The 143,558-nt window shown below is 37.0% G+C and overlaps 6 protein-coding genes, 2 long non-coding RNA genes, 1 other non-coding gene and 1 pseudogene across 9 annotated transcripts; 5 read left to right on the top strand and 5 right to left on the bottom strand.

The window, feature by feature from the left end:
* Window positions 1–1,363: 1,363 nt before the first annotated feature.
* On the top strand, window positions 1,364–3,962 carry LOC125189740 (uncharacterized). Its single transcript, XR_016130201.1, has 3 exons — window positions 1,364–1,416; window positions 1,486–2,680; window positions 2,771–3,962. It is a non-coding gene; the product is annotated as an uncharacterized LOC125189740 (long non-coding RNA).
* A 47,412-nt stretch (window positions 3,963–51,374) lies between these two features.
* Window positions 51,375–57,712, bottom strand: LOC148926399 (uncharacterized; annotated as a pseudogene).
* Window positions 57,713–57,737: 25 nt separating this feature from the next.
* On the bottom strand, window positions 57,738–59,532 carry LOC125188504 (CBL-interacting serine/threonine-protein kinase 25-like). The gene has a single exon (XM_048085373.2). It carries the CDS (start codon window positions 59,230–59,232, stop codon window positions 57,940–57,942), a length of 1,293 nt encoding a protein of 430 aa, XP_047941330.1. The 5' UTR covers window positions 59,233–59,532; the 3' UTR covers window positions 57,738–57,939.
* A 14,149-nt stretch (window positions 59,533–73,681) lies between these two features.
* Window positions 73,682–75,431, top strand: LOC148926398 (uncharacterized). The gene is made up of 3 exons (XR_016130526.1): window positions 73,682–73,857; window positions 74,693–74,757; window positions 75,211–75,431. It is a non-coding gene; the product is annotated as an uncharacterized LOC148926398 (long non-coding RNA).
* Window positions 75,432–78,932: 3,501 nt separating this feature from the next.
* LOC148926397 (uncharacterized) lies at window positions 78,933–84,527 on the top strand. The gene is made up of 2 exons (XM_089059117.1): window positions 78,933–82,025; window positions 82,494–84,527. Exons 1-2 carry the CDS (start codon window positions 79,818–79,820, stop codon window positions 84,525–84,527), a joined length of 4,242 nt encoding a protein of 1,413 aa, XP_088915243.1. The 5' UTR covers window positions 78,933–79,817.
* On the bottom strand, window positions 79,449–79,555 carry LOC125191507 (small nucleolar RNA R71). Its single transcript, XR_007171180.1, has one exon. It is a non-coding gene; the product is annotated as a small nucleolar RNA R71 (small nucleolar RNA).
* A 7,832-nt stretch (window positions 84,528–92,359) lies between the features above and the next one.
* On the top strand, window positions 92,360–95,821 carry LOC125186518 (stromal cell-derived factor 2-like protein). The gene is made up of 6 exons (XM_048082889.1): window positions 92,360–92,744; window positions 93,431–93,571; window positions 93,670–93,810; window positions 95,063–95,112; window positions 95,193–95,322; window positions 95,409–95,821. Exons 1-6 carry the CDS (start codon window positions 92,646–92,648, stop codon window positions 95,490–95,492), a joined length of 645 nt encoding a protein of 214 aa, XP_047938846.1. The 5' UTR covers window positions 92,360–92,645; the 3' UTR covers window positions 95,493–95,821.
* An 8,495-nt stretch (window positions 95,822–104,316) lies between these two features.
* On the bottom strand, window positions 104,317–106,118 carry LOC125190361 (small ribosomal subunit protein eS12-like). The gene is made up of 5 exons (XM_048087640.2): window positions 106,005–106,118; window positions 105,500–105,545; window positions 104,891–105,188; window positions 104,634–104,699; window positions 104,317–104,541 (listed from the first exon to the last, which is right to left on the bottom strand). Exons 2-5 carry the CDS (start codon window positions 105,505–105,507, stop codon window positions 104,482–104,484), a joined length of 432 nt encoding a protein of 143 aa, XP_047943597.1. The 5' UTR covers window positions 105,508–105,545; window positions 106,005–106,118; the 3' UTR covers window positions 104,317–104,481.
* Window positions 106,119–107,424: 1,306 nt separating this feature from the next.
* LOC125187210 (cell division cycle protein 27 homolog B) lies at window positions 107,425–116,919 on the bottom strand. Its single transcript, XM_048083756.2, has 16 exons — window positions 116,531–116,919; window positions 115,936–116,008; window positions 115,659–115,765; window positions 115,472–115,518; window positions 114,241–114,338; window positions 113,568–113,872; window positions 111,800–111,955; window positions 111,055–111,268; window positions 110,310–110,497; window positions 110,166–110,231; window positions 109,513–109,632; window positions 109,186–109,262; window positions 108,837–108,956; window positions 108,528–108,747; window positions 108,165–108,446; window positions 107,425–107,840 (listed from the first exon to the last, which is right to left on the bottom strand). The coding sequence occupies exons 1-16, from the start codon at window positions 116,633–116,635 to the stop codon at window positions 107,781–107,783; spliced, it is 2,238 nt and encodes a 745-aa protein (XP_047939713.1). The 5' UTR covers window positions 116,636–116,919; the 3' UTR covers window positions 107,425–107,780.
* Window positions 116,920–117,095: 176 nt separating this feature from the next.
* Window positions 117,096–119,397, top strand: LOC125187884 (uncharacterized). Its single transcript, XM_048084535.2, has one exon. It carries the CDS (start codon window positions 117,096–117,098, stop codon window positions 119,217–119,219), a length of 2,124 nt encoding a protein of 707 aa, XP_047940492.2. The 3' UTR covers window positions 119,220–119,397.
* The last annotated feature ends 24,161 nt before the right edge of the window (window positions 119,398–143,558 follow it).

The raw sequence follows: 143,558 nt of genomic DNA, 5'->3' as shown, positions 1-143,558 counted from the left end.
AAAATGGGTTTGATTCTGGTGTAAATGATTGGAGATGGCCTTAGAATTGTGAAGTTTTGTTTTTTGGAAATGTGAAGATGCGAGTGCTCTTATTTTTTTTAGCACTAGTTTTAAATAAACATGATGATATTTTGATTTGAAAAAATTAGTAAAATGTAAATCTCATTTTTATATACTTGGAGGATTCAATTTGGGCTTATTTGCATTAAAACTAAAATCATGACTGATTTCCTAATAAATTTGGTGATGCATATTGTTAATTGCCAGAAATAAGTTAGAACAACGTAAAATACATTTGCTCAAATTAATTTTTTTTTTCATGTAAAATGAAAATATTGCATTTGAATTTGGCCTTAACGAGTTGGATTATTATCAGGCAGATCCGACAATAACTCCACCCATACAATTACTAAAAGAAAAAACAAAATCATAAATTTCAAAATTTTAAGATACAATCACTCTTTTGCGTTGAATTTTTAAATTTGTCGTAATCATCTTTCATTCAATAGTCAACATTTTCACTAGAAAATGAATCACCTATTTAACTTATTTATTTACATGTCAAAAAAAATTTACTTAAAGTATTAAATTTTAATCTTCTGTGACTGAACTTCTCTAATGGCGAAGAAGAGCTCTCAAACTCAAACCACCGACAAAGATGTTCAACCCCAAACATCTAAAGGCAGCTGGGCCCACGCCGCCTTCCACGTGGACACCACCATCGCCACCCCCGCCGCCTACGCCCCTCTCCCCTGCGACGTCGCCCTCTCTCGGCTGGCCTTTCGGGGTGGTGAGTTTAGTTGGAGGACTCTGTCCACATGGTATTCAAGTTTCCTCATTGCTTCCCTTTGGAGATGGGATGCCAATTCCCACACCACCTACACACTTCTTGCTAGCATTCTTCATTCCTCACTAAAATACTCTCTCCTCTCGTAAAAATAAAAACTTTTAAAATGATACATGTTTTAATAATTGGTAAAAAAAAGTGATTAGAATATTGTTAGCGGAGAATGAGAGAAAGAAATTGCCAAATCAAAGTTGCTACCTCCGTCCCATGCTGCTTAATTTTTTTTTCGGCATGTCCCAAACTATTGGCACTATTTATATTAAGTAAGAATTAGGGTATATAATTAAGACATACATATTAGATGAATTAAGTGTCCCCAGTCCCCTTATTACACTTGAAATACTAATTTAAATTACACTAATTACTCAATCTTTAATTTACGACCTAAAGAGAAAAGTGCGAGTAGCATGAGACGGGGAAATCAAGGGATTATATATCAACACCAATATTGATAATACCCACTTCTTGATTGAAGGATCATGAGGTTATTGGTCTATTGCCTTTTTCCAGCAGGTGGCTTCTCTTGCAACAACATAGCCATCCAAATTGCTGCTGGCAGCAACCTCAAGGTAATGTCAATCTTGTTACTAGTTGTTTAATTGTTGTTTCATTGTTTCCATCCATCTCTTTATGAATAGGCAGTGTACAAACACTATGATTCAGATGGTGGCTTGAAGTTGCAGCATTTCATAGTCTTCTTCGGTGGATTCGAGCTCGCCCTCTCTCAGTTCCCGGACATCCACTCGCTCAGGTGGTTGAACGCGCTCTGCACCCTGAGCACCATCGGCTTTGCCACCACCGTCATTGGGGTGACCGCGTATAGTGGTAGGTTCCAAATTCCAATCGCGTATCTTTTGGAAGAAAACACGATTTAGTGACCCTTGGTAGGCGTTGCAAGGAACAGGGGGGATCGAGAGCAAGGTCACGTATGGCTTGGAAGGGAGTTTGTCTGATAAGGTGTTTAGGCGCTTCAACGCGCTAGGAGCAATCGCTAGGGGTGGCAAAATGGGTAGCGGGTAATGGGTTATTTCCATCTCGACCCGCTACTCGCCGGGTATCGGGTACCCGATACCCGACGATAACGGGAAATGGGGCGGGATCGGGTAGTGTGTTTTAGAGTTTTGCGGGTAGCGGGTATACCCACTACCCGTACGGGTATACCCGTTAGTCCCGTTAATACCCGTTATTATTAGTATTAGAGCCATATATCATTTTTAATACTCCCTCCATTCCATATTAATAGAGGCGTTTCAAATAGTTAAATTAGAGAAAAAAATAAATAGTTAAATAATAATAGCCATATACACATTCATTTTGAAAAATTAAAAATAAATAGTTAGAATGAAGAAAAAATAAAGTAAGAGAAATAATAATGTAGAGAAGAGTATTTATATTATTATTTTTCCAAAATGAGTGAAGAAAATGAAATGTTTCTAAGAGTTCTTTTGAAACATTTTTATATTCCGACGAACATACAATTGAAAACTCATCGGAACTAACTATAGGGTCCCCTCACTTTTATTCTTAATCTATTCAAAGTTTACCATCAATATTAATTAAGTAAATTAGGGAACATCGACGATTATTATGGTTTTCAAATTTTTTATTCGAATTTCGGGTCGGGTACGGGTACCCGCAATGCCGGGTACGGGATACCCGACACGGGTATCGGGTAATCCCGGTATATCACGGGGCGGGTATTGGGACAACCAATTTAGCTAAAATCGGGTACGGGTACCCGACTTGTCGGGTGCGGGTACCCGCGGGTAACCCGTTTCGCCACCCCTAGCAATCGCCTTCTTGTTTGGAGATGCAATGCTCCCGGAGATACAAGTAACATACTTATATGGCTTAGCCATCTCTTTTTTGGTGCTTGTTTATGCATTTTTCAGTAGTTTCAAACTTATGTGTGTTTCTTGGTAGAGCAAGGTGAGGGAGCAAGTGAAGGCGAACATGTATAAAGGCGTATCGTCTGCATACTCTGTCATTGCTGTGACCTACTGGCAGATAGCGTTTCTTGGCTATTGGGAGTTTGGTGCGGGTGTTGAGCCTTATATCGTGGCTTCTCTAACGACGCCTCAATGGACCCTCGTCGTTGCCAATCTCTTTGCATTTGTTCAGATTTTGGGATGCTATCAGGTATTCAACAAGAAATGAGTTTGCATTACTCTTGAGATTTTTTGATTTGAACCATCATGTAGATTTACTGCATGCCAACATATGCATACTTTGAAGGGAGGGACGGCAGGCTCCGTGGTTGTGTGTATCGCCTCGTGTACACCTTTGCGTACGTTGCTCTGATAACGCTTGTTTCCTCAGCCATGCTGTTCTTTGGGGATTTTGTTTCTATATGTGGAGTTGTTGGCTTTACACCGTTGGATTTTGTCTTCCCTGTTGTGGCTTACATGAAGGCGGGTAAGATGCCGAGGAGCAGGAAGCTTCGCCTCCCGTTGCTGCTCTTCAATGCGGGTATTGCTGGCTAGTTTTCGATTGTTGCGGTGTTGGGCTGCGTCGGAGCAGTCAGATACATCATCCAGGATACTAGGACATACAGCTTCTTGTTCGGACTACCGCAGCGGAAGACACGGAAAACAAAAAAATCCTCAACGGATCTATATAGGTGATTATGCATTCGAAATTTCATGCAATTAACATAGATCTATAGATATAACACATCAAAAACACATAATCATGCATATTTGATGTAGATTCGATTGTTACCTCTTGATCCATCATAGGATCGAAGTTGCTAGCTGCACCACCCGGAGATCCTTGGTTTATCGACCACGAATCTTCCAACCTATTCCCTTGTCCTTGATTATTCATCCGTGTGGGCGGATCTCGAACAACCAAATAAAAGTGATATGAGATCTAGGAAAAACCATCACAAATACGAAACTGCCTTGATCTAATCCTATGAATTAGGATAGAACAAGAACAAAACAAGAACCCTAATCTCCCACGTGCTAGGGCATGAAAATCGAGACCAAGAGGGAGAGAGAGAGGCGCCGCCTATGGAGGCCAGGGTTAGGGTTTGTGAAGTGCATACTAGAGTTTCCCATCTCTACACTATTTATAAGCTTGGACTTGTTGGGCTAGGATGGGGATCCATGGAATGAAATAGATGTTGGGCTCACCCATTAGATAAATATCTAATTAAATCAAATGACCCATGATTTAATATATTATCAATGGAATATTATTTTGTTTCACTAAAGAATAATATTGCACTCCCATCTAAATCATCAAAATTACAAATAACTTGGGTCCATTTTATTTTATAATATTTCCCGCGTTTAAGATTATTTTAATCTATCAATTTAATTCTTTCGTCTGCTATATGACTTGAATTAAATTGATTCTCCAAAGAGTTTTCTAGTTTGAAATTTTATTTATTATTCATGGAATAAATTCCAACTGCGCAGATTTCTGAATAATAAAAACCTTTTTCAAACAGCTCATTGGGTATCACCCTTTTAGGGATTTAATCATACCACACTGGGCACGCGAATTCTATGAAATAATATTCCAATACCTTCATGTTATTCAATTACTACCACCCAAGATATCATGAACTTGAGTTACATACAAACTCTCACATATTGATAAGTCAAAGTGGTGTCTGACTGAATAACTAATATTGATATTAATATCATAGACTAGAAAATACTAAACTTTCTGAAATATATTCTTATAGTAGATAGCAATAAAGAATACATTTCGTATTAGATCATTTTCAATGTTTTACCACACCGGTGTTACTAATCTCGTCTTAGGTAAGAGAGAATTATCACAAACACCGCAATCGTACCAATAGGTAGTCAAAGCCTATCTAGGTTGTGAATACGTTTTTCTTCTTACTAGATCTGGCCAAGTCCCCTACTGGAAAACTCATGAGGAGATTCATCGAATTTCCCTACTTGACCTTCTTAGTAAAAAGCCTTAGACTTGTTTATCATATTTCAATAATAAACCATTATATTATATTATTTATTCTCATAATTAGGTAAACAAGTAGACATGGCGTTTCTCGTATACATGCACAAGCTGATTGTACAAAGGCATGTACGCTCGAAACATCTTTTAGTATACAAACCCCAACACTTCTTTCATGATATGTGAAACACACTTAGTATACACAGCTTTGTTTGTATCAAACTTAGTTTAATTGCATTTTCCAATATAATCTTCTTCTTGACTAAATTTATCAGTTAATATTTGTTTCTTGTTGATTTCGTTATGACAAGGAAATAATGGTATAATTTTGGAAAACATAAATTCCAAACTCTCAAAACCTAAATCTCTCTCAAGTCACATTTCCCCCAAACTGGATTAATGGTGAGGCCCGATTCATGCATGTGTTTTATAGTAAAATTGCACTGAAATCAGCGAAGTAACGACCCTTTTTGAGCCAGGTGTGTGTAGATTTCACTAGAAACCGAAGATCACATCATTTCAGAGGGCAAAAGGAAAAGTTGGGAAAAGAGGAGAAAAGAGGTGGCATTTGAGTTGATCAAGTCATTATTCAACCGGAGCCAGCCAACCCTTGCACTGGGGAGAAGACTATGAACTCCACACTAAGGTGTGAAGGGCAGAAGCGTCATTCCAGGGGGTGGTACCCTAGGGATCAGAGCCCTACGCCTCCCTATATAAAGGAGCCATACACACTAAGAGAAGGGAGTTCCCCCACATTTTATTTCTTGCTGAATAGTTTAGGGGGGTTCTCTTTAGAGTAGGTAGGATTTCTAGCTCTCTTCCAGAGCTGAAATCAAAGTTCTCTTCAATTCCTCGCTTTTCAATCTTTAGCACACACTTCGTTCCATCTAGGATAGCTGGTAGTTAGCTGTTTTCTTTGCTGTTTCTCGAACATTCGGTTATTCCGCTCCGAGAAGGGGTGATAAAACAATTTCCTGCTTTTCTAGCTTAGTTTTTGTTTTATTTCCATGTAATCGACTCTTTCCTGTTCTGTTCTAGTTTAATCTAAGTTTCTGTTTTCGTTCTCTTAGCTTCGTGCTTGTTTCCTATTTTAATGTTTTATGTGAGTCTTAGCTTAGATTTGATTTTTTCTGTTTGAGCCTTTGTTTTCTATTTAGATCTAGGTGTTTTCTTTCTGTTCTTGCATGATAATGTCGTAGGCAGTGTTTTTACGTTGTCGTACCTTAGATCGTAGAAGTATTTTTAAGTTTTATGTGTCTTCTTTTGTTTCGTCTTCTTCACCTTTTCAGATTTGTTGCTGCTCTGTTTTCTTTATGCTGATCTGTTGAGGAAGACGATTCTGTTAAAGTTTTTTTGCTTTTCGTACCTTTTTGTAGGGCCTGAGAACCCCGTTTATTCTGTTTTTCTTTTTATAGCAATGTTTTCTGAGTTGATTAGTTAGGTAGTTTAGTTGTTCAGCATAGTTAGTTTTCTTCTTTTCCGCACCAGTAGATACTTAACCCACCACCAAAGTAAAGCGTGGCAGCAGCCAAGCCCCAAGCCGTATCACACAAACATATCACACCGCCTCATCTCTATGGGATCGATCCTTACTTCCCTATGCTAATTAGTTAGTATTAGTGTGTTAAGGTTTTTGATGTCGTATCCCCTTCAGCGTCTCATTTCTTCTCACTCGAGTCGGAGTCACTCAACTTGATCAGCCTGAGCTTTTACCGGATGCACTCACCCGCGTTTTTACAGGTGAAACAAGCAGAAATAGGCTGGCCTGGTCAGGTCGACTGCCCAACTTGAGCAGTTTGCGACGACACACACAACTTTAAAGAAGAAGGAGATGAGAGCGAAAAGGGCGACTGTCAAAATGGCGCCGTTGCCAAGGATGATGGCGCAAGAGTTAAATTGTTGCGAGATACCTTGGGTGTAAATACTTTTATGTCTTCTTTGTTTTTTGTTTTTTGTTTTTGGTTGCAGTTTCGAGACAGCTCAAGGCGTCAGAGGAAGATCAACAACCTTGTCTATGAGGACTGATCAGCTTCCATTCTGGTGCTAGCCCAAGGACTACCAATGCCAAATGACACTTAGATGGGCAGAGCATCTCAGGTTTTAGTTAGAAGTTTTAGTTTAAATTTTATAAATAAACTTTTTGTTATTTTTTGTTCACCCTTGCTCAAAGGCACTAAGTCAACAAGGCAAGAAGAAGAAGAATAAGGAGTGGAACCACAAGATGATCAAAGACGAACCACTTCCCATTCCACCACCGACTAACTCGGGGGCCTACTGTGAAGAGAGTGAGGACACCACCTTGGTGAACTCACTGGAAGTAATAGCCACCCCAGACCAAGAGGAGACATAAGAAGAAATCACTATGGAGGGTGCACAGAAAAAAGATCCGGAGATAGGTTCAATCTATGCCCACTCTGTGGCTGAACCCACTATCTGCCATATCTATGACAGAAGGGCAGAGAGCCGTGAACATAGGCCCAGAAGTGCTTAACATCTTATCTAACTTCTTGGGGAATGATGCCGAGAACCCGATTAAATTCCTTCGTGAATTTGATAAAATTTGCGGAGTGCAGAGGAGACCAGAGGAGTCAAGTGAGGAGGACCTCAAGCTGAGAGTCATCCCCCTCTCTCTGAAAAATGAAGCAGATGCATGGTTTAGAGGTTTGGAGTCCAACAGCATCAACACCTGGGCGGAATTCAAATTGGAGTTCCTAAACCACTACATCCTAGCATCAATCACAACTGCAAGACGAAGGGAAATCAAGGAGGCCACCCAAGGGTATGGTGAGAGCTTGGGCAAATATTGGGGACAGATACCAGAGCCTTCTAGAAGCCTGTCTGAATCACAACCTGAAGGAAGTGTATACTCCAAATTTTATTATGGAATGGATGCTAAGAGCAAGGACTTGGTGAACTCATCAAAAACAAAGCAAAATTTGTTAAATTTACAGCGCTAGCTAAAAATATCCTAAAAAACTAATGCACTTGGCCACTTAGGGCATAAATCGATAAGATGTAGCATGAGATTACGAAATATCAAGACTATACAACCAGCCGATCAACAAATAAATGCAACCAATCATTGAAGATTTCGATTTTGATTGACGAAAAGCATTGAAGTTTTTAACTCTATCGCAAAATCCTTGTCGTTTTCACATTTTTTGCTTCAATCACTCAACTTCCCGTTGATTGAAATGATCAATGATATTGGAGACATAAAAACTTGAAGCTGACAAATTCATTACTTGGGCCAACTCAATATTTTCAACTTGGGTCGTTTCAATAAATTATTTTGGGCTGCTTCCTAAACCCTTTAGCTTTGGGCTGATTAAATAAGGGTTGGGCATTTTAGCGAATGATTGGAGTGTTTGATAAATTCTGAAACAACAAATTATTTTATGGATTTATTTAAAAGTAAGAGTCAATTTTGTTCCTAAACATATGACCAAAATATGAATTTGGTCCAAGGTATTTACTTTTTGAAAAACAAGTCCATAACATATGAAATCCTTGTCGGAATGGTTCTTTTTTTACGGTCTTGTAAAAAATTAATGGTCATGCCACTGTGCAATTAGCATTAATCGTTAGTTTTTTTACGGAACTGCCAAAAAAACAACTACTTCAGCGCCATTTTTATTTGTTATAAACCTATTTTTCAAAAAATAAACGTTTTGGGCCAAATGAATAGTTTGGTTGTATGTTTAGCTTCTCTGAAGAAAATAAGTCAATGGAATTAATTCTCGACTGGAACTAAAAGAATTTCTAAAGATAACAAAAGATAAAAGGAATTAAATAGTACTAGGGTGCATGCATTCTAGTAGCTACTACTAGATTAAGGAAATTAACCTAAATGTTTGCAGTTAATGTTCATTATGAGAATTGGATCCGATTAAAGTTATTAGATTTGGGAAAAGAGGAGTGGTTTTGGGCCAAATTAGCTATGTATCTGTTTGACCAACTATTTTAGTTACTAATGGGATAGAGATTCGGGCTAATAAACACTTGTTGTTTCTTACGGGAATCAAGATTGCCTTAAAATGATTTTTTTTTATGTGGTATATATCTATCTTTTACAACTTTTTTTCTCTTTATATATAATATCTTAATTAAGTTGTTTCTATAATATAGGACAAATTATGCTTATTTAATTCATGACAATCAATTTGATCTCTATATCAACCTATATACTTTGTATATCCTCAATATGTTTTACCTACTCTAATATTCAAGTCAACCTACCCTTTGTCTATATAATCTATTTAAAATATACTTTTTGTGTGAGATTTGTTATTATTATAATTTACAGTTGTCTAGATTTAGATGGGTTCCGGAATATTCCCATTCATTTCATCTTTGAATTAATGATTCATCATGTATATTCCTACTTAAAGCTAAAAAACAGTTTATTTCTTGAAATTAGTGTAATATAGTACATTTTTTTAAACCTTAAAAGTTGAGAATATGAACTTTAAGCTAAAAAAGAGTATTATTGTAAATTAATCTTGTCCAAGTATAAACAAGGAAAAGAAAATGATCTAGAATAAAAAAAAATGTCTTGAAGATGATTGAGGTGGTGTATTCTACATTGAAATTATACTTTACTCCCTCCGTCCTGGCTAAGATGACACATTCCTTAGTCGGCACGGGATTTAAGAAGTTATTGGTTAATATGATTAATTGGAGAGAGAAAAGGTGGGTGAAAGTATTAAAATAGAGAGAGAAAGAAAGATGGATATTTTAATAGGGGTAGGAAAAAGTGGTTGGGTGTATTAATTGGAGAGAAAAAGTTTCCAAAAAATGAAATGTGTCATCTTAGTTGGGACAAACTAAAAAGGAAAATGTGTCATCTTAAGTGGGACAGAGGGAGTATTAATTAAGTCCATGTTATTGTTTAAACAATCACATATATGTGCTTATTGTTGGAATATAAATAAAATTATTTTATAATCAAAGTATCTAGATATTATATAAAATTATACTATGATATTAGGAGAAAAAATGCCCTAGTCTAGATGATATTAGGTAGTAATATTAGAAAATCTAAATACTTTTAGGAGAATCATCTAGATATTTAGAATATTAAAGAATGAAGTAGAGAATTTCATAATAAGTTAGGAATGACTATAAATATGGGAGAGTTGTACCATTTTGCATAACTAGAGTTTGAGAATAGAGTGTTCTTTAGTTCTCACACATTACCCGCATCTCCTAAATTATTTTCCATATATTTTACTAACTGTCCTCTCAAATATTTCCTTCAAACTAAATCACATCTCCAATATGAGTGTATGTATATGCTTTAACATTGGGATGCTAATGATTCAATATAAAACTGAATATATAGATATAGTTGTGACTAGGACTGGGTCCGTACGGTATATTGTACCGAAATATCAGTATGAAAGAATTACATACCATTATCATATCAAAAGTTTAGGTATACCAATTAAGATATACCGAACTTTCAGTATAAGTGGTATCACTTCCATTACCATATCAATATTTTGTTATATCGTACCCAACTTCGGTATACCTAATCGGGACGATATACCAAACTTCGGTACACTATACCGTTGATATAAGAATATAAATATTCTTCATCTTACCGGAGGTAAGGCTAATTAATTCTCGGTTTTGTTTGCAGCAATATGTTATGCATTCGCAGTGACTGCAGCCTTGCACGTCGACGAGGTTGTACATCACTCATCAGAATTCGTCTGCATTGGATCCGTGCAGGAATTACGAGACCATCTTCACTACTTCAGCGCCATGGGGGATTTGGCATTTCAGACACATTTAAGGGTTTGGTTATTTGTTCAAGAGGGGTTTTAGCTATGTGAAAAAGCACGGATTGTGTCCGGAAGCCATCTACCCTTGAAAGGAGTGTCGTGCAACTATGATGTGCGACTGAAGCTACCTGTGTTTCTTGGTTGAGACAGTACAAGTGTGGTGTGTGTGCAGTGTTGCAATGTTCAAATAAGGCAGGTTCCCCAGATCCAGCAAGTCCACTAGATCACTTGGTCTAGGAACTCGCAGGTTGCGTGGAATCCCGGTCGTCGGACACACAAGTACTTCCCCGCTTCAAAAACCCTCAACCACTTTACTAAACCTAGTATAGGGAAGTAGGGATCGATCCCACAGAGAAGGATACGTAAGAATCGTAATCAAGGATTTGGGAGTATTTTTGGTGTTGGCTGCTGCCACGCATTTTCTTGGGTTGAGGAAAAATTAAAATTAACTTGACTTGGGAATATTAGAAAGACACTTAACCTAACAGCTAGACCTAGGAAATAATTCTACGATGGGACCACCTCTAAGAAAAAGCAGAGTACGACTGGAAAGTGGCAGAATAACTAACTCTAGTACTAACTGACAGTGACATCGTCTTCTACAACCAAATTCGCATAAAACTTCTTGAGAAAAACACATGAGCAAATAAAAAACAGAGCTACTAACTTGGAATCAAATCTATGCATAAATCACGAAGAACTTACAGATCTGCATACCTAGACGAAGGGAAATAGAAAACAAAGGAAATAAAACAAGTCTATCCACTACTGTTCTTTCACACGCCAAAACCAACTTTAGACGCTAAATCCACTCCGGATCCAAGCGTCCGACACGGACTCCAAATAGAAGAAATTCTCCATCACGTCAGATTTACAAATTTAAGCTCCGAACACTCAATCAACCACAGATCTGTCACCCAATTCCACATCAAACACCTCAATAACGAAATAAACAGAGATCGACATAGCAATTTAAGAATTACGCTAACAGTAGAGAGATCTAAGCAAAAGTAACTTGAAATTAAAAGCTAAACTCAGATCCATGAGCGATAAACAGTTAAACATAATCAACATCAAAGTCGACTCCCAAAAGTGAAGTTCGACGGTGAAAACTAGCAAAAACAGCTGAAATTAAAACAAATGTATCTTCGCCCTCACTGTGACGGTGTTACCAAACTTGAGATCTCTAGAAAGTGCCCCCCTATTACGATTATCCCCCAGAATGTTTCCCAAGTGTGTGTAAAATGTATGAGCTAAGAAGAGTGAAAAACTATATCCATTACGCTGCATGCTCCTCTCTATTTATAGGCGCTTTAGTGGGTCCAGCGAGGTATTGATAATGACTTTGTTGCCCTCAGCTGTAGACTCCCCCGTCACGCCAATTTTCCTTGTAAGACCTGCTCATTTCGTCCTTTTCTTTCGCTAGACCATCTCCTTCCTTACTTCCTTGATCTAGCGATTTTCTTCACACACCTGGCTTAGGAAACGTGTTAGACCCAGCAATTTATAACATTTTTTGCACATTACCGATGCATGAAATTAGCCTTATCAAACTGCTCACACTTAAACCATACTTGTCCTCAAGTATAAAGACAAGAAAAGAAAAAGAATAAGGCAAATTTCAAGCGAGGTTATCTCTTGACCGACTCCTAGACCTAGACTCAAGAAGAAAAAAAAAACTAAGAAATATAAGAAAATCACACAAACACGCAAAACACATATATACATGAGCTAGTTTCAATTTTAGGCATCTGTCCCCACAAGATTAAGGTCATTCCAATAGTTTGCACTCCTCCAAATAGGCCCTTTCCCTTCCTTTGCCTAGTCAATCTGTCAGTTTGTCAAGATAGCTCTCTACTTACCCAATTGTTAGGTTCACTCGATCACTCATTCCTCACCAGGGATGTTAGGATCGATTCTCCCTTAAGTTAATGCTACACCACTGAAGCGTTGGGTTATGAGAGTTGTCTCCTTTAGACCATTCCCCCCTCTGGACTTCGTCCAGCTTATTCCTCCTCCTTTTTTTTTTTTTTCTTTTCTTCTTTCTCTTTTTTTATCTGGACTTTGTCCAGCTTGTTCCTCCATTTTTCCTCCTGGACTTCGTCCAGCTTATACCGCCTTACCCTGGACTTCGTCCAGCTTATGCCTTCATAACCCAATTCCCCCCCCCTTTTTTTTTTTTTTTTTTTTCTCCTTCATAGCTCTTCTTCCCTAAGCATTCAGTGGTGGCCCTTAAATATTGTTAGCTCAAAGTTATCTGAGGTTTATAACTCACTATATAGTAGGGCTTCACAACTAAGTAAGTAGAGGCATTCTCCGTCATTCTTACTTCATTCAAATTAACTAGGCTCATTTAAGGAAAAAGCTTCTAAGTTGAAATGCCTCCTATCTTCAATTACTTTCACTAAGGGAATCATGCCATATTAAATCCACTGGCTCATGTGACAAAACTTAAAACTAACAACTCTTAACATGTAAACGGGTAATGCATTGACTCCTCTCTCCCTCCCACTTCACTCAAGCTTGTCCCTAAGCCATCGTCGTGAAGGGGGGAACAGAGAGATCAATGCAAAATGTAAAATCATAAAACTTCTCACACTTAGACCAAGCAATGGGCTAAGTGGGAGAAAGACACAGAAAAACATAAAAAAAAACAATTAAAACAACAGAAAACACGAACTTCTCACACTTAGACCACGCAGTGGGCTAAGTGGGAGAAGATATAATAAATGTTAAACACATATATAACAGGTGGATAATAAAATAGAAAAAAGAACGAAAAGAACGAAAAAATAAAAGTTACTTGGTCAAGAGATGTTCGATCATTTCTGGGGCTGGCTCCCTCGGGAACCAGACTGGGGTGGGACTCCGGGGCGGGTCACTTTCACCTTCTTCCTAGCTGGCTGCTCCAGCTCTTCTTCCTTCTGTTCTGGGATTTCCGGTACTGACTTTCTCACGATCAATTTTGATTTTGGTGGGGCTGGAACTTGCACGGGAATGGTCGGGAGATCATCTGAAGCGACTGCTGTGGTCGCTTGACGGAGGGACTGCTATGGGTGGTCTGCCTGACTTCACTGCTGGACCCAGGAGTTGTCCTCAACTGGGTCAAGGGGAGCGTCTGCTGCATCCACTTCAACATTTTCATTGAAAGCTCCACCGCTTCCGTCATCCTATCATTCTGTTTGGCACATTTTACTGCCAAATCAGCAATATTGCCCCTCAGGGTCTGCACTGCTTCCCGATTCCCCACCAATTCGTTCCTTATCCCACCGAGTTCCTTCCTCATATCCTTCCGCATTATCTGCATCTCCTTTTTCATGTCCTGGACTTCCTTCCGCAGCTCCTCGATCTCTTCACTTGGTATGGCCTCTTCTGCTTCCTCCGGCTCCGCCTTCACCTTGTCTCCTAAAGAATAGAAGAGAGTTTTGGTGCCTTGAGTCTGCAGCAACCCCTTGTTGAAGAAATAATCAACACTGAACACCTCTGGGGGGTCGCACATGACTACAAGTGGAGCAGCCTTGGCAATTCTCATCTCTATATTCCTCTGGAGGTAAGCGCCGATGAGGTGGCAGGTGTACATATGACGTCCTGGGTTGCTTGTCATCTGATGGCACGCCTGAGCCATCCAATATCCGAGGTGCACCTTAACACCCTCTGCCATGCACCAAGTGAAGTAGAGATCGGTAGTAGTGAGGGCTGAATTCACACTGCCCATCAAATTGTAACTGATAAATGTTTGAGCAAAACGGAGGATCCGATCTTCGATGTGGGAGGCCTTGGAGTAGCTGGATTTGAACGCCCCTGATTTAGAGTGCGTGACCAGTTCCCATGCTGTCTGGACTTTGAACCCAGGTGTGTTCTTTGGCATCCCCACCATCCTGTCGTTCCAAGCCCCTTCTTCGTCTTCTTCTTTAGTGAATAACCCCATCCGTAGGGACCACTCCCTAATGCTCAACTCATGTTCTTGATTGAAGAGTCTGAATGTGATGGAATCCGCGTCCAGGTCTGAGGTATTCTTCAAACGAAAAGTGGAGAAAAACTCCTTGCCAGATCCACTGGTACCCTCTCTTGGCTGTGCTGCAACAGCCACTCAAACCCTATTGCCTGGATATAGGCGCGAAATTCTTTGTCACAAGCAATCATCTTGAGCTCCCTTTTGCTATACTGTTTTCCTGACTTGGCCATTTTCCCTGCGCTGCATCGTTCCTTGTACACTGCGATTCTTTTCTGGTCGTCAAACTGCCTCATTTCCTCCAGCAAGCTCTTGGTCAGCCAAATCACGGGGCGTCCGGGAATTGGCTCCTCCTCAACCTCCTCAGAGTTATAACTTGGCTCAGGGATGGGCTCCTCGTGCTCGTCGACAAGGGTTTCCTCGGTCTCAGGGGAAAGGGTCTCCTCGACCTCCTGGACGGAGGGAGCTTTCCTTGACCGGGTAGATGCAGTCGCCGGCGCCTTTCCTTTTCTTGCTCTTTCCTTGGCCAAGCACGCCTCTGTCTCTGTCGCCTCAGGTATGAAGTCATCAACTTCGTCAAGGAGGCTTCTCCTGGTGCGCCTCCTTTCGGCCCTTTCATCAATCTTGGGCTCACTTGTTTCCTGGTCATCAACCAGGTCTACGATCAAATTCAGCCCTTCCTCGGGCTCCGGTACCTCCGTCGAATGTAGATCCGACTCCGCCAACAGGTTTTCTGGGGTTTCCCCTTCTCCGATCGACATCGGGGTTGCCCCCTCGATATAGATGGGGTTCTCCCCCCTGACATCTCTTGGAATAGGGGTTTCCCCCTCAGCAATTCTCTCCAAAGTAGGGGTTTCCCCCTCAGTAATTGTTTCAAACATAGGGGTCTCCCCCTCAGCAGCCTTCTCAAACACAGGGGTCTCCCCCTCAGCAATATCAACAGAAACCGGGGTTTCCCCCTCACGAACTTCAGACACAATAGGGGCTTCTTCCTCATATATTTCCATAGCAATAGGGGTTTCCCCCTCAAGAATTTCATCAGCAATAGGGGTTTCCCCCTCAAACATTTCCCTACCCACAAAATTAGGGTTCTCCGGTACTTTACCTTCTGTCTCCTCCAAGGTCTCGGCAAGCGTCTGTTCACCGTCCTCCGATTGCCGGTGTAAAGCCTCCTCCTTCTCCGCTACTTGCGAAACGGCCTTTGCATGCGGCGGTTCTGCGACTTGCGATTCTGTTTCAGAGAGACTTGCCGGTGTCGCGGCCGAATCCGCCGGAATTGGCAGTGGCGGTACAGTCGACGCAGACGACATCAGACTGGCGGCGAATAGGGCGTACACCTCCTTCACTTTCTCTACGCTTCCCACCTTCTGTGTCAATTCGGCCAACAAAGTGGGGTCATACTCAGTTCCCTTGGTAGAATCCATCGGTTTAGATCTGAAAAAGAAAACGAAAAAGAAAACGAAAAGAACTGGGCAATTTGTTGTTAGGGTTTCGTCTTTCTGTTAGAGAGAGAAGTGAATGAAGAGAGAAGGAAGAGCAAACTAAAATTTTTTCTAGTGAGGAATGATGGAGAGAGAAGGACGACGGTTGCCTTTTCTGGTGAAAAGATGGTGTGGTTGCAGGCGTGATGTAAGCAACCGTACATCTCCCATAATTATCGGCCAGAATTTCAAATTCAAAATATCCTTTCCCTCCTTGACTCCTTCCTTCAGGGTCTCTCCTGGCGAATCCCCTCGGCCATGCCCTACAAAAATAAAATTTGAAGATTCCAGACCCCTAGGTCTTAGGTTAGGACATACAATACGAGTTCCCCTAGGAGTCTGGTGCTTCGAAATTACATACACACATTTTTTTATTTTTTTTTTAAATTTAAACTATTTACATGTTGTATTTCCGAGATTCCCTGGGTCAGTTGTGAATTCCCAAAATTATTAACTTACCCCTTGACCCAGGAATATCATCGGAATTTACCCTCGTCCTTTTTAGGCAATAATAGGGAGTGTGTGTAGTGGAATCTCGTCCACAACACACAACTCAGAATTATCCCTATAGACCTTCACTCTATGACCATTTACAAGGAAAGGAACAGAGTTTGGAGCACTTCCCTGGATCTCTACTGCTCCATTTGCTCGGATGCCAACGATGGTGTATGGGCCAATCCATTTAGACTTCAGTTTCCCTGGCATGAGCTTAAGCCGAGACTGAAAAAGGAGCACTTTCTGTCCCACATGAAGTTCCTTGACCCGAAGGTTTTTATCGTGCCATAATTTCGTTCTTTCTTTGTACCATATGGCAGATTCAAACGACTCCAGCCGAAGTTCCTCCAACTCTTGCAATTGCAACTTCCTCTCTTCTTCGCATGCTATCGGCTTCATGTTCATTTCCTTCACTTCCCAGTATGCCCTGTGTTCAATTCCTACAGGCAAGTGACACATCTTGCCAAACACAAGCCTGTAGGGTGACATCCCAATAGGTGTTTTAAAAGCAGTTCTGTAGGCCCACAATGCGTCCCCGAGTCTTTTGCTCCAGTCTTTCCTTGACGGATTAATTGTTTTCTCCAATATCGCCTTGATCTCGCGATTAGAAATCTCTGCCTGGCCATTAGACTGAGGATGGTAAGGAGTTGACACTCGATGATGTACATCATATTTCTTCATCAAAGCCTCGATTGTGCGATTACAGAAATGTGTTCCTTGGTCTGAGATGATTGCTCTAGGAACCCCGTATCTGTTGAAAATGTTATCCTTGAGAAATTTCGCCACCTCCTTTGATTCGCAAGTTGTGGTGGCCTTGGCTTCTATCCACTTAGATACATAATCCACTGCAACCAATATGTAGGTATTCCCACACGATGACGGAAACGGTCCCATAAAGTCCATTCCCCATACATCAAAAATTTCGCACACGATCACTGGGCTCAGAGGCATCTCATCTCTCCTTGAAATTCCCCCTGTCTGTTGGCATCTCTCACAACACTGGCAGAATTCGAAAGCATCCTTATTCAATGTTGGCCAATAAAATCCGCTGTCTAGAACCTTCCTCGCTGTTTTCCTTGGCCCAAAGTGGCCTCCACATGCTAACGCGTGGCAATGATTTAATACATCCCTTTGTTCCCATTCGGGAATGCAGCGCCTAATCACTTGATCTGAGCACATCTTCCACAGGTAAGGATCATCCCAAAAATAAAATTTGGATTCGCTTCTAATCTTCATCCTCTGGGCCCGGAAAACTTCCTCTGAAACCGGCATTTCTCCTGTGACCAAGTAATTGGCTAGATCAGCAAACCATGATTCTGCATTCAGCGTGCGCTTCCCTTTATCTGATTCCCCTAGACCGGTCAGAGCCAAAACTGCTTCCCAGTTAGGTGGTCTAGGAAATTTCTCCAAAAGGTACAAATGTTCCTCGGGAAAGGCATCGAGTATAGCCTCTTCTGTCTCTCCTTGGAAGATTCTGCTCAAATGATCTGCTACCCTATTCTCCGTTCTCTTTTATCTCGTACTTCCCAATCGAATTCTTGTAGAAGTAACACCCAACGGATTAACCTTGGCTTCGACTCCTTCTTAGCCAGTAAGTATTTTATTGCTGCGTGATCCGTGAAGACTATAACCCTTGACCCAAGAAGGTAGGGTCGGAATTTTTCAAAGGCATACACGATGGCTAACATTTCTTTCTCCGTGGTGTCATAATTCTTCTGAGCTTGATTTAGTGTTTTGGAAGCATAGAAGATCACATAGCTTTTTCCATCAATTTTTTGTCCTAAGACAGCTCCCACAGCGAAATCGCTCGCATCACACATTATCTCGAAAGGATGATTCCAGTCTGGTGCCCTGATTATTGGTGCTGATACTAACCTGTCCTTAAGCAGCTGGAATGCCCTCTCACATCCTTCGTCAAAGACGAATTCAACATCATTCTGTAACAACCGAGTGAGTGGTTGTGCGATTTTTGCAAAATCCCTTATGAACCTCCTATAGAACCCTGCATGGCCTAGGAAACCTCTCACCTCCTTTTGATTCGTAGGGTATGGTAATTTTGATATCACATCCACCTTCGCCTTGTCTACCTGGATACCCCTCTCAGAAACCACGTGACCTAGGACAATGCCTTCAGTTACCATGAAGTGGCACTTCTCGAAGTTCAACACTAAATGCTTTTCCTGACATCTCTGCAACACTAGATCTAGGCTGGCTAAACAAGCATCAAATGAGTTCCCATAGACGGTGAAATCGTCCATGAATATCTCAATGCATACTTCCAACAGATCCGAAAAAATGCTCATCATACATCGTTGAAAAGTCCCCGGTGCATTACACAATCCAAACGGCATTCTTCGGTATGCATATGTACCAAAAGGGCACGTAAAAGTGGTCTTCTCTTGATCCTCCGGATTAACGTAGATTTGGAAATATCCGCTGTATCCGTCAAGGAAACAAAAATACTGTTTGCCTGCCAATCTTTCCAGCATCTGATCAATGAAAGGCAAAGGAAAATGATCCTTCTTTGTGGCTTCATTCAACTTCCTGTAGTCGATGCACATCCTCCACCCTGTCACTAATCTGGTGGGTACCAATTCATTCTTCTCATTTTTGATGACTTATATCCCAGACTTCTTTGGCACCATATGGACAGGACTGACCCACTCATTGTCAGGTATGGAATAAATGATTCCTAGAGCAAGCAGTTTCAGTTTGGGTTCAGTTTGGGTTCAGTTTCCGTTGTGCGTCTCGATGAGCCTTTGCACTTTCTTCCAAACGGATGTGGTGCATGCAAAGATCTGGACTTATTCCCACCAAATCTGAGAGAGTCCATCCTATTGCCTTCTTGTTCCTTTTAATGACCTCTAGCAACTCCTTCTCCTGTTCCTTGGTCAAGTTGCTGTTGACTATTACTGGAAATGTCTCGTCCTTCTCCAAGTAAGCGTACTTAAGGCCTGGTGGAAGTGTTTTCAGCTCTTTTTTCGTCCCATTTGTCTCCTGGGGCAAGGGATTTTTTTCTGAATTTTCCGGTGAAGTCTCTTTCCCTAACCCAGGGGATTTTTCCAAACTGGCCACATAAGCCGCTCCCTTGGACCTAGCTGATTCCGGGTTCCTGCAGAATTCCATTATGGCCTCCATGAGCTCTTCATCTGTTAATTCCTCTGTATTCACTGCTGCACACCATCCCACAACTTCTTTGTCAATCGAATGGCTCAACTCCGAATTATCAATCTGTTCCTGTATCAATTCTGTCTCAAGATATTCTTGGACTAAAGGGTTAATAACATCAATAGCATAGATATTCTCAACATCCAAAGGTCTTTTCATCCCCTCATCTATGCTAAAGGTGTATTTTTCTCCATTATAGTCCAAGCAAATTGTTCCATCAAACACATCGAAGTACCCCACTGGACTCAGCAGACTCATTATCATTCATCTTAATCACGTAAAAATCAGCCGGATATAGAAACTCATGCACCCTGACTATAATATTTTCCAACACTCCTTCAGGGCAAATGCAAGTTCTATCGGCTAGCTGGATTACTACTTTGGTATCAACCATTCTTACCCCAGTTAACCTTTTATAAATTGAAAGAGGCAAAACATTTATTGACGCCCCTAGATCACACATGGCATGCTCAACCTTGATATCCCCTAAAGAAATGGGTAATGTAAACATACCTGGGTCCGTGCATTTTGAGGGCATCCTTCTTTTTTGTATCACAGCAGACACAGTTTCTCTAATCACAATCTTCCCATCTAGTTTGGTTTTCCCTGCAATAAATTCCTTGATGAACTTACTGAAGGTGGGCATTTTCAAGGCTTGCAAGAATGGCAAGTTGATTTCCAACTTGCTGAAAATCTCCATGAGATCCTCTGTATCATCCTTTTTCTTCTTCGCCTCCCCACGATATGGAAATGGTTTTGCTCGCTTTACTGCATTTGTGGATGTCCCAGCCTGGGTTTCATCAACTCCCTTGTTTCCTTCCTTACTTACTTCCTCAGGTTCGAGGTCTAGGAAGAATGGGTCCCTTGGTCGAGGTAGAGATCCCCCTAAATCTTCCTTCTGGGGGTCTCTCTGAACAATGATCTCCCTTGGTTCAGCGCCTCCTTCATGCTGTTTCTGACTTTGTTTCCCTTCTTTTGCTTGCATAGGCGCTTCCTCATCGGCTTCCAACGTTGGCCCTTCATAACCTCGCCCAGATCTCAAAGTAATTTGACTAATATTTGCCCGATCTGGCGGTTTGACGGTAGCAGGAAGTTTACCTTCATTCCCTCGCATCTCGTTCAAAGATACTGTGATCTGGGAAAGTTGTTTTGCCATCATGTCCATGGCGGCTTTTTGCTCTGACTGAGCATCTTGTAACTTGTGCACCATGTCATTGTTGGAATGTAGGTTACCTTGCATGAACTGCTGTGAATTTACCAAATCATGGACCAGGTCATCCAAACTCCGTTGTGGTCTGAAGTTGGGTTGACCAAAATTTTGTCCTTGACCTTGGTTCTGTCGAAAATTTCCTTGATGATTGTTGTATTGGTTACTCGACCCTTGATTCCCTTGATGGTTCTGTTGGGAATTCTGAAAATTTCCTTGGTTATTCCTTTGGTGGGGTGGCACATAGGAGTTTCCTGGATTGTTTTGATTTTTGTTTCCCCAATTAGCTTGATCCTGATTCCTGTATCCTAGCTGCAATTGTCCTTCTTGTCCCTTCCCTGGCCAATTGGACTGCCTCTCCGGAGGGTGTGCAAAATTCGTGAGCTGCAAGGGAGGTGGCTGGCTTTGATCATGGTCAGTCCATCTGAAGTTTGGGTGAGTCCTCCATGGAGCGTCCCTCTGTCTCCCTTGATTCCAACTTCCATCGGGATTCCAACTTCCCATCGAACTTGCTTGAGCGTGGCATTCTCCTTCGTAGGGTTGGCTGTAGTATTGTTGTAATTGCCTTTCCTCTTGACCAAGGGATTTCTCACTTTCCACTGGGGCATGCGGATGGCATTTCTCGATCGCACTTAGCAAGGCCTTCTCCAGTTTATCGATCCTATCTTCCACCTTCTTGTCTTCTTGATCCATCACTGCATTAGCTGATCCTCTCCTCAATATGCTTCGCGGGTTATCATAGGCCTTCTTTGCCTCAATCAATCTCCCCAGCGTTTCCCTGGCTTCACTTGCTTTGTTCTTAGTAAAATTTCCCCCGCTCGAGGAGTTCATCAAGTCCTTTGATTCAGGGTTTGCACCTTCATAGAACAAATAGTAAGTCTCCGCTTCTATCATCCTGTGGTTTGGACAAGCATCCAGCAGCCCCTTGAAGCGGGACCAATAGGAACTTAGGGACTCATCGTATTCCTGTTTGCACTCCTGAATCTCCTTCTTTAAGGCATTCGTCTTGTTAGATGGAAAAAAGTAATCCAAAAATTCCAGTTTAAAATCCTTCCACGTGTTGATCGAATCCGGTGGAAGCCTCAGCAGCCAAGTGTTCGCCTCCCCTTTGAGAGCAAAAGGAATTGCTCGAAGACGGTAGTCCTCCTCTGTTGCCTCGTTGGGTCGCTTCTGAATGCTGCATAGTTTACTGAACTCGTTCAGAAATTCATAAGGGCATTCATTCCTACGCCCAGAGAAAGTAGGTAGAACTCCAAGCACATTTGTTTTGATGTCGATCGACCTCCGTCGTGGATTCGAAACTATAGCATGAGCGGGTTCACCGTCAAGATGTGCGGTGAGCGACCCTATTTCCGGATCGGGGTCTAGTAGATGAGCCATATGTGGGTCCTTTTCCTCCTCGGTCTCGGATTGCTCTGGTTCTGTTGATGTTCCTGGATTTTCCTCTGTCGATGAATTCCACTCCTTTTCACTTTCTGACTCGAACGGGAATGGATCTTCCGTTCTCAATCCTGATCTAGTAGTGATGGTAAATGTAGATTGCTTGATTCGCCACTCGTACTGGCCACTCCCTGCTCCAGATGAACTTGCCCAACTTCCAGATTGGAAGCCCGCTTTCATAAACTGTCAGGGAGAAAGAAAATAACAAAAATTAGAATATTTACAACAAATCCTTAATAACAGCAAACGCCATCCATCCCCGGCAACGGCGCCATTTGAAGCTACCTGTGTTTCTTGGTTGAGACAGTACAAGTGTGGTGTGTGTGCAGTGTTGCGATGTTCAAATAAGGCAGGTTCCCCAGATCCAGCAAGTCCACTAGATCACTTGGTCTAGGAACTCGCAGGTTGCGTAGAATCCCGATCGTCAGACACACAAGTACTTCCCCGCTTCAAAAACCCTCAACCACTTTACTAAACCTAGTATAGGGAAGTAGGGATCGATCCCACAGAGAAGGATGCGTAAGAATCGTAATCAAGGATTTGGGAGTATTTTTGGTGTTGGCTGCTTCCACGCATTTTCTTGGGTTGAGGAAAAATTAAAATTAACTTGACTTGGGAATATTAGAAAGACACTTAACCTAACAGCTAGACCTAGGAAATAATTCTACGATGGGACCACCTCTAAGAAAAAACAGAGTACGACTGGAAAGTGGCAGAATAACTAACTCTAGTACTAACTGACAGTGACATCGTCTTCTACAACCAAATTCGCATAAAACTTCTTGAGAAAAACACATGAGCAAATAAAAAACAGAGCTACTAACTTGGAATCAAATCTATGCATAAATCACGAAGAACTTACAGATCTGCATACCTAGACGAAGGGAAATAGAAAACAAAGGAAATAAAACAAGTCTATCCACTACTGTTCTTTCACACGCCAAAACCAACTTTAGACGCTAAATCCACTCCGGATCCAAGCGTCCGACACGGACTCCAAACAGAAGAAATTCTCCATCACGTCAGATTTACAAATTTAAGCTCCGAACACTCAATCAACCACAGATCTGTCACCCAATTCCACATCAAACACCTCAATAACGAAATAAACAGAGATCGACATAGCAATTTAAGAATTACGCTAACAGTAGAGAGATCTAAGCAAAAGTAACTTGAAATTAAAAGTTAAACTCAGATCCATGAGCGATAAACAGTTAAACATAATCAACATCAAAGTCGACTCCCAAAAGTGAAGTTCGACGGTGAAAACTAGCAAAAACAGCTGAAATTAAAACAAATGTATCTTCGCCCTCACTGGGACGGTGTTACCAAACTTGAGATCTCCAGAAAGTGCCCCCCTATTACGATTATCCCCCAGAATGTTTCCCAAGTGTGTGTAAAATGTATGAGCTAAGAAGAGTGAAAAACTATATCCATTATGCTGCATGCTCCTCTCTATTTATAGGCGCTTTAGTGGGTCCAGCGAGGTATTGATAATGACTTTGTTGCCCTCAGCTGTAGACTCCCCCGTCACGCCAATTTTCCTTGTAAGACCTGCTCATTTCGTCCTTTTCTTTCGCTAGACCATCTCCTTCCTTACTTCCTTGATCTAGCGATTTTCTTCACACACCTGGCTTAGGAAACGTGTTAGACCCAGCAATTTATAACATTTTTTGCACATTACCGATGCATGAAATTAGCCTTATCAGCGACAGAGCACAAAAGTGGGGTGGAGTTGTCAATCAGGGGATCATATAGTGGAAAATGTAGTACTTAAAACTTTACTTGTTGACTTCTGTTTGAAAAATCTTCACAATTTTTTTTATAAAGATATATTTCTGCCTTGATTAAACTTGGGTTTTTGTATGAACAGAAAAAATTTGGATTCAAGATTTTAAGAAGCTGACAAGTAACGAAGAAATTGAAAGTATGTTGCGTAACCAACCAGTAGTAGGTGATATGGTTTTGAAAATTCTAACATTGTATGAAAAGGGCCTTCAGGAAAAATCTTCAGGAAAAGGGCCATCTTCAGAATCAATATCAGAATAAGTACTATTATGTTTCAAATTAAATATTAATTTGAACTCCCATTATAAAAGTTAATTCATTTGGATATCGACTTTTGTGTCATACTTATAGATAAGGATGTCAATCGGGCCAGCCCACCGGGATTCGGGCCAACCCTATTCGGATTACGGGTCAATCGGGTGCGGGCTATCGGGTTGTGATTTTTTCAGGTTATAAAAGTTCAACCCTAACCCTAAAACCTCGGGTTCTGGGCTAGCCCAGCGGGCTAATCGGGTTGCTACCGATAAAATTAACGTGCGATCAATCCAATAAATAATGGTGAAAATTAGTTATATATATAAAATGTAAAATATTTAATTATGATAAATTTGAGATATATGCTTAAACTCAAACATAAACATGATCGAATACTAATATTTTAAATTTATGCAAAATAAAACATACCTACACAAACTTGATAACGACACGACACGATAATGATGCACTATTTATTAGCACTAAAAATACCTGCAAGTATACAGGGTAGATCTAGTATAGCTAAAGGTTAGTACCGGGTTGTCGAACACGGGGAATAAGATCACCAATTGGCTATTTTCTACTAAGCTTCTTTTACTATTTGGAGAACCAGAGAATTTTGTGAAAACGATTAAATTGAAAACAGAAAGCGGATGAATGCAACACAAACTAGAGATCAAATAAATGAGATAAGAGAATTCCAGGGATGTGCGTTTACAACTATGGTTATACAAATTCCTTCTACAATACCCTAGCACAGTCTATACTTCGATAGGACGAGTCACATAAGTTCTGCCCATGCAGTACAAGCGTAGATTACTAACACTAGGGTTGTCAATCCTAGATTCGTAACTCCTAGAAGCTCCTAAGACCCTTGAAAAGTCTTCACTCTCAATTAACAGTGTCGTTTTAAGGGAAGCTAATTGTGGTGTCTATTAAGTGGATCTAACTCGCCAACCTCCTCTCACGATTATGTAGCAAGTTATAGCAGATCAGCATCGAATGTGTCACTCAAACGTGCAGTATTATGGAACAACTTAAGGAGGAAACGAAGTATAAATAAAACGGATATTAAACAGAAAACGGAATTTGTATAAACCAAAAAGAGTTACTGACACATCCCTAGAATCCTATGAATTTAGTTACACGTGATAGAATAATCTAAAAACATAGTTTGAAGGGAAAACAATGTAAACATAAGAACTAAAGTTATAAAACCCAAAGGTAGAATCCTGTAGCCTTGATCTTCACTTGACTTCGTCTTCAACCTCTTGCACAGTGATGAACTCTCAAATATTTTACTCTAGAATTGTGAGGCAAAGAGTGTAAAAGGTTGTCTCTGAATGAAGAGGTTTAATGGGGTATATATAGGGAGTAAGTCGAATCCTATGGAGGAAAGGAAAATATTGGCTATTCTCGCAGCGGACCGCTGCACCTTGGCCAGCGGTCGCTGTGCATTGTCCGAAGCCTCTGCGGATTTGGGTAGCGGTCGCTGCATGTCCTACAGCAGTCGCTGCAAATTAGTCCAGTGGCTACGGTATTCTCTCGAGCGGTCACTGGACATATTTTAGACTTTTTAGCACAACTTTTCCGGAGTGGACCGCTTCAAGCGTAGCAGTCGCTGTGGGCCAGCGATCGCTGCGACACACACAGCGGGCCGCTAGGCGTCTTTGAACGCGCCAGAATTCCATCTTCGACTTTTTCCTATCTTTTTGGCTCAAATATGCACAATTCTCACAAAACATGTCAAAATACCAAAAGAGATAAAATATGTGAAATATGAACATGAATTGCGATTTACACTCTAAAAACAGACCAAATAAGGGCCCTAAAATAGTGCAAAATCCGAGCGTATCAACTCCCCCAAACTTAAATATTTGTTTGTCCTCAAACAAAACAATTAATATACAAGTATAGATGCACGGATTGCATAAGGACTAGATGTCATAATTGCCTGAAAATATGAAAGAGCAGATTAAGCATGTATTAACGCAATCAAATCAGGCAAGGCTTATTAGTGCACTTTCATTACTAACTCGTGGAACACCTTGAATTCAAGCACTCACATGTGGCAAACTTCCAAAGATGAGAAGTGTTTTTTCTCTCACTCTCAAAGTGGATAAGGATTAAGTTTATAAGCACTCGAATCATGCATCATGCACAATTTACCATAGGCTTGCTCAAAGTCTAATCCCTCCTCTACTAAATGTGATTAAGCATCAAAAGTCCGAAAGGTCTTTCTTTTTGGTTGTAATGTAGGCTCTTTGGTAGGTGATAAACATTTGGCTAAAAAGTGACTCAAAAATAAAGGTATCCCAAGTAGAGTAAAATTGACTCCACTTTTCCAAATCCCAAGACACTTTCAACACTTATTTATCTCCTTCAACTTACTTTCCAACCCTTTGATGATTTATTTCTTTTCACAACCTTTCATACCTTTTTCTTTTTGTTTCTCTTTTTTTTTCATATGCATCCTTTCTAAGATTAAGCACATATTTGAATTTTTCACTATTTCACAACTTGTACCTTTTTTCTTTATTTAAGCACGCTACTTTTTTTTCTCAATTTTTTCTCCATATCTCTCCAATTCCTTTACGAAAGATATAACAACTAACCCAAGAAATTGTCCCCATTTAATTTGGCTTCCTAAGAAAAGGCTTAAAGGCTCAAAGTTGGCTCAAAAGGGAAGAATTTTGAAAATTTTGAGAGAGTCGAAAATTTTAGATATAAAAGTAGGCTAGAAAAGATGGCTTAACATCCTCCTAAATCAACTTAAACACTATGTAAAGTTAGGCAGACTAGGAGCAAGTTCTAGAAACATATACATGAATGCAGATAAATCATACAAGAAAGAAATTAAAGCTCAAATCTCACAAGGTATACATGCATGATTCAAGGCGAACAAGCAATTCACTAATTATGCACCTTTTTACCAAACCATCAAATCAAAACGTTAAGCCATACTTAAACAGAGATGGAATGTAATATCATTGGCAACTCGGTCTAAAGTGTGTCCCTAAGCATGCGTGTTTCTAAGTTCTTCATGTTAAGTTCACAACATGTTTCAAGGATTTTCACAAGGATTCATCTTCGGGTTTTATTTCAAAACAAAGCAAAAACAAAAACAAAAACTTAAAAACCTAAAACAAAAAACTCTAAACTCACGGTCCACCACTTCATCCCCCCAAACTTATTTACAACAAAGTGTAAAATAAGTTTGTAGAGTCGGTAGCAACGTGAGTAAACTAGAAAGCAATGGAGATACCTTGAAATTTCCTTGTGGGGTCCGGACGGGGCGAAAATTCTAAAAATTCGAAAAAATCACGCTGGAAACGGTAATTGGGCAGCGGTCGCTGGGGGCCCTCCAGCGGTCGCTGGCGATAAGTAAGATCCTTCCAGTGCATGGTCAGCGGGCCGCTGCAACACATGCAACGGTCGCTGGCGAGAGTCCAGAACCTGCGGAAAAAAAATTCCAAGGCTTTAAAAATGAAATTCAAAAAAAAAATAACCAAAAACTTAATCAAAAAATTGTCAAAACATTCAAAACAAATTGTTTTAAAAAAAAATAATGATACAAGTGCTCATTTAAAGTCATGAGCTTGACTACATCATTCTTGAGGAGGAGGGAAACGAGCACTAAGGTCCTTGAAGGCACCGATGAGGTAGGTGATGTCCTCCCTCATGGTTTGACGTTCCTCTTGAGCCTCCGTGGAAATTTGGCGAAGCTTGGCAAGTTGTTGTCGTTGATGAACATCCTCGAGCTTTTGAGCCTCCCAAAAGTTCATCTCGGCTGCCCGCCAATCGCCTTGGGCCTCCCAACCTTGTTGGTTGAAGTTGTTCACCTGCTGCTGTTCCGCCCAACGATTGTCCCACGTGTTGGACATGTTTTGCAAATAGGAGAACACCTCTCCTAGTTTGGCGGAAGTACCGGCTTGGAACTCCTCTTGTGGATCCGGTCGGCCTCAGCGGCGGTTCCTCCTATTGCGGCGGCGGTGGCCTTCTACTTCGTCCTCCCCTTCCTCTTCATGTCGAGGCGGCGGCGGCGGCGGTACCCCACTTCCTTGAGCATACAAATGCTCTCCACCCTCCACATATTCATTAATGGCGGCGTAGGTGGAATCAACTTCCGGTTCGAAGTTGGGGACGCGCAGCGGCATGTTCCACCTCCTAAACTCCCCGTCGATGGGGTTAGCTTAAATTGCACTTCGGTGGGCGGCGGTGTCGAGCCTCCAGTTGGACTTGTTGTCCCACTTAACAACCTTGGTCAAATGTGGGAGTGGAACGGGAAAGTGATCCCAGGCCGACTGTAAAAAGAAGGCTTGGCCGCTAGCGTCGGTCTTCAAAAGCCCCATCGCGAACAAAACCTCGTAGGTGATGTACATTTCACCCATATCTGGAGTGAAGTCCACCGCCGGGATGCCCACATATTCGACAATTGCCGTGATCAACCCACCACAACAAATAGGGCTCTCGTCCTTCTTTGAGATGCGGTCGACGTAGATGGTGAAGAGGATTCCAAAGTTGATCCCCTTCTTGTTGAGCAATCTCCAAATCACGTCCATCTCGGTTTGGGAAACGCTCCCACCGTCAATCCGGGCAAACATTAGCTGCGTCATCGCCCGGTGGAGGTATCGAAGGACGGGGTTGCAGATGGAAGAAGACTTGGCGTAGGCCTTCATAAAGTCCTCCCCTTCGATGGTCATAGTTCTCCACATGTCGGAGTAGTCATACTCCACTTCCTCACCGGGGTTGGGGTTGTGGCACTGGAACACCTCGCACAAATCCGCCATAGTGAATGTGTAGTGGTGGTTGCCGAGGCGGAAGTCAATGGACTCGGAGATGCGGGTGCGGCGATCTTTGTTGACCTTAAGCGTACTTAGAAACTCAAGAGTGAGTCTCCGGTATGATGGTCACATCCCACAAAACATATGGCCGAGGCCATCTATAATCCCCAAAGTGGCGAGGGGAAGATCATGTGGGTATCTTGAAGGCATGGTGTCTCTAGCCGAGACTTTCTTCCACATTGCATTGTGTGCTTCCAACGGAAGGCTAATGCCATAGCTCTTCGCATTTTTCGGGCTTTCCTCTTGTTGTCATGTTCCTACAAAGAACACCAAACTCATAAAAAGAGCATCAACAAATGACAAACAAGGGTTCCTGATACGCTCGGATTTTGCACGGTTTTAAGGCCGTTATTTGGTCCCTTTTTTATGTCAAAGTCACTCTACATGTCCATTATTTGCATATTTATATCTTTTGGTATTTTGACGTGTTTTGTGAGAAATGTGCATAATTGAGCCAAAAAAGGGAGCCAAAACGCAACATCTGGAAATCTGGAGTCAGACGGCGACCGGCGACCGCCGCGAAGTTGTACGGCGACCGTCGGCGCCTGGCGGGTAGAGCAGTGCAGCGGTCCGCCTCAGAAAATTACACTTGGAAGAGACGTCTCGCTCGGCGACCGCCGGAAGTCGTGCGGCGGTCCGCCGCCGAAGGAATAGAGTCTATGGACTCCAACACGGCGACCGCCGGCCAGGGTGCGGCGGCCTGCCAGAGAAAGGCGGCAGATCCGAGATGCCCTAGATTTGCTCTAAGATTTACCATATTTTGAAGATCTTTTCCTTCTACAACAAGGATTGGCTTTCCTCTGTAAATAAAACCTCAAGCTTCATCAAATTAGAGAGCTTCTACTTGCAAAATAATTCACATAGATCAAAAGCTAGAGTACTTCAATTGTGCAAGGAGTTGGAGAAGGATTTCAATAACATCAAGAACGACAAGGATTCAACCTCTACGGGTTTTATTTGCTTTAGTTTTATGTTCAAATTGTTTTCCCTTTAATCTATGTGTTTAGCTTATTTCATTATATGTAACTAAACTCATAGGATTCTAAGGGTGTGTTAGTAACAACTTTGGTCATACAATTCCTTTTTCTATTTAATATTCGTTTTGTTTTTACTTTGTTTCTTCCCTAAGTAATTCTGATGTTGCATGATTGAGTGACGCAATCTTGCATGATTTAATATAGCTTGCTTCATAACAGTGAGAGAGTTCTAGCGAGTTAGATTCACTTAGTAGATGCTACAGTTAGCTTCCCTTAAAACGGCACTGTTAATTGAGAGTGAGGACTTTTCAAGGGTCTTAGGTAGGAGCTTTAAGGAGTTACGTGTTAGGATTGACAATCCTAATTTTGTAATCAGCGTTTGCATCACATGAGCATAAGGTAGGCGACTCGTCCTATCAAAGTAATAACTATGCTAGGGTATTGTAGTTTGGAATTTGTATAACCATAACTGTGAACGCACATCCCTGGGATTCCATTATCTCTATCGACTGTCTCTTTGTTTTATTCGCATCTAGTTGTTAATTACTTTTAATTGTTTTCTGTTTTCAAAAGTTTTCCAAAAAATTCTCGTTTCTCCAGATAGTAATTGAGTTCTAGTAGAGGATTAGACACTTTGTGATTGCCTTCCCCGTGTTCGATATCCCGGTACTGACCTTTAGCTATCCTATATATACTCTGTATACTTGCAGATTTATTTAGTGCTAATAAAAAGTGCATCAGTTCCCCCCCAAACTTGCAATCAACCAAGCAATAATCAACAAAAATAAACCATGTTGTGCAAGCTTGTAACTAACATATGTTCTATAGTGATTTATGAAGACTTCTATAACAAAATCAACACAAAAGAACACCCACAATCCATCCCCCGACGTGAATTAATCCTCCATGCAGAGATGAATCATCATAAACAACGAAACAAACAATCTCTATTATCTACTCATGTATTGCAATTCATGTAAATAATAATAACCTCACAATGCTATGAACATGATTGCAAAGTATAACAACAAAGATCAAGGAGGGATTTTATTATCAAAACACACAATTCATCACCCAGTTCACAAGTACAATCAATGAAATCATGAAATAACAACATCAAACTCACCCCCCATGTTAAAGCAAACTTCTCAACCGAACAATTCATCAAATAAAGCAAAATCCATGGAAGAATTCAAGCAAAAGCTCAGAAATTGAAGTTAGGATTCAAACCTCAATTTAGAGTGGTTGAACGATGGAAGTCCGAAAGATGAGATGCAATGGATGAATTTGAGTGAGGGTATGTGGAATTGTTGAATATTTTGAGTGGGGATCGTGTGCAAGAGAGAAAGGAGAGAAAAGATTAAGAAAATAGAAAGAAAAACTAACTCTTATATCCGTTTCGCATTACTGCCTCTCGCGTAGCGCAGCGACCACTGCAGGTTTCTCCTGACGACGGTCTCCTTCGGGCCGCTGCGGCCCATGCAGCGACCGCTCCGGCCCGCCCTAGGGCCCGGCCCTGTTCCTGCACACGTGTCAATTTAGCAGCGACCGCTGGGGATTATGCAGCGGTCGCCTTAAAATATATATTTTTTTTTTGGAAAACGAGAATAACGAAAATTAAGAGAAAAAAATAAGAAAATAAAATATTGGGTTGCCTCCCAACAAGTGCCTTTGTTTTGAAGTTGTTGGCTTGACTTGAAGTTACCCAACTAGCTAGGCGGGTTGATGACCCTGTGCTGAAAACCGTGAATTTCGTGTCAATTTCGTGCCCATCTTTCTCCACAATTTATACTTTTCCTTCGCGGTCTTGATCACGTAGACTTCTGGGTCATCATGTGATGGACTCTTCTTCTTCTTCCCCTTCGGTTTTCCCTGCGGTGTAACTTTAGGGGGGTAAGGCTTGCCCTGTTTCGGGGCTGGAGGTACAGTATTAATGACAAAGATAGAAGGGTTAGAGAAATCCTCCCCTTCTTTTGGCCCTTTAGTCTTTGTAGTATCTGTCATCATTACGACTCTGTAATCGTACTCCATGTTGGCCCTTTGTGCCTCCTTGTACTTGAACATCTCACTCTCGATTTTGTAGGTAGACTTGTTAGCATTGTCGCTAAGTGTGATTTCCCCCCTACCTACATCAATAAGCGTTTTGCTCGTGGCAAGAAAATATCTTTCGAGGATTAGTGGCACATTTTTATCAACCTTCATATCAAGTATAATGAAATCAGCGGGAAAGATGAAATCATCTACTTTTACCAATACGTCCTCGATCATGCCCACCGCCTTGATTGCGGAGTTATCGGCCAACCTAATTGTGCAGTCTGCCTTCATAAGTAACCGATGTTGAGCTTCTCGTAGTACTTGAGTGGCATGATGTTGATACTAGCCCCAAGACCGCAGAGTGCCTTGTCCACTTTTCCTTGGTCAATTGAACACCTGATGATGAACTGGTCGGGATCCCTCTACTTAACTGCTTTCTCCCGTTGAATTATCTCACTGCAATGAAAAGGCAACTTGAGATCGGCCTTAGTAGGCTTCTTCTTTCGCATCACGGCCTCCCTAAGTAGTTTTGCATACCTAGGTATTTCCTACAATGATTCAACGAGAGGTATGTTAATGTTAACTTTGCAGAACATATTTAGGAAGTGCTTAAATTGATCTTCAAGCTTAAACTTCCTCTTTGGCTGAAATGGGAGCACAATCCCATTGTGACGCACGAGAGCATCCTTGGGCGTCTGGCAGACTCCGGTTGCGAAACTTCCTCTGTAGCGGCCCGCTGCGAAACTTGCAGCGGTCCGCTGGGCGTCTGGCAGACTCCGGTTTGCACCCCAGAGCTGCTTTCTGCCCCCGCTTTCTGCTTCGCGACCCACTTTTTGTTGATGCCTGCTACTCACGATGCTGCCTTATTGTTCTCCTCAATCTTTTGTTGGACTTGATCCATCTGGGTCTTGATTGAGGTGACGACAGTTGTAAGCGTGGTAATTCCAGCCTCGAGGTTGTTCAACCTTGCTTCCACGACTCCGATCTTGGTGTCGTTGGTCTTTCTATCTTGCACTAGCACTTCAAGGATTTTCATGATCCCTGCCTCATATTTCTCCTGCTTCTTTGCGGGCTCAACAACTCCACCTTTCCCCACATTAAATCCTGCAGGGGGCTGTAAGAAATTGTTGTTAGAGTACGAAATGTTGGGGCGAGGACGGTTCCCATTATAATTGTTGTAATTACCGCCCCCCTGGTTAGGGCGATAATTGTTGTTATTGAATGAACGGTTGGGACCGCCTCCTTGTTGCACGTAGTTGACATCCTCAAGGGAGCAGCTTCAGCGTCGGGTTTTGTGACTGCTATAATGGAAGTCGGTGGTACCAGATCTTCTCTCCTCGATGTGTCCATCTGATTTACCCTAACCCTCAGCTCTGCCACTTCTTTTGCTAGGGAGTTTTCCTCATCTGTCTCTACTGCTGCAGCTCTCCTAGAGTGAAGCCTCTCCTTCGACCACCCGCGGCTGTTAGTGGCAAATTCCTCTATCACTGCCATTGCATCTGCCCCGCTTTTCCTTAGGAATCCTCCGCTGGCCCATGAATCCAACATGGCACAAATATGCTCGTTAAAGCCATTATATAATATGCCTACCTGATGATCCACGGTAAAATCATGGTTGGGGCATTTTCGAAGGAGCCCCTTGAAATGAGCTACGGCCTCGAAGGAGCCCCTCGTCTGGGCGCTGGATGAACTGGAAGATCTTACTCTTCAGTTTCAATATGGTGCCCGACGGGTAGTACTTGTCGAGAAAAGCCGCCACTATGACTTTCCACGTGGACACTTGCTCTATAGGTAGACACTCAAACCATTCCTTAGCAGAGTCTATAAGGGAAAAAGGAAAGAGGCGTACCCTAATGGCATCGTCGTCGACACCATTCAATTTGAGCGTATTTGCAATCTCCACGAATCTCGATAGGTGGCGGTTTGCATCTTCCGTGGCCTTTCCTGAAAAAGGATGCTGCTCAACCCTTTGAATGAGGGGTATGCGCAGCTCAAAGTTGTTAGCGTCGACCCGAGGACCCTCGGGAAACGTAAGAACGTTCTCGTGGGTGAACATGTGCATAACAGGGAGTATCTCCTTGTTTTTCTTCTCTTGTGTTTCTCGAGCGAGCTTTTCATCCATCAAAAGTTTGACTTGGATCAGCAACCTCTCCAACTCGTTCATGTTGTCTTCCTCCGCCATTGCTAGTCGTCCTTTTCTTATTATCCTACCTGTCCTTTCAAGTTCGTGATCAATCGGCTCTAAGCTGTCCTTCCCAAAGCGCGTTCGCATAAACTACCTGAAAGAGAGAAAATAAAATAAAAAATAAGACTAAAAAAATCAAAAATTAGAAAGCAATAAAATCCAAAGTAGTAAAATCGTCATTTGGAAGATATCAATCAGAAAGTAATAAAATCCAAAGTAGTTCGCACAAACTAGAGATCAAATAAATGAGATAAGAGAATTCCAGGGATGTGCGTTCACAACTATGGTTATACAAATTCCTTCTACAATACCCTAGCACAGTCTATACTTCGATAGGACGAGTCACATAAGTTCTGCCCATGCGGTACAAGCGTAGATTACTAACACTAGGGTTGTCAATCCTAGATTCGTAACTCCTGGAAGCTCCTAAGACCCTTGAAAAGTCCTCACTCTTAATTAACAGTGTCATTTTAAGGGAAGCTAATTGTGGTGTCTATTAAGTGGATCTAACTCGCCAACATCCTCTCACGATTATGTAGCAAGTTATAGCAGATCAGCATCGAATGTGTCACTCAAACATGCAGTATTACGGAACAACTTAAGGAAGAAACGAAGTATAAATAAAACGGATATTAAAAAGAAAACGAAATTTGTATAAACCAAAAAGAGTTACTGACATATCCCTAGAATCCTATGAATTTAGTTACACATGATAGAATAATCTAAAAACCCAAAGGTAGAATCCTGTAGCCTTGATCTTCACTTGACTTCGTCTTCAACCTCTTGCACAGTGATGAACTCTCAAATATTTCGCTCTAGAATTGTGAGGCAAAGAGTGTAAAAGGTTGTCTCTGAATGAAGAGGTTTAAGGGGGTATATATAGGGAGTAAGTCGAATCCTATGGAGGAAAGGAAAAGATTGGCTATTCTTGGTAAAATCTGGAGAAAATCCAACTAAATTTGTGCACCGCCTTCTCGCAGCGGACCACTGCACCTTGGCCAGTGGTCACTGTGCATTGTCCAAAGCCTCTGCGGATTTGGGTAGCGGTCGCTGCATGTCCTACAGCGGTCGCTGCAAATTAGTCCAGTGGCTACGGGATTCTCTCGAGCGGTCGCTGCACACGTCCCAGCGGTCGCTTGGCGTTTTTTAGACTTTTCAGCACAACTTTTCAGGAGCGGACCGCTTCAAGCATAGCGGTCGTTGTGGGCCAGCGTTCGCTGCGACACACGCAGCGGGCCGCTGGGCGTCTTCGAACGCGCCAGAATTCCATCTTCGACTTTTTCCTATCTTTTTGGCTCATATATGCACAATTCTCACAGGGGAAGTGTTATATTGCTAACTACAACTAAATAATAGCTCATTAGATATTCAAATTAAGGGCTTAGATCATTAATCCATAAATGTCAATATGATCAACGAAAAACGTCAATAAGGCCATAGGATTAATTCCAAAAAATATCAATAGGGGTATTAATGTCAATTAACTACATGTTTAGTTATAACTAACTTTTAAAAGAAATCTCAAAACTTTAAATTCATATAACATATATCAAATTAAAGATAATTTCATAAGGATTCCAACGATATCATACATGCATATGTTCCGACGTCAAAATTTGAAAAAAAAAATCAAAATTTTTTAATTTTTTCGTACAAGCGAAAATGTCAACATACTATATAAAATATGTCAATATTTTACATGTAGAATGTCAATATAATCAATGGGTTAACATTCTTAAAGCATTGTGTTGACATTCTCAAAATATTGAGTTGATATTTCGGAACACTATATTGACATTTTCATCCAAAACCCTAATTTAGAGTTTTTTTTATCTTTTTCGATTTAATTAATAAAAACAAAAATTACACGTGGCAAATTGTAGACCACACGTTTTCTAAAATCCTATGGCCTTAAATTAGTTGTAGTTAGCAATTAAATAATGAGTTAGCAATTGATCACTCATCATTCTCACAAAACATGTCAAAATACCAAAATAGATAAAAATATGTGAAATATGGACATAAATTGCGATTTAGACACTAAAAACAGACCAAATAAAGGCCCTAAAATAGTGCAAAATCCGAGTGTATCAGATAACAACAAACACGAACACGACCCGTTAAGAAAACTCCAAACACGAACACGAACATGACCCGCTACCTCAGACACGAACATGACACGAACCCATTAACGACACGAACTACTTCGGGACAACACGACACGATAACAACACATATATGACACGACACAATAACAACACCATAATAATAATATTATAATATATAAATATTATTTCTAATATTAAATTTTAATTTTTAATTTTAAAATTTAAATAAATAAAATAATAATAATAATATTATAATATATTAATATTATTTGTTAACGTGTAACACGAACACGACACGAAGTTTTCGTGTCGACACAATAAGAACATGAACCCAATAAGCTTTGACACACACCCATTAATTTCGTGCGGGTTCGTGTCATGCGAAAAATTGTCAGCCCTAATTAGGAGTCTCATTTCTTGGCGGCACGAGTTTTAAGAAATGTTAAGAAAAGTGGGTGGAAAAAAGTTATTGAAATAGTGGTTTCATTTGTATATATTAGTTTTAAATGAAATGTGAGTGGAATGAGTTAGCAGAAGGTGAGACCCTATTACCATTTATGGTAAAAATAAACCGGGATTCTTATTCGTTGACGGACTAAAATGAAAAAACGGAACTCCTATTCGCGGACGAAGGGAGTATCAAACAATTATTAGCAGAGACAATTATTTACGGATCAACAGAAAATGAAATAAGTATAAGGGAGAAAAGTAATTGGAATACTAGGTTTATTTCCTCGCGACACTCTGGTAAAAGTTTCAAATCTATATAAATCTCATTTTTGGCAACATCTGAGCCTATCTTCGGCACTCTAGATAGGGCTGGGGAAAAATACCGAAAAAATGATATATCGCTCGTATCGTATTGAAAAATATCAAAAAATTATCGAATTTTCGATATATCGTAATTTTCGATACGATGCGGCATCGTATCGTAAGTTTTCGATACGATAACGATATGAATTTCCTTATATCGCGATATATCGTTTTATATCGAATATACGATACATATCGATATTTGCGATATATCGTTTTATATCGATTGTACGATATATATCGTATATATCGAAACATATTGAAATTCAATACATATTGAAGTTTAAAATTATAAATATATATAAATCCATTTAATTTATTCATATGTTTAGAAAATATATATATGAAACCCTAATAAGAACACTATTTATTTTATTGTGTTGAAGTTTTATTAATTTTTGTGTTATTTTTCAGTTTTGAAATTATATTTTTCGATATACAGGTATTCGATACGATAACGATATTTCGATATATCGTATCGATCTTACGATATATCGAAACTTTCAATACGATAACGATATGAAATTCTTTCATATCGATATTTTCGATACGAAACACGATACAACGTTCCACCCCTAACTCTAGATAACAGATTTGGTGTTGTTTATAATGGATCTAATAGTGTTATCTTTATGTTGACGTTGCATTTCATATTGTAATAGTTAATCTTATTTAGGTATTGTAATTAGCCACTGGATGTATAACAATTACCTTTATCATAAAACAAATCACCAATTTTTCGCTTTCTTATATAAAGAAAGATTTCCCAATCTTATCTTCTTTATTCTTCTTTTAGTGAAAATATTTCCCTATTATGTTACCACACTTGAAACTCCTACTTCTGAAATTCCCCAATCTCTCCCATATTCTAACCTTAGCTTCAAAGCATTGCACAATCTGGTCTAAATAAATTAAATCATGTTGGTTATAAAATGTTCATCGCCCACCTTCGTTCTATTGTTAAACTAACTTATAAATATTACTCCCTCCGTCCCAGATAATTTGACCCAGTATTCCATTTCGGGCCGTCCCACATAATTCGTCCCACTTCACTTTTACCATTTTTGGTAGTGGACCTCATATTCCACTAACTCGTTCGTACTCACATTTTATTATAAAACTAATACTTTAAAAGTAGGACTCACATTCCACCAATTTTTTCAACTCACTTTCCATTAGATTTCTTAAAACCCGTGCCGGGTCAAAGTGTCCCGCATTATCTGGGTCGGAGGGAGTAATAAAAAAATGATCAAGATAAACTATTCATTAAAATAATCTTGTATAAAGATAACTACAATCGACTACTTTGATAAAGCTAATGCAATACAAAATTATTTAATCACTCGAAAATAATTAAAAAAGTAAGACTATGCCATAACTTTCTTCCGAGGTGCTTTGGGAAGACATTATTGTCAATAACAAAACGGACAACTTTGAAATTGACCATCTCAGTACACTAATTATATTAGGGACTGGTTTAGTATATCAATTAGGCCAATAATTCATGTATATGCCCCACGATTATTTAATTTGACGGCCATAGTTTTGTTGCGAAATTCTTTTTTGTTATGATGATAAGATATTACACGGGTGGAAGATCACAATTAAATAATTAAACATGATCATGATGAAAGAAATAATTATCAATTATCATAAGTGGGTCCCTGGAAGCATGCACTACCACAGTCGCATGGTTACTGTCACACGATTTGATTTCTAAGAAATTAACTGCCTTTAATTTGATCTTGTTTCGATATTATATTATCCAGCTTGATTACATATAGGAAAGGTGAAGAAGATTTTTATATCCAATAATAGTTTGAATGTATGTTAGTATTTAAAACATCATTACTAATTTGCAATATCAAGGAGATTCAATTTGACGCGTTCAATTAGTATATAAAAACATCATTACCAATTTGCAGGCATTTGACGCGTTAATATGACGCTAGACATATGTATACTTATAACGTCATTACTATTAAATAAATGCAAAATATATGAACATAATCTGTCAATTTTTGGCACCGATGCGATAATCCGACACAAATCACACAAAATTAATAGGTTCGGATCAAAGTTTATTGGGTCTGTGTCCTTATTGGGTCGACCCGTTAAGAACACGCAAATTTTGTGTCGTGTTCGGGTTACCCATTAAGAAATAATATAATGTCATTAATACTTAAATTACATATCGTGGCGTGTTGTCCCAAGGTGGTCCATGTCATTAATGAGCTCGTGTCAGGTTCGTGTCGGGTTCGGATTTGGTTTTTTCTTAACAAGTTGTGTTCATATTTATCCTTATTGGATCAGGCGTTAACAGGTTGACTCGATAACAACCCAACACGCAAGATTTGTCATCCCTAGAACATATATTTCCGTACGGGCATCACTAACCGTATGCACTAAAATTGCACTTCATTCATCTTCATTTTCTTTCTGTCACTTAACACCGACAATTCAGACAACTAAAACTACTCTTCACTTAGTAGTAGTAATATACACGAGCATTAGTTCTTTTAATTTTTTATTTTATATAATTTGCAGTTTTATAGTTACATTATAAAAAGACAACTTCTTTAGCTTAATATCAAGATTTCATTGCAGGTATGTCATCATATTCCGCAATTTAGAGCATTAAAGAGTAGATTAGTCATTGATGTAATTAGTATTAGCGGTTATATTCAGAGAAGATAAAAAGAGTAGATTAGTCATGGATGTAATTAGTATTAGCGGTTGTGTTCAGAGAAGTGAATAAATTATGGAGGATTAATAGGGAGGAGATATATTTTTCTTCAAAATTATTCATTGCGTGCATGTAACATTAACAAATTTAAAAATGAGTTAGGAGCTGCTTAAAGTTAGACGATGAATAGGGAAAATAGACAGATCATTACTATTTAATGGTCGTTGCTAAGGTAACTTCTTATTGTACTCCTCCCTTTTGTTTTACTGTCTGCATTAGGCGATGGAGTCTTGAGTGTTGCATTTGTTGGCCCTTTTAATCCGTTCTTGTTGGCCTAGATGCTTTTTGCTGCCTTAGCTAGTTTGGTATTTTGTTTTTTATCTTATACTGGATTGTTTTTTACTTGTTCACTCATTTAAAATATGTTTTGAGCCTTTACTTAATAAAAAAAAGTCATAATATTCAATCTATGTCCTTTTTTTTTAATGTACCTAATGGACGCAATGAAAGTATATTACTATGATAATTTGGGATGGTTGACAACTTCATTGCTATAAAATTTAAATATATATTTTATGGGGAGCATTAATATAGTGGCGGATCTAGGGGGGCAGGAGGGAGCGGTAGCCCCCTCCGTGCGACTATTTTCCCCTTATCGGGACGTAAAATTATCATGTCAGCCCCCTCCGTTTCTCTCTGGCGTCGTTCTGAACAACGAAAAACAATAGCCATGTTCATACTAAATCAAGCTTATACTATATATTCCGCCCCTTCCATTTCCGGATCCTGGATCCGCCACTTAGATAACACCATGTTTAGAGTGACACCATAACATTAATTCTAGCCCTTAGATCTATAAGATTGACATCTAGGATTGAATTGATGAAATAGAGTTCGGATTGCAGTCTTATGTGTTGGATATTGCAGACGTGGGTATTTGAGTCAATTCCAAAAATAATAAATCAAGTACAATAAAGTACTCTCTCCGTCCCACTCAAGATGACCACATTTTTTAGTGGCACGGGATTTTAGGAAGTGTTGTTAGATGGAATAAAATAGAGAGGAAAAAGGTAGTTGAATATTTTAATGAGGAGAGGGGAGAGAGTGGGTTATTTCCAAAATTGGAAAGTGGCCATCTTGATTGGGACAAACAAAAAAGGAAAGGTGACCATCTTGAATGGGACGGAGGGAGTAATATGTAACCTACAAATACTACTTGGTAACAGTGCAATATTCATGGAGCAACAATGCAATCTGGTAAGATAAAAAAAACTATTACGAATGTTGCAGGCGCGTAACACTGCAATATTCATATAGTAACACGTCAATGTGCATAGAGAGAGTAACACTGCAATCTGGTAACAGACTAAAAATGAGAATGCCGATTTTTTACCTTCAGCATTTTTTTATGTTCCAATTTAATTAAAATGGGATGTCACATAATAGCTTGGGAATTACACGATCTTCAGATCTATGGCCTAAAATGATGGCATGATGTTATAATAAAGTGAGTTGTCATGTTAATACATCCCTATATTTTACTTTACTTCAATATAATGACAATTTACAAATATATTTATATTTTAAATTCTCATAAAATTATCTTTAATTTGATATATGATGTGACTCGTGAGAAAAAATTATTTTAAGCTGGAGAGTTATGTTAAAAAAATATATAAATATACTAACAGTGATAATTACAGTGATAATTGTAATTGAAAATTATATGTGTCAATACTCAAATATATACATTATCATACATTGGATTTACAACATTATTATGTTGAATGTATATCATTATATGCAAATTACCCGAATTTGGTCAAAACTCACGTGAATTAATTAAGGCTTTATTCGTACTACTTCTTCATCTAAAAATAAATTCATTTGAAACGATATAAATTTTAATAAATAATTGGTAAAATAAGTAAGAGAGATAAAAAAAAAAATTAAAATTCTTAATGAAGAATTAGTCACAACTCGTCATAGACAAAAGTTTCATTACAGTAGTAAAATAAAATGAAATTAAAAAATGTCAGATGTAGTGACAAAACTTTGATTTAATCACGTGTGATTTGAAAGAATTATGTATAGCAAGTGATTGCTTGTTGAGTGCTTAGGTTTAGTTATTCTGTCAATATTAACTGATGAATGATACTCATTGTGGGGCTTCAATAAATAAAATTCAACAATGATATGAGTGATTATGATGAACTTTTAAAATAAGTGTGTATGCATTTTACTTGCTTTATATCCAAATCTAACAATGACTGCACCATAAAAGTTACAACTGGAACATTCGGATTGCTAAACTTGTCAAATCTGTATCGTCTCAAGATAATGAAACAAAAACAAAGATAAGATATTCATGAACAAAACTACAAAATTTTATGTCGACTCATATTAATAATGGAAGTCCTATTTGTCTTTTGCAGGAACCTATGATTTTTTCACTAGTGCAGTCTCTGGAAATTTTCCCAATCTACTCATTTTAAATTACAAATCATTACAATATGCCCAAAATTTTGTAGGGTTATTTTGAATTTATATACCCGACTTTTGGGGTCATTTGCTATTTAGTCTTATTATAGTACTTAGCAATAAAGACTTTCACACTTTATAATTTAGACCCAACACATTCTTTACGAGAGATGATCAACTTGAGCTATAGACATACAACTAGGGTTAAAACTCTAGAATCCATCAAGGGCATCCGCAATGGGGCGGACGATGCGACGGACATCGTCCGTCGCATCGTCCGCCACTGCAGCATCGCGGACGATGGATAACCCATCATCCGCACCCGATACATCGTCCGCGGACGATGCGCGGAGGATACCCATCGTCCGCCACTGTGGACGAGGCGGACGATGGGTCACGGACGATGCGAGGCGGTTTAGTTTTTTTTTTTAAATTTTATTAAATTTTCAAAACCTATATATATCAAATTCACTTCATTTTTCACATTTCATTTTTCTCACTTCACTCTCATCAAATTCACTACATTTTCAAGCAAAATGGATTCCGGAGATTATCCGAATAGTCCGATGTTCGGTGGTGCACGATGGTCGGGTACAGAACCCGACGAACACCGGCCATTTGACACCAAAGCCGAGTACGATCCCGACTTTTCCACCGACTCATACGGGCTGTCCGATATGGAGCCGTCTCCACACCGCCCCTCCACCGCGCCTCGCGGCCGGCCCGCCGCCGCCGCTTCCGGGTCCGCCACCAAGAAGAAGCGGACAAAGGCACGAGCCCAGAAGTTGCCTACAACGGAGGTGTGTGAAGAGTTCGCCCCAGGTAAGACGAACTACTCCGACCCCGAATCCATCGTCTTGACAAGATGTTGGATTGATGTTTCGGAGGATCCGGTGTACGCCAACAACCAGAGGGTGACTGCGTATTGGGAGCGCATCGCCGAGAAATACAACGCGGCCAAGCCGGCGAACGCGTACAAGTGCCACAGGGAGCAGCTCCGCAAGCACTGGGATCAAATAAAGAAGCAGGTAAATTTGTTCGCGGCGGAGTACGAGAAGTGCGAGAGGGAGCAGGCCAGTGGCAAGAGTCTCGCGGATGTGCGGGACAAAGCGATGCAGTCGTACATTTCATTGTACGGCGATTTCAAGCACTAACAGTCCTGGGCGCTCTTGAGGGACAGGCAAAAGTTCGTTGGTGGTGTGATTCCCCAATCGACGGTGGCGAGGAGGAGGGCGTCGAAGCGCACCTTCAATGATTATACAAGTAGCGATAACGGCGCGTCTCCGATGGACCTCAACAGTCCGGTGTTCGAGGATGAGAGTTCCGGCACACCGATGTCCTCCCGGCGTCCCCCTGGCGTCAAGGCTGCCAAGGGCAAAGGCAAGGCCACATCCTCCTCCGTCGCGCCGCCTGAGCAAGCCCCGTCGCCGACCCCGAGTTCGACGCCGTCCGCGACTTCGACCGCGGCCCATGCGTACGCGGATTTGGCGGCCTCCTCCGACTACCAGACGTTGTTGGACGCGCACACCACCCTCATGCAGGCGACCAACCCGGCTCAAATCAAGGGCATCCAGCGGATGATCGATGGCCTCAGCCGCAAGTTGGGACTTCTTTAGACTAGCCTCCTTTTTTTGTATTTAGTGCTTTTTTTATTTTTTATTTTGTAACTTTTTTTTTAATTAAGTAAAATTAGAATTTCCCTTTAATTGAGTTGTTTTTATTTGTTTGATATTTTTATTTACATTTGCAAACATAATAAAAATATAAATACAAAATAGTGAAATGCTTAGGGCGTCGCTTAGGGCAGGCTATAGTCCGTCCCACTGTAGGTGGAATAGGAGGAGGATAAAATGTTGACGTGGCGGTGCATAGGGCGTTGCTTAGGGCGTCCCATTGTGGATGCCCTAAGGAATTTTTAAGCCAATTAATTATATAGGTCTTCTTCTTGTGTCTTTAATTCAAATTCAATTTTACATTTTGTAATATCGTCAAGTCTTAAAACTATAGTCCAAACTATAAAGTGTGAACCACAAAAGATGAATAAAAATAGAGTGGCCTGAACGTATTGCAACGTGATATCTCCAACCAATCATGATTGCAAAAATATTATTTCGTCTCATTTTTTTCTTGTATTGAAAAATATTACTATTTCGTAGTGCTGGCAAATCGTGCGGATTGGGTCGTTATTGGGTTGACCCGATAACGACCCAACCCAATAAGGCCAAACCCGAACCCAATATAATGAAACCCCAAACCCGAACACGAACCCAACTCGCCACTTTCAAACCCGGACACGACCCGAACACATAACGACACGAACCACTTTGGGTTGACCCGACACGATAACAACACGATATCGACTTGAACACGATGCCGACATGAACCACTTTGGGTTGACCCAACACGATAACAGCACGACAACAACCTATTTTAGGGTATTTTACTATTTTTGTCATTTTCTATCATTTGCAAAAGTTAAGGAATTTACCTATTTTAGTTATAGCATTAATTTTACATTATAGCCTCTTATGTTGATTAAAGATTGAACATGCTTTCGGCTAGAATATAAAACAAAAATGCTTATATAATTTTAATAAAAATGTTTTATTATATTTAGAAAAATATTTTACATCATGGTTTTTCTAGTTTTAACAAAAAAAATTGAAACAAGTTAAAAGAACTAAAGAAGTAAAAAGAACAAAACAAAAAGAGTGAAAATACTAATAATTAAATTAAATTCATTAAATCAAAATAAAAAGAATATAATAGTAATAAATTATATTATAAAATTATTTGTAGATTAGTTTTGCTAGTACATAATATCTGAATTAACGTTTTGGTATCTATAAGTATAAACTTATTTTTTATAAATTAATTCAAATTATCCTTTTAATCTAAACACTAATTGATTTAGTGTTATTTTTCATTTGGATCTCTCACGTACATTGTATTTTATTTCATTTCTTTCAACTACTTAAATTTTTGTAATTTGAAATATAATTTGAAGCTTGTAATTTCAAATATTTTTTTATATTATAACACATGGAGAAATATGCAAAGTAGGTTCATTACATGGTCATTTAATATTATTATCCAAAATTACATGAATGAAGACATAATTATATATTTTGAATATATTAACTAATACACTTGAAGATTGTGTCACGTGCCTAGATGGACGTTGAGAGCAACAACCTTCTATCGTCGTACTAGCTCTTATGTATCATTTGATGCACTATAAAATATAACAGATTATTAATCATAAGTTAATTTTATAATATGGGTCTAAAATTGTTGTGGTTTATCATAATATTTAAATATATTAGTTTATATAGTAGTCATATAATTAAAGGATATGTTACAACTTACACGTTGGGTTCCACATGTTGTTATCATCATACCATCTCTATATGATATTATTACACACTATGAAAATAATTATAAAAGTAATATTAAAATAATACAGTAACTGAAATATTGAAAATATTGTGATTTATCATATAGTAATAATAATTTTTCATGATCTTATCAATTTATGCAGCAAGTGTTATATATTTGAATATTGTATTACTATTATATGTGTTGAGTCCAACAATGTCTCATCATTGAATGACCCATATTATATTGGTAATTATTTTAGATAGAGTAATCAACCAATATGTATTATATTGTTTTCAAAATTAAAAGTTAGGAATAAATGATAAAATATCAATGATTTCAAAAATAATATGAGAGAATTTCCAAACAAAATAGTGTTTTCCTAATTTATACTTTGTAAAATTAAAAAAACAATTTATTTATCTTTATATCATTGTGATTGTTTAAATAAAATGAATAAAAAAGTATTCCATTATTATTCCATTAAAATGCTATGAATGGTTATTCTCTCTAAAATTTTATCTTTTAATAAGGGTCTATTACATATCTGTACAACAATATAAATGAATAATGAAAATTATAAATAAGGTCAAATTAGTCACAAAAATATGTAATTAATGATGCTATCTAATCTAAATAAATTAATATTATCCATTTTAAAATTTGAAGGGCATTTTGTGTATACAATTTTTGTAAATTTTATCTTTACTCAAAATAAAAATAATAATATTAATTTTTAACCGGTTACCCGCATCCAACCCGCATCTGACCCGAATTTTTCGTGTTCTTAGTGGGTCGACCCAATAATGACCCGCATCCAATAAGACTTGATCCAAACTCAATAATTTCGTGGGGATTCGTGTCGAATTATTGTGTCGTGTCAAAAATTGTCAGCCCTACTAGTATTTCGTATGTTATAGCCAAGAATTATGATGTTGGATCAAGCCACGTCTGTTGTCCAACTAGGACAAGTAGGGAAGAATGGAGAAATTTGTTTTGGCATATGCTATATATTCTAAATTTTGAGTTTGAAATTTCACAATGATTTACACTAAATACTAAAAATTCAATAACATAATAATTTAAAGGGAAAAAAATAGATTGACCGAGACTCAAAAATATAATTATTTATCACAAGTCAAAAATATGAATTTTTGGAACCTCCAATGAATCGAAAACTCGACGGTTGTAAAAAAAAATAAGTGCCAAATCTAAAAGAAACAAGTGAAAAATCTAAAATAAGTCAAGTTTACATTTACATACAATTCAGAAATTCAATGTATATCATTATAAAAATGGACTAAATTCCGCCAAATCTAAAATAAGTCAAGTTTACATACAATTCAGAAATTCAATATAGTATATCATTATAAAAATGGACTAAATTCTGTCAAATCTAAAATAAGTCAAGTTTACATACAATTCAGAAATTCAATATCAGTATATCATTATAAAAATGGACTAAATTCTGCCCATAATATTATAATCCAAGTTTGGAGTACATATTTTATAAAGGGTTGTTGAAGTAGTTGTGTTGAGCATCGAGATTGGTACATTTATCTATTTTTAGTTACATTAGGCAGTTTTTGTGGACCGAAATAATGTGTCCAACTTTTCATAAACTAAGAGATAAGTGGTCCCTATAAATTTGGTGGATTAAACACATATGTGCCCAATGGCACAACTTCAAGAATCTTCCACTCCATCAACGTTTATTATTGCTTTGACCTTTATTTTAACAGTTTCATGAATTACAAGAAGAAAAATCGTATAATATTTTATGTTATGTTGTTTTATGCGTTGAATGTACAAATAATAAATTAAGTAGAGATAAAAGTATTTATTTACTCGATCTAGCTAAAATAACGTACTTATTTTTATTTTTAGTTTGTGCCCAAATAAAGTGAGACATTTCAAACATAAGAAATACTAGGGCTGGGGAATTATACCGAAATACCGGAATACCGGACTTACCGTACCGAAAATACCGTTTTTTCGGTATACCGTAGTTTTCGGTACGGTATGATACCTTACCGATAGAGATCGGTACTGTAACGGTATAAGATTTCCCATACTGCGGTATACTGAAGATTCGGTATGCCGGTATATACCGGTATACCGAAGATTCGGTATATACCGACGCTTCGGTAGTATACCGGTATACCGATTGATATATATAATATATAAATATATATTTATATATGTTATATTTAAACTAAATTTTAAAAATAAGAATTTTTATTATACAAAAAATAAAAGAATCAAAATTGGGAACCCTATTTTTTGAAGTAGTTGAAAACTAGATTTTTTTTAATATTTTGGATATAATAGATTTTTTCACGGTATAATGGTATAACGGTATGCCGTACCGCAAAACACGGTATAACGGTATATCGGAATGCCATATCGCAGTTCGGTATACCGCAAAAGTACGGTATACCGAAATACGGTACGGTATACCGATAACATGGTATGGTAACGGTATGGAAAACTGTCATACCGAATTTCCGGTATACCGAACTCCAGTATACCGAAACTTACGGTACGGTATCGGTATGGTTTTTGTCATACCGTAACTTTCGGTACGGTATACGGTATGGCACTCCCGGTACGGTATACCAGTACCGAACCACCCCTAAGAAATACTACTACCATATTAGCACAACAAGTACTAAATCACATAGGAAGGTGCACAGGTCACGTTCACGGTACAATTAGTCTCATGTATAAGGTGAAGGAATAGTCCTATAAGTAATCATGTTTTGCTTGGTAGAATCTCCTTGCATAATTTTGAATTCTTTAGCACTTGAATTACGTGTGCGTAATTTCTCAATGGAAGAAGAATAGAGTATGCTAAAAATTTTGAAATGGACCAAATTAGTTAGTTACTAAAATAGCCGCAAGAGTTGCACCATTTTGAACAATCTAATCTACATCACATGATTTTTCAATGAGATCCTCTGTTCTAGACTTCTAGGGTATTTTATAAAAATGACGTAAATAAGTCTTAGTTTTTAGTATTATAGACCGAGTAATGAAACAGGTCATCACTATCAGGTGACTCACGGTTCCTTGCAGAATTAACGATTTCACAATCTGGATAGATTTTAGTTACTTATTGTAAAAAATCTACATTTGTAATTTTTCCTTATCCAGGAAAATTTATCTAGAGTAGCATAAAACTAAATGATTTTATAAGTTGAGATGTGTCTTTATTGTTATTTATAGAAAGATGAAGTCACGGTGATTTGTATTTTTTAAAATTATAGAATTAGGGCTATAATTTTACACCCCAAATATAAAACCTAGCTATTCAGGCCAACCCATTCATTTGTATTTGAATTAGGGCTATCCATTGTATTTGTTGAAACTGAAGTCTCGGTTGGTTACACAGGCTGATCCAATCAGGTTACATCTATAAACAAGTCGCTTTTGTGACCCCTTCATTTTTCACCACCACTTCACAGTTGTTGATACTGTGACCTATCATTTGCCATCGCCTGCTATCGACAATCGGATAGTTACATGTGTGATATGAGTAGGGTTGGTGTACCGCATACCGTACCGAAAAGTACGGTATGAGAAAACATGATACAATACCGTACCGATTTTTTCGGTATACCGCAATGTGGTATACCGAAAAATCGGTATATCAAAATATGAAAACTTTTACCTTACCGACATTTCGGTATACCGTACCGTGATGCGGTATACCGTGGTATACCGCAAGTCATACTTGTTTGATATATAAAATATTAAAAATAACATTTTATCTATCTAGAAAATGTCCAAAATGATAAAATTTCATCACAATCAAACATAGTTCATGACATTCAAAATTCATATAACTACCAAAGGGATAATACTAACTAAATTTAAATCAAATAGTAATAAATATTAATGATCCATCGTATTTGTTGAAACTCAAATCTCGGAAGGAAAAATAAGCCATTTTATTCATTTTAGAGTATTTATTTAATAAAAACACAACGTTATTTATCAATGATTTAAGAATTTGAAAATATAAAATATTAGTATAATATTATAAATAATAAATATGTTAAATATATGAGTGAACTTCAAAAATGGTCCCTGGACTATGGGTTTATCTCGCCCATAGTCCCTGGGCTTTAAAAATATCGTCAGTAGTCCATGGAGTAAGGGTTTATCTCGAAATTGGTCATTTTGGCTTTTTCGGTATGAAAATGCCCTTTTGGGGGGTTTTTGGAGGTTTGGGCAATTTGGTCTTTTTACACTTTTAACATTTTAAATATGATATTATTTCAGTTATGTACAAAATCTGATATATTTCAAAATTATCATTCTTCTTCCCTTTTGTCATCCTTCACTTTGTTTCTTTATTTCAATATTAGATTTAATTTTACAAAATTTTAAATTTTAAATTTTAATTTTTAAATATCAATAAATTTTTTTAATTATAAAAATTATTAAATAAAAAAAATTAATAGTCATAATCAATATTTGATAGTGTATAGTACTATTTAATCAATAAGGTATGACAACGTCTTAGTTTTAATCAATATTTAATAGCTTTAATCATAAATAGATCATATAACACAATTTATTCTGAAATAAATATGCATCTAATGTAAGACTAATATAATTTTCGTTTATTAATTTGAAAACAATCAAAATTTACTAGAAAATTTCAACAAAAAGACTCCTATATAAAATTTTTAGTAGGATCAAATTTTTAGTCAACTTCAAAATATTTAATCACAAACAATTATAACAACCGTACGAAGGCTAAATAGAATAGCTCGTATTTTTCCATCATGATTAATATTATTTTTCTGTATTTCTTCAATTCAGCTGAATATTATATTAAAGGGTTATTAGCCTGTAAATACATGAACTTTCACTTTTTTCTGCTTTTTCCCCCGAACTTTATTTTTTGAATATAAATGCATGAACTTTGGACTTTTTTTATTTTTCCCCAAATTAAAGCTGAGGTGTTCATCGGAAGTGCCAACATGGCAGAATCGCCGGTAATCAAAACGACGTCGTTTGTTATGAAATGAGGTAATTTGCTTGTAAATACACAAACATTTGAGATATTCTATTTTTTCCCCTGAACTTTTGAAACGTTTTGATATTTCCCCAAATCAAATGAAACTTTCTGGCATTTCCCCAAGCTGCTTAAGTTCAGAAGCTGTTGGCACTTCTCAAACTGATTGTTCAACTCACTAATCTTCACAGTAAACACGCATAAACAATACCCAAAATCAGTAAGATGCTAGTACATTTCTATCCATTCTATAAACAGTATTCAATTAAATATTCCTAACACAACCAAAACACTACAATAATTTGACTAAGTTAGATCTGAAAACTAAAATTCAATTAATCATTTTTCCATTCAAATTAATTTCTCCATCATTCCACGACACTTAAAAAGTTCATCATTCATCCAAATTCAACAATTTCACAAAACAAATATCACCAAAAATTAACAAAAAGGACTGCAGTTTTTTTCTAAAAAGTTGTAATCAAGCATTGTTCCCATGTGTTGGTGCTTTCCCATGTGTTTGTGCGTTCTGACTCCCTTGTGTTGAACGAACTTTAACGACATTGCTTTGAATCCTAGAACTTGATGTGCTTAGAATCTCTTTGTTCACATGCGTTACCTTGTTGTGAGAAGACATCTGCATCATATACATATGTCAGAATATCACATAAATTTTTCAAAAATGAGCTTTAACAAAACAACTTAAGTTTAATCAATATACCCTCATATAAATGTTTCCACTCTCCTCAAAACCAATCACTCCAACTCCTTTCCTAGCTAATGCCCTTTCCTTCACTTGACGAGCATTTGCAGAGATCGATACTTGTGGATGCTCTTTTCGTGTTCCTTGAGTCAAGCCTGCCAAGCTATCTTGTTGTGGAATTTTCTTTGCAGGTCTTCCCCTTTTAGCCTAGTGAATCATATAGAAATGTAGCAATTAATATAGTTATATAAACATACTACATGAAACCTCACTACCTTTTCCTTAGGCATTTTTTCAACTTGATCGTTCTTGCACCCCCTGTTGTTTTCCTTCACTTGACGAGCATTTGCAGAGATCAACACTTGTGGATGCTCTTTTCGTGTTCCTCGAGTCAAGCCTGTCAAGCTATCTTGTGGTGGAATTTTCTTTGCAGGCCTTCCCCTTTTACCCTAGTGAATCATATAGAAATGTAGCAATTAATATAGTTATATAAAGATACTATAGGAAACTTCACTACCTTTTCCTTATGCATTTTTTCAACTGGATCGTTCTTGCATCCCCTGCTGTTGTGCCCTTGTTGGTGACACTTTTGGCAAGTCATTTGCACTCCTGTCCTCTTTTTTTTTTAGGAAATTTAGGATCTTTTTCCTCAGGTGCTCTTCTTCTCTTTTTCTTGGGTCAACCAGGCATTCTTCTTATCATTGGAGGCTTGACAGTGGTTTCTGCTACCTCGGGCCACATTCTCTGGCCCCTAATGGGTTCTAATCCTACCCTATAGCCCTCAAGATATCTACTTACTGTATAATAATCATCAACAAAGGTAGTTACATCTTCATTTTTGAACCTTATACAAGCTACAGCATGCACACACGGTATTCCTGTCAAATCCCAAGCTCTACATGTACATGTATGATCTCTAAGATTCACAACAAACTTATCATCCTCAAAGTGAACCTCAAATTTTCCACCTAACGCAGGATGTGCTTTGTGTTCTCGACTATCAAACTTTAACTTTTCAATCATTTTCACAATATTGGGGCAAATTCTTCCCTGCACACTTGACATGGTATGTAACCTCCTTACTTGTTGTGTCATGAGGGTACACCTAATTTCCTCAAACATGTGATTTATATGCTTGCCTCTAGCTTCAACAATAGATGCATTAAATGACTCAGCGATGTTACTAGTAATCACGCCGCTACATGCAGAGGTGGAAATGAATGCCTTACAAAATTTCTTTGTATCCCTGCTAATGAAGTCTTCATAAGCATCTCGACTCTCTACCTTAATTTCTTGAATGGCTGATTTGAATTTCTCTACATAGGTGCTTTTAACTGCCTTCCAATACTGTTTCTTTAGATCATGTTCCTTGTGTGCCTTCTTCCAATTCATGTACACATGGCGCGCACAATTTCTATGTTCAGCAAGCGGCGCTAAAGTATTGACTGCATTTGTAAGCCCCTGCAAATTCAAACATTTAGAATAGTTAATAAAAATGTTAGGTAATAACATAAATAAATCATAAATGTATACCTTCTGTTGATCACTGATAAATGTCCATCCCGCTCCATCTGCAATTTTAAGATCCTGAATGAGACACTTTAGAAACCATGTCCAACATTGTTCATTCTCTACCCCAACTATAGCCCAAGCAATTGGATATATTTCATTGTTTCCATCCTGTCCAACGGCGCTCACTAAAATTCCACCCAAGAAAGTCTTTAAGAAGCAGCCATCAAGTGCAATCAAAGGCCTGCAACTCATCTTGAAGCCTTTCACTAGTGAACTAAAGCCAATATACAGTCCTTTGAAAACATTCCCATTATCCAAAAGCAAATCAAATCTGCCCTCTTTATCAACTCTTCTTAGTTCAGCTATGTAACTCTTGAGTAAATGTTCTTCAATTGATCCTCTTAAGAGCTCTACAACAATGGCCTTAGCTTTGTAAAGTCTATTTTTATTGACTTCACTGGCATATCTTTGAAGGATGTCCATTGCTAAATCCTTCACGCTGAAGTTTGGTCGCAATCTAAACACATTCAAGTATTTTTTGGCAATCCATTTTGAACTTATAAGCTTGTTATTCATATCCCTAGGACAATCATGTTCACCATCATATCCCTTGATTTCAACAATATTTTTATCTCTCACAACACTAGCATAAACCCTCCAAGGACAAGGTGGATTGCATTTGGCTTCTAAGCGATCTTTTTCAACCCTCTTAAAGTGTATAAATTTCCCGGCCTCTATAGCACAAGTCGTAAGAGCCTCTTTACACTCAGACACATCCTGAAATTGCATCCCAAACCCAATATTTAAGGTGCTATGATCACATTTAGGATTATAAACAACTCTCTTTCTCCTACACTTAAAACGGCCAATATCATCATCATTGTCATCACTTTCAAATGAATGCACATCGCTGTCAGAGCTTGCATAATCGGAAATATTCTCATTATCATCATTGCCAACACAGCCATCAAGGAGTGTAGTGATATCATCATATAGCACTGTGTTCCTTTCTTTTACAACAATGTCATTCTCATCAAACAGTTCAGTATCAGTTAGCTCATTGTCACTCTCCTCTCTTTCAGATGGAAGATAATTCACATCTATATCACAACTCGACTCTTCATCGTCACCCACATTTTTTCCAATATTTTCAGCAACTACTTCCTGACTTTTCTCCTCAAATCCATCTTCCAATCTCCTCCCACCATCTATAAATATACTAATTGTTCTAATTCTGTGAGAAAGATAAGCCAACATTTGCATAACTTCCTTATCAGATTTTATAATCACATACAAATTCCGACAAGGAATTTTGTAGCACATCTTAGACCATGACATAAAGCCTAATTTTTTAACTTCTTCCTCAATGTCAAAATAGCCAAATTTATCAGGATCAAAGCCATATCTCCCAATAAAATCTCCCCCAATATAATTTTTAACACCATCTACGTCTTCAAAACCACCTCCATAATGAAAATAAATGGCAAATTCATCACTGCAAATAAGAGAGTGGAGAAAAATTGCATCATACTTAGTAAACACTTGCCATTTAACATAAATCAGGCGTGTGTTTGTGTCCTCCCCCCAAAAAAAAAGGAAAATCACTAAACCCTACCAAAAATATAGTTTAATACTCCAAGACTAATCACATAACTTACCTATGCAACTTTTCCCCAGAAGATTTGGATGACTTGGGACCACCAACAACTTTATCCACCATTTAAAAAAGAAAGGGATTGTCCAAGAGAAGAAAAATAATTTAGAGAAGTAATGGTGAAAGCGGTGGGTTGAGAAAGGTGAAAGGGTGAGAAACACGGTGGTAAAAGTGATTGAAATATGAAGGGTTTTATTATTATCCTAGTCAGATTTTATTTATTCTATTTTTTTGCCACATACATAATAAAATAATATGTATTTTCCACATCAACTTCAATTTGATCGGAATTCTTCATCGGGGGAAAAATAAAAAAAAGTTCAAAGTTCATGCATTTATATTCAAAAAACAAAGTTCGGGGGAAAAAGCAGAAAAAAGTGAAAGTTCATGTATTTACAGGCTAATATCCCTATATTAAATAACAAAAATTAATAATTTTAATCAATATTTATAGTGTTCATGAATTAATAGTTTTAATTAAAAAAAATTATTGATATTTAAAAGTCAAAATTTAAAATTTAATTTTATAAAATTAAATCTAATATTGAAATACAAAAAACAAAGTGAAGGATGACAAAATGGAAGAAGAATGATAATTTTGAAATAATATCAAAGTTAGTATATAACTGAAATAATATCAGATTTAAAATGTTAAAAGTGTAAAAAGACCAAATTGCTCAAACCCCCCAAACCCACCACCCCTCCCCCCCCCCCCCCCCCAAGGGCATTTTCGTACCAGAAAAAGCCAAAAGGACCAATTTCGAGATAAATTCTTAGTCCAGGGACTACTAACGATATTTTTAAAGCCCAAGGACTATGTGTGAGATAAACCCATAGTCCTGGGACCATTTTTTAAGTTCACTCTAAATATATATACCGTAATTGCGGTATAATACAGTATACCGCGATATATACATAATTCATACCTTTGCCGTACCTAAATCTGCCGATAAGGTATCATACCGTACCGAAAAGTGCGGTATGCCGAAAATTCGGTATTTTTTCAGAACGGTAAGTGTTGTATTTTGGTATATTTTGCCAGCCCTAGATATGAGATGATGAACAATTTGTAGTATAATTAAAAAAAAAAAAAAAGCATACTCTCTTTATTTTCTAAAATAGGAACTTTTAAAACAGCACGGGTTTTGAATCCACAACCCACACCTGAACCTTTTCGTGTCATCATTTCCCTCATTTTTGTGTTAGACCACAACTCCCACAAACTTGCACCCCACATGCTCCTCCTCATGCCACAAACATTAAATTGCACTATTCTATCATTTTAGTTGCAAAATTGGAAAAGATGAACATATAAATAATGAAATACTAATTTTATTCACTACATACAAAATTACAAAGAGGAAAATATTGAAATTAAAAAAACAACATTAAATATAATAATATTGTAAAAAGTTTTCTAAAATATTTTTTTTTTAAGAAATAAGCTAAAGTAAAAGGAGTTTCTATTTCTAGAAAACAACATTAAATATAATAATATTGTAAAAAGTTTTCTAAAATATTTTTTTTTTAAGAAATAAGCTAAAGTAAAAGGAGTTTCTATTTCTAGAAAACAAACGTAATATATAAGACACCATAGCATATAAACCCTTCTTAGATTGGCTACAATGTGATATGAGATTGTGAACAATTTGTATAATCAAGAAGCGTATTACTCAAGAGTCCAAGACATTATGGCATATACTTCTTATATTGGCTATGTGTGATATGAGAGTATGAACAATTTGTGTAATAAAAAAGAGTACTATTACTCAAGACACCATGGCATATACTTCTAAGATTTGATTGGTTTAAAATGGAGAATTGCGGCAAAGCTCTTTACTAGTAATAATAATGTTTGTTTAAAAACTTAAATATTCTAATGTAAAATCTAAAATCTAAAATCTTTACGGGATCTAGGTGTCCTATAAATACTGTGTAAAATTCGTCAACGATATTAAATTAAATTATCAATTGTAGTAGTTAGTTTGTCTTTGTCTTGTTCATCCACCTCTCTAACCCCTCCCCTCCACACAAACTAACTCAAATATTTTTTTTAAAATTACAACCACAACCCTTGGCCAACTAGATCTTCAAGCAGTCAATCTGTGAACACTGGTTTTGGTCGACTTCAAAGTCATCCACATTTTCAATAGTAGTACAGTATTTTAATTTAAAGATCGATCAAATTTTGATTTAAAAACTAATAACGTTATCATATACTCCCTCTGTCACAGTTAAATTGAGTATTATCTCTCATGCTTTTTCCCCTCTTTTATTTTATTTTATTTATCATTTAACTCATTCAAATATAATTTCTTAATCTTATTGTCCAAAAAAAGTGACTCAACTTAGTTGGCACCGAAAGAGTACTATAGTTTGGTGTGAATGTTGATTAAACTATGACTTGTTTCATGATTTTTTTAATACTCACTTCGCCCCATTATAAACAATTTGTTTTCCTTTTATGATGTCTCATTAAAGTGAATCAATTTCTTTTTGGGAACACTATAGTTACTCTCGGTTACTTTATTTTATCTTTAGTCATCTATTTTATTCCGTCCACTTTAACTCTCTACACATCATCTTTTTAAATCTCATTATAAAAAAAAAACCATCTCAACTTTATTCCATCTGCTACTTTATTCTCTCTATTACTTTATTTTTTCCATTTTAAGTGAGAAAGTAAGTACTCTATTGTAGACTAAAATTGTACTTGCTACTAACCACGGATTGCAATTGGGAATGGGAGCAAAATCGAATGCCCTCAAGTCTCAATCAATTCACAACATCAAAATCATCGTTTCATTGTTGAGAACATGGAGAGTTTGTATTGCAATGGCATCATGTGGCAACAAAGAAGATGAATGAATAGATGAGGATGAGACCACAAAACGATGTCGACGACAGGACCTACCAAAACAAGCCCAACATACAACACAGCCACTGCCATTCCTAGATATGATAATTAAAAACTCTTAAATTCGAAGGTCCAAAATCTTTCCATCCAAAAATATACACACACAACACACAACACACAACCCACAACACATAGTAACTCAAGCCTAAATTAAGTATTTTAAAAAGGAGTATGTACAAATTTGTTGAGACCATAAAACATTGCATGGACTTAAGTAGCGCAAATTTACACAAAATTGGGTGAGAAGGGAAATGACGAAACTAACCCTGGCAAGCACACGTCTCCCCTTGCCACGTCCACACTATGTCTTTCAAAGCCGGCCTCACTTCCTCCTCGCAGAACTTCCGGTACTCCAACGTGTCTCCGGCCGACTTCGAGAACTCCACCACCGCCACCTCCGGCGCCACCTCGAATATCTCTGCCGTCACCGACAATCGCCCCTTCCTCCCCTCCGCCGCGCCCACCATTCGCACCTTGTAGTCCTTGCTCAACACCACCCCGAAATTCAGCTTCTGAGCCAGCCACTCCAGCTTCGCCACCACCGCCGCCGCCGAGCACCGCGACGTGAACAGCGATCCTGATCTCCTCCCGCTCTCGAACAGATTCGACAGATCGAACCCCGACGACATCGACGATATGAACTCGAACGCATTGTAGAACGGCGGCGACGATTTCGATCGCTTCAGCTCCATCTCCTCGATCGGCTCCTGATCCGATTCCTTCACCGAGAACGCCACCGGCCGCGTGAATCCTTTGCAGAACCACGGAACTCTCATGATTGCCGCGATCGTGATCCGCTTCTCCGGATTCACCACCAGCAAACGCGAGATCAGCCGCTTCGCCTCGTGCGAGATCCACGGCGGAATCGAGAACTCCGCCTTGAAAATCTTCGTGTACATCTTCATCACGTTTTCGTCCTGGAACGGCAGGAATCCGGCGAGGAGCACGTAGAGGATGACGCCGCACGACCAGATATCCGCCTTCGCGCCGTCGTATCCCTTCTTCCGCAGCACCTCCGGCGCCACGTAGGCCGGGGTGCCGCACTGCGTGTGGAGGAGGCCGTCGTTGCGGTGGTGCTCCGGCAGGGCGGAGAGGCCGAAGTCGGAGACCTTGAGGTTACCGTCCTCGTCGAGGAGGAGATTCTCCGGCTTGAGGTCGCGGTGAGAGACGCCGCGGCTGTGGCAGAAATCAACAGCGCTGACGAGCTGCTGGAAATACTTCCTGGCAACATCCTCCTTCAGCTTCCCCCTGGCGACCTTCGCGAACAGCTCGCCGCCTTGAACGTATTCCATCACGAAGAAGATCTTCTGCTTTGTGGCCATCACCTCCTTGATCTCTACCACGTTCGGGTGGCGGACCAGCCTCATCACCGAGATCTCGCGCGTGATCTGCTCCATTAGCCCTTCCTTCTGCACCTGATCCTTACTGATCACTTTGATAGCAACGCTCTCCGACGTCTTGAGGTCGCGGCCGTGGTACACCTTCGCAAACGTGCCCTTGCCGAGGAGGCGCCCCATTTCGTATTTCCCGAACACGATGTTCCGGTCTTCCATGGATTGAATTCGAGGATTTCTTAATTAGGTCAAGGAATTGGGGATTGATTTGGATGGGGAATTAGGCAGTCAATTTGAAGGTAAGAAAAGAGAACAAGGAGTTAAGAAATTAGCCATACGTCTGATTCGATGATGACTGATAAGAGTTGGAGAGTGTGTTTTGCACGCTATGTGGTGGTGCAGCTGTTGCTGCGGCGGCGGATGGCGGATTGAAGATTGTGTATTTTGATTTTGCTCTCTTGCGAGAGAGAGGAGGAGCTGATTTGCTCTGCTACATGATATAGTGGTATTGGGCAATGGTATTGGGCCATCTGCATCACTATTTCATTTATTTTTGTTTGTATTTTTCTACTACCAATTAATCTAAAAGGCTCCCATTTTTTTACTAAAAATTAAGGTGTTAGTTAGCAAAATTTATAAATAATTTATTACGGATATGTTTTTTCACCATTTAAAACCAATATATTTATCAACCAACATGGGCTAATATTCCAAAATTTTAGTAAGTATTTCATTTTACAGGAACATATTTGCTTAATTTTTCATAATTAGTGTTGTGATTGGTCAAACTTGATGGGTTAAGATATGTTTTAAAAATAGTGATGATTTGAGATAATTTTCATTAAATTTGGCCTTCATAGTTTCCTCATTTTTGTAATCGCTTATGCTATTATGTGAATCCTATGAGGTGGGTGGTGACGTTTTTGCAAAATAATTCTAATTTAAAAATATTTCCATAATCTCTGATTTTGGTGCATTATTCAAACCACCGAATATCTAATAGTGAAATTGAGAAAAAAATTAGATAATAAAAGCCCTCTAATAATTTAGAATTTTGGAATCATGTAAATATTGTAATCGCAAGCCCAAATTCAAGAGACAAAATAGGAGAGATTAGTATACAATAAAACAATAGGATGAATATAATAAAATGTAACAAATTCCAAAACTGAGAATTAAAAATATGAATATACTATACCAAAATAGAAACTACAATAATGGTAGTATAAAAGAAATAAAAAGATGTTGTGGTGGAGTTTGGTGATTGGGGCACTTGGTTTTGTTTGATACAGAGAATGAGGCGCCCATAGAGAGAGAGTAATAACTGCAACAAAATATTAAAGAAATACGCTTTGAAATTAATCATGAAAGTGTGAACATTGTAAATTGAGGCTTTAAATGTAACGGATCTTTAAATATTGCCTTCATTTTTCATAATTTTTTAAATGACAAAAAAACAAATATGCACTTATTTTCACGACTAGCTAGAAGTGGTATATGAGCTGTAATGAATAACACCAAGCATTTCAATTTAATACAATTGTTAATTTTATAGTATTAAGAAGATATTTATCTTGCATCATAGTGGCCCAATATCAATATACTATTAAGTCACTTCATAATGGCATTGTTTAATTTAGCGTTTTGGCAGTGTATTCTCTAATGTTATTAAGAATAGCCGAACATCTGCTACATATAATATGGTGGGTTGTTACAATAATAATTATTATTATTATGATATTGTAAACTTCAATTTTTGACGAATTGTCATCCAGGCTTAGTATCCAGGCTTATCTGCTAATTAATTGTCATCCAATAATTGAGATTTTTGCATTTTAAATGGTATGAAACATATTTTTAATGCTTAACCATGACAAACAAAATATGCATATAATTAAACGCAAAAACTCACAAACTAAAAATATAATGTTTGGAATTGGCCAGTTTCTATTTTAAAAAAATTTCAAAGTGCAGTGAATCAGTGATGCTGAAATGTTTAATGTTAAACACACAAAAATGCATAAGTAAATTTTAAAAAAAATAATATTTCAATAACCGACCTCTTCTTAATTTAATGGAATTTCACCATACAATATATTTATATGGTCAACTCAAAAACAGATTAAATTTACGGGGTGTGCATTTTATCATTTGATAAAACCCCTTGTCATATTTTTAAAATCGAATTTTGCGTGAAACGCATATGAATCGTCTATAATTTCAATGTCAATTATCATATTTGCTACCCATACATTGGATATGTGGATCGAATTATTGGGTTAATCAACGAAGTATGATTTACAAATCAATCGACAAATCAACCAAGTGATGTTGAGGTGTATAAAATTGGCAACAATGAGACATATATATTACGAAATGTTGTTTTTTTCTAGGTTTTTGTTTTGTTAAGAAAGAGAAATTGGTGATGGGAACTCGATCATTGATCATATAAAGGCAATGAAGAATTATTGCGCTACATTACTATTATCTCGTGGAGTATTAAATAATGTAAATTGTTGGTTGTACTGCTTCGTATTGGGCCTTTTAAATTTAGATCGCATTGGGCCTTGAAATAAATAAAATTAATACTCTTTTAAGCACAAGGTTTAAGAAAAATTGAATTTGATAAGCTAAGTAGAAAGATAGTACTATAATAGAATAAAATAAAATTTAAAAATAGAATAAAATATGAAAAAAAGAGTGGAAATGTTTAATTGAAAGTGCTCCAAGCTTGTTGCTTTAAAAGTCTTGATGCAACCCCTTCTACGTTTCATTTCTGTTTGGTAATGTTCAATTTTTCATAAAGGTAGATTTCAATTTATTTTGTTCTCATTCAAGAGTTATAAGAGTATTATGGTATATCCAATTTTATTTTATTTTATTTAAAATGAGAGACAAAAATGTGAAAAATAAGGGTTTGTGTTTAGAATTAACCAAAGAAAAAACTATTTGAGTATTTTGTTACTATTTCTATTTAATGTGACTAATACTAGTACTATTGGCAGCAGTATTTGGGACCTCTGAATTAGCTTCTCCAGTGTCTATCGTGGAGTATTTGTATTATTTTTGTTCATAAATGATTAAATTCTGTGGAACGTGTATAGCTTAGAATTCAATTTGGATCTTCTATTGTGTTTTATTGCAATATTGCATTCGTAAGAGATTGAACTCATTCAAGCATATTTATTCTCCATTTTAAATTTATTGATTAGAACAAATTGCCTGTCTAGAATTGTAACTTGGGTCACCCAAATTTGACTTATGGCTTTTGATTATTCCAATTACGCAACAACAAAATGCTAAAACAAAAAGGACAAGGGAAAATAAATTAACGTGCAATAAATCTCAACTTAATCCCTATTGATGTTGCAAGGTGCAAATTAAACATTCTCAACTTTTTTAAAGTGGTCGAACCTTGATGGGAACGTATTTTGATGAGAATCTGATGATCGTTGAAAAAATAGCATGTAACACGAAAATCAATTTCAATATTTCACGTTAAACCAATGTGAGAATAGAACGCCTTTTGACCAAAGCAAAGCAAATGTTAGAGTGTAAAGGAGAGGTAAATGGAAGAGTAAAGTCTTATACCTATCGTATTTGTCTTCTCTTTATTCTCGAAAAGGGAAGGTATTATACATTTTCCATTCTAAAGAGGTATTTTTACTTTTTCATCAATGGGATAAAATCTTATGCTAATACTTATCATATTTGTCCTTCTTTTCATGAAAAATTATTCTTCAATAGAAAATATATTTGAGAATGTATTATATCTTTATGTTTTGAAATACATCTTGTACTAATATTTATTTTAAATAATTTACCTTTCCTATATACTTTTTTCCTTTTGGAATTTGTTACTTTTTGAAATAGAGGGAACATCTTTTTTAGTACATCAACTATCCCAAATGAGCAAATTTGGTCCGTAACATTTCATAATATCTTTTGAAGTCCATCAACTATAAGTTAATATCAATTCAACTACTTTTTGGCTATTTCCAATATTTTTATTACCATAGTACCCTTAAGGCCATAAAGGACAATTCATTCTATTTACCCTCTCATTTTCATTAAAGTATGTTTCTTTCTTTATTCATCCACTTTCTTCTTTCTTCTATTTTATTTGTGATTAAGTTTAATAGTTTCTTATACTATTATTATTAATATATACCATACCTTATTTGATATTATGATATTACTTTCTAGTGCTAGTTAATACTTTTGCATGGTTACATTCTCAATTATTTGGATAAAATTAATTATTTTAATGAATCTTGTAATTTTATTAAACTGAAAATTTAAGAGCATCTCCAACGGCGGACGTCCGGTCGGACTTCCGCGACGGGCGACCGGGACGTCCGCCATTGGAACAAAATAAGTCGGACACGGACGTCCCGTGAGGACATCGGATATCCTGGCGACGGGTGGGCGGACGTCCGCCATTGTGGTGTCGGTCGGACGTCCGCCGCGGACGTCCGAGTTTAATATCATTTAAAAAAAAACTCTATATATCCGTAAACATAAATTGTTTTATTTGTGAAATTGTGAATTTTTTTTATTGCGGGAAGGGCAGATTGTGCAGGGGAAGTCCTAGTGACGTGGCAGTGGGATGGGAAGTCCTAGTGACGTGGCCGGAGGTGTTTTTGGGAAGTCCTAGTGGATGTCCGAATGGGACATCCGTGCACTGGAGTTGCTCTAAGTTAATCATAATATATAATATATACTACATTGAAATAAAAATTTAATAAAGTAGAAAAATATGATTCACGAATAGTCAAGGGAATAGATATGAGAACTATGAACAGTTTTCATGATGTTGTTATAAATGGCCTAATGATAAATATCAAGATGCGACATTGTGATATTAAACAATTTAATTTTTTATTTAATTAAACATTCATAGATTTAAATTAATTGTATATTCAACTAAGAATGCCAATGCCTTTTTTATTAAATTGATTATTGATAATTTCAACTAATTTTATTAAACTATAATTACTACGTCTGAGTAGATAAAATAAAACTTAGCTCATTGAATTATTTAAGATTTTGTGTATGTTAATAAATTATAATATATTTTTAATTTTCAATATTGGATTGCACTTAAAAATAACATATTCTTCTATGTATAGCTTTGAGATTGAAAAATTAATATTCCATCTAATAAATTGAACTACTTTTATATACATATATTGTAGAAGTATAATGTTTATATATATTTATACCTAACTTATTTCACTATTAATATTAAATATAGTACAATGATTTAAAATATTACAAATAAGTAAAACTAAACATAAATAATTAATAGTAATAGAATATTAATATCATTAAGATATTTTTATTTTGAAATTAAAATTAGAGGGAACATGTTTTTTGGTACATCAACTATTCCAAATTACGTACTTTAATGAAAATGAGAGGGTAAATAAATTGAATTGTCCTTCATGGCCTTAAGGGTACTTTGGTCATGAAAATATTGTAAATAGTCAAAAAGTAGTTGAATTGATATTAACTTATAGTTGATGGACCTCAAAAGATATTATGAAATGTTACGGACCAAATTTGTTCATTTGGGATAGTTGTGTACTAAAAAAGATGTTCCCTCTTTGAAATAATATATTTTCCTTTATTAGAAAGATAATAGATGATATGTTTTTCTATATATTTTACCCCTTGGAGATGCTCTTATTATTGTTATGTAAGAGGACATAACCAATAAACATGTGACAAGTTCACACGTGCACATATCAAGCAACGGTTTATTTCATCCCAATATAGTTGAGACATTTTACGAGATTTAAGAAAATTGATATTTAAAAATTAAAATAATGAAAAAATAGAATATGAGAGAGAAATAGAGAATAAAGTAGGAGAGTTACTAAAAAATTTTGCTAAAAAATAAAATGACTCAACTATCTTATCTTATGTGACAATCCGAAAAAAAATATGAATCAATTATATTGGAATGCAGAAAATACAATACATGATTATTGCTAGAAGCTCTTTTATCCTATAAGGTACTCTATAAGATTGTTTAATGTATCAGAGTATCATACGACTCATTTGACTGAGCGAGGTTGGTGGCTAAGGGTGTCCACAATAGTTAAGCCCATGGAGGTGCTCAAGCCAAAAAAACTTGGCCAAGGCCAAGAAACTTGGCCAGACCACAAAAAAACTTGTCCACCCTAATAGTGGACAAGCCCAAGCCACAAATTAATTATTTTTTTCATTTTTATTATATTTTAATTTAACTAGAATAAAAATTATCGGACTATAATAATTTAAAAAAAAATGCATAATTTAATAAAAAAAAATTAAAACCAAATCTTGGTTGTATTATAGAAAGGGGGAAAATTATACAACGAAAAATGAAAAGAGTGCAGATTGGAATGGGGTAAAAAAAATGGAGAAAAATGGGTATATTCATAGAAATAAGAAAAATAAAAGTTGGGCTGAGCCGCGGCTCTCGGCCACGATAGCCTCGGCCGAGCCGTCGTCGTGGCTCTCCCATGGGCGCCGCGGCCCTCCGTGGCTCTACCAATAGGGAGCCGCGGTCGAGCTATCCCCTGCCTGGGAGCCGCGACTCCCCTATTTTGGACACTCTTAGTAATTTCATACGAAGGTTCCTTTTATAAAATGGCTCATGGGAAGAGTACTCCAGGTCAATTTCAGGTCAAGTTCTAAGTCAAATTCGAGCGAGTTGGCTCTGATTCGGGACAGAGCTAGCCCGGCCCGCGCATATACATGTTGTTTATCAGAAGCTTTAATGAATCTACTATAGAATTTATAGCTAAAGGAAATGCAGTAGACCCATTTTTGAGAGATAGGATCAAAACGTAGAATATGAGATTTAATATATAGTCACTTTCATAAGGCGATTGATAATAATGGACATACAATTTTATCTCTATATATACAGCTCAATGGAAGGATCTAGACTAACACACCTTAGCATAGCTAGTCGAGAAACGAGAAAATGAGAAGACAATTCTCATAATTGAAACACAACTTTACATGTTCCTCTTTAATGTGATGTGTAACTGTAGACTCTTCATTCTTTATTATGAGACTAGGGGTGTCAAGACGGGTAGAGGGTTCGGGAATCCCTCAACCCGACCCGCTACCCGCCGGGTATCGGGTACCCGCTACCCGACGACAATGGGAAACGGGGCGGGATCGGGTAGTTTGTTTTAAATTTTTGCGGGTATGGGTATACCCGCTACCTGCGCGGGTATACCTGTTAAACCCGACAATACCCGTTATTTTTAGGATTATTGGTTTCAAATATTTTATTTTAGTTAATTAGTTTCAAATCTATATATACTCCCCAACAATACACATTATTTCTAATTATTTATCCGCTGTCAAATGAAGGGTTGCAAGATTGGTGAAAGTGAAGCTTTTATTAATTTAGTGTCTTTAGATTAGAGATTTAAAATATTTAGACTTTTAGTTGAAGTTATTTATATTTAGACTTTCGATGAAAGTGAATTATTTTTGGTTTTATATTAAACTTTTAAATGATGATTTAATTTTAGACATGCTTGATGTTTTATCATATTTGCTTATTTGAAATTTGGATTTGCATTATATTTTATACGTAGTCATATTATATTTAAGAGATGAGAAATCACTATATTTGTGCATAGTTAATAGTTGAAAATTATGCAAATACAACAAAGTAAAAAAAAATACAAATCTAAAATCATAGTGTAGCAATTAGCAACAATCCCAAAATTCATTCTAGAATTTTAAACATGTACATAAAATTATTGTATTAGATGAGTAGCATCGATGATAAGCGAAAACTAAAAGCACAATACCATTGAATAATATAATACACAATTCAAATTATGCCTGCGGGTTTGGGTACCCGCAATTGTGGGTTTGGGATACCTGATGCGGGTATGGGGTTAGCCGTTTAATTATACGGGTCGGGATTGGATAGTAAAATATTGAAGTTTTCGGGTATGGATACCCGCAAAATCGGATTTGGGTACCGACGGATACCCGTTTCGACACCCCTATATGAGATTTCTCATCTGATTCATGAGGAATGCTAATACTTCCCCTCAATTCGAGGGAAGAGAGAGGACATATCCCGAGCTTGTTCCGAAGTCTTCCGAAGAATTGGAAGCTAAGAGGTTTGGTCATGATGTCTGCAACCTGATCGGTGGTTGGAACATGTCTCAAGTCGATCTCCTTCTTCGCCACTTTATCTCTAACAAAATGTACATCGAGTTCCACATGTTTGGTCCTCGCATGCAATACAGGATTAGACGCCAATGCGATTGCGCTCAAATTATCAACCCAAATTGTTGGAGTCGTCCTTTGCTTCACTTGCAATTCACTCAAGAGTGAGCTGATCCATGTTACCTCACAAGCTGCTTGAGCTAGAATACGGTATTCTGCCTCTGTACTCGACCTAGAAACAACCAATTTCTTCTTGGAACTCTATGAAATCAAATTAACACCAAGATAACAACGGTACCCACTTATGGATTTTCTATCGTCGAGATCAGCAGCCCTATCCGAATCTGAGAATATGTATTCCATAGTCAGTTGATCCAGCCAAATAGTGAAGAATTCGTTTCACCGCCTTATAATGTGAGTCCAAAGGGCATGACATGAATTGACTCACTTTGTTCACACTGAAACTAATTTCAGGACGTGTGATCGTTACATATTGTAGTGCTCCTACTGTGCTTCAATACATCTTCCCATCTACAGTTGGATTCCCCTCGGATTTAGAAAGTTGAGAGTTAGAGACCATAGATGTAGGATATCCCTTGGCTTCTTGCATACTCAGTTTTTGGAGAAGATCTCTGATGTAGGCATCTTGGTTGAGGTGAAGTCCCTCTTTTGTTTTAGACACCTCAACACCAAGAAAATGCTTCACTTCCCCAAGATCTTTGAGTGAAAAATGAGTGTCAAGTTGATCAATTACTTGCTGGATCGAAGAAGGATTAGAACCTATGATTAGAATATCATCAACATATATCAACAAGTAGATAACTTCAGAATTGTTGATCTTGTAAAAAAGTGAGGCATCAGCTTTTGATTGAGATAATCCCAAGGATAAGAGGACTGAGTGGACAGTAAAGAATCAAGCCCGAGAGGCTTGTTTGATCTCATATATAGCTTTATTCAGCTTGCAAACAAGATTGGGGTTTCCTTGCTCGAAACCTGGGGGTTGCCTCATATACATGTCTTCCTTCAAGTCACCATGTAAAAAAGTATTATTCACATCAAGGTGAGTAACTTTCCATTGTGATGAAGTACCAAGGCTGAGAATGATCCTGATGGTGCTTGGCTTCACTAACGGACTAAAAGTTTCAGTAAAGTCGAGTCTAGCTTGAAGCCTTGAGCCACGAGTCTAGCTTTGTGTCTTGCAATCGAACCATCTGCATGCATCTTTAGCTTGAAGATCCAGGTGCAACCAATAGCATTTTTACCAGGTGGCAGCATAGTTAAAGTCCATGTCTTGTTTCTGAGAAGAGCAAGAAATTCTGCCAACATTGCATCCTTCCAAATAGGAATAAGAAGGGCAGCAATAACAGATTTTGGAAGAGTGTAGGAGGGTATAGAAGTATTATAGAGTTTGGGTTTAAAAATGCCTCTTTTAGCACGAGTGACCATTGGATGCACATTGGTAGTAGGTGCTGCAGCAGCAGGTGCTTCAGGAGGTGTGGCAGGGGGTGGATCTGTAGATGATTCTGTAGGAGTTGGGGAAAAGTTGATAGGATCAGGAGATTCTGTAGGAGGTGAGGAGAAGTTGATAGGGTCAGGAGATGAAATAGAGGTAGGAGGAGGCATGATAGTGTTAGGTTGCGGCGAAGTAGGAGGAGTAGAATGTGTTGAGATAAAGGTGCTCACTGTAGCTTGAGGACACTGCTGAGGTTGTGGAGCAATATCAGGCTGATGTAGAGGGAAGGAGAAAAAGGGCAAAGGTGCATGATTTATAGGAGCATGTGTAGATGATGATAGAAAGGAAAATTTGGATTCATCAAAAAGAATATCACAAGTGACAATGATTTTTCCAGATGGGAGAAGTGTCTTGTAACCATTGTGAGAGGAACTATAACCTATGAATGTTGTTGCTTCTGATCTGTTTTGCAATTTGTTTCTGGTGTAGAGTCTCATAAATGGATAACATAAGCATCCAAAAACCTTCAGAAGATTATAGTCAGGTTTGGCTTTAAAAAGAAGTTCAAAGGGAGTTTTGAATAGAATAGGTTTTGCTGGAATTCTATTGATGAGAAAATATGTTGTAGTAAAGGCATCATCCCAAAATTTTGAAGGAAGGCCAGCCTGAGACATTAAAGTCAACCCCATTTCAACCACATGCCTGTGTTTTCTTTCCGCTAAACCATTTTGCCGTGGTGTGTAAGGGCATGATATCTGTGTAAAATACCACATTCTTGTAGAAAAGAAGACATCCCTTGAAACTCTCCTCCCCAGTCCAACTGAAGAACTTTAATTTTGCAAGATAACATATTTTCCACCATAACTTTGAAGGCTTTCCACTTCGGTCAATTAGCAATAATTTTTCTGTGGACTTCCGGAAATCTGTTTCATGTAGCTTGGCAAGGAAATTTTGAATCATGGGTACAAGACCCTTTACACGCAAGACCTATTGCTTATGCAATTTGGGATCCTCATTCTGGTCAACCGGCCGTGGAGGCTTTTACTAGAGGGGGTGCTTTTAGCCCAGTGAATATCGCGTATTCTGGTGTTTATCAGTGGTGGTATACAATCGGTTTACGCACTAATGAAGATCTTTATACCGGAGCTCTTTTTCTATTATTTCTTTCTGCCATATCCTTAATAGCAGGTTGGCTGCACTTACAACCGAAATGGAAACAGAGTGTTTCGTGGTTCAAAAATGTTGAATCTCGTCTGAATCATCATTTGTCAGGACTCTTCGGTGTAAGTTCCTTGGCTTGGACAGGACATTTAGTACATATCGCTATTCCTGGATCCCGAGGGGAGTCCATTCGATGGAATAATTTCTTAGATGTATTACCGCATCCCCAAGGGTTAGGCCCACTTTTTTCAGGTCAGTGGAATCTTTATACTCAAAACCCTGATTCAAGTAGTCATTTATTTGAGACCTCCCAAGGAGCAGGAACTGCCATTCTAACTCTTCTTGGAGGATTTCATCCACAAACACAAAGTTTGTGGTTGACTGATATGGCTCATCATCATTTGGCTATTGCATTTATTTTTCTTGTTGCTGGTCATATGTATAGAACTAATTTCGGGATTGGACACAGTATCAAGGATCTTTTAGATGCACATATTCCTCCAGGAGGACGGCTGGGGCGTGGGCATAAGGGTCTTTATGATACAATCAACAATTCGCTTCATTTTCAATTAGGTCTTGCTCTAGCTTCTTTAGGGGTTATTACCTCCTTGGTAGCGCAACACATGTACTCTTTACCTGCTTATGCATTCATGCACAAGACTTTACTACTCAAGCTGCATTATATACCCATCACCAATATATCACAGGATTCATCATGACAGGGGCTTTTGCCCATGGAGCTATCTTTTTCATTAGAGATTACAACCCAGAGCAAAACGAAGATAATGTATTGGCAAGAATGTTAGACCATAAGGAAGCTATCATATCTTAGTTAAGTTGGGCCAGCCTCTTTTTGGATTCCATACCCTGGGACTTTATGTTCATAATGATGTCATGCTTGCTTTTGGTACTCCGGAAAAGCAAATTTTGATCGAACCCATATTTGCTCAATGGATACAATCGGCTCATGGGAAAACTTCATATGGGTTCGATGTACTTTTATCTTCAACCAGCGGCCCGGCTGTAACATCCCGACTTTTTCTACCTGTTTATTTGTTCTCAAAGACGTCTTTTGTAACGCCCCACTTTTTCAAACCCTAATTTTCGGGTTATAAAATTTTTGCATTAAATGCCTTAAATGCTATGATATGTGGATTATTTGATGAGTAATTAATTGCATGGTGTCTTTGTGACCTAATTGCGTATGGGAATTGAGATTGAGTTGAATAGTCAACTTGTTGAAATGTTGACGTGGCTATTGAATAGTCAAAGATGGGGAAAATATGACGTGGCCGTTGAAAGGTCAATGCGTTGAGAAAAAGAAGAGGAAGTAAAGAAATGATTGATTTGGTGTGAATATTTGATGCGGAGAAATATAATTGTGGTGAATTATTTGCCTAAGGGATGAGTGAGAATTAAATAGGAGCATTATTTAAATGTGTGGAATTTTCGGCCATCATTATTATTGGAGAAGGAATCCTATTTTTCTTGGATTTAATTATTTGTTTGGGATAATTATCCAAATTAAATCCAAAGCCCGAATATTCCTTATTGGTTGATGAAATTTTCGAACCACCACTTTGATTTTCTATGAGATTTTCGAAAATCTCATATATTGTGGGAGAAGGGATTATTTATTTATTTGATCTCTTATTTATTCTATTCCATGAATAAATATAAATATGCTAGAATATCTTACCATATCTTGCCATATCTAAAAAGATATTGCCATATCCTAATTTAATTAGGATTTATATTAAATCCCTTTTGAGAATGAAACTACACGCCACTTTTCCTTTTAAATTGGGGAGTATTTATTTTATTCTTGCTACGTGATATATTATTCTACTCCGTGAAATATTCAAATTAAATCATAGGCTAATTAAATAGCCTAGGAATTTCGAATTCCCCATTCTTCTCAACCTAATTAACGCAACTTCCCCTATTATCTCTCCCAAATCTTTTTATTTATTTAATTGTGGGATATTATTCTCAACCCTATAAATAAGAGAGAAGACCAAAACCCTAGATCATAAAATCACGCCTCCTCCCACTATCAAAAACCGTCTTCTACTTCTCCCCCACTCTCTCCAAATTTTCTTCATCTTTTCTTCAAGAATTCTTCATCAATTGAGAAGAATCCAAGTTGAAGTTCAAGATTTTATTGAAGAATCAAGGCTATAACTTGTTTCTACCGTTCGTTCTTGTGGAAAAGGTACTTTAATTTTGATCTCCTCTTCTTCTACTGATTAATCGGTGTTCTTGAGCCCACATGCATTTAGATTGAGTGAAGGGGAAACTAAATTGATAAATTTGGGATGTATGGATGTGTGTGTGTGTGTATGTGGCCGTGTGTGTGTGTGTGCGCGCACGCCTCGGCGTGCGTGCACATGTGTGGTGTGCGTGTGCGTGTGTTGTGTGTGTAGAACACTCATGCGTGACACGATTTAATGGTGAATTTGGAGTGTTAGTCGAATAAAAACGATATGCTAATCGTACTTCGATTTTTGAATGATGATGTTAAAGATTTATCGATGGGAAAATGGGAAACGTGGGAACATGCATGATTTGAAATCAATGATAGAAACTGATTTGTGATACGCCTAATTTAAAGGTGATACTTCCGCTCTCAGCATGATAAACGAGGAGAAGAGAATACTTTCGAGCTAAGCCGACGAGGTGGGCTTTCTTTTAAAATAAGGACATTGTCCTAAACTGATATTGATGAGAATGAGATATACGTTATCATGCCTTGATTTGTTTTGTCGTGCCTATCCCTCGTGGCTATGCCACTATTGATTTAATCGAATTCGGATCCTTGTAGAGCCGCAAACTCTACTTGGGTTAGTGTACACCAATGTTAGACCGAGTGTCAGCGTACGGGTTGGCCAGTCTAGTGACCTGGATTGCGGCCGCATTCCTTGTCATGTAGAATGAGGATATGGTAAACGTCGATGTGAAAAATGGTTGCGCGACCGTGATATTTGATAAAGAATATATTTTGGTGCCTCGGGTCTTTCTAAAGTTAAAACCCCGACGGACACTTGAAAATGGCATGATAATTACTACTGTTGATAAAACTGTTTTCGGCAATGAGTCCACTGAGTATGATTATAGTACTCAGCCCTGCATGTGTTTTCCCTATGTGCGGGTTGAGTGGTGACGAGCGGGCGGCGGTGTTGAGTAGGAAATAATAACATGATCTGTTGAAACTCTAAGTGTCGTTGTGTCTCCATACATAGCTTCACTTCTCTCTTGATCGCTTCCGCTATATTATGAAAAATTGTGATCTTTTGGTTGGGTTTAAACTCTTTTATTTCGTGGGAATATTTTGGTTATAGAACAGTTGGAATTATTTTGGAAACTTTGATAAGCATTTATTGCGATAGCCTTTTTGGTTGGATTTCTTTGCTAAGGCATTATTCTTCTTCTACTTAATTGTTCATTAAATCTTTGGTTAAATCCCTTTCTAAATGGAACCCTAGCCTATGATCTTTGATGCATTTAAGTCCGCCTAGTTAACGATCGCCGCATTTATTATACCCTAGATGGGCGGGTTGTTACATCTTTTGTACAAAAATTTTTTTTATTAAAACCCAAGTTCTATAAACGTTTGAAGGACTCGACTTACGACCAATGAGAAAGATGCGAATGGAAAGCCAAAGAACGAGACATGTGTTTTCGACGATGGAAAAGGAATTTACATATAGACTTAGAAAATAATTCTTTTGCAAGCCCAATTCATTAAATTAGTTTGAATGCATTTTGAGGCCCAGAACCAAGTCTTTATTTCTTTGCAGCCCAATTTTATTTGGAACAATTTTTTTTCTTCTCACGGTTTCATCAACATCTCCACTCCCTAAAATCTCTCCAACAAACAAAACAATCTTTATAAAATTTGTTATATCTATCCGCCAACCATATCTATCAGTTTTGCCTACACATATCCCACGAATTCACGATTCTACCACATCTAAAAATCTGAGAGAGAAGCCACCAATCTACTGCAGATTTCTACCCTCCTTGCAGCAAAGGTATTTTCTTTTCCCTAATTCCACGGCATGTCATTCACGGTAGTTCCTTCACGAGAATTTAGTTCATCTTTGAAACTTGTTGAATAATTCCTTGAATAATCTGTAATTGCTCCCAAGATATAATCTTTGGCCCTTTTGTTTGAAACTAATTCAACATGAACCCCTGCCAGAACAAATAGAATTTAAATAATGATATTTAGAAGAATTAAAGGGGAAAAGGGGGAGGCGGACAGCGTCGATTGGTCTCACGGGCAGCGGCTGGATTGCAGCGTGATGGAGACAGCGTGACAGAAGCAGCGACGCTGAAGCCGTTGTGAATTTTGGTAAGAAACGGCGGCGGCCATAGTGTAGGAGAGAGATTTTGGGTGTGAGGTATAAGAAAAGAGTGAGACAAATGCGTTTGTGATGGCTGGGAGTTTGCTGTATTACTTTTCTTTTCTTTTAATTGTTTTGCAATGGATAGAGAGTATATACATGACGGCAGGGAGATTTAGCTTTAGTCTTTTAATTACTTTGCTTTCTTTTCCTTTTGCAAGTTTCATTTATCTATTAGGCCATCTAAATTTCATGAGTTGAGCCTCTTAGATTAAACAAATGGGTTGGAAGGTTTCTGTTTAAAATTGCTTTGTAGCTAGTTTGTGTTTAGTAACTTCTGCTGGGCTAATGAAATAATTTCGAGTAGGCGTTGGACTGATTGTGCAAGAATATATATGTTCAATTCTGTGAAAGAACGAAGAATAATTTGAGCACACACACGTAGGATGCATGCATCGTTTTTAAATTAAGTTCTTTTTGCAAAGTCTAATTTTTGCATATTATGTTCTTCCATAAAAAGGGAGAATTTTTGCAAGCTATTTGAGAACGGAACAGAAAGACGAGTTGAGGATTTAAGAGAACAAGGTGGGCTTTCTTTTTAAATAAGGGCAATGCCCTAATTATATTTTTATGTGAAAATGAATAGTTGTCATGCCATGTTTTATTTTATCCATGGAACCTATCTGTTGTGGCTTACCATCTATGGATAATCGAATTCGGGTCTGACTAGGGAGTGGGTCCCTACTCAGGCTAGTGTACACCAATGGGGATCGTGAGCCGTCTTTGGGTCGGTCGGTCTAGTGACTTGGAATGTGGCCACATTCCTTATCATCAATGGATCAGATATGGTAGACATCTATGGGAAAATGACTGCAGTCGAGTTTTACAATGGAAATGATTTTAGTGTCTTGGGCATTTTCAAAACCCCAAGGTCACTCAATGGTGGCATAATAATTATTCTTTTTATAAAATGTTTTCGGCATGAGTCCACTGAGTGCATCAAGTACTCAGCCCTGCATTTCTTTTTAAAATGTGCAGGTTGAGCTGTGACGAGCGCGGTAGGTGTTGAGCATAAAAGTGAAGAAGATAACAAATAAAAGATCTCGAATATATTATGTCTTCATACATAGTATTATTCAACTCTCGAATACTTCCGCTGAATATTGTTTATTTGAGTTGTCAATTGTTGAGATAATATTCTTTTGAGTTGTTGATTGTTGAGATACTTGAGTTTATTCGAGCTATTCCCAATTATTTAAGCTTTGGTCGAGTTTCGTTGTTTTTCCCTTTCTTTCCCGCTTCTTTTATCCTCCCCTAGTCACGATTCACCGTGTTTTCTATCCTTAGAAAATGCGGTCGTGACACCGGCATTCAACGCGGGTCGAAGCATCTGGTTGCCCGGTTGGTTAAATGCTATTAATGAGAATACTAATTCATTATTCTTAACAATGGGGCCCGAAGACTTTTTAGTCCATCATGCTATTGCTATGGGTTTACATACAACTACATTGATCTTAGTAAAAGGTGCTTTAGATGCACGAGGTTCCAAGTTAATGCCAGATAAAAAGGATTTCGGTTATAGTTTTCCATGCGATGGCCCTGGCCGAGGGGGTACTTGTGACATTTTGGCATGGGACGCATTTTATTTAGCAGTTTTTTGGATGTTAAATACTATTGGATGGGTTACTTTTTATTGGCATTGGAAGCATATCACATTATGGCAGGGTAACGTTTCACAATTTAATGAATCTTCCACTTATTTGATGGGCTGGCTAAGAGATTATTTATGGTTAAACTCTTCACAACTTATCAATGGATATAACCCTTTTGGTATGAATAGTTTATCGGTCTGGGCATGGATGTTCTTATTTGGACATCTTGTTTGGGCTACTGGATTTATGTTCTTAATCTCCTGGCGGGGATATTGGCAAGAATTGATTGAAACTTTGGCATGGGCTCATGAACGCACACCTTTAGCATGGGCTCAAAACTTCCCCTTTAGATTTTAAAAGATACAGCCATGTGAATCTACTGTAGTGATCAATGAACGTCACATAGTAGGAAAATCCATTTCTTGAAACAATGGGAGATGGTCCTCATAAATCACTGTGAATTAATTCAAGAGGAGATGAATGTTGAGCAGTAGAAGGAGTGTAAGGTAGACGATGAGATTTGGCAATACAACAAGGATGACAAAGTAAGCTGGATTTTATTGAGTTGAAAGAAATATTGCAGCTTTGAAGAGCTTTCTCAACAACATCAAAAGCACAATGTCCTAACCTTTTATGCCATAAATCTATGCTAGGAACAGAAACAGAATTAACAAAACAAGGGAGTGAACTAGGAACAGCAACAGGTCCTAGATGAGCTGAGCAGACAGTAGGTTGCTTGATGTTCTTGATTGTATTTGAAAGATTTGAACTGGGTGGCTTGGATTGCTTGGAAAACAATAATTGGTACAACCCTTGATCAAGGGTGCCCTTGAGGATGACTGCTTTGGATTCCTGATCCTTGACAAGACAAAAGGTATGATGAAATTCAAAGAAAACAATGTTATCCTTTGAAAATTTAGATACACTAAGGAGATTTCTGGTGACATCCGGGACATGAAGAATATTTTTGAGGAGAAGATTTTTAGAATGAACAGCAGATGAAGTAATCACATGAGATTGACCAATATTAGCAATTTTAACTCCAATACCATTACCAAGAAGAAGTTCAGTACCTCCTTGATACTCTGTGCTAGAGTTCAGGTTTGAGATGTCATTTGAAATGTGGTGAGTAGCTCCTGAGTTAGGATACCATGAGGCAGTGGAGCTATTGTCAAACCCATATTCAGATATTGATTGATGAGCAGGTTGTGGTTGGAAGTTGTGCGATCCCTGGCTTGAGCTATATTAGCAGTAGGATTTGAAGGGTGAAAGGGAGTTTGCTGGTAGGTGATGCGAAGCATATTTTCTATATTATTCCCCTTAGTGCTTTACATTTTTATGTAATTATGACTCATCAAATTATTGTTTTCATCGATTTTTAGGTTGTAAAAAGCTTATTAGAGCTCACTCAAATATTCCATCGAACATTTGGTGTGCTGTGCAAAAGACAAGTGAAGAATTTTCGTTGAGGCATTTCATCAAACAATTGGCGTGCACTGTATTTTAAGACAAATTCACAGCAGCCAGCGGCGTCCACCAGTCCGAGCAGCCCTTGCATCGTCTGCCTGGGCCGATTCTCGAAGGTGTAGAGACTCCAGCGCTCAACACCCGCCCGGGTGCGTTTTACACTAACAATTACACCCGCCCGGGCAGCTTCTTCAAGGCGTGAAGAGTCCAGAGAGGGTCGATTTTATGTCACCCGGCCGGGTGATTTTTCAGCTTCAAAATCTACCCGGCCGGGTAGAACAACTCTAACTGCAATTCGGCAGTTTCTTGGGCGTTTTTTGGGCTGAGATAAAAAGGAACGAATCTGGAGAGAATTTGACACATCATTTTGGGAGATTAAGTGGTGTACGATTTTGGGTAAGAAAACAAATTGGTGAGAATTCTGAGTTGAAGTGCTATGTGTGTTGTTGGTGAAGGAGTTGGAAAAAGAAGAATTCTCCAAAGTCAAATTCATCATCTTCAAGCTCCATGGTTTCAAGGATTTTCATCTCCATTATCTTTGTTCTTAGTTTGATCATGTTAGGCTAAGAATATTGTGTTGCTCCAAACATGTGTTAGACAATGTAATTTTGTGATTTATCCTATGTTCGTTTCTATTTCATACTCGCTTTTACTACTTGTTCTTTGAATTAATCTATCTCTTTAGGTGCATCTTTAGTGATAGTTTTGCAATCTTATTTTAATGCCTCTTTAGCTTGAAATAAGATGGATCAAAGTAGTTTTGGATTATCAATTGGATTCGTTTAGATGACAAATTGATATTGGTTGTTGAGCATTTTTGAAATCGTTCTTTGAATCTCGCGTTTTCGTAAGATTTCTAGAATTGTGGAACTTGGTTTTAAGAATAAGTGTTTAGCTATTCTTTTGATCATTTGTGTTTAGCATGTTTAGTGCCTACACTTTAGTTTGCTCTTAATTGCCCCGAATGTTATGATATAGAATCGAATATATAAGATAAATCCTCTTGTTGTCTACGATTGTTTGGAGTAACTTTCGTCTCTCTTGTGTAATTTGAAATTTAAACTTTGTATCTTTTGTTTAAAAATCTTTCTCCAATAAAAAAAAAACCTACATTTAAAATGTTTTGTATTTTTAGTGAAGTTAGACAAACTTACCTTCCCTGCGGATCGACACCTTAAATTTCTACACACGAAGCTGTAATCTTGCAGTAAAGTAGTAATATTTGGGTTAATTAATTGAACTTGAGTGCAAAATTATTTTGTTTTGATAGACCTAAAATTACACATCAAGTTTTGGCGCCGTTGCCGGGGAAGGCAATAGGTTGTTTAACTTCTAGTTTGTTTATTTGTGTTTTAATTTATTTGATCTTTCTTTTTATTTTGTAGGTACTTACTTCGTGTTCTTGGGAGTGATAGCCATCTACCACGTCTGGACTTGAAGACGAAGGAGTGTTTATATTAAGTGATATCTTTCTAATTTTTAGTTTAGTGTATACAAAGCACACACATTTTATAAGACTAACCCCGAAGTTGTCGAGATGTCTCGCTTTCGGTAGGAGTAGTATATTTGTGTTGTGTTTGGTTTATTTTCTGTTGTGTAGGTATTCTATAAAATCAAAAACAGAAAAACGAGAATCAGTGGATGCAAACCAGATCTAAGGGTACACCGCAATTTGGGTTATTGATATATCATAGAAGAGGACAGAATTCCACTGTGATTGGTACACATCAAGACATTGAGGGTAGTAGTGATTCAGAAGTTGAGTCTATGGCTGAAGACGACAATAATGTTCCACCACCCATGGGAAGGTTTGGCGACATCCTCAGATCGGGAATTAATCACCCGGGAGAGTTTGCCTATGCACATGATAATGTTAACATCCCACCTCACTACATTAGTTTGGTGAACGGTGGAAATCTTTTCCATGGACGAGATGAAGAAGATCCGATGAGTCATTTGAATGCCTTTTATGAATTGACGAACTCTCATAGACCTCCAAATGTAGAGCATCATCGGATTAAGAGAGCATTATTTCCTTTCTCATTGAGAGAGAAAGCAAGAGAATGGTACGACTCATTACCGGGCTACAACATAGCGACATTTGAGGAGTTGAAATCGAAATTCCTTTTGGAATATAACTCTCCAATGAAGACCGAGAAGTTGAGAGAGGAGATCACTTCATTCCGGCAAAAGTATGATGAGTCATTTGCCGAAGCTTGGAAGAGGTTTACAGATTTGCTAAGGAAATGCCCAAGCCATGGTCTAGCTCCGGGGCATGATCTTTTGAAGTTCTACAAAGGACTCAATAATAAAGGCACGGGATTAGTTACCGCAGGTTCAAGTGGAAACTTAGATGATTTGACACATGATGAAGTGAGAGCCTTATTTCAGAGATTAGCAAACAATCAGAGGAATTAGCATAATCCAAGAAGAGCGGCTGATAAGGCAGGAGATACATTTGGTGCTACCAAGGATGCAGAGAGAGTGACAGCAATAGAGGCCCAATTGGCAGATATAAGCACTCAAATGTCTTCAATGACAAATGCTGTCAAATCTTTTCAATTGACTCCTCAACCTCAAGCAGTGGCTGTGTTGAAGTGTGGTTTGTGCCAAGGTGGACATCATACTGATCAATGTCCAAGTCTTCAAGGACCATCGGTGGAGGACGTGAATTACATTGGTAACAACCGTCAAGGTTTCAACCAAGGTAATCAATATAGCAATCAACAGATTTGGAGACCTCAACAAGGAAACTGGAATCAAGTTGGTTCTAGCAACACTGCAGGAAATCAATGGAGAAGTAATACCCAACCTCCGGGTTTTGAGAAGAAGTCATCACAAGAAGATCAATTGGGACAGATTTTCTCTTTTATGACTAAAAGTCAAAAGGAGAATGAGAATTTCAGAGATAAAACTGTGGAGAAGTTTGGACAACTCGAGGCTACTATGAGGACTCTTGAGACTCAAATTGGGCAGCTTGCTACATCATCTCATACAAGGATTCCTGCAACTATTCCGAGTGATACTGTGCCCAATCCCAAAGGCAATGAACATTGCAAGGTAGTTACATTGAGAAGTGGTCGTGAGTTGGGTTCGACACCATTAATGGACGGCCAAGGTACTTCCGGCATCTCACACGCAGGGGCGGATGAGATGTTAGGCTTGCATTCCTCGCACGCAGGGGCGGACGAGGCATGTAAGGGAAGTCCCGAGTTGGTGCATGGGGCCCAACATGGTCAAGAACAGGCTGCATCCGGCAGCAAGGAACATGGTGAAGAATCCGATTCTAGTGGAAAGTTTTCAGCAGAAGAGAAAGGAGAGAAGATAGTAGAGATGGAATCAAAGAGAAAGATGATGACAAGTCCGGCACAAGATCCTAAGAGCAAGTTTAACTTTCCAGATCATATTCCTCCTCCACCATATCCACCCAAGAGGAAAAAAAGAGTCCCAAAAGAGAAAAGTTTTGAGTGGATGATGAATGTAATCCGAAAAGTGAATGTGGATGTGTCATTAGTGGACCTCTTCACTAATTTTCCCAAGTTCTCCAAGTTTTTCAAAGATATGATGGCAAACAAGGAGAAACTACAAGATGAGGGGATAGTGGCTTTGAGCATGAATTGCTCACAATTGATTTCAGGAATGATGCCAATGAAGAAGAGGGACCCCGGAAGTTGTGTGATTCCTTGTGAGATTGGCAATACAATCTTCACAAAATGCTTATTGGATCAAGGATCGGGGATCTCACTTATGGCATTGAAAACTGCACGCGCCATTGGACTAGAGGATAGGATGGAGCCTATAGACATTGCTCTACAATTGGCTGATCACTCGATAGTAAAGCCTAGTGGAATAGTAGAGGATGTCTTGGTCAAAGTTGATAAATTCATCATCCCTGTTGACTTTATAGTCTTGGATATGCCCGAGGACAAAGAGGTACCAATTCTATTTGGTAGACCATTTCTTGCCACGGGAGATGTGTTGCTTGGAGCTAAAGACAACTCTGTCACATTCAGAATTAATGGTGAGCAAGTGACCATTAATGTGGAGAAGACAATGAAGCACCCTAGTGATGCCAATGCGTGTTTTAGAGTTGATGTCCTCGATAAATGCATATTTGACAAGATGTGTTGCTCATCAAGAATTGAAGGAAGTGTATATGAGAAAGGGAGTTTGGAGAGAGATTTTGGTTCGACAATCAAAGTAAATTTTGATGAAACAGAAGATTATCAAGTTGATCAACCAAATCTGGAAAATGAATGCGTGGTGGATACTTTTGTGGCAGATGTGAGACCTTCAGTTGAAGTACCACCAAAGTTAGAATTGAAGCCCCTCCCGAAAAATTTGAAATATGCCTTCCTTGGTGATGATGAAACTTTACCGGTTGTGGTATCAGCTGAGTTGAATAATGAAGAAGAATCCAAGTTAATAGAGCTACTTAAGTTGCACAAGCAAGCTTTAGGATGGTATATAGCCGATATCAAAGGAATTAGCCCGGCAATATGTATGCATAAAATCTTGATGGAAGATGGAGCTAAGCCGGTAAGAGAGAGACAAAGAAGGTTGAACCCACTTATGCAAGAAGTGGTGGAAAAAGAAGTGAAGAAATTGTTGAAATTTGGGATGATCTATCCTATATCCGATAGCGAGTGGGTTAGCCCGGTGCAATGTGTACCCAAGAAAGGAGGAATAACCGTGACGGTCAATGAAAAGAATGAAGTCTTAGCAACTCGATTGGTGAACTCATGGAGAGTTTGTATGGACTACAGAAGATTGAATAAGGCGACAAGAAAAGATCATTTTCCGTTGCCATTTTTGGATCAGTTGCTTGATAGGATTGCGGGTTATTCTCATTACTGTTTCTTGGATGGATATTCGGGGTATAATCAGATTGCAATTGCCCCGGAAGATCAAGAAAAGACGACATTCACTTGCCCTATTGGAACTTATGCCTTCCGCCGGATGCCGTTTGGTTTGTGCAATGCTCCGGCTACATTTCAACGTTGTATGATGGCAATATTCTCCGACATGAATGAGGATATTATGGAGATATTCATGGATGATTTCTCCGTGTTTGGCTCATCTTTTGACTGTTGTTTACACAACTTGGGTCGTGTGCTACAAAGATGTGAAGAGTCGAATCTAGTGCTTAATTGGGAGAAATGTCAATTTATGGTGAAGGAAGGTATTGTTTTGGGACACAAGGTGTCGGAGTTGGGATTGGAGATGGATAAGGCTAAGATTGAAGTAATTTCCAAGTTACCTCCCCCAACGAATGTGAAGGGCATCCGTAGTTTCCTTGGTCATGCGGGATTCTACCGAAGATTCATAAAAGATTTTTCAAAAATTGCAAAACCTCTTTGCAATCTACTTGAGAAGGATGCCAAGTTCGTCTTTGATGATAAATGCTTTGATGCATTTGATTTGCTCAAGAAGAAGCTAGTCGAAGCTCCTATTATTATCACACCTGATTGGTCAAAACCATTTGAGTTGATGTGTGATGCTTCGGACTACGTCGTGGGAGCCGTTTTAGGCCAAAGAAGAGAGAAGGTCTTACATGCTATCTACTATGCTAGCAAAGTACTCAACGATGCCCAATTGAACTACACCACGACGGAGAAGGAAATGTTAGCAGTTGTGTATGCTTTTGAGAAGTTTCGTGCATATTTACTTGGCACGAAGGTGGTAGTGTTCACGGACCATTCAGCTATCAAATATTTGATGAACAAGAAAGATGCAAAACCTCGTTTGGTGAGATGGGTCCTATTATTACAAGAATTTGATGTGGAAATCAAAGATAAAAAGGGGACCGAGAATTTGGTAGCTGATCATCTTTCTAGATTAGAAGGCGTGGAAGAGACGGAAGATGAGAAAAAGAAAAGGATCAATGAAAAATTTCCTGATGAACAAGTGTTGCAAGTGGAGGCTCGGGAAACATATGTGCCGTGGTTTGCTAACTTGGCAAACTACATTGTTACGGGCATTATACCCGAAGGGTTGTCTTCTAACCAAAAGAAGAAATTTTTTAGTGACACCCGTATGTATGTTTGGGAAGATCCATTTCTCTTCCGTATTTGCAGTGATGGAGTCATTCGAAGGTGTGTTGGAGAGCATGAGCACCTTCAGATTTTGTCTGCTTGCCATGATTCTGAGTATGGCGGCCATTTCGGAGCACGTCGAACTGCATTTAAAGTGCTTCAGTCCGGATTCTTTTGGCCATCTATCTTCAAGGATGCAAAAGCCTATGTAGAGAGATGTGACAGTTGCCAAAGAATCGGCAATATCTCGTGGAGAAATGAAATGGCAATGAATAATATTCACGAGGTAGAACTCTTTGATGTTTGGGGAATAGACTTCATGGGACCGTTTCCCAAGTCTAATGGGCAACAATACATTCTTGTAGCTGTCGATTATGTCTCTAAGTGGGTAGAGGCAGTGGCCTCGGTAACCAATGATGCCAAAGTTGTGTTGAAGTTCATAAAAAATCATATCTTTAACCGCTTTGGGACACCACGAGCTATAATCAGTGATGGAGGAAGTCATTTTTGCAACAAGCTATTCGAAAACCTCCTAGGAAAATATGGTGTCCAACACAAGGTTGCTACCCCTTATCATCCCCAAACTAGTGGCCAAGTTGAAGTCTCCAATCGAGAGATAAAGCGGGTGCTTGAGAAAGTTGTAAAGCCGTCTCGGAAGGATTGGGCTCAAAAGTTAGATGATGCTTTGTGGGCATATCGAACGGCATATAAGACCCCGATTGGAACTTCTCCATACAAGTTGGTGTTTGGAAAAGCTTGTCATTTGCCAGTGGAACTTGAGCATAAAGCTTATTGGGCTTTGCAAAAGCTTAATTTGGACTATGATGCTGCAGCAGAGAAGAGAATGTTTGACATGAATGAAATGGATGAGTTTAGGCTTCGTGCATATGAGAGTGTTGATCTCTACAAGGAGCGTGCTAAAATGATACATGATGCAGCCGTTAAACCTCGTCATTTCCATGAGGGACAGTTGGTCCTATTGTACAACTCTCGGCTGAAACTCTTTCCGGGCAAGCTCAAGTCAAGATGGTGGGGTCCTTATGTGGTGCACAAGGTGTATCCCTATGGTGCTGTTGATATTCGAGATCAGAAAAATGACAATCTTTGGAAGGTGAATGGCCAACGCTTGAAGGCATATGTTGGAGGTGAAAGTGGTATGGAAGCAAGAGAAGTGGCTGCACTAGTGGAACCGAAAGTGTAGATCAAGGATGAAGAAAGTCGAGCCAACGACTATAAACAAATGCGCTAATTGGGAGGCAACCCAAGTTTTATTTTTCTTTTATTTTTATTATCATATGTTGGAGGTTTTGTTTGCTCAATTCTTTCCTCTAACATTTATTTTGAATTGAGTGTTTCTTTTTGTGTGTTTTATCTTTTGTTTCTTGTGTGTAGGAGCAACATGGAGATATGACTCATATTGGAGCTTGTTAGGAAGCACACTTGCAAAGCAATATACACCCACCCTCCCACCCGAATGCACTATGGATATCATGCCAAGTTTGGGGGAGTCTTCTTTTCCCTTTACTTTTTATGTTCATTTTGCTTACATTGAGGACAATGAAGTATTCAAGTTTGGGGGGGTTGAATGAGTTTGAATGAGTTTCTATGCATGAAGCATGTTTGTGGGGTGTATTATTTGCTAAATGTGTTTTTCAATCAATGTAATTGATGGGTGCATGCTTTATCTTCGGCTTTCTGGTTGGGAAATCTTGCTTGATTTTACTTGATCTTTGAAGCTCAGGATGGATGGAATTTGTGCATTGATTTATTTGAAAGAGCATTTTGTGATTACAACCGATTTCTTGAGTTGAGGAGAGTATGAAAATCACATGTCTTTTGGAAATTATCTTGGATCGATTTGCTTTATTGAGTTACGTGCTTGCATTCATGTGTGTCAATGATAGGGGAAGATAAGGCATTAGGATGAACTCCATGGCCAAATGATCACATGCCTAGTCCAACATATGATCCCCTAGAAGCCACTTTGAGCGTAATCTCTATTGTTTTGTGCAAACACTTAGCCAATCACTTAGCTACTAAAATAAGCCTCATTTTAGCCTCGTCATTGATCCTTGCTACTTTTTGAGTGCTAAATACAAGTCTTGTGCTTTGTTGATTGAGTTGTGAGTGTTGGGTGGTGTTCTATAAAAGTGTAGAGATTTTGAGACTCGATGTAATGTATAATTGAGAATGAAGTTCTTAGTAGAAATGAAAAAGACGGCCTCCAAAAATTGCAAAAGTCGAGGTCTTTTGAAAAAAAAAAAAAAAAGAAAAAAAAAAAAAAGAGTTTGATGAAATAAAGATAGAGCTTCTATTTTTTTTTTAAGATGTAATTTTGTCTTGAATGATCTCAAGTTTGGGGGAGTGAATATTTGGTTGTAAAGTCTTGTTAGTTGATTCTTTGGAAGGAAGTTGTAGGAGGGAAGAATTTGGCACTCAAATGTGTAGTTTTTTTGAGCTCACTATCCATATTTATCCTACCTCATCCTTAGCCCCATTACAACCTATAATTAAGACCTTGGACCTTATTGTTGATACATTGTGGATGTTTTGTAAATAGCTTAGTAGAGTTGAAGAAGTTTGATTTGAAATCCGCGAGTCTATGTGATAAGTAATGCTTGACGAGTCAACGATGACGGTTTGAGTTGTAAGATCTTATGCTTGAACTTACTTTGAAGTGCACCTTGACTTGAAGTTCTAAGTGGATGGGTGAGTGTTCTTGATAGTGGGAAATCTTGATTGGAAAATGTTGGGGGTTTAGTATTTGTCATTCATGTCTTTACTTGATTCTTTGTGATGAAAACTTTTGAAATAAATTTTATGTGTTAAACTTTGTTGAGTTATTGTGCTTGAAATTAATCTTGCTCGAGGACAAGCAAAAGCTCAAGTTTGGGGGTATTTGATGCGAAGCATATTTTCTATATTATTCCCCTTAGTGCTTTACATTTTTATGTAATTATGACTCATCAAATTATTGTTTTCATCGATTTTTAGGTTGTAAAAAGCTTATTAGAGCTCACTCAAACATTCCATCGAACATTTGGTGTGCTGTGCAAAAGACAAGTGAAGAATTTTCGTTGAGGCATTTCATCAAACAATTGGCGTGCACTGTATTTTAAGACAAATTCACAGCAGCCAGCGGCGTCCACCAGTCCGAGCAGCCCTTGCATCGTCTGCCTGGGCCGATTCTCGAAGGTGTAGAGACTCCAGCGCTCAACACCCGCCCGGGTGCGTTTTACACTAACAATTACACCCGCCCGGGCAGCTTCTTCAAGGCGTGAAGAGTCCAGAGAGGGCTGATTTTATGTCACCCGGCCGGGTGAATTTTTAGCTTCGAAATATACCCGGCCGGGTAAGCTTCTTCAAGGCGTGAAGAGTCCAGAGAGGGTCGATTTTATGTCACCCGGCCGGGTGATTTTTCAGCTTCAAAATCTACCCGGCCGGGTAGAACAACTCTAACTGCAATTCGGCAGTTTCTTGGGCGTTTTTTGGGCTGAGATAAAAAGGAACGAATCTGGAGAGAATTTGACACATCATTTTGGGAGATTAAGTGGTGTACGATTTTGGGTAAGAAAACAAATTGGTGAGAATTCTGAGTTGAAGTGCTACGTGTGTTGTTGGTGAAGGAGTTGGAAAAAGAAGAATTCTCCAAAGTCAAATTCATCATCTTCAAGCTCCATGGTTTCAAGGATTTTCATCTCCATTATCTTTGTTCTTAGTTTGATCATGTTAGGCTAAGAATATTGTGTTGCTCCAAACATGTGTTAGACAATGTAATTTTGTGATTTATCCTATGTTCGTTTCTATTTCATACTCGCTTTTACTACTTGTTCTTTGAATTAATCTATCTCTTTAGGTGCATCTTTAGTGATAGTTTTGCAATCTTATTTTAATGCCTCTTTAGCTTGAAATAAGATGGATCAAAGTAGTTTTGGATTATCAATTGGATTCGTTTAGATGACAAATTGATATTGGTTGTTGAGCATTTTTGAAATCGTTCTTTGAATCTCGCGTTTTCGTAAGATTTCTAGAATTGTGGAACTTGGTTTTAAGAATAAGTGTTTAGCTATTCTTTTGATCATTTGTGTTTAGCATGTTTAGTGCCTACACTTTAGTTTGCTCTTAATTGCTCCGAATGTTATGATATAGAATCGAATATATAAGATAAATCCTCTTGTTGTCTACGATTGTTTTGAGTAACTTTCGTCTCTCTTGTGTAATTTGAAATTTAAACTTTGTATCTTTTGTTTAAAAATCTTTCTCCAATAAAAAAAAACCTACATTTAAAATGTTTTGTATTTTTAGTGAAGTTAGACAAACTTACCTTCCCTGCGGATCGACACCTTAAATTTCTACACGCGAAGCTGTAATCTTGCAGTAAAGTAGTAATATTTGGGTTAATTAATTGAACTTGAGTGCAAAATTATTTTGTTTTGATAGACCTAAAATTACACATCAGTAGGAGTGATTTTGCTGCTGTCTAGGATGTGAGTTGAAGCCACTGGATTGTTCATATATGTTCCAACATCTATCAGCAAAGTGTCCTAACGGTTGTTGAATCCTCTTCCTCCTCTTCCACCTCTTCCATCCCTAAAGGAGTGTCCTCCCCTATTTCCTTGAAACCTGTTAAAAAATTGTGGATTTCCTCTTCCATAACCACTTTCCTTTCTTGACTCAGACATTTTAGCAACATTAGCAGAGGGTTGCGAACCATCCAGATTAATAGATTAATTTCTTCTAGATTCTAATCGTGTTTCAAAACTATGTAGCAAAGCACTTACTTCTGCTACAGTTGTAGGCTCAGCCCTTGAAGTGATAGTCACCATAACAGGATCATATTCCATTCCAAGGCCACTCAGGATGTGCAAGATCTGATCTCATCTGTCACTTTGCATCCAACAGTTCCAAGTAAATCACAACAATTCTTTATTTTGCTCAAGTAGTCCCTCATAGATAAGGATTCCTTCTTCATAGTCTGGAGTTGTAGTTTGTATTGCATCATCTTGGCCTTTGAATGATTTGAGAAGCTTGTTTCAAGAGCATTCCATATATCATTTGTAGATCTCAGTCCAACAACTAACACCATTGCACTTTAGGTGAGAGAAGACTGGATCCAGGCCGACAATCGTTGATCTTGGCGATGCCAATTCAAATATTCTGGATTTATTCGCTCAGTTCTTTGGTCTTTAATCATTCTGGGTGGATGATCCCCTGGGAGAAAGGACTCTAGCTCATAGCCTTCAATCGTGGCTAAAAGTTGTTGCCTCCATATCAAATAATTTGTGTGATTCAATTTGACAGAGATTGGTTGGTTATTTGGTAAGGTGGGAATATTAGAGGTGAGGGAGGATGAGGTAGAATCACTATGCAAGGTACTGCATGAGCTTGAAAACTCAGCCATGTTTTCAAAATAAAAAAAAATAAGCAAAGACAAGGGAGATAGAAGGGTAAGAGAGACAGGTTAAAAATCTGCTATGATACCATAAAGGAAATGCAGTAGACCCATTTTTGAGAGATAGGATCAAAACGTAGAATATGAGATTTAATGTATAGTCACTTTCATAAGGTGATTGATGATAATTGACATACAATTTTATCTCTATATATACAGCTCAATGGAAGGATCTAGACTAACACACCTTAGCATAGCTAGTCAAGAAACGAGAAAATGAGAAGACAATTCTCATAATTGAAACACAACTTTACATGTTCCTCTTTAATGTGACGTGTAACTGCAGACTCTTCATTCTTTATCATGAGACTTCTCATCTGATTCATGAGGAATGCTAACAATAGCTTATATTTTAGTTTGTTCAAAAATTTAACACGTGATCTCATTTAGTGTGTTTCGTTATATAATAATTGGTGCTTAAATAGTCTTTATCCAAGATTTTTGGAGAAGTAAGTGTGAACTTTTATACTATAAGGTAAATTTTTGAACAAACTAAAAATTTTATGAATACTTACTATTAAGCAATTTACTATAAATAGTGATCGTCTAATTGGATGTGGATTTTTTCATTTGTCAAACAATTATTAGTTGGAAATATTAACTCATAGTGTCATTTTGGTATGACAGAATTAGTGAATATTTTCTCATTTAATTAATGTCCGTTTAAACCAAACTAATGAAGGTCAGTTTAAACCTAACTAGGTGAGCGAGCTGGCTCGATTAGTCCACTAAATTTAGAGAATTATGATTAAAAAATAACAACCTGATTTTAAATCAAACAAATTGAGATATACTGTAGCTTATTTGGGCTGGTGGGTTAAGCTAATCAACTCGGCAGGGTGGCCCGTTGGGCTGCAAGGAAATGTATGCTTTTTAGTAATTTTTTGTTGCTTGTTCTGCATCGTACCATTTCATTCAACCCATTCATCCACATTTTTTCTTTTTTCTTATTTTCTGTCTAAATTCCATTCACCCACATTTTCTCACTTTTTTCTCTCTAAAATATACTGCGTCTTGATGTAAAAAATGGACGGCAATTATAAACGTCTAAACTAAAAGATAATAGACTCTCATTAAAAAAAAAGATATAAGATAGATATATTTTTTTATAAATAAATGCTTGATTGATTATATTTTCTTATGAATTTGATATTTTTTTATATTTAAAATTTTCTTTTTTTTAATTGAAGCTAAAATAATTTTATTTATAAAAAATAGAAAAGGTAATTTCAATTAACTGTTTTAGTCCGATGGGATAACCTGACACTCATTAGGGCTAGGGTTGAAAAAGTAGCTTATTTACGGACGGACCAAAATAGCTAAAATGAATAATATTTCAAGGACAAAAAAGTAGTTTCTCCGAGATCGTTCAGTGAAGCCTACTAGACACTAGTAGCCTAGTATCCTGGTCGTTAAAGTGAATATTGAAACATAAACTAATTAACTTAACTTATATTTTTCCAAAATACCCTTTGCCTCAGAAAATAAATGAATATAATGGCTTATTAAGATTAAAATAATGACTCAAATAAGTCTTGAAAAATGAAGTCTAACCTTTTCTTTCATTTTTTCGGTGAGCACCGTAGCATTAAATTTGAGTGTCAATTAAACCTGACAAACGACAAATATATTTAGACAGATAAATTGGAGCTATATGTAAGAAGATTAAATTTGAGATAGTTATCATCAATGCCCTACCATCTTATTCTTATCCATGTATTTCAAACTCAAAATGTTTGTCTGCTAGAAAATGAGACAGACTCTATATATAACACACTTACCCACCATTGTACATCACAAATTACAATTGAGTCGCAATGACATGCCTCTGCTCTCCGTCTTCGCACCCGGGTTCATTTAGGTGCAGCCGCCATCGGAGCCCCAAGCAGACCCGAATGAGCCGGGTCGTAGTGAAAGTAGGAGTGGTGAAGGCATTAGTGTTGATCAAGTTGATCAAGTCTTCGGGCCATGATCATCTTCACCGTCGGAGGAATTTCAACCCAAAACCCACCCGATTTTCAAACCACAATCAATGCATTCTATCTTAATTAAATTTTTTTTTTATATTGATGTGGGTATGAAGGCATTCTGTATATATTGGGAAGAATTCTGTTTTATACTAATTCTGAGTTTTGTTCTTGGCTTTTCACTATTTAAGTTGCAAGTATTTCTGTTTTACACCGTGCCATTTGATCTCTATCTATTTACATTCCATAAGGGGTGAAAAATGACTTAATCAACCCGAAATTTGGATTGTAGTAATATCTAATTTTAAATTGACATTGGAATGAATTTTAATACTAGTAGTACTATTTAAATGCCTAAAGAAGGCGTTTCCGGTTATTTAGTTTAGTTTCGAAATCAATCTTATTTTATTCTTTTACGAAACCTAAAAGGAGAACTAATGAAATGTAAATGATAGACATTTTTCTTGCTAAAAGATAAAAATGATTTTTCAATAGTTCAGAAAAAATAAAACAACCGTTTAATATAGTATAGTACTTTTTGCTTGGCCGTACACTTTTTTTTTTTTAATTTCTTTTGGATTTGTTTTTATATTCATTTCATTTCCAGGTGATCATTACACTAAAAAAATAATGTGGCAAAAGCAAGCTTGACCAAAATAAACTAAATTCAACTGAATACAAAATTAAATTAAAATACTTTGGCATATGCATAACAAATACTCCATATGAAGATGATGAAGTAAATGAAAAAACTATTACGAAAAGCGTCGGGAAAATTCCTATTCCTAATATACTGATTTAGTTTTGATCTTGGCCTTGCTAATTATAAAACCTAGTTATTGCTCAATCGTCATGGAGCGACCAATTTTCTTTTAAATACGGGGAACCTAGATTAAAATAATATATGTTGTGAACAAATGAGAATTGCATATTAACAGCACCACAAGACTGTATATTTTTGTCTGCATTTATTAATTAATGACCCAATCTTAATTTATTGAAGTTCGATATCTAGTTACACTTACACACATACAAGTACAAGTACTCCATACTTAAGCATAGCATACGCATAATTATAAATAAAACAATTATCAATTATTTTTCCGGCCATCATTAAATGTATCATGTGTCATTTTAGAACGTCCTATAATTTCATTTTTATCATTTTTAATACATGGATCATGCATCTAACTAATTCATTATATTTATATTTTATTAAAAATTCTGTTGTTACGAAGCTTGAAATGAATTGATTGGCTCCGAAGATAGAGATGGATTTGACATAGTCATATTTAAAAATTGAAATAAAAGATGGAAGTTCGAAAATCGCGGAAGATTGAGATCGATTTAAAATTGTTAATCTTGAAAATTTGAATAATAGTACTAGTAGACTTGTAGTATAGGAGTATCTACTTATAGCGATTGAAGATAGATTATTGTACACTTAACCGCAGGCAATGCAAAACTATATGTCACATCCCAATAACCAATAGGAGAAGCCCACGTCAACAAATGTACACGTGGAACAATCTAATTCGTAGGTTACTCAAGTCACACGTGGCGAGCCGCAAACTCTAATTACAGTTTAATTTAATTAATCAGCCCGAAGGAAGCACATACATTGTGCAGTTGCTCGATCGACGAATTACAAATTCAATCGAAAAAATAGCCGGAGCTCCGGCACCGCATAGAAGCTTTAACCGTGGCTCCCCCCGCTTCTCCGCAGCACCAACACAGCAACCTCACCCGCAGGAAATCCGCGCCGGCGTCCGCCTTCTCCGCCGCGTCTTCGTCGGGTTCCACACGAATTGTCTACCGGGAGTCCGTTGGCCGATCCTCCGATCCGGATCTGAGCCTGCCATTTTGGCAGAAGACTTGGTTCATCGTACTGTTGCTAGTGATGGCCGTCTCCTTTTTCGGTCTCGCGATATTCCTGCTTCTGACGCTCGACTCCGATTATGGTTCAACTCCGGTTTCCGCCGCCTCCGAGGGCGTTCAGGCAAGTCATATTTCTCCTTTATGTCTTTTTCTGGTACAGTGTGTGTGAGCTAGAGAGGTATTTCTGGATGAGTGAATTATATTGGCTATTTGATCGGTAAGCTTTAGGTATTTTTCATCGTAAAAAACTAAAAATTGATTTATGAAAAGCTGGAGCTCGAAAATTGAAGATTTATGTTCCTGTTTATGTTTCTGATTGGAGCTATTACGGTTACGGGGAATTAATTTTGTTGCAACTTAGTGGTGAATGTTAGTGCATTTGTGAATTGAATAATATTTGTAGTTTATTATCTGGTGGGATCGCCTAAATATATCTCTCGTTGATGTGATTTTATTTGGTTCCTGCGAACATGTTTCGGTTTTTGTTTTAGTTCTAAATTACGTTTGATAAGTAGTATGATTTCCATGAGAACTGATGAAGAAGGTATTGTAGGTTGGAGGTCAAATTGTATGGCCTATGGTTTTATTACTAGTGAAAAACTAAGAAATCTATTTAGATTCAGGTGCACTTTGACGGTTGAGGAAAAGCTAATTCGGTTGTTTGTGTAATACTCCTGCTTTACTGACTCGAATGCTGTGTAGCTAGCTGAAGAAATTTGTCATATGCAGTTAATAAATTAGTTTTATATGTTCTGTGTTTCGATTGTCATTGTACCAATGTGTTTAATCAAATGCTCCATTTTGTAGATATCATATGGTTCAGCCATCAAGCTGATGCATGAGAAGACAAAATTCAGACTGCACTCTCATGATGTTCCTTACGGATCAGGCAGTGGGCAGCAGTCTGTTACTGGTTTTCCTAATGTTGATGATGCCAATAGCTACTGGGTATGTCAACACTCAGCACTATATGTACTGTAATTTCTTTGTGCATGTGATCTATTAATGCTGGTTCCTGAACTGTTAAAGAGATTTTTATTTTGCAGATTGTCAGGCCAGTACAAGATTCATCTTCAAAGCAAGGAGACTCAATCAAAACTGGAAGTCTTATTAGGTTGCAACATATGAAAACTAGGAAGTGGCTGCACAGCCACTTGCATGCCTCACCAATATCAGGGAATATGGAGGTTAGCGTCCATGAGTTTGCTTAGCAACCTTCTCCCTACATCAAATATTTGAATATCTATCCTTGGGTCTGCTTATCTGGCTCTTAAACTGAGAATATCATTTCTTTTAGTAGTCTATTTCATTGTGCTGAACTCTACCATTGTGGTAGAGTAATGTGACATTCACTGTTACTCAAAAATGTTTTTGGCTATAAATTCGTGTAACCTGATTGTATATTTGGCATAATCAGAACATGAATTATCAAGGTTAGGTTTCATTACGAATCTAAAGTTGCATTTTGATTAGGGATGTAAATTCAAGGACTTTCAAATCTGTCAAAATTAGTTCAGTATAAGGGATGAATATCAAATATCTTTGCTAATATTGATATGATATATATTTCCAAACTCTTCAATCCACTGAGACCTTGTAATTTGACATAAGTTTCTATTATATCAATAGAAATTTTTAGAAGCAGTTCTTTTACTAATAGTAATATTTATTGTAAAATATCACCACAATAAATCCAGTCTATAAGTTTAGGTGAGGTGCAGCTTTCTGAGCAAAAATCTGAACTTCTTAAAGCTGATTGATGTAATATAGCTTAAGCATAATTCGATGTGCATGAGTTTATTGAGAGAGGCTAATGCTAATAAATCAGCTCCTATAAGTACTAAGCTTGCACTGGCACCTTCTTGTGGCACTTAGAGTTAAGATGCAATACACTGCATGGAGCATGTATTTCTACGACCTATATGTTTTGCAGTTGTAATTCCATTCATTTTAATACTGGTAGTTGTCTAGTATTTTCTCAGATGGAGTTTTTCAATGGGTAAATGTCTTTCCTTTTCTTGCCCCCTTTGTATCCCACTTGCAATAGATGAGTAACTTGTATTCATACATAAGATCCTTGTCATCGCCTTCCTTCTGACAATCATCTTATTTGGTATTCTTATTAATAATATGATTAGATCTTACTAATCAACCTTGTCCATGGACTATGTAATTTTTTTATTGATATGCCATGTTTTTTTCTAGAAAAATTATTCAACTTAGTTCATCTGAAATACTATTGCTACTAGTGTAGACAGGGATTTTTCCTCTCCCCGCTGGTCAATGTAAATTACAAAATTTGTATGAGTTTCACACTAAATACATTTTTGATGTCTTTGTTTAGATACTTATATAGATCCATCGTGTTTAATATTCAATTTTGTATTGAGTGTTCCGGTTATTGTCTTAAGCTTAAATACGTGATGGAAAAATATACAGGTCAGTTGCTTTGGCAGCGATACCGAGTCTGACACTGGGGATCACTGGAGGTAAAGACATATAGCTATGAACCTTGTGGGTTATGTGATTAGGCTTCGGCATTCATTGTGTTTGTTGTGTGTGGCTTCAGTGTTGAGATTGAGGGAAATGGAAAGACATGGAGGCAAGATCAAAGGGTAAGGCTTCGGCATGTAGATACTGGTGGGTACCTTCATAGCCATAACAAGAAATACCAACGCATAGCCGGGGGGCAGCAAGAGGTAAGAAAGAAATAATAATGGATTAAAAAAGTTGCAGCATCGATCTATGGATAATGAATTCATAATGGTCTGTGGAACTGTTTCAGGTGTGTGGTGTTGCTGAAAAGAAACCTGATAATATTTGGTTAGCAGCAGAGGGCGTTTATCTTCCGGTTACTGAAACCAAATGAAGCTCCTCTCCCCTGCCCTGCCCTGCCCTCCCCTCCCCTCCCCTCCGGTAGTAGGTAATGGCTAATCATAGTTGAGCGATTTCTGTTAATTTAGTAGGGAATTACTCTCCCCTTTCTCCTATATTACAGAACACAGTTGCATGTGAACATTGCAAAGTTTTGAAAATAGTTTCATGTAATTGCCTTATAGTGCATGTAGACTTTACTATGAATTCCACAACTTATGTCACATGTTCAATTGTGGTTGATGTAGGGGTGTAATCGTTTCGTATTTGACACTATCGAATATTTGCATTGATATTCAGATATAAAATTTGAATATTCGAATATCCATTTTGTTGTAATAAGTGTATTTTCAATGGTTAATATCTCGATACCAAACTGTATTCATCTATTAACAGAAACATAAACATCTATACATGTAGGGGTGGGTAATAAAAATTATTTTTTTATCCTAAAGAGCTAAAAGGTATAAATACATTATATTTGTAGTGAAATTTGTATTTAATTCAAAATAAATTGTACTCCGAAAAAGCTAAAGTTTTCACCTTGTGGTTTTAAATATTTATTTTATCCAACAATGAACTATATTTACCATAAATCTTTGTGATCAAATAATTGAGAATGGTACGGAGGTTTTATACAAAATTAATTTTTAATTTCAACTTATATAGACATATTTTAAAATGTTTGGTTAAGTAAGTCTTTATATTTGGATTCGATCGTGGTTGCAGCAGGAATTACGATGAATATGAGTCATAGTCTTTATTTGGTGAGGTTTTTTTCAGTTGGTGCTAGTTTTACGCTGGTGATTATGCGGGACTAAAAAATTATTTAAAGTAAATAACAATATAACTAACTAATAATCTATATTTAAATAATGGGTAGTGATATAATGAAAACTATATATTTAATATAAATTTAAAACTTTAATTCTAGTCACTAAATATTACTCCCTCCGTTCCACTTTAGAAGTCCCAGTTTACCATTTTTAGGTGTCTCACTTTAGAAGTCTCGGTTGGAATATTCCATAAATGGTATTAGGTCTCACATTCCATTAACCTTTTTCCACTCACATTTTATAATAAAACTAATATAAAAAAGTAGGACCCATATTCCACTATTTTTTTCACCACCTTTCCTTTACATTTCTTAAAACTCGTGTCTAACTCAACCGAGACTTAAGAACTTTCTTTTGGACTTAGGTGTGGTTACGAATCTGCCCAAGAGCATCATCATTCATTGTGACAATTCTGGTGTTGTGACAAACTCGAGGGAAGAGCAAACACATAAGAGATATAGTGCAGAGAGGAGACATACAAGTGATCAAGATTGAGTCAGAAAACAACCTGACAGATCCTTTCACGAAGGCATTAGCGGTCAAGCCGTTTGAGAGCCATGTTGAAGGAATGGGAGTTCGACTAATACAAGACCTCAATCCGCTTTCAGTATAAGTGGGAGAATTAGACGTTAGACATTTTTTTGTATACTCGAAAGTGTTTTGAGTATAAGTGGGAGATTGTTAGAGTTTATATACTAGAAATCACGTTTCGAGTGATTGAATACTGTAAAACTCTTATTTTATTTTCCAAGGAATAAAATAGATTATTTTTGTCATAATGTTGTTATGTTTTACATTTAATGGATGTTATTGCATGTTTAAATGTATAACTAAACTTAACAAAGTCTAAATCTTTGTTTTAGTAGACCGGTTGTGGGCGTCGTCCACTTTAAGGTAACACGGTCAGTCCTAAACAAATAAAAAGAAGAATTTCACGACCTAGATGGAATTAGACTATCCATCGTGAAAGGTTGCAATGTCAGTCCGCATATTTCTAAGCCTTACTGAAATAAGATGACCATTGGTGTGGTAAAACACTGAACGGATCTAACAGCAAGACGAGTCTTTATGCTATCTACTGAAAGGCAGGTCTTGATAAATATTAATTTCTTAATCAATGTAGGTTAGCATTGAGCATACGGTACTGATTATGCATTACTTTGACTTATCAAATGGTGCGGGTTTTTCGCAACCCAATAATCCTGATATATTGGGTAGTGGTGATTAATATCTAGCGGTGCTAGGATTGCTATTATGTTAAATCGTGCGCGAGGAGAGTCTCGTTTGATAATGTCCTCAAGAGGAGCGCGAAACAAGGTTTTATTGTTCGGAACCTAGCTAGTTGGAGTTTGATTACTCTAAGAATAATAAATAAGCGTTTCATGATAAGTCCACTCTTGGAATTTATAAGAAGTTAATTAATTAAGCGCATAACAGACATTAATTAATTAATGGACATTTTTATCTTAATCGCGGGAAATGAAGGATAAAACGAAAACTCGGATTACTTATAATTTCGGATTTGGATGGGGAGAGTTCAATATTACTTCTGTAGTGGCTGCTCGTAATATTCCAATTAAGCTTGTATTAAATTGTGGGCTCAATTTAATTAGTAAAAAGTAAATTGGGTGAGCCCATATCCAAATCCTTCCATAGATCCCTGTCTGAGCCCAAAAGGAACTTAATATAAATAGGAGAATAAAGGAGACAGAAAAATACAATTTTATTTTCTCAAATTTCTGTCCCCCTCCATACAGTGGTGGTCGAAATTTTCCTCTTCCTCCGTGGAGTTGAATTTCTGTCTCTTTTATTTAAATCCTAGTATTCCAGTGAGATCAGCTCACACTGATATTGGAGTCCAGTACGGGAACCAGAGAGAGTTTCCGTGGTCTAGTATTCAAAGCGTCACATGGAGAAGTCGCTAGCCATCGTCGTTTTTTTGCAAAATTAACAAGGTACTCCCTCCGTTCCACAGTAATAGAGGCATTTGATTTCGCGCACTTATTTTGAAAAAATAATTATAAATAGTTGAAGTGAAGAAAAAGTAAAGTAAGAGAAAGAATATTGTAGATAAGACTCTTCTCTACATTATTATCTTTCTTACTTTACTATCTCTCCACTTTAACTATTTAATACTCCCTCCGTCCCCGAATAAGAGTTACTAATTTCCATTTGATCCGTCCCCAATTAAGAGTAGCATTTCATTTTTACCATAAATGGTAAGTAGGTCCCACATTCCACTAACTCATTTCACTCACATTTTATTATAAAATCAATATAAAAAAGTGGGTCCCACATTCCACTAACTTTTTCAACCAACTTTTCTTTACATTTCTTAAAACTCGTACCCGGACAAAGCGTTACTCCTAATGGGGGACGGAGGGAGTATCATTTTTTCAAAATGAGTGCAGAAAATGAAATGCCTCTGTTACTGTGGAACGGAGGGAGTATTATTTCTGCTCCGTAGAAAAGCATGTTTTAGGTTTCAATTATAATTAAAGCATGATTAATTCAAGTTATGAACATGATACATGTGTAAATTACACGAATAGAATTTGTCTAAATAATCTGCTAAATAGATCTGATTATTATGTGATTTATTTGTTTAATATATCGAACGCATCCGCTGCCAGTTCCTTCAATTGGTATCAGAGCCAGTCTTTGGTTCTAATTATTTGGATTTAAATTTCGCGAAATTCATGTATGCATGTATTATTTGATTCGAAGCATGTTCTTGTATTTAGTTGTTATATTTTATGCATGAAGAACTCAAGAACAATTGAATCAAAAGAACTTGAATTTTCGATCGTACGAGATGTGCGATTTGTCGGAGCTTGCACCGGGACGAATCGCACTACATACGATCGAAGAGGGTTGTCGAATTGAGTGGGAGCGAGGGAGGCGGTCGGTCGGTGACAAGCAGACGAGGGTGGTCTCGTGCACGCCGCCGGCAAGACCGTCGGTCCCGGCGAACCCCAGAGAATCATGGCCGATCAGTGGGAGCATCAAAGCGATCATCCGGCGACGTGAATACGAGCATGGGCTCGTCCACGCCGCCGGCGAGACCGCAGCGCCGATCTTCCACAGCTTTAACGGCGGTCGACAATGGTGGAGAATGATGAAGCTCGCTGCTCGTTCGAGAGTAGCGGCTTGTCTCCACCGCAAGAACCCTAACCCTAACCCTAGTCGAACCCTAGCCGCGCGACGCCGGACCGGAGCTGCACCGCCTTGCGCGGCTGCTGCTGGTTCTCAGCAGGTTGACAACGGCGGAGGGAGATCTACCGGAGCATTGCGGTTTTGGCCGCATGCTGGTCGACGACGACGATGGGAGAAGCGGCGTTTTACGCCGGAGATAGGGAGTAAGGAAGCAACCGTGCTGACGCGCGGGCTGCCGGGAGTGGCTGGGCGGCAAAGACAACGATTCAGCACGAAATTTAACATCAACAAAGCTTCAACACCATTTCAACACAAAATTCGACATCAACAAAGTGTCAAGGATTCAACACGAAATTCAACATCAACAAAGATTCATCGTCATTTCAACACAAAATTCAACATCAACAAGGAATCAACGACGCAATGTAAACGCAAAATTCAAGCAATTTTTTCGACGAATCAGCACATGATCGGTAATAGCTAGGTTTTAGCATGAAATTCAAGCAATTTTTTCAACACAAAATTCGACATCAACAAAGTGTCAATGATTCAGCACGAAATTCAACATCAACAAAGATTCAACGCCATTTCAACATAAAATTCATCATCAACAAGAATCAACGACGTAGTGTCAACACAAATTCAAGCAATTTTTTCGACGGTCAGCACATGATCGGAATTAGCTAGGTTTTTTTACTGAAAAAATTTAATTGTTGAGAATATGAGACGTCAATTACAATGGTGAAGATCCTCGCTGAAGATGTGAATATTTGCTGTTTGGAAAGTGGGAGATTAATTAGGAACGCATAAACCACTGGTCAAATTGAGTTACACAATTATCCTCTGTTGACAAAATATAGGCTCTTTTTGACATATGAATTGAACGCCATATTAACCACATATATGATATAATTAGTGACTAGAATTAAAATTATGAGATTATATTAAATATATGATTTTCATTTGATGACATCCAAATAGTACTCTAGTACATATTTAGGGTTCGTTTGGTAGTATTGCCGAGGTTTTAATAAGATCTCATATAGTGGCTTTTTTCATGATTTTAAATAGCTAATCATACTTATGATGGTGTTTGGTAGAAATGTTTTATGACTTAATACATCATTTGGTAGGCATTAGTCATTATACTAGAAAATTATATTAAGGCCTGCGATGACAAATATGCCCTCCCTTTTTCAAATGAAATGACTTCCTTACTCTCCGTCCCCCTTGCAAATGTGCAGTTTGGCGCGGAATTCTTCACAGATTGGCGCCATTAATGGAAGATGATAAAAATATGTGTATACATTGTATAGCAATGTCAACGTTAACGGAAGATATGTACACATTGGATATCTTCACAGATTGGCGCACATTAATGGAAGATAATAAAATTATGTATAGCAATGTCAGCTTTAATGGAAGATGTCTGGTCACGAGCACCACGACGCACCTGACGGCCCCGCACACGTTGGCGATCGTGGCGTAGGCGGACTCAAATTTGCAGAATGTTTACTTCAAATTTGAGTGTGTTTTAAAGGTAGCCGGTGGTGAGATCATAGTTGGCGTTAGGGATGTCAATTCAACCCGAAACCCGTGGGCCGGCCCGAACAATCCGGTAATATGAGCGGGTTAGGGCTGTAATTTTATTACCCGAACACAAAACGGGCTAAACGGGTTGGCCCGAATGGGCTGGCGGGTTAAACGGGTTGGCCCGAACGGGCTGCGGGTCGGCCCGATGGGTTGTGAGTTTTAATTATAAAATATTAAGTTTTAGGGATTTTTTTATATTTTTGAATCCCCAATCTTCATTCTACACAATCATTAGTCTTATTCAATCTCCATTCTACACTTTTCCACTCGATCCCACAATATTAGCTTTCAAATTTCATCTCAATTCATTATTGCACCGTCCCATCATCTGCTACTAGTGTCTTACCACCACCAAAACCAATCAAGATAAAATTAAGAACTAACCCATCAAAAATCTTAATATATTTATCATTTTAATAATGATTCATGTAAGATATGATTTTTAATTTTCATAAAGAATTAGTTACGAACAATGCCATAATAATGACACGAACACAAGCTTTAATTTATATTGTAGTTGATCGAGATGAAAGGCTTCTTTTCAAGTATTATTGAAAAAAACTATGAAAATTTGAATATTTCATATGATTCTAAACTAAAAAGAAAAAAGTATCTAATATTTAAAATTATTTTATAGAAGAAAATTTTGATACAAAAGATTATTTTCGAAAGCTTTTAGGCCCGAATAGCCCGATGGATTAGCCCAAAACCCGACGGGTTAGGGTTAGGGTTGAAAATTTATGATCCGAAAAATCCATGACCCGAATGGCCTGCACCCAAATAGCCCGACGACCCGAGTGGGCTAGCCCGAACCCGAACGGGTTAGCCCGATTGACATCCCTAGTTGGCGTGCATCTGGATTCCATTCAAGCTCGAGTATGAGATCATTATAGTCGTGACACCCTTCCTGATCGAGTCGAGATAAGCAGGCATATGGATGTCTTGCAACTGATTCCACTCTATCACTGTGTCATTCTCATTGATTCCATAGGCAGTGCCACCGTCTCCAACGAAATGCTTTGCACATCCCGCGACTTTCGCCCTTCCACCACAACAAGCACGAATCAGACAAATCAAAGGCGAACAAACAACAACGTTGTTACAATAAATCAGATCCCTACCTAGGAAGGACAAATGGGAAGTTGTTTGGGTAATTTGGTGGAACTTCCCCTTGCAGACCAGGGATGATCTCGGTCATCTTCTGCACAATCTCGTGATCTTCGCTGTAGCTTTCGTAACAACGCCCCATCTCGGGTCCCTGCACACCTGCAAAGAGGGATCACAAACCTAGCAATCACTCATATTGATCAACTCAGTTCAAAGTCACAGTAAAACACCAAAACTCAACCACCTTGGAAAAAAGAGGTACTAATTACAAGATTGCATTTCTCAACAGCAAATCTCCACTTCCTCTGCCATAGATTCTACAATCTACACATTAAAGCTAAGTTAGTTGTGACGCTAACGATCATGACAAAGACGGGAGATACAAATATTTTAGCAACAGGATGCAAGAACCACATTAAAGATTTCTTAAAGAGCACATGACGTGCATAAGGATCTATTGAGATTTCACATGAAACTACATAGAAACATTAAAAAGAATCACCTGTGCTAGACGTAAATTGAACCTTAACGCTTAGTCTTTCTTGGGGATATCTTTCTCTAAAATTTCCTTGGGTTTTGCCTTCTTCTATATTTCCCTGCCATAACATCAAAACAAAATTTTGCTCCTGTTTAGGCTTACAAGAAAAAAACAGCTCACACTCGATCCATGTTATTAACCGCAACTGAATTGATCGAAAGATCTATCCAAAATTGGAATTTTATATCCCTAATCCAATTCTAACAACTTCTATTCCAGAATATCATGCAGCAATTCATCATAGTTGCTTAATATGAACAACAAAGTATGCAAATTTGTGATAATGTAGGCAACATCAGATTCCCAAAAAAGAATTGGTCAGAAAATTCAGTCAGCATCACATTGAATCAATATAAAAAAAACATTTAGAATGATCAGAATTCAGATATATTCCAATTTATTCACCTTCATTCAATTTAGTAACCGATTAAAAAAAGACAGGAAATTTCACTCACACTCCCTCCCCCACACTCACAATACTCCCTATTTTGCACAAACCAAACTTCCCACTTCAGCAAAAATGCATTCAATTTCATTACAAACCCAATCAAGAAACTTTGTAAAGTGAGGCCTTTTGCTTAACATCTTTTTCATCAATCATCCCATGAATTGAGCAATTCCCATCAAAATTTCAAATTTCTGAGATTAGGGTTCATCAAGAATTGGGCCTTTTCCATCAATAAAGAATCAAACATGAAATCCCACAAAATAAAATTTGATCTATTTGCACCTACCAATTAAATATTTGTGGATAACATCTGCAGATGAAACCCGACGTTCAATCTGAGTCATCTGTCCAATCTTTTCAGCAAGAGTCATTCTACTCATCAAATCTCTCACTCTCTCCTCCAACGGCTGCTTGGGGTCCTTGTACTTCATGTACTCTGCCGCCACCGCCGCCGTCCCCCGCCACAGCGCCACCGCCGTCGCCACCGTAAGCCTCCCCGTGCTGATCGCCTGAAAAAGTACCCAAAAATTCACTTCCCAAATCTATGTGATAGTGAGCGACTCGTGATTATGGGTATTATGCTGGCTAGAGCTCAAAAACAACGAGGGCAATTGGGGCATAAAACGGGAGAAGACGAAGTCAGCGAAGCTGGGAAAACTTTATACCACAACTTTTCTCGGATAGTGTTATGCCAGACTCGCCGATTTTATTGTGGAAATCACCGATTTTATTGTGGAAATCACCAAGATCCGGAACTTTTGTGCCGGGTTCTCCGACAAAACCAGCCGCTACCAAATGGTTGAGAAGATGGGAAAAGGACCAGTTTTACGAGCTTTTATGTAGTAATATGAGTTTCTATGAGCTACCAAACTAGCCCTTAATGTATAATTTCACGTGGAGCCATAAAATTAAATAAATTATTATGTGAAGTCAGAAATAGTACTAGGTGTGATATTATGAGAAAAAAAGTTCTTTACACTATTATGATAATGACTTTTTCCATGTCAAACCAAAGTTTTTTAAATAGACACATGTTTTTCCTATTTTTGCTATTAAGTTAAATTAAACCTTACAATATTTTTTTTTAAATGTAACATCTCATTTAAATTTCTGGTAGGGAGTATCCAACAATAAGACGAAGTATCAAAAATCAAGAGCAAAATTTCAAATATTATCGTCAAAAGCATTGGAATTCGGTAGACTCAAAAACAATTAAAACAGAAACACTAAAAGCATAATAAAAGAGAGCTTCTATTTCTAAAGCCCTAAATGGTTTTCCATAACAACCAACTTCACCGGGAGCTTCTCAGTGAGACTTCACATACTCTTGCACGATGTGAAGCCCTTCACTCTCCTCACCAAAATCCTAAACCACAACAATCTCAAAGTCAGGCTCTTGTCAATCAAATCTCACCATTGTATTGAGAAGAAAGAAATCTATCAATTTGCCAACATTACCTTCACGACAACACAAGCAGCTCCGACAACCTTCCTGGCCTTGCCTTCAGAGTCAATCTTGCACAACTACACAATCAACATTGAACACTAGAATCAAATAATATATCAATGATTCCCAAGTAAGAATAAGACAACCGGCTCAAGATGATCCGTCATCACCACAGTTGTCAAAGACAAATCATATGTGACAACGGCGAAAATCAGAGATGATTTCCTGATTTTGGGGCAGTAATTTAAAATCATCAGAATTCACTTACACCGGCCCATTCACCAAGGGTCTTGGCACTTGCAACGGAGATAAGGTTGACATTGTGATCGGAACACAATGCTTTGACCAACTTAATGTAGTCAGGTTGGTCACAGTCCTCGGCCAACACACACAAGAGGGCAGCATGCTTCTCAATGGCCTTTGCGGCCTCATGAAGACCCCGAACCAGACCTCCATGTGCCAACGACTTCTTGAGCACAAGCTGCAGAGCAGTCATGATATCCATAGGCTCACCAAGGGTGGGAGCCGCCGCAGCCACTGGGGTATCAACAACAACAGGCTCTTCTCTGCAAAACATCCAGGTTTTTAGAATCCGCATTTCATGTTGACAAAATTGCATTTCTAATTAGTCTCTCTTGAAAATAACAAAAATCTGATAATGGATTCAAAAGATCTTTGAATAGGCTTTAGAAACATACAAAGGATATTCAATAGATATACAAATCCCAACTTAACATATCACCACCTCTTCCCTAAAAATTGATTAACTAATTCGACAAATAACTGTCAAAGGTCTGTGCATTCATTTTATCAATTGTAATCATAATTAACATACAAAGTTAATTCAACAGATATAGAAAATTGAAGAGTTTCTTACCCAGACATTTCGGATTGGGGCTAGAAACGGATTCTATTTATATGAACTGCAATAAATCAAAAGATTACACAAATCAGCAGAAGTTACATAAGGTAGATCCAAAGGCTTATATATTATGCACGACAAGAGATACATAAAAATTGATATTGCAAATTACAATTCTGTATTGAAAGTAAATCGTCCAAAGAAGATATATGATCTAGCAATAGATATAAATCAGACGAAACTAGACCACTCAAACGAACAATGCGAGCACACTTTTCAAAATTCAGAAACCACAAATCAACACAAACCACTGAGATCAAATAAATTCAGATGCCAATTATTTAAATAACAGAACATCAATTTTTCAATGCTAAATTCAGATAGCTACCAAAAAGTTACCAGAACAAAAAAATTACAAACAACAGCATCAACGTAAATTGAAGAAAACGTAAGAAAATAATAACAAAACGTTCGGAAACGAAACAATTAAAAGAGAAATAGTAAAAAACAGGTAACGCACCAGCGGCTGCGGAGCAAAGTGTTTAGCTGCAAACGCAAATAAGGGACCAAAATAAACGGTGTTCGTCGCAATTTTATAGAGAGAGGATAGAAAGAGAAAAACCCCAAACCCTAGTTTTTGTGGACTTCGGCAAAATGATTTCAGCCCAATATGCTTGGCCCATGAGCCCAAGCTAGGAATATTACGTGTCGTTTTATGTTTTATATTGGTGTTTTAAAATTGGGTATGACTGAATTTGCACTCAGATTCAAAGACTCATTACATCAAATCAATAACCAACATTTGAGTAATAATTCTCTATTGCAAGTGACCACCAAACTTTCAAGAATAAAAATGCAAAAGACCCTACATTAGAATCAAAATTAAGCATGAAATTCACCCCAAATAAACATCAACAAATCAATTTTCTTATCATAGGAATGAATACAGAGCTGTATATACCTAGAGGTGGAAATCAGATGCTGGTGGCGGTAAGATTGACTCCATTGTACAAGACACAGCAGTCCGACGCGGAGCCAGCGAGTAGGTTTGGTACGGTGGTACAAGTTAGGTTGGGTGGTCGCAGCGGGGGGGGGGGGGGGGTGGGGGGTTATGCTAACAAGGACGGAGCCAGGATTTCTTTGTAAGAGGGGCAAAAATATACATTTAGATATTTTAAAAATTGAAAGAGCAATTAGTAAAGATTAATACAAATTTTTTTTAACATGTAATACACGTATTTATGTATAGAAATATGAGCGGGACATTTGCCCCTTCTAGTATTAAGCTATTTCGAATGATAGCATAGGATGATTTCTGAAATCATCAGAATTAATTCCATAAAATAATACTCATCTAATCTAGATGAGAGTTGATAGGCAACTGATAAAATAAAACGAAAATCCTAAGCATGTTGTTACATATTACTCCCTCCGTCCCATAAAAGTTGAGACAAAACTTTTGGGCACGGAGATTAAGAATTTATATTAAATAAATAAGAGAGATAAAAAAAGTAGGAAAGATAAGAGAGAGTAAAGTAAATGATGGAATAAAGTAAGAGTGATTAGATGTTTTGTCTTTTGTTAAAAAAGGAAATGACTCAACTTTGTTGGGACGGACTAAAAAGGAATACGACTCAACTTTTATGGGACGAAGGGAGTACAAAATACACCATCTATTTCAAGTTACTTAAGTCATATTTCATTTCGAGTTACTTCAGTCATTTTCTTTTACGACAAAAACAAAACATATATTTTCATTTACTTTATTCTTCTCCTACTTCACTTTGACTTCTCTCATACTTCATTCCCTCTTTTATCTTATTTTATCATTATTTAACCACCAAATATAATTTTTTTACATCCCGTGCCAAAAGGAAATATCTCCAGCAGACATTCTATCAAGCTTTTGGAACTTTCTTCAAGATTTGTGCCACAATTGCTGGAAAGGGAAGATACATATTACTCCTAGTATATGTGTGTGTATTTCAAGTTACATTATGCACTACAGTCGAGGTGAGTTACAATGAATCAGACAACAGAATTCTGAAGGGATACACAGTTGAGTTGGGTACATGAATTTTTGAGCGACAAATCACTTGGGACTTGAGGTTGCCCCTGCATTCTATACACAACTTCAGTTGCTCCGCACCATCATGTCCCGACAGTACCTCGAATAACAATGAAATCTATATGCAGGGAACAAATTATTGTGTTCGGCCCGAAAGCACAAGCAGACCACTCGCTGAGGATCACCACCACGGACCATATAAAGTTAACACATCCCACCATCACCAATTCAATCACTGGAGTCACCATCGTCTATCTCATCTGGTACGTGCAACTTTTCAATGGCAGCCTGTTCAGAAGAAAGCAATGGACGGAACATTTATGATATTTAAATGAGGCACACTCCTGTGCATCCACCCCAGTAATACCCCTATATTGTGATTAATAAACATTAACTAGATACATAAACCGAAATTGGAGACTAATGAACCCTAATTGGGGTGAATCCAAATGTAAACATGTTACTATTGCCTATTTAAATTTGCCCAGCATAGGAAAGGCTGCAAGGAGGTTTGTGTATTCTAAGAAATTTATAGAAGGTCATAACAAGCAACAATGTGACATTTGTTGCACTATGATGAGCCCACAAACAAGAAAGAAAGGATTTTGTTACCTTAATAAGAGCGACATCGGTTGCAGATGGTTTCAAATCCAATGCTAGTCCAAAATTAAGCATGGCATTATTGAACATATTTCTCCGCTTATAAATATTACCCATTAACGCATAGACACTACTTTCACATGGGGCATACTCTTTGAGCTCCTCGAGAACTGCTAGGGCCCCATCAAGATTATCCATGCTCAAAAGGATGTTAGCCTTCTGATATCGAGGGAGAGGGTTCTTCTTATCAGCCAATACAGCTCTTTCCATCATCTCCAGAGCTTCATCATTTCTCTGTTGCAATTTATGAGAATTGTTAATGGAGTTGAAACCAATTCCAAGCTAGGATAGTTTTTTCACGATAAATATATCTACCCTCAATGCATGCAAAGCCGTCCCGAGGTATGACATTATGACAGAAGAAAGCGGATTGATTTGGAAAGCCATCCGGAAATGATGCTCTGAGAACTCAAACTTCTCTTGCCGGAGATATACCATCCCTAGTCCATACCAAGCATTATAGTGTCTGGAGTCAATCCGAAGGGCACTCTGGTAGCTCTTGACACCATTTTCAAAATCTTCCAAGGCTACATATCTATAAGAAAGACAGGATTAATAATTAACGATACAACAGTCATCAATGTGCTACACGTATATAATGTGGAATAAGATTGTGATACGTACTCGTGACCACACAAGGTGTGGGCATATGCAAATCTTGAATTTAATTGCACAGAACGCTGGAAATTCTTGAGAGCAGTTTCGTGGTCCTTCTGTAAGCTATAGCAATTACCCAAAGCAAACCTGGCATACCACATACACAAATCAGCAGCAATAGCATATGTGTCAAGTAATAATCTTTAGCTCCACAGAAGGGTTCTAGAGACATCACTGACACATCAAACATCATGTATCCAGAAGCAAAGACATTCACAGGGACAGCACAAAACATGCTATGCATATACTATAATAAAATTTAAAGCATTATTATTTACATAAAAAGCAAAGCGCAGTTGAGTATGATGGACGGTACCATGATTGAGGAGCTAAACGGTCCGTTGATATCAGCTCTTGGGCCAAGTAACTCAACTTCATATCTTCTTTCAAATGCTTTTAAGATGAGGCAGATGGAGTCAGTAAAAAGTAAAATTCATGGGTTGAGCTGAAACAGCAACCGAAAAAGAAATTAAGAATGAGTATAGAAACTAAAAGAACATGAGTTTATAGAATATAGATTAACACTAGAAAGGGAAAGACCATAATTTCAAAGCATATTCCCCTTCACATTCATCGGGACAATGATACTGGTTTGAAACTAAAGCATGACAACAGAACAAATGATTTCAAAGATAAAACTCACATATAAAACTGTGGAATATATATCCATTCCGTCCAAACTGTAAGGAGAGGCAATGCGTGCACAACTGAAGGCACGATCAGCTTCAAGATAATCAACCATTTCAAAATAAGCTTTCCCAACCTGTGTTTGAGTAAGATCATATACCAGACATCCACACACAGGTCTAGAACCAGTAAAGATATTAAATGCTTGATAGTGAAGTACTGAACAAACAAAATAAGATAAGTCTATCAAGTGCAACCAAGCAATCTTGAGTTCATCTTTCTAAACAAACTTGCAAAGAGTGGTGAAGGAAAGGGAACGTAATCAAAATCTTGTGCTCGACAGTACGGAAATGATTGCTTGAATACTGGGATCATATAATGCTCCCCCCCCCCTCTCAAAACGATAGAAAATTTCGAAGCCTTCCAGTTGAATTTCCTAAGAGACATGTCCAGGTTCGCAAGAATTTTAATATATATTTCGAACTCACTTCATTTTATTCATTTTAGGAAAAATTGTGGTTGAATCATATGCAAGAGCCACTACAGATAATTTATACAAATATGAGATGTGCAACTCTGCTTTTGCATTTACAGATATATAAAAATAAATAATGGTAACAGCTAGCAACCAGGAGAATGTGATATGACTGTAAAAGATGAACTGTTTACCTGAGAAAGCACCCATCCGGTATTATAATGTTTTTGTGGAAGTTTCATGTAGATGTTCAATGCATCCTGTTCATGACAAGCAAAATTTTACTTTAGATGTAAAGTGAACTAATCCACAACATTCCTTCAAGATGTAACTACTACCTGGCATCTGCTAAGACAGGAAAGTCTGAAGCCTTCCCCAAGAAGCCTTAGGAGACCTAGAATAACAGAAGCACCATCTGCAACTCTGGTTGCTCCTTCTGGTTCAAGAATCCTATTATCACCACATGGTGACGAGGTCGAACTAGTGAAATTTAATCTAGATTCATCATACACCTCATGATGGTTACCTAAGATAGCAAGACTGAAGTCAGGCAAGATCAAAAGAGTATCTATGTAACAAGGTTTGAAACTCCCTTGTTTAGCTCTTACTTTCCCTTGCTTAACCCTTCTCTAATTAACTAGTACTTACTTGGTAATTTCACGGTTTTATTAATCAATATATTGCAACAAATACAAAATAAACTTCGTCGCCTTCAAATACTAGGATATCACTCACGTAGCATCTAAAGGTAGGTAAATAATTAAAATCGAATGGAAAGTATTGAAAATAAATTGAAAGCCATCCTCAGACAATGAACCTAGTTTTCTGCACATCAAAAAATATGGAGAAACACAGTGCAGTTGGTAGATTGAGGTCAAGTAGCTAGAAGTGAGACTGAGGCACCACACTGAATGACGTTGTAATGATTCAAGGTTCAAAAGTACAATATTCATAATAAACATGTGCAATGGTTTCAAGACAATCGCATTAGGTCAAGCTTCACTATGCAAGTCTTCATGTGTATAATTCAAGAGATAAAACATCACAAGATAAATTTATGAAAAAAGCTAGGCAATCATTTACCTTCATAAGCAATCTCGCTTGAAGAAGGGTGACTTTTTCGAATTGTCAAAGAACGTGAAACCACTGAGTTTGACTTGGATCCCCCAAAATATTTAGAAGAGTGGCTTGTTCCGTTCCCAGAAACTACCGACGTATTTGAATTTGCGTTAAGAGATTCTCCAGCAAGTCTCATGCTTCGTCGTTGCCCGGAATCAGAAAATAGTCTCTCAGATACCTAAAAACATGAATTAACTGACAAACTTTAAGGCCATTTCTCCACTAATTGTGTTTTCTTTAAAACAAAAAGATATATTTTGTTAGAGGAAATTAGCACTACAAAGGGACAGTCATCTGTCATCCAATTAATCATTCCAGCGAATTATACAACTTCAATCCCTATAGCTAAAGCTAGCACCAAAGAAGTTCTGACTCCAACTCGACCCTATACCAATGATTCTTTGTTAGTTCCAAAACTTGTCCCTCGTTGATATAACTCCAGCACCCTAACAATATGCGTCGTAAGCTTAAAGAAAATGTGTGAAACAAAAGAGACTGATCAAAACTTTGCAGAGCCTATTTCTGAAGTCTGAAAGGCTATATCATCAATCGATAAATAAGGAAAATGTGTCAGACAGATGAAGGAGAAAAAGTTACTCAGATGAAATAAATTCAAAGGGGAACAAAGGAAAAAACAAGCTTGCTCTGGGTGGCTAAAATGAGTAAAAGCATGCACAAAATTATTACAGCAGCAATACTAGTATCTCACCTTTCTTAATTTTCCTTCATCTACAAATTTTCTTCTAGGGCCTGCAACAGCAGAGTTCATGGTTACTCGTTGGGATATATCAGCTCCATATGTTCTCATATTTGAACCATTTGGTTGTGCATTCCTGCATAATGGAGGTGGAGCAACTCCAGATAACTGCAATTCATTTAGTATAAGAACAAACTTAGCATTCTTTAGCACAGACAATAAAGAACAAGGATAACCATTTCTATAATATCATAAGTGAATGATAGTCGATCGCTCTCCAAAAAGATTAACCTCAATTTACCCAAAAATAAACAAATAAATAAAGAACACCATCAAAGAAAGATGACTAATTTCAGTCAGACAGCTAGCAAAAACAACGATAAAATCATAAAAATCCACAATTTTAGATGAGGAAGGTTTGAAAATAAATGCCATCACCAACAGTCAGCTTAAATATAAAAGAGGGAACATCTTTTTTAGTACATCAACTATCATAAATGAACAAATTTGGTCCGTAACATTTCATAATATCTTTTGAGGTCCATCAACTATAAGTTATCAAATCAAGTACTTTTTGGCTATTTCCACTATTTTCATGACCAAAGTACCCTTAAGGCCATGCAGGGCAATTCAAATATTCAATCTATTTACCCTCTCATTTTCATTAAAGAATGTAATTTATTTTTCTTTCTTTATTCATCCACTTTCTTCTTTCTGAAAATTTAAGTTAACCATAATATATAATATATACTACATTGAAATAAAAATTTAATAAAGTAAAAAAAATATGATTCACGAATAGTCAAGGGAATAAATATGATAACTATGAACAGTTTTCGTGATGTTGTTGTAAATGGCCTAATGATAATATTAAGACGCAACATTGTGATACTAAACAATTGAAAGCAACTATTAACTTTTTATTTAATTACACAATCATAGATTTAAATTAATCATATATTCAACTAAGGAATGCCATTGTCTTTTTTATTAAATTGATTATTGATAATTTCAACTAATTTTTTTAGACTATAATTACTACATAAGAGTAGATAAAATAAAACATAGCTCTTTGAATTATTTAAGATTTTGTGTATGTTAATGAATTTTAATTTATTTTTAATTGTCAATTTTGTATTGCACTTAAAAATAACATATTCTTCTATGTATAGCTTTAAGATTGAAAAATTAATATTCCATCTAATAAATTGAACTGTTTTTATATACAAATATTGTATAAGCATAATGTTTACATATATTTATACCTAAGTTATTTCACTATTAATATTAAATATAGTACAATGATCTAAAATATTACAAATAAGTAAAACTAAACGTAAATAATTATTAGTAATAGAATATTAATATCATTAAGATATTTTTATTTTGAAATTAAAATTAGAGGGAACATCTTTTTTGGTACATCAATTATCCCAAATTATACTCTTTAATTAAAATGAGAGGATAAATAGTTTGAATTTCCCCCATGGCCTTAAGGGTACTTTGGTCATGAAAATATTGAAAATAGCCAAAAAGTACTTGAATTGATATTAACTTATAGCTGATGGACCTCAAAAGATATTATGAAATGTTACGGACCAAATTTGTTCATTTAGGATAGTTGATGTACTAAAAAAGATGTTCCCTCAATATAAAATAGTGAGCATGACCATGACCATGACCACAGGCATGAGAGCTGAAACAGAATAATGCAGCAGCAATATCTAGATGAAGAAACAGCATCATTTCATGATTGAAGATCATCAATAAATGATTGTACCTGTGCTTGTGTAGCCATTGGGGAAGGAGTATGGTAAAATGGCAAGCTGGTGGGACCACCATGTGGGAACTGATGTGAAGCTGTTCCATAACAGTTCCCAGATATCTCTCTTAGGTTATTACCATAAGAGTGCTTCAATGTCTTTGGACTAACATCATCAGATACTGAAGTCCTGTTTGAAGAAATCTCATGACCCTCATTTGTTGCTTGCGAACTATGGGAAGCCATACCACGTTGTAGGTATTGCTTCTGAATAAAAAGAGAAGCTCCATCGTCAAAGACTAAAGCTGCTTCTTCAGCAGCACCTGAAATGATGCCACCTCTATCTAGTTAGAAAAGATTGACTTTTTATAGTACTGATTAAATTTACACTAGAAATGAAAAGATATTGGCAACATACTGATTAAAATGGGAGCAAACATTGCTCAAGTAAAGGCCCATCCAAAAGGAGACAAATAAGCATTGGTTATCACACTTAGAACTTTACACGGATAAAAAAGTTTCAAATTCCACGATAGTTAGAACAGGCTCAAGAGTGTAGCAAAACATAAAAAAGTGAGAAAAAGTCCTCATAAAAGGCTACACACTTGTCATTCCTTTGCTACATGGTGTCAGACAGTCAGAGATTGCAGAAAATGAAAAAAACAATGTAAAAATATCCTATATGGAGTACCTAATATACAGAGCTCCTCATAAGCAGCCCACAACAATGGATCCAAGGATAGAGCCTGATTGAAGTGATTGATAGCACTCTGCTTTCTATCCGTATGCCTGTGATAACAACATATGATGTTGAAGAACAAATGTAATGGAATATTTAGCTTGTTAACAATTTTCTACCCAGTTTCCTCTCCTTCTCCTAAGAAACAAATGCATTTCTTTCATTCCATCATAATATCCAGAAAATTCATTTTCTAGTTCTTCTGGAAGCTCCCACTCAGTATTCAAACATAACAATACTTCTCAACACCAATTGAGAATTTTCATTTCGTCAAACTTTATATCTTGATTATTGGGTTGTAAGACCGTAAAACAAAACACACTTAACAGTTAACAGCATGAAAGGGGCACTATCTTGACACTTCCAGATTTTAGGAACTGTTATCATATGATCATACCATCGGTAGCACTCACAATAGTTGTTTTCTCTTTTTCTCGTAATCATATAAAAGGTAGACTAACCCATACAAGCAAGAACATGAAAGAAAAATCATTTGATATATCACGTTCAGTAAAAGTAGTTTTCTGCACTGTCATCATTTGATAATTCATCATGAGCACCCTTTTACTCTGTCTTCCAGTAGAATAAGGAAACACAGAGTCACAGGCTTTACAACAGACTTTCCAGTGAACTATGAACTGACGTGACCTTAATCCCTTGCAACTATTTGCCCAATAAATAAGGAAACAATATTGAAATCTTCATAGTTAAATGATAAATCTATGATAGAGACCATAGAGTTGTTTATTAATAGTCATTTGAAATCATATGGAGCTAGAAAGATAGCAGCAAACATTCTCCTGTCCACAAAGAAAAAACACTTTAATGTACAAAAGTCCACAACAAATGCTTTTCTAAAGGCCAACCTTAACGCATTGCACACATTTCTACAACCAGATCACAACATTGGCATCTCCTGATGATTAAAAGAAAGTCACATTAGTACTGTGCAATTTCAATATAGAGCATTAACCTTGTTTACCTTAATGTATCAATTTTAATTAATAAAGACAGGAAAACACAAATAGAATCTTTCACTTGGACCAATAGAATATTTTTTATCTAAAAGTGACTTAGTGACCAACTTATTTTTCATTTACAAAGAATATCCAATGCAACCCAACCCAAAAAGACAGCAAAATCCAATGTAATTGAGAATTGAATAAGGGTATCATGTTAAAACCTGTACACGAGTCCAAGAAGGAAATGCCCAGCAGCTCCATTTGGAACCTGCGACAAGTAAGGAAACCACTAACTACTATAACTATACAAAGGACTATTTCCGCAAATAACATCTACAGCCACAGGTCCACAAGTCATATAATCATTATAGCTGAATTGCTGAAAGACTTTATAATCAGTGAGCATACCTCCGCAGAAGATTCTTTAGGGGATAACGCTGCTTCTGCTTCATTCAAAAGATCCATCTTGAAGCAAGCCAGTGCAAACAAATAGCGGCATTGAGCTATATGTGTTCCTTGAAATCGAAGGCAAAAAAGATTAATTATACTAATAAGACATTTTCCAGGCAATGCCACTATGAAATGTTACTACAAAGATAAGAGTAATATGAGTAATCAATAATCATGCACCATTAGCCAACTGATCAAAGATTCAGTTTAAAGAAGAAAAACTTGTGGTACATACCCTTCAAAATGTGATAAGCACAGTGTGCTTGATTGTTTTGCAAATAACAGCTAGCAAGCAGCTGCAGATTTTTCTGCATTCAACAAAACAAATATCAAATTATCAATGAAGCAAAACTATTCAAAATCATTTTAATTTAAAGCTAGTACAGAATTACCCATCGCCACATTCACCAATACTATAGAAAATCACAAGTGTGAATTTCAAGATGCACCGTCCTTTACATAGAACAACATCACTATGATAGTATTATATAAGTTATAACCAGAAATCCCCACTCCTTCCCACATAATTATATACAGAAATGCAAAGTCAGAAACCACGAATTTTGTTTGATAAATACAGTACTAAGCAAGTAGCAACAGACTGGAATTGCAATTTAAACCTTCCCAATAATGAAATTAGAAATAAAGTCAACATGGTTTTATCAACTTTGGTATGAATATAGAGGGTGTGCCAAAACTCAAACTGCAATAAAATCGTCACTCAGCTGAAGAAGAAAACTTAATTACGAGCAATGCACTTACAGAAATAATTGTAAATAATAGTATTCCATGATTCTATTGTTCCGCATTGCATTTAATAAGAAACTAACCTCCGAAGGAAATTGAGCGCAGAGGCGCTCGCACATGAAAATGGCGTTTCGGTGCATTAGTTGCTGGAGGCTGTTGCGGACACTATCTGTAAGTATGGCCTCCATCTTTGCAGGCCAAAACTATGGATTTTGGAGATCTTATACACACTCAGAAGGAGATGGAGGGAGATTGAGATTTGAAAAATATTATCACCACATTTTAAATTGCCAGCTGGTTAATTGCACAAAGTCGGAGACGGATTCTCGGAATTAAACATTAACGGAAAAAAAGAAAAGAAAAAAATCTGGAATTTGAGAGGCAAAACCCCCCAATTGAATTTGAACATAATAAATAATGGCAAAATTTGCTTTTCTAGTTTTGTAACCCCGCATCTTGGTTAAAATTCAAATTTAGCCCCTTTTGTTTCTGCACATGACTGCTAAAATGATTCAATTCATTTCTAACACTCCCGCCGCTTACCTTTCTCTTCAGATTCAAGCTTATCTTTCTCCTAATTCCTTGTAATTACTTATCTTAATCCATTTTCATTTATCAATTGCTGATATCTATTTCTCTCTAATTTTGATGAGGAGTTGCGCAGTGGCTCGGCGGCAGCCAATTGCAGAGGTTTCCGGCGGCACTCATCGGCTGATGGTGTCGTTGCTCTCCGCCGTCTCTCCGCAGTCCGTCCTCAAAATCACCCGCCAGCTCCCGTCTTCTCAAAATGCCCTCCAATTTTTCGACTACCTCAAATCAAGCCCCCACCTATCCGATTCTGTCCCCTTTGCGTTCCAAGGGGTGCTTGAGCTTGTCATGCGCGAAAACCCTAATTCCCCCGGTAAGCTATACGAGCTCTTCGCAATGGCCAAGGAGCAAAATACCCCTCTCTCCGTCAATGCGGGAACCCTGCTGATTAGAAGCTTTAGCAACGCCAATATGCTGGAGGAGATGGTCATGGCGCTCGACGCCATCGAGACGCGGGTGAGGAATACGCACGTGGTTAATTTAGTTGTTTTTGGATTGTTCAATTTGGGCCGTTTCCCTGCTGCCCTGAAGCTGGTCGACAAAATGCTTCAACCAGGTGCCACTAATCCGCCCAATGACAGGACATTGAGAATTGTCTTTTCATCGATTTTGGGAAGAAAGTACAGAGGTTGGGATTTGAAGGATGAGGAAATTTATCATCTTTTTTTGCGTTTTAGTGAGAATGGTCTTTGCTTGGGTGGATATTGGTTGACGCACATGATTTCTAGGTTTTGTAGGAATGGAGACTGCAACAAGGCTTGGAATGCTTTGCAAAAGGCCATGAATTCAGGGTCTCATGTGGAGGTGATCCCTTGCAATTTCCTGCTGTCAAAGTTAGGGCAGCAACGTGATTATCTTAGAATGAACTTGTTGATGAATGAGATGAAGGACAAGGGGATCACACCCACTGTTGTGACCTATGGGATCATGATCAGGAACTTGTGCAAGATTCGAAGGTTGGATGAGGCATTGGAGGTGCTCGAGAAGATGAGAGATGGAGAAGTTGGCATTAAACCAGATGTTGTCATTTACAACACGTTGATTGATGGATTGTGTAAAGTTGGGAGGCAAGAAGATGGGTTAAGGTTGATGGAGAGAATGAGGTCGTCTGAGACCAAGTGTGAGCCAAACACTGTCACTTACAATTGCTTGATCGATGGATTTTGTAAAGTAGGTGACATTGATACGGCGCGCGAGCTTTTTGAGCAAATGAGCAATCTTGATGAGGGTGCGAACATCGTTTCACTTAATGCAATGCTGGGAGGGATGTGTAGGGTTGGTAGAGTTAGCAGTGCGATGGAACTCTTTAGCAGAATGCGTGAGAAGGGTTTGGAAGGGAATACAGTTACATATACTGCATTGATAACTGCTTTCTGTGGTGCAAACAATATTGAGAAAGCAATGGATTTGTTTAACGAAATGAAAGAAAATGGATGCAACCCGGATGCTATCATCTACTACACCTTGATCTCGGGCTTTACACGGGCAGGAAGAATGAATGATGCTATGGAAATCAAGTCAAAGATGGAGGAAGCTGGTTTTTCATTGGACATAATTGGCTATAATATCATGATTGGTGGATTTTGTAGGAAGAATAAGATTGGGAATGCATCTGAGCTGCTGACAGAAATGGAGATTGCGGGATTAAATCCTGATCGCGTCACATATAATACTCTGATTTCGTATTTCTGTGACAAGGGGGATTTCAAGCATGCACAGAAAGTAATGAAGAAGATGGTGGATGATGGATTATCACCTACTGTTGTTACCTACGGTGCCTTGATTCAAGGGTACTGTTTGAAGGGGAGTCTCAGTGCAGCGATGAGGTTATTCGCAGACATGAAATCCACATCAAAGGTGCCTCCGAACACTGTTATTTACAACATCTTGATTGACTCACATTGCAAGGAGGATTATGTGGAAGGGGCTCTTTCATTAATGGATGAGATGAGGGCTCGTGGGGTGAAGATGAATAACACCACATACAATGCTCTGTTTAAAGGCCTGCAGCAGAGGAATTGGTCAAAGAAGGCGCTGCAGCTTATGAAGCAGATGAGTACACAGGAATGTATGCCGGATTATGTGACAATGGAGATTCTCACTGAGTGGCTTTCTGCAGCTGGTGAGACTGAGAAGTTGAAAGAGTTCGTTCGGTCCTACCGGGATTTTAATCTGACTGTGTAGAGCTTCGTGGTGGAGGTAAATCAATGGATATGCCCCTTGTTGATGGTAGTAACATTTTTTGATGAATGATTTGAAAAACTGCATTTGTTCATGTAAGTTGAGTTTGGAGAATTGCTCTGGTGAGTTGCATTTGAACTCCACACTTGTTTATTAATTGATTGCAACTTGATTCTTGAGATGTCGAAGGAAACGAAACTGATGTTTTTTCGATTGTTTTTGGTGGAGAAACTTTTAGAGGGCTTAAGTGACTAGAGTTTCGTCCGTCACATAGGGGATGCGATAGATTGAGAACTTTTTTTTGCATTCTTAGTTCACTATACGCGGAGCTATCCTTGTGTGTTATGAAGATATTTTGTTCTTTGATTCAAGGAACTTGCGCAAAGAGTGTCATTTGCGTGTGTAAAAATAGAAGCTTAAAAACTCATTTTGATGGTGATATGTCTCTTGGATCGATTTAAATATGTAGCTTTCGATGTATTAGTTTCACGCGCACTTGAAATGTTGGAAGAATCTCTTCTCCTTTCCTGATTAGGAGAGCCGTGAATTATATCTGTGTATGTTGGGGTTGGGCTGTATTGGAGAGCCGTGAATTATGTCTGTGTATGTTGGGGGTTGGGCCGTATTGATGGTTAATGAAGGAATTCCAGCAAAGTGGATTATATCCTTCATTTAAAATAGTAGAGAATCTGACATTTTGTATTTGCTGAAAATCGCTTACAACAATGGTTTGAGTACTGTCCCAATTCGAAGAAGAGGAGTTGTCCTATATGCAAACAAGCCTGCACAAACGCAAATGTCGGGCGCCTTTATTTCCAGTCGATTGGTGATTCAACTGATAGTTCTTCTCAAAAGCCACGTGACTGCCAGGGAAATCCCGAGGAATTGCAGAGAGAGGTCAATAGATTGGAGGGAAAAGTTGCAGGTCTTTCTTCGTCCTTGGAGAAGCAACAGAAAGACTATCAGGAAGTTAAAGATGAGGTAATTCGTTGAACTTTACTTTTTGTGGAAATCTTACTCAAGCTTGGAGTTGTGGTCATTCTATAGTTTGTTTGTTTAGCTTGTTAACAATTTTCTACATAGTTGCCTCTCCTTCTCCTACGAAACAAATGCATTTTTTCATTCCATCATAATTTCCAGAAAATTCATTTTCTAGTTCTTCTGAAATGTCCCACTCTCCTGTCAACAAAGAAAAAACACTTTAATGTACAAAAGTCCACAACAAATGCTTTTCTAAACGCCAACCTTAACGCATTGCACACATTTCTACAATCAGATCACAATATTGGCATCTCCTGATGATTAAAAGAAAGTCACATTAGTACTGTGCAATTTCAATATAGAGCATTAACCTTGTTTACCTTAATGTATCAATATTAATTAATAAAGACAGGAAAACACAAATAGAATCTTTCACTTGGACCAATAGAAAATTTTATCTAAAAGTGACTTAGTGACCAACTTATTTTTCATTTACAAAGAATATCCAATGCAACCCAACCCAAAAAGACAGCAAAATCCAATGTAATTGAGAATTGAATAAGGGTATCATGTTAAAACCTGTACACGAGTCCAAGGAGGAAATGCCCAGCAACTCCATTTGGAACCTGCGACAAGTAAGGAAACCACTAACTACTATAACTATACAAAGGACTATTTCCGCAAATAAGATCTACAGCCACAGGTCCACAAGTCATATGACCATTATAGCTGAATTGCTGAAAGACTTTATGATCAGTGAGCATACCTCCGCAGAAGACTCTTTAGGGGATAACATCTACAGCCACAGATCCACAGGTCTTATTATACTTTTCTCTATTTATTTGGTGCACGTCCTCCCCAATTAGAAGACGCGTCATTATGATTTTCGTAAGGTATGTATAATAATGTATTATCATACACAAAAGTATAATATGAAATCAGATTACTCACCAAAATTGCTAAAGTCTCTGTTTTCTTACCTGCACTGCATGCTCATTGTTGTTGATTCATGTTGCAATTTAGAAATAGGCAGAAGGGGAAGAACAATGTTTCTATCTCAAATAAAAAAAGCTCAACTGGTTCCCACCCTTTTCTTTAGCATAGTAAACTTGAATTATTTTTTTTACTAATTCCTCTTCCTTTTCTTAACAGTGTTAGCAATCATAGCATAGAGACGAATGCAATTTTTCCAGCATCTAAGATCATCAGGAAATTATACTGAATCAGTGCTCATATCCATTCGGATTTACGAAACCGCTAATTCATATGTACAGAGCTAGCTAGTATTGCTGCATGAGCTACTAATGTTTACTTATCGTAGAAATTGAAGAAATAGATACATCTTGTGCTGACCTTGCCTTAAAATTTTACATTGAAATTATTGGTTAGATTAAATAGGCTCCGATCGCAGCCTATTAACCCACTTATACTCTCCACGGTGTCGCCTACACCTGAACAAACCCGGATGATTGGTGGGCGAGCATAGACACGCCCTCACAACCGCACCACCACCTTCCTCAGCTGGCCGCTGCCTTGCGGTTGCACCGACCCAAACCCAATAGGAAGAGGGGTAGCACATCTTCACCTAACAATTCGCCTTGATGAGCTTCTGTGTCAAAGAAAGAATATAGCAATGAAAAGTGGGGAGGAGAAGGAAAGAGGGGGATGATGAAAAGGTTATGGGATATTATTGTTTGTTTGTATCAAAAGATTGGATGGATTCCACACAAAGGGATAACTTTGGGCCTTGGCTTTCCCTATGTAATTTTTCTCTCTTCTTTTTCCATTCAAAGCTTATCCATGCACCCAGTAAAATTAAACTTTTGCACAATTATTTCCTAATTTTGAGGTGGTGTTTCGTTGCGTTTGGTTTGGTGGTGGTGTCTGAAAACAGTAGTGATAATCCAGTTGACGGCTCCTGCCACCTTTCAGTTGGGAGGGGAATAGGTTTTCGTGGGATTTTTCAAATTACTAGTACTAAATCGCTATTTATATAATTCGTTTATAAAAGCGTAAACAATATCGTATATAGGGAGTAGAAGAACTAAATTTGAATTACATTAGTAGGAGTATTTTAAAAAGGGCAGTGATTTAGAGATATAATGTTCTATGCCAAAATCAATGTCACTGTGCCAAAATACCTTTATGTTATTTTGCCATAGGGATATTTTATATTATGACTAATTTACCATTTTGTTATTAGAGAAGGATAAATCTTAGATTATGAAGTTTAATTAACACATGCTGATCATGCTTACATTCAATGTATTTAGAATTTTAATTAGAGTATTCATATTTTAATTAGAGTATTCATATTTTAATTAGAGTATTATTAAATGTACGTTTCATAATTTTACTAGAAATGCTGATATAACTTTTAAAATATAAAATTAAAAATGATTGTTCTTACAAATAAAAAATTAATTGTTTTTATAAATAAGAATTATTATTTTTATAAAAATAATTATAATTCTTGTGAATAAAAGTTATTGATACTATTTTTAAAAATAAAAGCTATTATTTTCATTAATAAAATTATTGTCGTAATAAATAAAATACAATATATTTATTTTCAAGAGAAGAAACTATAAATGACACACACAGGTTTTTAATACTCCCTTCGTCCCAACTAAGTTGATACATAACTTTCAGACACATAGATTAAGGAATTGTGTTGAAAAGTAGGAGAGAGGAATAAAGTAGAAAATATAAAGAGAGAGTAAAATAGATAGTAGAATAGAGTAAGAGTAATTTGATATTTTGTTTTTTGTTAAGTAAGGAAATAACTCAACTTAGTTGGGACAACCCAAAGTAGAATACGACTCAACTTAGTTGAGACGGAGGGGTAGTAAAGTAAGAAGATGTGAAAAGGTGTGGAAGTAGTGTTAGTGATTGTAGGGTCCACATATTAGTGGTGTGTAATTTGTTAAAAATTTTCATATTTAGACTTTGTTTAATTTTAGAGGACGGCCAAAATGATAAAATTAGTCTATTTTTTTAATGACGAAGTACAAGAGAATAAAGGTTACTAAATTATTGTTTATGCAAAACTACACTAAAGTTTAACACAAAAGTTATTGCTGTATTGATTTATAATAAAAATAATTGTTTCAAAGAATAAAATTTATTATTTAATGTGAAAAAAATTAATGTTTCTATTGTACAAGAGTTTTGATAATTGTGAAAAAAAATAATCGTTTGATGAATAAAATGTACTTTATTATTATTGTCAGTAAAAGAATTATGGTAATAAAAAATTTATTGTTCTTTAAAATGAAAGTTATAGTTCCAAGAAATATAAATTATTACTCCAATAAATTAAAGTTTTATGCTTATTGAATAAAATTTATTGTTCTTGTAAATAAAGTTAGTAGTAATATTTTGTGAATAAAATTTATTAGTGTAATCGATAAAAGTTATTATTATATTAAATAACAAATAATTTTGTTCTAATGAATAAAGAGATAGTACTATTATTTATTTGAATTAAAGTTGTGATGTCAGTTAACTTTTTCGAAAAGTCACTTGTGAAAAAAATTATTTTTTAATAAATAAAAATAATATTTAAATGAATAAAACATTATTCCACAATTCTAGTGAATAAAAGTTCGCAAAATTAAAAGTTAAGTACTATTTCTGTGAATAAAAAAATTTATTTTTATGCATAAAAATTGTTGTAATAATTAAAAGCCATTGCTTGAATAAAAAAAAGAGTTAATTTTGTGATTAAAAATTATTGTAATTGTGAATAAAAGTTATTATTTTATGAATAAAACTTACGTATGATTTTTGTAAAAAAGGTTTACTTTTTTATCGATAAAGTTTGTAATTATAATAAGTAAAATAAAATTAAAGGTTCATGTTTGTTAGATGCTTTTTCGCAATTGGTAGTTGTTTGGATCTCTTAGATCTAACTTGTTTAACTCTGATTTCGTAGATCCATGTTAGATAATATTTGATTTCGTAGATGTGGTGTTCTTTGTTTTCAAATCTATTATCTACATGATTGTGGCCTATTTCCGTTCGTTCGTGGTTCTGTCTGACAAGTTAGCGTAGATCCAGTAGTTTTTAGTTTAAATTTCTCATTCGGGACTCGTTTTGATGCATGCTATGTTTTTCTTCGTCGGTGGTGTCTCAATGCGCTGTTTTTACTTGGTTGTTTGAAGAAGCTGAAGTAGGGAGTAGTTAGAGATTCAGATCTGCAACTTTATGTTTTTTGCTTTAGGTCATCACTTAACTTTTGCACTTTGTCTTCCTATTTTAGGAAAGTTTCCAGCATAGTCATGTAGTTGCAGGTGCTCTTGGTTGTTTAATGTTAGATTTAAATGTTTGTTGCTTGTTGTCGTACGTAGCCTGTCTAGGATCAGTTAGGTAGTGATTCATGTTTTATCTGCCAAGTCAAGTAGAATCTTAACCCACTTAGTTGCGTGGCAGCATCCAAAAAAACCTCTCAAAATGTCCTGAACACACGATCTTTGCCTCTATCGTTGTGGGATTCGATCCTTACTTCCCCGTACTAATTAATAGTATTTGTGGGTTACGATTTTGAAAGCAGCCTCGGATTGCGCGTCCGACAACACGTAGATAGGTCTAGCGAATCTGCGTGACCAGTTTGGTCCAGTCGGTCTGCTTGACCAATCTGCGATTTATATACTCCCTCCGTTCCTCAAATATTGTCCCACTTTGAACCAGCACGGATTTTAAGAAATATAAAGAAAAATGAGTTGAAAAAGTTAGTAGAATATGGATCCTACTTTTATACACTCCCACCGTCCCATAATAGATGTCACACTTCCCTTTTTAGTTTGTCCCACAAAAGATGTCACATTACCATTTTTACTTAATGTTCATTTACGTAGTTTTAGTGGATTAGTTAATTCCACAGCATACTACTCCCTCCGTCTACAAGATTATACCCTTTTAGTTGGACATGAGTTTTAATACACAATTAGTAAAATAAGAAAGAGGTAGAAAGAAAAAGTACTAAAGTGGAGAATGAGTTTCACCCCATTAGAGAGAAAAATATTTCCTAAATTAGCAGTGCACACTCTTATGTGACGGACTAAAAAGAAAGAATACATACTCTTGTGGATCGGAGTGAGTAAATTATAAATAAAATAATATGTATGAATATATTATTTAAAAATTTTCTAAATTAGAAATACATAATTATAATAAACTAACGAAAATCAAAATAATCATTACTCCTTTTAAAGGAACATTGAGAATACTACATGTAAATATAACATACCAATCATATTTGATCAACCAGTGAATTAAAGGTCACACTAGAGTCTCAACTCTCAAACATATCATTCTTTGCTCGATTTCGTGTATGCCAAACGTTTTCTCCAAAAGAAATGAAGAAAAAACGAAGAGAAGTTTGGATAGCATGAAAGGGCAAAAATTCCATCTTTTCCTTTGAAAACACATAAAGACGGCAACTTATATGACGTTACCTAAAAATAACTCCACATAACTGTCAAACTACATTTTGAGTTGAATAATGAATTAAGAGATTGATAAAACATAGACTGACTCAAGTCACTCAACATTAATCAATCTATTAAAATCACGCTTATTACTTATTAGATTATTCGTATGATTGTATCTACATATTATATTCTCTAAAAATTTCACCAAGCTTGATTGTGATTAATTCTCTAAAAATTTCTAATTATTATCTGAAGATCTGATTTTTTTTTTTTTGAATAGCTTACATGGATGACAAAGATAAATGAGAATGCTGATATAATATTAATTTTAAAATATGACAGAACTTATTCAATAATAAAATAAAATCTCAAATAAATATTCAGTGGAGCTGATTCTTAGTTTCTTACTATACAATTAAATAAGTGGGGAGAAGATAAATACCAAATTAAGGGGAAAGCAAAAGAACAAAGTAAAAGCAAAAGAGATGTCCAAACTTTTTCGTCATCTTTGAATTCTTATTCGGCAGCTACACCGTCCATCTGAATATTATCCAAAACTTTGCTTATTTTCATGCTGCTTTTTAGGAGAATACATAGAATACGATCATCCTACTTTTGAAAAATTGCACTTCAATATATGGTTTGAGTTTAACCCATGTCACATCTAGTTAAAAGTGTAAATGATTGACTAGGATTTCGTAATTCTTTTTTATCGAAATCATTAAAAGGAATGAGGTGGTGAATTCTAAAGTAGAGATAAATAGACCAAATCTAGTAATAATAAAAAACATCTAAAGTAGAGATAAAAAACCATGTATTCACATTTTGTGTCCCAATTTGATTTATATATATGTTGACTTGTCATAGCAAAACTAATTTTATTATGTAATCTCCGCGTTTATAATAGTTGCTGGACATATATGCCACACTGATAACGAGAAATTAACTACTCCTATACATACTAAAAGTTTATGTATTTTTTTTTATCATGTTCAAAGTTGGTGATAAAAATTTAAAGTGATCTATGATTTATTTATGTATTTTCCGACTATTAGGTTTTTACTCAAATAACTTGGTTTAATGTGTGTGAAGATAATATGTCAAGCAATACTTAAAAAAGACAAACGAATATGGTCGCATATATTGTGAAAAACTACTAATTAAATATATAAATTTCCTTAATATGTGAGGAAAATGAAAGTTAATACTAATGCATGTGATATTTTATTTGAATAATTAATACTGTCTATACATTATTTATATGTGCAGCATACATTATGGTTTGATAGTATATAATTTACGTAATGTATATTAGTGATAAAATAATTTATACTACTACTTATCTACATGATAACCCCACCCCCTACCCTACCATCTACATTGAGCCCATAATCTTATTGATTCTAATTGAAGAATCGAAATCCATAAAAACCCACATGCTATATCCCTGTGGACCCTATTATATCTAATATTAAAACACAACTAACAAACATGACTACCTTCTTTTTTTTTTAATTTGATTTAATCTTAATTCTTTAATTGACCAGACCATATCTGTCCAAACTATATATAAAAGCCCACGCCAGCGGCCAGACCATATTACTATCATTATTCAACACACTAAAAACACACAGTGAAGGGGGAGTTTAATTATGCATCAAACAATGGAGGATGACGCGATGTGCTGGCCAAGAAGCTGCTCGGCTCGAAGCTACTGTCGTTTCGAGGCGCACGAGATGGCCGGAGCAAGATCATCAAGAGCTCCCATTTGGAGAGTATTGTGGAAGAGAATCAAGAGAGAGAAGAAGAGAAGATTTCCTCCATTTTCAAATTCAAATAATGGACTGAAGTTAAATTATGATCCATCTTCTTATTCACAAAACTTCGATGATCAAACTTCAACGTGGGCTGATGCAGATGATATCTCTCGTACTTTTTCTGCTAGGTTTGCTGTTTCTTCGAGATTCTTCGCCAATAATAGTTTGATTGTATGAGATAATATTTGAGGGGGAGCATTTTTGTTGTTGTTTTAACTTGCTCTCTTCTTCTAATTAATAGTTTATGGATTTTGTATATAAATTTGGTAATCCGATTGAGTTATGAAATTTTGTGAGTTTTTTTGTAGCTACTCCCTCAGTCTTCGATTAGGAATCACACTTTGAACGGACACGAATTTTAAGAAATATAAAGAAAAGTTGGTTGAAAAAGTTAGTTAAGAAATATAAAGAAAAGTTAGGTTGAAAAAGTTAGTGAAAGGTGAGACCTAATTTTTTATATTGGTTTTATAATAAAATGTGAGTTAATTGAGTTAATAGAACGAGGGACCTATATACTATTTATAGTTAAAATGAAGTGTGAATCTTAATTGAGGACGGACCGAAATGGAAAAGTGTGACTCTTAATTGGGTACGGAGGAAGTATTTTGTAGCTATAGTATTTACAGCTGTAGATGTCTACTTTGACTATTTCGGCACGTCTATCTATATAGCGCCGTCCTATGCTCAATCGATTTTGTAATGATACTAGCTAGGACTCCCTCCGTCCCAATAAATATGAAACATTTGGTTTCTGGCACGGAATTTTATGCAGTATTTTTTTGTGAGTTAATGAAGAGAGAGTAAAGTAGGAGAGAAGGAAAAGTAGAGAGAGTGATGTTTCCATTTTAGGAAACGTTTCATTTTTAGTGGGACAATCCAAAAAGAAAAACGTTGCATTTCTAATGGGACAGAGAGAGTATTAATTAGACGTCTCAACATTATATTCATAATTCATACTAGTATTTCATTAAATTATCATAATATATTCGTGATTTATATTAGTTTTGGCAAAAAAGGACGGTTGTTTTAAAAGACTTGGCTAAAAAATGTTTAGGTATAGCCGTTTTTTTACATAGCCACACATAATTGTTATTATTATATTTTGGGCTAATTAATTGTCTATAAATCCATATATTACTCATGACTCCAATTATTCACAAATCCAATCTTAAAAATCAAACCAGAGATCAAATTTGGACCCTTGGATCTTAAATTTGATGGATTAGATTAGATAATTAAGGGTTATTTTTCGTAGTTCATTACATACATAATTTACTTCAACACGGATGTATTTATGTCATTTCGCATTGGAGGTAAAAATTTTAGGGTTAAACCCATCCTAAAATTTTACTCATTTCATATTCCTGCCTCTGCTCATGCGCTACTTCTTCTTCTCCAAATCTCCAAATCGATTCATCTCACTCCAGCCTATTCATCTCACTCCAATCGGTTCATTATCAACTGAAATCGATTCAGCATCTTCATCTCAGTAATTAATTCAACATCTTCATGACAGTTGAAATCGATTCAACATCTTCATCCCAGGAATCTTCAAATCTCCAGCCGATTCATCTCACTCCAATCGATTTCATCACTTGAAATCGATTTCACCAACGATTCAGCATCTCGAGTCGCCAAGTTCAACATCTACAACCACCGAGTTCAATATCTACAACCGACGAGTTCAAATCCGATGAAGATTCAAAAATGACTCAAACACTCAACTCGTCTGCATCAGGTAATACACTGTTTTGAAGCTTTGCATAGTTCGAAAACTTAATTTACTTCATCTATTTGTAAATTGGTTATGATTTTTGTCTTATAAGTTTATCAAGCATAGCGGAGGAAGGTCAAGCTTCAAATATAATCATAGACCGATGTCCAAATCACAACTGGTCGAGAAAGCAGATTCCGAGGAAAGTTCCTCTGTTGGTCGGTCAGAAGAAAATATTGCAAGTCAAATCCCTCCAAAGGTAAAAATGAAGTGATACTCTAGTTGTTATGAAGTAGTAAATTCATGGAATGAAGTTAACTGTGTTTTATGAATTTTATTAACTATACGGTATAACAACTTAACTGTATTATACGTATATTTTGTGAACTAAATAACCTATTTGATGAAGTTGTTACGTAATGAAGTAATATAAATCGATTACTTCACAGTACTTTTGATGTTTGAGAGAAAATGATAAAAAAATGTGGTTACGTAAATCGATTTAGTTCATTTCACGAGGATATTACTTCATTTCACGAGGCTACTTCATTTGATGAGGCTATTGGTGCTTGATTTTTGTTTTTTTGATTGTATGTTGTTAATGTGTGCTTCTAGTTCATTTATGGACTAATTTGAATTATGTGGCAAAAATTAATCTGCATCTTCTTAATTTGATTTATTACTTCATAATTTGGAGACATTGCTTTGTGGAAATCAAATCGCAAGGAAAGTTCGTATGATGTTCGTATAAATTTTACTAACTGTGTTGTATGCATATTTTGCTAAGAAATAGCATTGAATGAACTGACTGACCTATTTGATGAAGTAGTATTCATAGGATGAAGTAACTGTGTTGTATGCATATTTTGTGAAGAAATAACATTTGAATGAACCAATTCAGCTATTGGATGAAGTAATAACCTCATGGAATGAAGTAATATAAACTGACATATTTTGTATGTATATTTAGCTGTGAGTTATACTTTTAATGAAGTAAAGAACCTAAATAATGAAGTTCCAAACTATTTTAATGATGTAATATAAACTATGTTTCAAATGTTGAATTGTTGTTATGTGTTTCTTGTATATAGGTGAAGAAAACGATGGGGTCCTCCAACTCACGGCTGGGTGAGAAATCAAATTTGAGGAGCAAGATTAAGAGTATCGGGAGATGTAGTTGAGGCACGGTGACATGATGATGAGGACATTTGTGCAGTCCGTCCCCTCGCCTAACAAATGGGTGGTGCCCAGAATCACGGCTTAGCCCATTGAGATTTGCTTGTGTGTCAATTTTGGATGATTTCTTGTATTGGACAAGTTTGTGTTTTATCCTTTTTTGTGATGGAGAGTTTGTATTGGTTATGGGGTTTATATAGTGAGGATGGTGTGATTTACAACTTTCGCCTATTGTGTGAATAGTTGACTATTTTAGAAAAAATTCAAACGGTTTTAGTTCACGCACAGTAATAAACTACTGCAATGAAGTAATGAACCTACTGGGATGAATAATAGGTAGGTTCAGTCTTGACATACGAATACGTTATAATAAAGAATAAAAGATTCATTAATAAAACAATTCAAAGTTCACGCAGTCTATTTGATTTAAAGTTTGCCAAATATTTAAATAAATTCAAATTCAAAGTGTAATGAAGTAATAAACAATAAGAATGAAGTAAATAACTACTGGAATGAAGTACGAAACCTACTAGAATGAAATAATTTACTATAAGGAAATAATCATTTCCTCTTCCTCTTCTTCTTCTTCTTCTTCTTCTTCTTCTAATGTATCTTATGACAATTCTTGAATCACGCGACCAACCTCGCCGTTTGGCACATTTACGGTTATGCTTGGATATATCCTTTATTTCTTTCTCAAGACGTAAACTTTTCGACTACTGCAAACCTTGGTGCTGATGACATCATGAGGATGGACTTTTATTTCACTAGGACTTGTGAACCATAGAAATTCCAAAATCATCTTTCTAAGCCATAGAAATTCTAAATCGTCTTTCTCTCGCCACTTATGGACAAGACAACCCCCTCGCAAAGTACTTCTTTTTCCATTCAGCAATGACATATTTAGATGTACATATTTGATCAAATTGTCCTCAATAAGCTGCGACATCGTAAAAATCTGCTTGCAAATCATTCCTGCTAGCCTCATCCACCACAACAATAACAACAAAATCATCATTCAACCAGAATTTAAGTCTATTCATCCATGTTATTACTTCATTTAAAAAGGTAATTTAGTTCATCATAAGTACACCTGATCACATACTTATGCATACAATACACTTTATATTATCATTTCATATTAACTGACATTTGTTCATTGAACATATTATTAATTCATTCAACTAGATATTTGGTTCATATTAACTAAAGCGATACACAAACTTATGCATACAACACAGTTAAGTTCATGTTACTTCATTCAACCAGCGGATTACTTCATTCAGCCAAATTGTTACTTCATTATAGATTTGTTTATACACCAAACATGAAAAAATCGATAAAATATCCACCAACAAGGTTCAACAAGTTCATCAATGTTAAAAACATATATCAGATTTAGAATTGGATATAATTGGCTAGGATTTAAAATTCAGAATCGGCTAGGATTTCAGATTTCAGGCTAAAAACTTATCAATATCAAAATAACATCCAATTTGGCTAGAATTCAGAATTGAAAAAACTAAACCAGGATTTCAAACAAAAGCCCTAGCATTTCAGAGAGAGAGATAGCAAAATTCTAACGGAATTCACCAAATCCCCCGTTCATGCCGCTGCTGTAGTACTACTTCACCGGCAGAGGTAAATCCTCCGGCGGCAGATCGAGATCGAAGCTCCACATCCACCGCAGAATTTGTTGGTGTCGTTCCTACTACATCGAGATGCTGATGAATTCCACGTGTGGAATTCTCCATGGATGACAATTGAGGCAGATCATTAATTGAAGGAATTGCGAAAGCCGGGGCAGATCGATCGAGAATTTGATGCAGATCGCAATTGTCCGGCGATGCAGATCGTGAGTTGACACAACTGCAAAGCTATCGTGAATTGAGGAAGAAAAACTAAGGAAGCAAAACGCGATGGAGGTAGAACGCGAATTGAAGGAATTTTAGATTGAGGCATCGCGATTGAGATAGATCGTGGAGATTGATGCAGATTGAAGAAGATATTGATGCAGATTATACAACTAACGTAAATTGCGAGAAAATTGAAGAAGATTGCGTAAAAATTGATGGAGATTGCGTGAAGATTGTGTGAAGATTGTATGAAGATCAAAGAATTGAGAGAAGGAAAGAGATTCACGTATTTTATGCAGATTAATAAACTAATTTTCAAAAATACCCCTAAGCATATTTTATTGAATAAAATATTAAATTAATTGTAAATTAATCCTAACCACAAGATTAAAAAAATGGAGGGCCCTAACCACAAGAATGGTTCGACATTGATCACAACTCTCTCTCTCTCTCTCTCTCTCTCTCTATATATATATATATATAGAGGAGTGATCAAGGTCTAACTAATTTTAAGTGTATAATTAGAGAACAAATCTCAGCCACAAAAATAAAGACAATAAATATTATTTATTTTAATTATGTAAAATAGGCCAAGGGTATTTTTGGAATCACATTATGAAATTCATAAGAGGCGTGTGTTTCATATCAAATCATTCCATTCCAAATAAGATCTGGAACCAAAATTTCATGATCGATTTCTTCCAAATTAGATTCATTCAAATTCGGGTTTTCCATTCAATTCAACGGACGTGATTCTTCTCCAATTCACGTGATTAATTCTCCAATTCATCGCGACGCGAATTTTGTCCAATTCATTGCGATTCTTCTCCAATTCATTGCAGTTCATCGTGATTTCATTCTTCTCCAATTCATCAATCACACAAAAGAGAAATCAATGGATTCAATTCTGATGTGGGGATGAAGATTATATCGATTCCGATTCATCATCGTCGGGAGAGGATGCTAAGACTTCTAAAGGTAATTATCATACTTTGGAGTGAAGTATTTATCGCTTACAGTGAAGTATATGATGTACGTCTTATAGTATTTTGCGTTTTCATTCCAGTGAAGTATATTAAGGATATAGTGAAGTATTTTACATTTACAGTGAATCAAATTATAGTTACAGTGAAGTATATGATGCATGCTTTATAGTGCTTTGTTTTTTAATTCCAGTGAAGTATATTGAGGATATAGTGAACTATATTGTGCTTACAGTGAAGTAATTTACCTTTACAGTGAATCAAATTATGGTTATAGTGAAGTATATGATGCATGCCTTATAGTATTTTGTTTTTTCATTCCAGTGAAGTATATTGAGGATATAGTGAACTATATTAAGCATATAGTGAAGTATATGTAACGAACAGTGAAGTATAATTTTTTTTTTTGTACAACAATGATTTATTGCTAACAGTGATATGAATATTTCATATAGTGAACTATATGTAACTAATAGTGAAATATAACGTTGTATTTTTTATACAACAGTGATTTATGTGCCAAAATGTCCCGAAGATTTAAAGCCAAGAATTGGACAGAGTTTATCACGCTTGATCGTGCATTGGACTTCTATAACAATCACACTCAACATGTTGGGTTGATACCCGTAAAAAAGGGATCAAAAAGGTGAAAGGAAAGACAAAAACAGAGGCACTGAGGTTATCAATGAAACCAGGTCGAAAATGTGGACTGCCAAGAGATTGGACATCATGATTCAAGGAACTACAGAAACGTGAAAGAAAAGACAAAACAGAGGCATTGAGAATTTGGACAGAAATAGTTCACTTTGTAGCATGTTTAGTGCACTAATGACTCGTTTTTAGTTCACTTTTGAGTGACTTTTTATCTCGTTGCAAACTTGTTTTTTGTCATCTGCTCAAGTGCGAACAAGTTCACTTTTACATGTGTTTATTCCACTACTTACAAGTCTTTAGTTCACTTATTAGATGTTTTGGTTCACTTTACAGCGGAGTTGAAATACTATATAGTCTTTTATACTGATGTTTGATAATTCAGTGAAGAATATTATTCATAATGTACTATTTTTTTCATTTTAGTGAAGTATATTGAACATATAGTGAAGTATATTATGTGTATAGTTAAGTATATTCTACATGTTATATTGTGTACTGTTTTTTTTATTTCAGTGAAGTGTATTGTCTATATAGTGAAGTATATTACCTTCACTATAAATTATATTTAGTTTATAGATTTCAGTGAAGTGTATTGTCTATATAGTGAAGTATATTACCTTCACTATAAATTATATTTAGTTTATAGATTTCAGTGAAGTATATTGAACATATAATGAAGTATATTGTGCATATAATGATGTATATTCTGCATGTCATATAGTGTACCATTTTTTAATTCCAGCAAAGTATATTGTCCATGTAGTGAAGTGTATTTAACTTACAGTGAACTAGTGTATTATAGTGAAGTAAATAGGTTCTATAGTAAGGTAAATAGTGAACATAATATTAATGTAAAATAAGAACTAGCTATTGAATTTAAATGGAATGAATGAGCTTTGTAGTGAACTAAATGACACATATTATGAACTTCATCAAGTTTCTACAATATTTCATAAACGCTTGAAGTTTACAATCATTTTTTTCACATCTATGTCCATGTTTTTGTTATATTCTTCATAATGCTTTGATGTTGTCGCCAATATCTTGTTGTGGAGGTCTATCTTCCCTATTCTTTGTCCTTCTTTCAGCAGAAGCTTCTGTATCTTGTTTCGGAGTTATATCATCTCTATTCTTCGACGTTCTTTTTGCAACAACTGCCCAATTTGTTAAATCTTTATCACCTATTGGTTGTTTCATTTGTTCCACAGAAATACATAAAATTAGAAGACTCATTCTTTTCACATGCATATATAATTATAATAGACTCAAATTATTGCATGGAACCGTTAAGTTTGTCGATTGGTATAAACTTGTCTTTCATTCTAAGCATGGATCACAAACACTTTACTCTAAGCACAAAATACTTCATTGTAAAAACATTTTACTTCACTTAAATGATAAAACAGTGCACTATAAGCATGGATCACAAACACTTCACTCTAATCATGGAATACTTCACTCTAACCACATTTAACTTCACTGAAATGATAAAAAATTTCACTTTAAGCATGGATCACAAACACTTCACTCTAACCATAGAGCACTTCACTCTAAGCACATTTTACTGTTAGAGTTTGTATACTAGAAATCACGTTTCGAGTGATTGAATACTGTAAAACTCTTATTTTATTTTCCAAGGAATAAAACAGATTATTTTTGTCATAATGTTGTTATGTTTTACATTTAATGGATGTTAATGCATGTTTAAATGTATAAGTTAACTTAACAAAGTCAAAGTCTTTGTTTCAGTAGACCGGTTGTGGGCGTCGTCCACTTTAAGGTAACACGGTCAGTTCTAAACGAAGAAAAAGATGAATTTCACAACCTAGATGGAATTTGACTATCCATCGAGAAAGGTTGCAATGTCAGTCCGCATATTTCTAAGCCTTACTGAAATAAGATGACATTGGTGTGGTATAGCACTGAACAGATCTAACAGCAAGACTAGTCCTTGGGCTATCTACTGAAAGGCGAGGTCTTGATAATATTTGTTTCTTAATCAATGTAGGTTAGCATTGAGCATACGGTATTGATTATGCACTACTTTGACTTATCAAATGGTGCGGGTTTTTCGTAACCCAATTATCCTGATATATTGGGTAGTGGTGATCAATATCTAGCGGTGCTAGGATTGCTATTATATTGAATCGTGCGCGAGAAGAGTCTCGTTTGATAATGTCCTCAAGAGGAGTGCGAAACAAGGTTTTATTATTCGGAACCTAGCTAGTTGGAGTTTGATTACTCTATGAATAATAAATAAGCGTTTCATGCTAAGTCCACTCTTGGAATTAATAAGACTTTAATTAATTAAGTCAATAGCAGACATTAATTAATTAATGGACATTTTAATCATAAGCACGAGAAATGAAAGTTAAACGGAAACCCGGATTACTTGTAATTTCGGATTTGGATGGGGAGAGTTCAATATTACTTCTGTAGTGGCTGCTCGTAATATTCCAATTATAACTTATATTAAATTGTGGGTTCAATTTAATTAGTAAAAAGTAAATTGGATGAGCCCATATCCAAAACCTTCCATAGATCCCTGTCTGGGCCCAAAAGGAACTTAATATAAATAGGAGAATAAATGAGACAGAAATAACATATTTTTCATTATTGAAATTTTTGAAAATATCAGCCCCATCAGCTGTAGGAATTTTCGAATTCTACTCCTATTCCTAAAAGGATTTCTTCTGTGTTCTTTATTTAAGTCCTAGTATTCTAGTAAGATCAGCCCACACTGATATTGGGATATAGTTCGGGAACCAGAGAGAAGATTTGTGGTCTAGTACTCAAAGCATCACGTGGAGAAGAAGCTAGCCATCTTCAATTCTTTGGAGAATTAATTAGGTATTTTTCTGCTCCGTAGAAAAGCATGTTTTAGGTTTCAATATTCTTAAAGCATGATTAATTCAAGTTATGAGCATGATACATGTGATAATTACGCGAATAGGTTTTGTTTAAATAATCTGCTAAATAGATCTGATTATTATGTAATTGATTTATGTGAGCGCTTCCGCTGCCAGTTCCTTCATTTACTTCACTGAATTGATAAAATAGTGCACATAAGAATGGATGACAAACACTTCACTCTAAGCATGGAATACTTCACATTAAGCATGTTTTATTTCACTAAAATGAAAAAACAGAGCACTATAAGCATGGATCACAAACACTTCACTCTAACACGGGAATACTTCACTCTAAGAACGTTTTACTTCACTGAAATGATAATTCACTGAAATGATAAAACAAATCACTTCAAGCATGGATCACAAAAACTTCACTCTAACCATGGAATACTTCACTCTAAGCACATTTTTCTTCACTGAAATGATAAAATAGTGCACATAAGCATGGACGACAAATACTTCACTCTAAGCATGTAATACTTCACTTTAAACATACTTTACTTCACTAAAATGAAAAAACAGAGCACTATAAGCATGCATCACAAACACTTCACTCTAACCATGGAATACTTCACTCTAAGCACATTTTACTTTACTGAAATGATAAAATAGTTCACTTTAAGCATGGATCACAAACACTTCACTCTAACCATAGAATACTTCACTCTAAGCACGTTCTACTTCACTGAATTGATAAAATAGTGCAAAATAAGCATGGATGACAGACACTTCACTCTAATCATGGAATACTTCACTTTAAGCACGTTTTACTTCACTAAAATGAAAAACAGAGCACTACAAGCATGCATCACAAACACTTCACTTTAACCATGAAATACTTCACTCTGAGCACATTTTACTTCACTGAAATAATAAAATAGATCACTTTAAGCATGGATCACAAACACTTCACTATAACCATGAAATAGTTCACTCTAAGCACGTTTTACTTCACTGAAATGATAAAATAGTGCACATAAGCATGGATGATAAACACTTCACTCTAAGCATGTAATACTTCACTCTGAGCATGTTTTACTTCACTGAAATGATAAAACAGAGCACTTTAAGCATGGATCATAAACAATTCATTCTAACACTGGAATACTTCACTCTAAGCACGTTTTACTTCACTAAAATTAAAAAACAGAGCACTAGAAGCATGCATCACAAACACTTCACTCTAAGCATATGTGAAAACAGTATACTCACGTTTCTACATTCTAGTTCATTGTAAACTGAAATGAATAAGCATAATATGACTCCATTACTATAAGCATAATATGACTCCATCGTTAAACTGAAATCCAAATAAAATCGGTAAAATGAATCGTTCCTCTAATAGATAGGTCGACGAACTTAATTGAAGGCATTAGGTATGTTGAATCGAAGGCAACGACGGAATGAACAACCAGAAGAAGGCGACAACAAAATGAATCAAAGGAACTTTAGGCGCAGCTGAAGAAGGCGGCGGCGACGACATAGAGTTGTCGTTTATGAGAGAGAATTGGTAGAGAATTCGAGCAGAGGAGGGACATAGGTGGAGAATCGATGGAGAATTCGAGCGGAAGAGGAGAATTGATGGAGAATTTGAGCGGAAGAGGAAGATCGGTGGAGAATCGATGGAGAATTCGAGTGGAAGAGATGGCGGGCAGAAGAAAAATTATCTAAATGAGAGGAATTCAAGTTTTAACCCCAATTTTGTTTGTTAAATGACTATTTTACCCCGCCTTTTTATAGTGAACCAATTCTTGCTTATAGTGAAGTAATTTTTTGAACCAATTTCAAAATCTTATGCTAAATTTAAGCCCTTGATTTCTTTATCTTGTGGTTGAAATTTGTTCTCTAGTTATACACTTAAGGGGAACTTGCCATATATCACTACTCTATATGTTTGTGTTAAAATGACAACCCCTCTTAAAGTGACACCGTGACACCACTTATACAACAATATTATAAACGCTACACAGCAATATTCAATACGCTAGACAACAATATATAGATTGTTGTCTAGTGTGTTGGATATTGTTGTCCAAGAAAAATTGTTGTATAGTGTACAACATATTGTTGGCCGTCTTTTTTGGGTTTTTTTTTTGTTTTGCCACATGGCAACTTATTATTGGTTAGGAATGGTGGTATGGTGTTATTTTAAGAGGTGGTGTATATATATATAACTATAGAGGCTCACATCCCTTCGACCTTAACGACGATGTTTTGGAGGAGCCCCCCTTGTCACTCTCCCGGCGCCCACGTCCACAGGGTCAGCAGTCCACAATCCGAGACGCTAGATCCACCTCCCAACACTCAGCTGCGAGCGCCTCTGCATTCCACCCAGCACCGGCCGCGGCGGCGTTGACCAACACCCTGGAGGTGGAGGAGCAGGTGATAAAGCAACTTCAAGATACTTTGTCCTTGTATGAGAAGTCGGCCGACCCGCCCACCAAGCGGATGTACTACGACCTCATACTGAGGCTGAGGCGAGGTTGGGCGGCAAGAAGCAGCGGCGGTGGGAGCGGAGAGCGGCGACGGTGACGACGATGGCGATGTAGCTGGTGAAGAAGAAGCGGCGGATTCTGGTGACGCCACCGAGTAGGCGGCGGTGGCGGTGTTTTTTTAGTGTTTTTATAAAAATTTTATTGTATAATTTTCACCCTTTCTATAATACAACTAAGATTTGGTTATTTATTTTAAAAAAATAAATTGTGCATTTTTGTATAATTATTATAGGTCGATAATTGTTATTCTAGTTAAATTAAAATATAAAAAAAATGAAAAAAGTAAAAAAATTGGTGGCTTGGGCTTGTCCACTATTGTGTGGACAAGTATTTTTCCTGGCCAAGTTTCTTGGCCTTGGCCAAGTTTTGTGGCTTGGGCAGTGCCACGGGCTTAACTATTGGCGGACACCCTTATGTTCATGTTATTGAGTACATATGTTTTATGTTATTCTATTCGGATGAAAGACATAAATGTGTAGACTTTTTCTGCACATAGATAGTCCAAACTGTAACATGAGTAGAAAGGCAATATTCATTGGGATTTGACAACCTATGCACTCGGATGACAGAAAACGCCATACACTTATAGTACAACTTTTCTTTAATTTAACGCTGATAAAAACACTACTATTATCTCATTTTCTTTAATGCAATGTTACTAAGCGTAGATAATGTTGTTGATTGTTATGAAGAGTGGTTGAACATAGCGGTGCGAGTGAATGGAAGCTTAAGGTGGAGAACACAACATTAAAGCAAGAAGAAGTTCAAAATTTTGTTGAGCTATTAGCCGTTAGAAGCTTAGTTAGTTACAACCGTTTATTGAGTGAAGTTTCATTTCACTTGATTTCTTCTAAGATGTATAAATAGTGTTGTTAGTTCATAGTTGGGTGTAATCTTCAAGTTATAAAAACTCTACTGATTTCCTTCAATAATATTTTGACGGAAGCTCATCCACTTTCTTCTTCCTCTCAAACCTTTGTTCTTGATCGTTCAAATACATTCATTCAGTTGGCGCTGTCCGGTGGGAATCTTGATTGATCAACAGCGTTGTGATGGCAACTAGGCTTGAGACAGAGAAGTTTACGGGCAAGAATGATTATGGCTTATGGAAAATGAAGATGAGGGCGGTTCTGGTGCAGCAAGGCTTGGCCGCGGTCTTCACTTTAGCTGATTCGGACGAAAAGGGAAGGCTCCTGCACTAGATGAGAAAGCTCAAGCTAGAACAAAACATATTACCTCTAACATTGATTTTCATCAATATGGAATGTCATTACCTATAAATTATTCTAAACATGACTAAAATGATTTGCGTGTTAGTTCAATCCGAGTTTTATACTATAAGATTTATTTTTTTACCATTACGGTAATTTCTAAATGACCGAATTAGAAACATCTAAAGTACAGTACAAATTTTATCAATTTCGGCATTTGAGATTTGAGAAATAAGTGTAAATTCTTCTAATGAGTTTCGATTTCAAAAATACATAATTTCATCAATTTCGGCATTTGTACTATTTTTTTGTTCATAATTGTAAAGTTGCTAACGTATCTAAGCATCATAATTGTTATAACAAATCAATTACTAAGACAACTTAAATAGAAAACTAAAGAAATTCTTTAGTAAAACCGAAGTGTTGTAGTTCGAAAACAAAGATGATACTAATTAGATGAAATACGTTAAGTTCGACTAAATAAACGAAGAAAAGATACTAGAAAAATTCAATAACTTACTCATACCATCTAAGTTACTTACCAACAACGTCAATGGCATCATCATCCTCCCTTTTTCGTTAGCCAGTAACAACCTGACCAACAACACCAACAAAAACAACTTGACCAACAACACCAACAAAAACAACCTGACCAACAACACCAACAATACCCTGATCACCTCCAACACCAGCAACAACAACGATCTGGACGACCTGAGCTCCATTTCATCAGAGCCACCTCCACTGGTATCGGAGTCAGAACCACCTCTACCCGTAACAGACTCCTCTGAACCAACACCGGAAGCCGAACCATGACTGGATCTCGCCTCCCGGCTCATGCTGTCAGCTAAGACAGGCCCTTTCAGTTTCTGATCAGAACCAACTCCACCCGTAACAGACTCCTCCGAATCAACACCTGAAGCCAAACCATGACTGGATCTCGGCTCCTAGCTCATGCTGTCAGCCGAGACAGCCTCCTTCAGTTTCTGATCATGGAGTTTTAGGCATATTTTTCGATTTCCGCCCGAAAATTGACTAGGTCGATCGAATGCGTCATGCCCAAACCATCCTAAATCCCAACCTGCACCCCCATACAACTTCCTGCCACCAGCTCATCCATCCGTTGCTAACTTCTACATTTGGTTCAATGAGGTTGGGAAAAAAATGAATAATATACCACCGGATCTCCATGTAGACGGTACCCCGGAGAGGGCTTTGGGATTCTTTCCGTCTCTCTACAAGGAGAAGGCATAGGCAATGGGAATTCCTACAGGAGAATGGGGCCCACCTACTACTGGAGCTGGCCCATCAGGGGTGGTGAATGTTGGGGATGAGGCTGCCTAGCCGGAAGCCAAGGATGGTGGCAAGGCAGGTCCGTCGGCGAAAACCGAGGAGGACGGCGGTGCAGATGACGATGGTAGCCCTCCTTCAAAGAAGCCCAAGCTTCAGTAATTTTAGGGTTTGATCGTGTTTAGTTGGTTTGGTTTTTATGTTTGTGCTTATTTTCCGGGTTTGATTTGCAATTTCATGTTAAGCTGTTTGTTTAGGACTTATTAAACATCTTTATTTCTATTTTCTGTTGTGTTGTTTGAAACTTATTTAGAAAAAGGTAATTAGTTTTCAAGTTCGACTACATACAACATTCAAAAACAAAGATGCTAAGATTGAATACATTCAAGTTCGACTACATACGAAAACAAAAGATACTAGACAAAATTACAAATTAAGGTAAAGAGTTCAATAACATACTTAATTCCGTTTGAGTTTCTTAGTAACAATTTCAACAACATCTTCATCCCACTTACGTATACCAAACTTTTTAATTTTACAATATACCAAATTTACAATATGGATGATATAACTATTGTCACCATATCAATATTTCGGTATATTTTACCGAATTTTGGTATACCTTACCGGGATGGTATACCGAACTTTGATACACTCTACAGTTATACCGATAACTTCATTAAATGTTTTTGGTAATATTCATTATATTCGGTAACATATACCAGTAATATTCGTATATATCAGTAATATTCGTTATATATACCGGTAATATTTATGAAAAGTTATCCCCAACTCACTACTCATATACATTAATTTATTTATAACTTATATCACTATGACCCGCCATTACAACTTGTTAAACACTAATAATAATATGAGTCTCACTATCCACTAAAACAACTTTAACTATCCCCCCCCTCCTTTTACTTTAACAATTGTGTATTAATTTTTGTGTTATTTCAAATATTCATATTTTTATTGGATAAAGAAGATTATATAGAATGTATCCCATTGGACGACCGAAGGAAAAGAGATGAAAAGGTAGTGTGTTCTCCAATGCAAGGAATAGACGTTATTCTTAAATGATTTTACTCTTTTTACTCAACGGCCAAGTATATGTTATCCAATCGCCATTAGAGTATTCATCAGTATAATATTTTTAAAGTTCAAAAAATGTTGATTAAATTTCAAGACTTGATTACTCAAAATATTTTATGTGAAACATAAAAGAACCAAAACAAATAAAATCTTACAATTAAACCAATTCGCTACTAATATAAAAGTACTCCGTAAAACATTAATTTAATGTTTCACCTCATATTTCATAAATCGAAATTCTCTTGTTGAATTAGTTAGTGTTTGTAAATTCAGAACTTTAAATACACTCGTTTAAGTGATTAACAATTTTTTACTATAATTCACAATTAATTAAAACCGTTCTACGCTTGTTAACATAGAACAGATATATTTTAAATAGATTTTACAAATGGTTCTTGTCACGACCGCATTTTCTATGGTTAATAAATGCGGGTGGTCGCGATTAATGGAACTTTAAGAGTAGGAGATCTACTAGGGTTTCAATAAAGAGTTAGACCGATATATACAGTGGAACTGAATCCTCGGTGCATACCGAAAAAATCAGTATATGTTGAATTTACGTTATACGGTGGTACTGAATCCTCGGTGCATACCAAAAAAATCAGTATATGTTGAAATATTATATAAAATATTTTAATCTATGCGAAACCCATTCTTAATACAAAAATGCAGAACCAATCATACGAAGATCATTTTTAGGTTATTGTTAGCTTATTTTAA

This window comes from Salvia hispanica, chromosome 5 (genome assembly GCF_029641045.1).
Source record: "Salvia hispanica isolate PSC_SH4W2 chromosome 5, Shi_PSC_v1, whole genome shotgun sequence".
Lineage (NCBI taxonomy): Eukaryota > Viridiplantae > Streptophyta > Magnoliopsida > Lamiales > Lamiaceae > Salvia > Salvia hispanica.
This window is presented reverse-complemented; position numbering and strand designations above follow the sequence as displayed.

Bases quoted from the DNA above. Each gene is read 5' to 3' on its own strand.
- LOC125188504 (XM_048085373.2), bottom strand. From the start codon at position 59,232: ATGGAAGACCGGAACATCGTGTTCGGGAAATACGAAATGGGGCGCCTC.
- LOC148926397 (XM_089059117.1), top strand. From the start codon at position 79,818: ATGTCTTCAATGACAAATGCTGTCAAATCTTTTCAATTGACTCCTCAA. The intron at 82,026-82,493 runs GTGAACTCATGG...TTGGGACACAAG, and splicing joins AAGTCTTAGCAACTCGATTG to GTGTCGGAGTTGGGATTGGA.
- LOC125186518 (XM_048082889.1), top strand. From the start codon at position 92,646: ATGGCCGTCTCCTTTTTCGGTCTCGCGATATTCCTGCTTCTGACGCTC. The intron at 92,745-93,430 runs GCAAGTCATATT...TCCATTTTGTAG, and splicing joins CCGCCTCCGAGGGCGTTCAG to ATATCATATGGTTCAGCCAT. The intron at 93,572-93,669 runs GTATGTCAACAC...TTTATTTTGCAG, and splicing joins ATGATGCCAATAGCTACTGG to ATTGTCAGGCCAGTACAAGA.
- LOC125190361 (XM_048087640.2), bottom strand. The intron at 104,700-104,890 runs GTAAGTGAATTC...TTGATTGTGTAG, and splicing joins CCCTTGGTGAATGGGCCGGT to TTGTGCAAGATTGACTCTGA. The intron at 104,542-104,633 runs GTAATGTTGGCA...GTTGTGGTTTAG, and splicing joins CTGCTTGTGTTGTCGTGAAG to GATTTTGGTGAGGAGAGTGA.
- LOC125187210 (XM_048083756.2), bottom strand. From the start codon at position 116,635: ATGGAGGCCATACTTACAGATAGTGTCCGCAACAGCCTCCAGCAACTA. The intron at 115,766-115,935 runs GTATGTACCACA...TTCGATTTCAAG, and splicing joins TGCTTATCACATTTTGAAGG to GAACACATATAGCTCAATGC. The intron at 107,841-108,164 runs GTAACAAAATCC...TCTTCTGAACAG, and splicing joins CCGATGTCGCTCTTATTAAG to GCTGCCATTGAAAAGTTGCA.
- LOC125187884 (XM_048084535.2), top strand. From the start codon at position 117,096: ATGAGGAGTTGCGCAGTGGCTCGGCGGCAGCCAATTGCAGAGGTTTCC.